The 144179-nt window shown below is 46.9% G+C and overlaps 4 protein-coding genes and 1 pseudogene across 4 annotated transcripts in view; 2 read left to right on the top strand and 3 right to left on the bottom strand.

Annotated features, from left to right (window-relative positions):
- The window catches only part of LOC134341975 (probable G-protein coupled receptor 139), a 2389-nt gene extending 1612 nt beyond the window's left edge, over window positions 1-777 (bottom strand). The window contains exon 1 of the mRNA XM_063039922.1: window positions 711-777. Coding sequence (XP_062895992.1) covers window positions 711-777 — 67 coding nt within the window. The remainder of the gene's footprint in view (window positions 1-710) is intronic.
- A 19222-nt stretch (window positions 778-19999) lies between these two features.
- On the bottom strand, window positions 20000-22311 carry LOC134341980 (probable G-protein coupled receptor 139). The gene is made up of 2 exons (XM_063039926.1): window positions 22245-22311; window positions 20000-20910 (listed from the first exon to the last, which is right to left on the bottom strand). Exons 1-2 carry the CDS (start codon window positions 22309-22311, stop codon window positions 20000-20002), a joined length of 978 nt encoding a protein of 325 aa, XP_062895996.1.
- A 17824-nt stretch (window positions 22312-40135) lies between these two features.
- On the top strand, window positions 40136-41095 carry LOC134341967 (probable G-protein coupled receptor 139). The gene has a single exon (XM_063039916.1). The coding sequence runs from the start codon at window positions 40136-40138 to the stop codon at window positions 41093-41095; it is 960 nt and encodes a 319-aa protein (XP_062895986.1).
- A 29117-nt stretch (window positions 41096-70212) lies between these two features.
- LOC134341978 (NACHT, LRR and PYD domains-containing protein 12-like) lies at window positions 70213-120360 on the bottom strand. The gene is given in 15 exon segments (XM_063039925.1): window positions 70213-70309; window positions 70311-70353; window positions 70516-70683; window positions 70839-71009; window positions 71165-71335; window positions 71491-71661; window positions 71817-71987; window positions 72143-72229; window positions 73254-74991; window positions 79464-79529; window positions 79628-79799; window positions 81426-81592; window positions 82237-82956; window positions 86314-86406; window positions 120238-120360. Coding segments are annotated over 14 exon segments (3885 nt in total). The 5' UTR covers window positions 86324-86406; window positions 120238-120360; the 3' UTR covers window positions 70213-70279.
- An 11525-nt stretch (window positions 120361-131885) lies between these two features.
- Window positions 131886-136297, top strand: LOC134341966 (probable G-protein coupled receptor 139; annotated as a pseudogene).
- Window positions 136298-144179: the final 7882 nt, after the last annotated feature.

Raw genomic sequence — 144179 nt, 5'->3', positions numbered from 1 at the left:
TTAGGTTTGCTCCAAATTGCTGCAGCGTTATTCTAAATATTTCAATGTTTGTTCTTCCAGATCGGAGAATTGCATGAAACTTATCCCGTCTGAACTCTAACTGACACCAGCAGGGTTCTCTCTTAATTCCCTCTTCATTTCTCTGATAATGGGACGTGGAAAAATTCCTGGTTCACTATATCGCGTGTCGACCCTAATTTGAATCGTGGAAACTCCCGATGGTGCGGAGTCTAAGTCACAAGTGATATCTACCGTGCTCTCCTGAATCTCACCGGGGATTCGCTTCTCAAGTTCCTTTCAAACTTGCAGCAACTTCTTAAAACACAAAGCAATACCTTTATATTTGTAATTAACGCATGTTGCGCTATTGATTCGGAATAACACAAAGCAGCCGGTGAAGGTGCCGAGCGCACCGGATTATCGGAGCTTATTTTAACAACAGCTTTGCAACGATAATCTAAAACTGCTTGTCATGATTCAGCAAAATGAAGCCTTTTCCCCGATATCCTACTCTATATCAGTTTCAGCTGCCGGTTTATTTTCAGCGGAGGCCACAGCTGAAACTTCAAGGGAACTTCTGAACGAACACAAAGTTTTTGTCACAACGTCTGCAGCGCACTCACTGATACACCCGCATTCGTGTCGGGAAAAGAACAAGTCCAAAGACCGCGCACACAGAACTGCGAATATTAGTTCGCCTATGTTCTTACCAGGAACACCAATAACGGCAATTACCATGTACCATATCTTTCTCACACGGTAAAATGTTTCAAGCATTCTGTGAAAGATTCAGCTTGACTCCCAGCTGCCCGCGATCTCGCTGAAGAAACTCTGAGCTGATGAATCTCAACGCTCATTCATTTATACTCGCTCCAGCACGCTGAATATTCAATATTACACAAGGCTGACGTGTCTTCCAACAGCCAGGGTAAAAATAAACATGATGTCAGTCAAGTAAAGTCCCGATTGTGATGAGGTATGACTAGCTTGATGCGAAATTGCAACATCGCAAAGACGGAGAAATGACGATCTGAAAAGTCAGTGAATGTTGTTGTGAAACACTCCAGGCCCACCTCTCGGTTTATTGATTGTTATTGCCGAACCGGCTGCCATCAAGGCCTCGTAGCAGTATGAAGCAAAGTAATTCCGTCACCGTGCACAGGACCCTCGAATGGGCGCAAATACTTAAACGGGCAGAGCATCTGCATTCATTACATTTATAGCAACAAAGACAATTGCTTTGCGGATGAACAAAATTGGGAGCGTTGTTGACGGTGGGGAAGACAGCGATATTTACATATTTCACCATCTGAACTGCACTTGCGCTGTAAATAAAACACAATATCGCATATTCTGTTTTTTTTTCTTGTCGTGTTACATCGATGTGCTTATGTATTAAATGGTCTGGACTGATTGGCTTTAAGATCCTTTGACTGTCTGTACACTCGGTGCAGTAATCAGCTTGTAGGCCGTCGGTTATGGGCTGAAATTGATCAGTTTGACAGATGGTCAGCAAAGGGCCGATTGGGGGTCAATATTGAGGTACAGTACGTGTTGGTTTCCTTCCACGGATGAACAGAGCACAGATATTCACGGAGAGTGACGGGGTTCTCGGGAGTACTGATGCAGAGACGGAGGAGGAAATGGAAGTCCAAACATCAGCGAAAGCAGCGGTACGGATTGATAATGTGGTGTTCAGTACATACCGAATACCCGCGTTCACTGACGGGAAAGGTCATGATACAATAATATCTAATATTGGCCTGATTAATGTATCGTGACCTTTCTGTTCTCCGTAAGTAAAGTGCGTGTTGCGGTGGAGACGATGCAAAAGTATTTCACCAGAAAGTTGCCGAACGTGGAATATCTTAGATATCAGCGGTGAATCTTTCATTCTCTCCTTGATGCGGAGGAGGAATAGATGCTTCGTTCATAGTTTAATAATTATTAGAAACCTGCATGTGTTCACTAGTTATAACCATTTCTCCACATCATGGAAATCTCATACGAAGAACATAGGATTATTGGATGTGTATTTTGTAGTATAAATTAGCGTGAGGTGTTATCTTTATCAGAATCAGAATCCTTTATTATCGCCAAGTATGTGGACACATACAGGGAATTTGATGCCGGTTTCCCTGAGCTCTCGCTGTACAGAATCAAAAAGCAAAGAAAACAATAGTGCAAATAATCGTGAACTATATACAATGAGGTATAACTGTGTATGTGCAGGTGGACTTGGTTTATAATAGACTAAAATTCAATTGTTCATAAGACTAATGGCATACGGAAATAAACTGTTCTTGTACCTATTTGTCCTGGCATACAGTGATCTAAAGCGCCTACCAGAAGGAAGGAGTTGGGACAAGTGATGTCCAGGGTGTGATGGGTCTACAATGATGCTGCTTTCTCGCTCCCTGACTCTAGATGCATATAAGTCCAGGATCCTTTCCGCAGCTCTGACGGTTCTTTGGAGTATATTCTTGTCTTGTTTGGTAGCTGATCCAAACCAGACAGTGATGGACAGACAGAGAACAGACTGGATTATTCCTGAATAGAATTGAATCAGCAGCTTTATTCGTTTCATGTCGATGTAAGTAATTGACGCTGCGATTTAGACGCGTACCTGCCGACCTAGGCTACTGCACTTTCAGTGGTGACAATGATGTCTCCACGAAATTAGAGAGAAAAAAAAAACAAAACAACCGAGTTGGGGTGCTTATTCTGCAGAATTCGGGCACACGGTCGGCCTGACTGATCCTGAGCTGTTGTCCATCACAATTTACTGCTTAATACACTGACATTCGGATATTTTACTCTGACTTTTCCACGGCCATAGTTCGGCAAAACAGAGAAGGGAGGACGGACATCTCATCTTCCAAGCGGACACCTTACAACGAGCTGAAATCAGCTGTGTTCCTTTGTCTTACATCGTCTAAACCGATCTCTCGTTGTTTCTATGATGATGCCCGTGTCAGTTTCTCGCTCCGATACGACGGAACCCTAAAGAACGGCTAGGATTTCACGCTTCAGAGAGAACGAATAAAGCTCCGTGTTTAACTTTCTTTTCTTTCACCAGCCCGCAATTTTCAAGTTGGAAATAGTCACGTTAGTAATCTTGACCCATTTCCGAGGGTAAGTGTCAGCTAGATTTTCTTTCCACGCAGACAGTTTCACTGGATAATTCCTGGTGGTCTATGTTTCTGTTTTAGACTTTGGGACATGTAGACATAGTCATACTGATAGTCGTAGTCATACTTTATTGATCCCGAGGGAAATTGGTTTTCGTTACAGTTGCACCATAAATAATTAAATAGTAATAAAACCATAAATAGTTAAATAGTGATCTGCAAACTATGCCAGGAAATAAGTCCAGGACCAGCCTATTGGCTCAGGGTGTCTGACCCTCCAAGGGAGGAGTTGTAAAGTTTGATGGCCACAGGCAAGAATGACTTCCTATGACGCTCTGTGTTGCATCTCAGTGGAATGAGTCTCTGGCTGAATGTACTCCTGTGCCCAACCAGTACATTAGGTAGTGGATGGGAGACATTGACCAAGATGGCATGCAACTTGGACAGCATCCTCTTTTCAGACACCACCGTCAGAGAGTCCAATTACATCCCCACAACATCACTGGCCTTACGAATGAGTTTGGTGATTTTGTTGGTGTCTGCTACCCTCAGCCTGCTGCCCCATCACACAACAGCAAACATGATCGCACTGACCACCACGGACTCGTAGAACATCCTCAGCACCGTCCGGCAGATGTTACAGGACCTCAGTCTCCTCAGGAAATAGAGACGGCTCTGACCCTTCTTGTAGACAACCTCAGTGTTCTTTGATCAGTCCAGTTATTGTCAATTCGTATCCCCAGGTATTTGTAATCCTCCACATGTCCACACTGACCCCCTGGATGGAAACAGGGGTCACCGGTACCTTAGCTCTCCTCAGGTCTACCACCAGCTCCTTAGCCTTTTTCACATTAAGCTTCAGTTAATTCTGCTCACACCATGTGACAAAGTTTCCTACCGTAGCCCTGTACTCAACCTCATCTCCCTTGCTGATGCATCCAACTATGGCAGAGTCATCCGAAAACTTCTGAAGATGACAAGACTCTGTGCAGTAGTTGAAGTCCGGGGTGTAAATGGTGAAGAGAAAGGGTGACAAGACAGTCCCCTGTGAAGCCCCAGTGCTGCTGATCACTCTGTCGGACACACAGTGTTGCAAGCACACGTACTGTGGTCTGCCAGTCAGGTAATGAAGAATCCATGATACCAGGAAAACATCCACCTGCATCGCTGTCAGCTTCTCCCCCAGCAGAGCAGGGGGATGGTGTTGAACGCACTGGAGAAGTCAAAAAACATGACCCTCACAGTGCTCGCTGTCACGCGACTCACGCTGGGGGAAAAATACTGGATCATAAATTATCAAATGACCACCTGAACAAAATAAACACCTACTTTAGGATGCTTTTCGTCGACTGCAGCTCAGCATTTAATACCATCATTCGCACTAACCTGATTGAGAACTTGCAGAACGTGAGCCTCTGTACCTCGCTCTGCAATTGGATCCTAACAGGAAGACCACAGTCTGTGAGGCTTGGTGATAACATATCCTCTTCGGTGATGATCAACACTGGACACTCAGAGGTGTGTGCTTAGCCCACTGCTCTACTCTTTATATACACATGACTGTGTGGCTCAAATATCATCTATAAATTTGCTGACGATACAACCATTGTTGGTAGAATCTCAGGGTGTGACGAGCGGGCGTACAGGAGTGAGATATGCCAACAAGAGGAATGGTGCCGCAGCACAGCCCGGCACTCAACGTCAGTAAGACCAAAGAGCTCATTGAAGACGGAACACATACCAATCCTCATAGAGGGATCAGAAGTGGTCAGAGTGAGCAGTTTCAAGTTCCTGGGTACCAAGATCTCTGAGGATCTAACCTGGTCCCAACATACCGATGTAGTTATAAAGAAGGCAAGACAGAGGCTGTAGTTTAGTAGGAGTTTGGACAGATTTGGCATGTCAACAAATGCACTCAAAAACTTCTATAGCTGTACAGTGGAGAGCATTCTGACAGGCTCAATGTCTGGTATGGAGGGGCTACGGTACAGGACTGAAAGAAGCTGCAGAGAGTTGTAAGTCGAGTCAGCTCCATCTTGGGTACTGGCCTACAAAGTACCCAGGGCATCTTTAGGGAGCGGTGTCTCAGAAAGTCACCATTATTAAGGGCCTCCAGCACCCAGGGCATGTCCTTTTCTCACAGTTACCATCAGGTCTGAGGTACAGAAGCCTGAAGGCACACACTCTGCGATTCAGGAACAGCTTCTCCCCTCTGCTATCCGATTCCTAAATGGGCATTGAATCTTTGGACAATACCTCATTTCTGTTTTTTCTGTTTTTGCACAGTTTTTATCTATTCAATACGTATATGTATACCATAATTGATTTACTTATTAAGTATTATTGCTTTTAATTTATTTATTATTGTGTTTTCTCTCTGCTAAATTATGTATTGCATTAAACTGCTGCTGCTAAGTTCACATCACATGCCGGTGATAATAAAGCTGATTCTGATTTTGATGTGTATGGGCAAAACAGGCCAATCCATGGAAGTGAATAAAGTAGAGGTATTTGTTGATGTGGTGTTCTGATATCTGAGTCACTTCTCAAACACATGCAGGATTAAATATCCCATGCTTGAGTTGGCCGCGAAATGCATGTAGACTAAATATCTGCTAGATTCCACTCACTCTCCAAAAACATTAAAAAAGGAAAGGTAACACACCGGGAAAAGTGGCCTACGCTGGCCAGATGTTTCACTTGATCCCGATGCACGTTTCTGACTTGAGGTCATCACTTCTCCGGTTGTTGGTCTCCACAGAGTTCCCTGTACTCCTGAAACCCTCTATTGCATTCCTATCCTTTTCCTTATCATATCAATCTGTTATGTTTTGAATCCTATGACACCGGTGCATCTGACTGACGTTTGTCAGCTTCTCACTGGATCTGACACAAAGCTGCAAACAGTATTGTTTCGTGGTTCTTTCGCACAGATGTGATCCGGGTAATTTACTTTGTCCTTTCCACCTAGACTGGTTCAGACCAGATCAACCAGGGTAGCCGAACAGCTGACCCAGGTGACCAGAACACAGACTGTTCCTTCCGGAAGCCTGCCATTTAACAGTACAAGCAGAGGCTTATATGGACATGGTCTCAGGTTCAGAAGGTCGTCAGCACAAATAATAAAACAAACGTTCAGTTGCTCTGATTAATTCTTCACTGAGCAAGAAATAGTTCACCAAATGGCGGCTGCAAGAGCAGCCTCACAAAATGGAAGATTCAATTCTGGCAACTACATGCCAAGAACAAAGACTGTTTCTTTCTCTATTTACATTGCTCTTGCAGGCTGTAGCTGCTACTGGACAACATCCCTATCTGTCTACCCGTCCATCTGTATATCAGTGTGTCTGTCTATCCGTCTGTCTGTTTCCCTCCAACTGATGTGTTATATATTGTGACTTTGATGGAATGGATTACACAATGAGATGAACAATGAGAAGCAGTTTTGGAGACAGAAAAGTTTCGCCCGCAATCCAACTGGGATAGATCTGCTTTGACATGGGTGCGACGTCAGTTTACCAATCAGAGGTCACGTCAAGGTCATTTCATAATCCATTAACCGGCGAGTCGACAGAGTGCAATCACTCAGCTGCTGTCGCAATTTGAGACGCATTGATGACGTATTCACAAGCGGACATAGAGAGCAAAACGTCAGTGAAGGTTCACGAGCAATGGCTGAGTACAGTGAGTGGACAATCAACTCAAATGAACATAAATGTCATTGACAGACAATGGGATAATATAACAAAAGAATATTTCCAGACAGGATGAAGATTAACATTGTATCCTGCACTCCACAACCTGGAAGGACTTCACAAAGATCATCAGGCTCCTACGTCCCCGTGACGTTCGTCTGAAAACTGATAAAATATTTAACAAGGAAGAAGACGATGTTTAGACCATAAGACCATAAGACAAAGGAGCAGAAGTCGGCCATTCGACAAATCGAGTCTGCTCCGCCATTTTATCATGAGCTGATCCATTTAATCCCACTCCCCCGCCTTCTCACCAGAACCTTTGATGCCCTGGCTACTCAGATACCTATCAATCTCTGACTTAAATACACCCAATGACTTGCCCTCCACTGCTGCCCGTGGCAACAAATTCCATAGATTCACTACCCCCTGGCAAAAAAAATCTTCGCATTTCTTTTCTGAATGGGCGACCTTCAATCCTTAAGTCATGCCCTTTCGTACTAGACTCCCCTATCATGGGAAACAACTTTGCCACATCCACTCTGTCCATGCCTTTCAACATTCGAAATGTTTCTATGAGGCCTCCCCTCATTTTTCTAAACTCCAAGGAATACAGTCCAAGAGCGGACAAACGTTCCTCATGTGTTAACCCTCTCATTCCCGGAATCATTCTAGTGAATCTTCTCTGTACCCTCTCCAACGTCAGCGCATCCTTTCTTAAATAAGGAGACCAAAGCTGGCCGCAGTACTCCAAGTGAGGTCTCACCAGCGCCTTATAGAGCCTCAACATCACATCCCTGATCCTATACTTTATTCCTCTAGAAATGAATGCTAACATTGCATTCGCCTTCTTCACCACCGACTCAACCTGGAGGTTAACCTTAAGGATATCCTGTACAAAGACTCACAAGTCCCGTTGCATCTCAGAACTTTGAATTCTTTCATCATTTAAATAATAGTCTGCCCGTTTAATTTTTCTGCCAAAGTGCATAACCATACAATTTCCAACATTGTATTTCATTTGCCACTTCTCTGCCCATTCTTCCAATCTATCCAAGTCTCTCTTGAGACTCGCTGTTTCCTCAGCACTACCGGCCCCTCCACCTATCTTTGTATCGTCAGCAAACTTAGCCAAAAAGCCCCATCTATTCCATAATCCAAATCGTTGATGTACAATGTAAAAAGAAGCGGCCCCAACACGGACCCCTGTGGAACACCACTGGTAACCGGCAGCCAACCAGAATAGGATCCCTTTATTCCCACTCTTTGTTTCCTGCCAATCTGCCAACGCTCTATCCACGTATGTAACTTTCCTGTAATTCCATGGACTCTTATCTTGTTAAGAAGCCTCATGTGTAGCACCTTGTCAAAGGCCTTCTGAAAATCCAAATATACAACATCCACTGCATCTCCCTTGTCTAGCCTACTTGTAATTTCCTCAAAAAATTGTAATAGGTTTGTCAGGCAGGATTTTCCTTTAAGGAATCCATGCTGAGTTCTGCCTATCTTGTCATATGGCTCCAGGTACTCTGTAACCTCATCCTTGACAATCGACTCCAACAACTTCCCAACCACCGATGTCAAGCTAACAGGTCTGCAATTTCCTTTTTGATTCCTTGCCCCCTTCTTAAATAGCGGAGTGACATTTGCAATCTTCCAGTCCTCCAGAACCATGCCAGAATCTATCGACTTTTGAAAGATCATTGTTAATGCCTCCGCAATCTCCACAGCTAAGTATGTGCGGAACAGCGGATGTGTTCAAGCTCACCTGTCAATAACACTTCCTTCTGCTCTTACAGTGAGCCGCTCTGTGCCTAGTGTGGTCTCGTACCGATGAGCGTCCCTCGCCTAATTGGAGAGAGTCTCATCACTCTGTTTCCATTATGGAACTCGTACTAATGTGCGGCTCTCGGTTGACTAACGCAAGTAATACCTCTGCCTTCAAATCCATTCTCCCAAAGTGAACCATTTCGTACCTTTCGGGTTGAACTCCATCTGTAACTTCTCAGCGCTGCTCTGCGTCCTGTCACTGTCCTGTTGTAATCTGTGACAAACTTCTATACTATCTGTAATTCCACTAAACTCCACATCATTGCAAATACAATAAACCACCCTTCCACCTCCTCATCCAAATCTTTCATAAAAACACAAAAAGTCCGGGGTCTCAGAACAGATCTCTGCAGGATACCACTGGTCACCGACATCCAGGGAGAAAACGCTCCATCCACAACTACAGTCTGCCTTCTGTGGGCGTCAGTCCTGAATCCACCAGCCAGCTCTCCCTGGATACCAAGACTCTGACGCAATGCACGGTCTTACCATGGTTAACTGTAGCAAATGCTTTATTAAAATCTATTTATACCAGATCAACTTTACTACTTTAACCAATGTGCTTTGTCACGTCCTCACAGAATTGAACTAGGCTGTGAGCCATGACCTGCCCCTTCCAAACCAGTCTGACTCTCCCAAATCTTGCTGTTCCAAACCTCGCAAATTCAGTTTCTAAGAATGTTCTCCAGTAATTTGCCCATGACTGAAATAGGACTCACTGGGCTATAATTTACAAGGGTAACCTCACTCCCTTTCCTGAGCAAAGGGATCATATTTCCATTTCCGATCCCCTGATACTGCATGTGCGGCAGTGATGACGCAAAGATACTCGTCAAGGGCGCAGCATTCTCTCCCTCCGCTTCCCCCAGTAACCTGGGGTTTCTCGCAACTTCACAAGAGGACTTATCTCTCCGAATAATTCTCAAAAGTTCCTGAACATCCTCTGTTTTAACCTCGTCCTGTTGTCGCACATAAGCCCTGTTAACGCTTCCTCACGAGCGCCAGGAACTCTCACTGGTGAAAATTGAAGTAAACTCCTCAATAAGGACTTGTCCCACCTCCACCAACTCCAGCCCTATGTTTCATCTCTATCCCTGACCTGTCCTACTCTCACTCTAGTCATCCTCTTCTTCACATACATCTAGAATGTCGTCGGGTTTTCCTTCATCCTCCTGTAGGCCTTCTGTAGAGGTTTCTTGTTCTCCTAATTCCATTCTTCAGTTCGTCCCTGGCTGCCTTGTAACTCTACAGCCGTGTCCGATCCTAGCTTTCTAAACCCGGGCACGAGGAAATCTGCAGATGCTGGAATTTCAAGCAACACACACAAAAATTGCTGGTGAACGCAGCAGGCCAGGCAACATCTATAGGAAGAGGTCCTGACGAAGGGTCTCGGCCCGAAACGTCGACTGTATCTCTTCCTATAGATGCTGCCTGGCCTGCTGCATTCCCCGGCAATTTTTGTGTGTGTTTCTAAACCTGGTCGGCTTTTTCTCCCCCTCTTGATTAGATGATCTACATCTCTTGCCAAACTATCCACCTATCCTGCACCCTATGTAGGTGCTGCCGAAAACAACTTCTCATTTCCGTTATGCATTTTCCAGAGCGCACCCTTTCCCTGTTTTAGCTCGGATATTCCAGCCTAATAGGATCATAATTACATTTAGCCAATTAATGTCTTTGGAGACTGACACGGGGGTGTGGGGAGAGAGCAGGACAGTGTGATTAGTTCAGGGACTGACATAGGTTCGTAGAGAGAGATCGCGGTGAAGTGATTCGTTTGGGGACTGACACGGGGGTGTGGGGTGAGAGCGGGGCAGAGGGATTAGTTTAAGGACTGACACAATGCTGTGGGGAATAAGCTGGGACTTAATGGGGCAGTGGGGTTAGTTTGGGGTGACACGAGGCTGGGGAGCCATAGCGAGATGTTGGCATTATTTTGGTACAGGCACGGGTCTCTAGGATTAGTGTGTGTCCCCGTTTACGAAAGGCGGGTGCCAGTGCAGAGTGACGTACACTAAAATACGATTTTTTTTCTCTATTTTTCACAAGTGTTAGGTTTGTGTTGTTCCATAAATAGTTGAAATGACAAATCGAGATCACCCACCCCATCCCTCCATCCAGTAGCTCCCCCTACCGGCCGGACTCCGCATTCCCATGCTCTCACCCCACCCTTCCTTTGCCCTCCAGGCTACGGAATCACCGAGCCCAGGAGCACCGCCAAACCCACGAGTGCCGGGACCTCCATCCAGTAGCTCCCCCTACCGGCCGAGCTCCGCATTCCCATGCTGTCACCCCACCCTTCCTTTGCCCTCCAGGCTACGGAATCACCGAGCCCAGGAGCACCGCCAAACCCACCCCATCCCTCCATCCAGTAGCTCCCCCTACCGGCCCAACCCCGCATTCGCCAAACACACGAGTGCCGGGACCTCCATCCAGTAGCTCCCCCTACCGGCCGGACTCCGCATTCCCATGCTCTCACTCCACCCTTCCTTTGCCCTCCAGGCTACGGAATCACCGAGCCCAGGAGCACCGCCAAACCCACGAGTGCCGGGACCTCCATCCAGTAGCTCCCCCTACCGGCCGAACCCCGCATTCCCATGCTCTCACCCCACCCTTCCTTTGCCCTCCAGGCTACGGAATCACCGAGCCCAGGAGCACCGCCAAACCCACGAGTGCCGGGACCTCCATCCAGTAGCTCCCCCTACCGGCCGAACCCCGCATTCCCATGCTCTCACTCCACCCTTCCTTTGCCCTCCAGGCTACGGAATCCCCGAGCCCAGGAGCACCGCCAAATCCACGAGTGCCGGGACCTCCATCCAGTAGCTCCCCCTACCGGCCGGACTCCGCATTCCCATGCTCTCACTCCACCCTTCCTTTGCCCTCCAGGCTACGGAATCACCGAGCCCAGGAGCACCGCCAAACCCACGAGTGCCGGGACCTCCATCCAGTAGCTCCCCCTACCGGCCGAACTCCGCATTCCCATGCTCTCACTCCACCCTTCCTTTGCCCTCCAGGCTACGGAATCACCGAGCCCAGGAGCACCGCCAAACCCACGAGTGCCGGGACCTCCATCCAGTAGCTCCCCCTACCGGCCGAGCTCCGCATTCCCATGCTGTCACCCCACCCTTCCTTTGCCCTCCAGGCTACGGAATCACCGAGCCCAGGAGCACCGCCAAACCCACGAGTGCCGGGACCTCCATCCAGTAGCTCCCCCTACCGGCCGAACTCCGCATTCCCATGCTCTCACCCCACCCTTCCTTTGCCCTCCAGGCTACGGAATCACCGAGCCCAGGAGCACCGCCAAACCCACGAGTGCCGGGACCTCCATCCAGTAGCTCCCCCTACCGGCCGAACCCCGCATTCCCATGCTCTCACTCCACCCTTCCTTTGCCCTCCAGGCTACGGAATCACCGAGCCCAGGAGCACCGCCAAACCCACGAGTGCCGGGACCTCCATCCAGTAGCTCCCCCTACCGGCCGAACTCCGCATTCCCATGCTCTCACTCCACCCTTCCTTTGCCCTCCAGGCTACGGAATCACCGAGCCCAGGAGCACCGCCAAACCCACGAGTGCCGGGACCTCCATCCAGTAGCTCCCCCTACCGGCCGAACCCCGCATTCCCATGCTCTCACTCCACCCTTCCTTTGCCCTCCAGGCTACGGAATCACCGAGCCCAGGAGCACCGCCAAACCCACGAGTGCCGGGACCTCCATCCAGTAGCTCCCCCTACCGGCCGAGCTCCGCATTCCCATGCTCTCACCCCACCCTTCCTTTGCCCTCCAGGCTACGGAATCCCCGAGCCCAGGAGCACCGCCAAACACACGAGTGCCGGGACCTCCATCCAGTAGCTCCCCCTACCGGCCGAGCTCCGCATTCCCATGCTGTCACCCCACCCTTCCTTTGCCCTCCAGGCTACGGAATCACCGAGCCCAGGAGCACCGCCAAACCCACGAGTGCCGGGACCTCCATCCAGTAGCTCCCCCTACCGGCCGAGCTCCGCATTCCCATGCTCTCACTCCACCCTTCCTTTGCCCTCCAGGCTACGGAATCACCGAGCCCAGGAGCACCGCCAAACACACGAGTGCCGGGACCTCCATCCAGTAGCTCCCCCTACCGGCCGAACTCCGCATTCCCATGCTCTCACTCCACCCTTCCTTTGCCCTCCAGGCTACGGAATCACCGAGCCCAGGAGCACCGCCAAACCCACGAGTGCCGGGACCTCCATCCAGTAGCTCCCCCTACCGGCCGAACTCCGCATTCCCATGCTCTCACTCCACCCTTCCTTTGCCCTCCAGGCTACGGAATCACCGAGCCCAGGAGCACCGCCAAACCCACGAGTGCCGGGACCTCCATCCAGTAGCTCCCCCTACCGGCCGAACTCCGCATTCCCATGCTCTCACCCCACCCTTCCTTTGCCCTCCAGGCTACGGAATCACCGAGCCCAGGAGCACCGCCAAACCCACGAGTGCCGGGACCTCCATCCAGTAGCTCCCCCTACCGGCCGAACCCCGCATTCCCATGCTCTCACCCCACCCTTCCTTTGCCCTCCAGGCTACGGAATCACCGAGCCCAGGAGCACCGCCAAACCCACGAGTGCCGGGACCTCCATCCAGTAGCTCCCCCTACCGGCCGAACTCCGCATTCCCATGCTCTCACTCCACCCTTCCTTTGCCCTCCAGGCTACGGAATCACCGAGCCCAGGAGCACCGCCAAACACACGAGTGCCGGGACCTCCATCCAGTAGCTCCCCCTACCGGCCGAGCTCCGCATTCCCATGCTCTCACCCCACCCTTCCTTTGCCCTCCAGGCTACGGAATCACCGAGCCCAGGAGCACCGCCAAACCCACGAGTGCCGGGACCTCCATCCAGTAGCTCCCCCTACCGGCCGAGCTCCGCATTCCCATGCTCTCACTCCACCCTTCCTTTGCCCTCCAGGCTACGGAATCACCGAGCCCAGGAGCACCGCCAAACCCACGAGTGCCGGGACCTCCATCCAGTAGCTCCCCCTACCGGCCGAACTCCGCATTCCCATGCTCTCACTCCACCCTTCCTTTGCCCTCCAGGCTACGGAATCACCGAGCCCAGGAGCACCGCCAAACCCACGAGTGCCGGGACCTCCATCCAGTAGCTCCCCCTACCGGCCGGACTCCGCATTCCCATGCTCTCACTCCACCCTTCCTTTGCCCTCCAGGCTACGGAATCACCGAGCCCAGGAGCACCGCCAAACCCACGAGTGCCGGGACCTCCATCCAGTAGCTCCCCCTACCGGCCGAACTCCGCATTCCCATGCTCTCACTCCACCCTTCCTTTGCCCTCCAGGCTACGGAATCACCGAGCCCAGGAGCACCGCCAAACCCACGAGTGCCGGGACCTCCATCCAGTAGCTCCCCCTACCGGCCGAACCCCGCATTCCCATGCTCTCACTCCACCCTTCCTTTGCCCTCCAGGCTACGGAATCCCCGAGCCCAGGAGCACCGCCAAATCCACGAGTGCCGGGACCTCCATCCAGTAGCTCCCCCTACCGGCCGGACTCCGCATTCCCATGCTCTCACTCCACCCTTCCTTTGCCCTCCAGGCTACGGAATCACCGACCCCAGGAGCACCGCCAAACCCACGAGTGCCGGGACCTCCATCCAGTAGCTCCCCCTACCGGCCGAACTCCGCATTCCCATGCTGTCACCCCACCCTTCCTTTGCCCTCCAGGCTACGGAATCACCGAGCCCAGGAGCACCGCCAAACCCACGAGTGCCGGGACCTCCATCCAGTAGCTCCCCCTACCGGCCCAACCCCGCATTCCCATGCTCTCACTCCACCCTTCCTTTGCCCTCCAGGCTACGGAATCACCGAGCCCAGGAGCACCGCCAAACCCACGAGTGCCGGGACTTCTGATCACACACCTACCGGGCCGGCTCTCCCCCATGGATCACGGGGGTGAGGTAAATCTCCAACCTTCTCTCAGCTTCCCACAGCCTCTTCGGCCTCAGGACCTATCGACCCGAAACGCCTCGCAAGCGAGGCCCGTCTGCGCACACACTCGGGACGCTCCTGCGCCCTCAGCACCCTTATAGCCTGGGACAGAGGCAGGAGGTCGGGGGCGTTTTGTGTTCGGATGAGGGTCGGCACAGGCGAATCACTGTATTGAATAGGGAGTAGAAGGGAGCAGGAAGGTGGAGGAGGAATCCGGGTACTTCACGGTACAAGGACAGCGACATGGGCCGGATTCTCCGTACCCACTTCCAGTCCGGCCCGGCTCTAGACTGCACTGCGCTCCGGCTACGACTCTAAATCCGACTGCAGACTGGAGAGAGGGCTGCCTGTATCCCGTCCGCGTCCTACCCGGGGCACTCCACCTCTCGCCAGCAGGCAGACACCGTCCCGTTCGGGAAGGACAAGGGGCGCCGAGGAGGGCAGGGAGGGCGATTTCTGCGGTTGGCCGGAGAGAAGGAGAGAGTGAAGGATAGGTCGGAGGAGGGGATGCAGGTGGGGGTATTCGGGAGAGAAAGAGTGGCTGGTCGCGAAGATGGAGATCGCGAAAATGGTGTGGAGAGTGTGATCAATGTGACAGGGAGGGAGTGGTCAGACCGAGACGGAAAGGGCTGGATGGATGTTGTAGAGTGATTTTGCAATGGAAGCTGTAAAATCCTAAAATGGCGTGCTGGTATGAAAACCCTCTAATGACTCACGGTACATAAGCCTTTTCTCTGACTCACAATGCCCTATCTTCCGTCATCCCAATCTCTCACTCAGCCCCCAGTCTCTCTATCGCCCTCCTCCAGTCGCTTGCTCTGCCGGCTCTTTCTAACATCTAGTCTCTCGCCTCACCTCCACCGGGTTTTCTCCTAGTCTCTATCATCTCCCAGTCAGTCACCTGCGTCTCTCTCCAGACCTGAGGTCTCTCTCCAACTGTCTCAACAACCCCCGACAAATTACTCCCTCCGGCCTCCCTCTCGTGTTCTATCGATATTCTCTCTCCCCGTCTCACCCTCTCTCCAGTCCGCCTTTCCTACGCGCGTCTCTCTCTCTCTCTTTCTTCTCTCCCCCTCCCACCACATTTTTCCTCTGGCTGCCTCTACCGTCCCACCATCCGTCGCTTTTGACATCTGATCTCTCTCCTTCCAGTGCCTTTCCCACCCCAATTTCCTTCCACACTCCGATCTTTCGAACCATCTGTCCTGCAGGTCTCTCTCCTCAGCCCGATCTCTGTCCCCGTTCAAGTCCACCGTCTCTCTCCCCTGCTCTTTCTCTCAATCCACAGTCTCTCTCTGCGTCTCACTCTCCCTCCCTACTTTCACTCTCCTCAGCATCCCGGACCCTCTGTCCCCCAAATTCCTTCTTTCTCCCAGTCTTCTCGTTGAGTCTCCACCTCTCTCTCTCTCTCTCGCTGTTCTCTGTACGTTCACCCCCTCCCGTTTCTTCCTGCAGTGCCCCCCGTCTCTTTCGCCTCCAGCTCTCTCTCTCCTTCCACATCTTATCTTCCCTGACCCTTTGTGTCCCTCGTTTTTCTCTCACGCCTTCTGCCCTGGCTCTGTCGCTCCCCAGTGTCGCTCCCCTCGTCTCTCCCGTTCCGGGTTCTCTTTCCCCAAGTCTCTTCCTGCCCAGTTTGTCTGAATCCGCAGTCATTCCCTCTACCCTCCGTCTCTCTCTCTCTCACCCCCCAGTCTCTGTCTCTCTCACTCCTCAGTCTCTCTCTCTCTCTCTCTCTCTCACTCCTCAGTCTCTCTCTCTCTCACCCCTCAGTCTCTCTCTCTCTCTCACTCCTCAGTCTCTCTCTCTCTCAGTCTCTCTCTCTCTCTCACCCCTCAGTCTCTCCCCCCCTCTCTCTCTCTCTCTCTCTCTGTCTGACCCCTCAGTCTCTCTCTCTCTCACCCCCCAGTCTCTCTCTCTCTCACTCCTCAGTCTCTCTCTCTCTCACCCCTCAGTCTGTCTCTCTCGCTGTCTCACCCCAGGATCTCTGTGTCCCTCACGCCACTAGCACTTCTATGTCGTCTTTCTCCTCCAATCTCTTTCTCCCCAGTCTATGTCTCCCCAAAATTTCTCTCTCCGCAGTTTCTCTCCCCGCTGTCTTATCTCCTAGTATTTCACGTCCCCCACTCTCTCTCTACATTCTACCTCACTCTGCCTACTCTCTCTCTCTCTCTCCCTCTCTCACTCTCTCTCTCTCTCTCTCTCTCACTCTCTCTCTCTCTCTTTCTCAGCATCTCCCGGAAACCACAATGTCTATCATCCGACTCTATCTATCCCCGCAGCCTTCCTCGGCTAGTGTCTCTCTCTGCCCAGTCTCTCTACCCGGTCTCCCGCTCTCCCCATCTCTCTATCCACCAGACCAACTCTCCCTACTCTCTATACGTCACTCTCCCTCTAGCCAGACTTTCTCACTTCTGTCTCTCTGCCCTGTGTCTCTCTACCCAGTTTTTCTTACTTCCCTGTCTTTCTCTCTCTCCCACAGTTTCTCTCGCATCCTATTCTCCCTCTGCCTATCTCGACCGTCTCTCTCCCCCGTATCTCTCTCCCCCGCTTTCTCTCCCCATTTACCTCATCGTTCTTCTGTCCCCCAGACTATAACCTCCAGTGTGTCTCCCCATCCGTCTTTCTCTAATCCCGAGTTTCTTCACCATCTCACCAGTCTCTTTTTCTCACAGTCACGTCTACCGGCTCTCTCTTTCCAGCACATTCTCTCTCTGTCCAGCCCATTCTCTCTCTTTCTCGCTCATTCTCAACCCCTACCTATCCCCCCATCTCTCTGTCCTCCAGACTCTCTATACTCCCGTCTCTTTTTCCCCTCAATTTCCATTCCAGGTTTCAACCTCTCTTGTTTCTCTCTCTGTCCCGGTCTCTCTCCTCATCCTGGTCTCTCCTCAACCCAAGTTCCATCCCCACTCCGAACTCTCTTCTCAAGCCAAATCTTTATCCACACCTAACATCTCTACCCACCCCAATCTCTTTGCTCACCATGGCCACTATCTGCATTTAAGGTCCCTCTCAATCTCCTCATGCTCTCCCCCACACACCCCCCACTCCCCAACATACTCTCTCTCGTCGCCACATCCAGCCCCGGTCTCACTCTCTTCAGCACTCCAGTCACCCAGTCAGTCTCTTCCTGATGTTCTCCGTCCTCAGTCTCTCCCGCTCTCTAGTCCCTCTCTCCCGCTGCTCCCAGGCACTCTCTACCTGGCCACTCCGTCTCTCCTACACTCTCCCTCCGTGACGTATCCTCTCCCAGTCTCTCTCTCGCGTCCGACTCTCTCTTCTCGTCTCTCTCCCTTCGGCTCTCTTTCGCAATCTGCTTTCCCACTAGCATCTCCACCCCCTTCGTCAAACTCTTTCCAAAGTCTCTCTGTCGCCCGTGTCTGTTCTGCCAGGCTCTCTCATATCCCCCACTGTGTCTGCGTCGGTCTATCTCTCACCGCAGACTCCTTTTCGTCTCCGAATCTGTCCATCCCTCCGTTGCTCTCTCCATAGTCTCAGTCTCTCTCTCTCCCTCTTCTCACCGACTCGTCGACCCCCCTCCTTAGTCTCTCTCTCTCTCCCTCGTCTCACCGACTGGTCGGCTCCTCTCCCCAGTCTCTGTCGCTCTCTGCGCACCATCTGCTGCTCTGCGGACATGCCTGCCAGCAGCTCCTTCCAGTTTACTTTGGCCAACTCCTCTCTCATACCACTGTAATTTCCCTTACTCCATTGAAATTCTGCTACATCAGACTTTTCTTTCCACTATGTAATTTCAAGTTGAACTCAATCATATTGGGTCCGGAATATATACATATATATTTGTCTCGTTGTGCTTTGTAAATGCGAGGACTGGGCCTCAAAGCCACGGATTCGCCTGGTCGGAGTCGGTCGTCTAGGTGACAGTCTACAGATGATATCGGTGGACTGGGGAGTCCGATGTTAAACTGCATCTATCCTGCGTTGCTGTGTGTTTTACTGATATTCTATGTGGGTTTGGGACTCTCATTACGTGATAATGATCTTCTGTGTGCTTACTGTGAGTGAGTGTTGGTAACGTGGGCTCGCACCTTGACCCCGTGGCAGAACTGTCTCGTTTGACTGTATTCATGAGTATTCATATATGGATAAATGACAATTAGACTTAAATTGAACTGAATTGAATTGAGAAGTCTGTGAGGGATCAAAGGATCTTGCAACAGTTCATTTCAATCTGACTACTTACACAGGCAGAACCAAGAGGCAAACATCATTCACCAAAGTCTTGCTTTAAAAGACAAACTCATGAAGGATGCTATACTATAAATGCAATCCTCATTCAGTTTGAGAGCCCGAGTGAATATTGATATGACGACAGATCCATTATTTCATATTCATAATAACCGTCCCGATAGAATGTCACAAGACAAACAAACAAAAAAAATAAACAACTTCCTTAATGGATCCATTCCAAACATACACAACGTTCTGAAATCCAGAAGTGAAATCAGCAGAACTATGCTGACTTAAAGGAGAAAGTTGATAGACTGTGGTATGAACAGCGTATACATTGTACCGACAGTAATATCTACAAAGTCACTACACAATAGCGACGGCAACATTTATGCAAATATCCAAAACGCACCAGTACTAACCCCCACTAGAATAGTCGGAAAGCTTTTGGGAATTGAGAAGTCTTTAAAAGTTATTATAATTTTTTTGTTACCCACCCCTACCCGCCAGGCACCCTGGGAAATGAGGAAGAAACGTGCTTTTCTCACAAAGTAATTCCGGTCATCTTTAGAAATAGACTTTTTGCAGATGATAATTGGACCTAGTGCAGGCATTCCCTGGGCAGGTGCACACATCGGGAAATTGATACAAACTCACTCATTTGATACAGATAAGCACGAATGTTGAAGTTAAAATATCTGTAAATGTGAGCGTTGTCTGCTCATAGCGTGTTGAGGGACGTGCCGATCCGATGTCGGATGCACACAGTTAAATCTCACCGCGGTGTTGTCTACTGACTGCAAGCACGGAGCAGTCCCGAGCTGATCCTCGGTGCGCTCAGTGTGAATTGCGCCCGGACTCCTTGTGACGGCAGTATTTCCGCTCGGTGCTCCGTTTCCTCACCGTCAACGACAAGCAACGGATATGCCGATCGCTTGATCAGTGAGGAGGGCGAGATTTTTTATCGATCGACATGTGGCGGTAACGGCAGCGGAAATATAGTTAAAAATACAAATTAAAGGTAGTTTGAGTTTAATAATTGGTAGGAGGTGGAAGTCGCAGGCTGCAGTTGCCGAAGTGTCTGTTCCGGATCTGGGTTTCGCTCGATCTCTCAACAACTCTCGCAGCTGCCGCGCTCTCCGCTGACCGCCAGTTCCGTAGTGTCAAGACGAAAAAAAGAACTGCGAGCTTAGATGTTTTGTTTATTAACTAGTTGAATAATTGACGTGAGCGGATATTTCACTGCGCTGATGAACTGCTCTCTGAACTTGGACTGAGTTACCCCATAAATAAAAGTGTTTGTGCAGCAACTTAATATCATCAGCATGTATCCAGAATGTTGAAATATATATTCCGAATCGTTGTAACTATTCTGATCCAATCCAGCAATGGTGTAATAAAGGAATTCGGCAACTTTTACTGACCACAGGGTGATGAAGCTTCCGGAGATGGTGAGAAGTAAGATCACAGACTTCCTCCTGCTCTCCATCTCCGGGTCACTGCGGTTGTCTCCCTTGCTCTGACCCCTCAGCCCCTTCCGGACGCGACTAGTCACCAAAATGTGTCTGACTGTCAGAGCGTTGAACAGGAGTATTAATACGAACGGGAGCAATGGCGCTAGAACGGTAGAAAGCCAGCTATATCCCACCCACCCGCGATCCGTATAGTAACTCGATTTACGAATGCAGCCCCAGGGTATATTATCAATTACTTTCATTGGTCGATACATAAAGAAGTAGGGCACATTTTTAAAACAGAAAAGAACGCCGGTTGTTGTCAAAACTACAGCTGCAGTTTTCCCGGTGCAATATTTTGCTTTCAGCTTCTGGCAACAGATGGCGACAAACCGATCAAACGTAAAGGTGACGGTGAACCAGACAGAACAGTCTGTGGCTGCCCTTAAGGGGACGTAGTTCACACTGCATACGGCGGTGATGTCCAGAAATGTCCCGGGCAAGTAATAGTTAAAGACGCGCCCCAATATAACCTGAAAGATGATGGTCAGTAGATCCGCCGTTGCCATGGCCACCAGGTAGCGAGTGGTGCAGGTGGAGAGGCCGCATTTTCCCCGGGACAGGATCACAATCGCCACTAAATTCACTGGAGAAACAGCAGAAAGAATGAGTGAATTGCTGTCACACCGCCACACGGGTCTCAGCGCAGAGATGTGCATGAAAATTGAGAACAATCAAAGTTTGCAGACAACGCATTTCCGGAGTTTAACAGGTGTAAAGTGGGACTCGTAGATGCCTCGTACAATTACATGCTGGGTGAATGGTAACAGTATTCGGTCCAGGAAGAGGAGCAGGGTTTGGGAAGGAGGCATTGTCAACGAATCGGGGAATATTCTTTGGTTAGCAGAAATCATTTCAAGTCTCCAACCATCAAGTTTTTGACATCTATGAAGCTTGGATACATCGGAAATTTCTGATCGACGATGTTTGCTACGTTCCTGTCACATACATTCTGGAATCGGCCCATGCAGCGAAGCCCCGCTCCCTCCACCTCTGTCTCCCATTCACATGTCTTCTCCTCCTCCCCAACTCCCGTTTGCCATCCGCGAACAGCGACCTCTGCTACTTCGCTTCTTTAAAATTCTGCAACTACGCTTGACTGCGGTCGATTGCAATCAGGAAGTTCTAATTCCCGATTTGAAATGGTTTTCGTGTATTTTGAACGCTAGTGCTTAAACCATCCAGTTTCCATAGGAAAGCCAATGTATGTTTTTCAAAATATTCGCTGTTTGAGGCGTTGCTCCAAAATTACTGCAGCATAATTCTAAATGCTGCGAGGCTTATTGTTCCAGATCGGTGTATCGTATGTACCTTACCCCGTCCGACTCCAACAGACACTGCTGGGTTCGCTCTTAACTCCCTCTTCACTACACGTATCGTGGGGCATGGAAACAAACCCTGGTGCACTAAAGCGCAAACAGACCCTTGTTTGAATTTTGAAATCTCACGATGGCTGGGAGTCTAACTCACAAGTGATGTCTACCGTTTTCCCCCGAATCTCACCGGCGACCCGATTCCCGCGTTCCCTTCAGACTTGAAGCAAGTTCTTAAAACACAGCGCAATACGATAAATCTGAATGTAAAGCATGTTACGCTGTTGATACGGAATAACACCAAATAGTCCGTAAAGGTGCCGAGCGCAGTGGATTATCGGAGTTTACTTTGACAGAGGCTTTGCATTGATAAATCACAACTGTCGGTCATGGATCTGCAAAATGGATCTATCCATTCTATCATCCGCTCTACAGCCGTTTCAACTGCCGGTTTATTTTCAGTCGAGGTCACGGATTGAACACAGAGTTCGTTACAATGTCCGCATCGCACTCACTGATACACCGGCATCACGACGCTATCGGTAACTGAACGAGTCCAAAGACCGCTCACACAGAACAGCAAATGTTAGTTCGCCTCTGTTCTTACCGGGAACACCAATAACTGCAATGATCAAGAAGTATATCTTTCTCACACGGAAAAATGTTTCAAGCATATTGTGTGACATTCAACCTGTCTTCCAGCTGCCCGCGATCTCGCTGAAGGAAACTCTGAGCTGATGAATCTCCGCGGTCATTCATTTATACTCGCTCCGGCACACTGAATATTCAATATTACGCAAGGCTGACGTGTCTTCCAACAGCTGGGATAAAAATAATCATGATGTCATTCAAGTAAATTCCCAAATGTGATGAGGTATGGATAGCTTGACACGGAATTGCAAAATCTCTAAAACGATTCATAGTCGGTGAGTGTTGTTGCGAAAAACGCTCAGACTCACCTCTCGGATTCATGATTGTTATTGTTGATCGTGTCATTCCTTGTCTCCATGGACACGGACATCAGAGACCAATGTTGTATTGTCATTGGCTGTCTGTTTCACCCTGAGAATTGTTTCGGTGATAGATCTTACAATAAAATTATATAAAGCAGATTAAATTGTTTGTATGTCCGTGTAATATAGTGAAGGGTCTCAAACTAATATCGCATCCAGGCTTACGAAGATAGTCAACCCACCAGACCGTTCATCGAATGAATTGCAACACATTACAAAATACTGGATTGAAGTCAACATGTCAGGCAGCATCTGTGGCAATATACGAACAGACCTCTCTCTGGCCGACTGTCGGCACATCAGCTCCAACGACAAAATATTCCAGTAGCCAACCGTTTCCATTTCTATCCCCATTGCCGGTCTGACATATCTATAACCTCCTCTTCTACCACGATATGGCCAATCTCTCATTGGAGGAGTAACACGTTTTATTCCGTCAAAATAGCCTCCTGTCTTATGGCATGGACATGGATATCTCCATCTTCCGAAATTTCCGTCTCTCCCTTCCCTCTTCTGCAATTCTCCACTCTGACTCTTACTCTTCTCCTCGTCTGTCTTTCCTCTCCCCCGGATGCCTCTCCTCCTTCCCTTTCTCCCTAGATAGGCTCTCCTCTCCTGTCAGGTTCCTTCTTCTCAAGCACTTTGCCTTTTCCGCTAATTACCTCCCAGCCTCTTACTTGGTCACGTTACTCCAATCACCTGACTTCACCTATCACCTTCCGGCTTGTCTTCCTCCCGCGACCCCAAACATTCTTTTTTCGGCATCTTCCTCCTTTTTTTTTATATAATCCAGCTTTGTTTTAGGTTCGCACCCGCAACCTCAACTGCTCATTCATTTCCTGACCGGCTGCGTTCCTCCAGCACTGGTGCAGCCCGTCACATGTCCGCACCGGTATGAAGCAAAGTCATTCAATCACTCTACACATGACCCTCGTAATGGTGAAAATGCTTAAACCGACAGAACATCTGCATTCATTACGTTTGCAGCAACAATGACAGTTGTTTTGCAGATGAAAAAAAATGGTAGCGTTGTTAATAGTGAGGTAGGTAGACGGATTTACATATTCGACGAACCGACCAGCATTTCCATTGGGAATACTACACAGTATTCTATACTCTGTGGTTTGTTTCTAACGAAGTGCTTATGTATTGAGTGGTCTGAACTGAGTGGCACACAAGAAAAGACTTCCACTGTGACTAGATACTCGTTGCAGTAATAAATCATGGGTCCTGGGTTGTGGGATTAATTTCATTAGATGGATACTGAACGGCAGATCGGGATCAATATTGAGGTATGTGGTGATTATCGTCATGGGTGAGTATCGCTAAGTTATTCACAGAGTGTGAACGGGTTCTCGTGAGTGCGGATTCAGAATCAGAATCAGGTTTATTATCACCGGCAGGTGACGTGAAATTTGTTAACTTGGCAGCAGCAGTTCCATGCAAACATGAAGTAGCAGGGAAAGAATAACAATAACAACAAATAATGTAATATTAACAGTAAATAAACAAGTAAATCGGTTCCGTATATTGAATATTTTTTTTAAAACGTGCAAAAACAGAAATACTGAATATTAAAACATACTGAGGTATTGACCAAACATTGTTCATTTGGGAATCGGAAGGCAGAGGGGAAGAAGATGTACCTAAATCACTGAGCGTGTGCCTATGTGCTCAAAGCCTGTGCCCCTCAGCTATGTGGAGTACTTCGCCATATATTCAACCTGAGCCTGAGTCTCCGGAGGGTTCCTGTGCTGTGGAAGCCATCCTGCCTCGTCCCTGTGCCGAAGACGCTGCGCCCCAGCAGCCTCGATGACTACAGACCGGTGGCATTGACCTCCCACATCATGAACATCCTGGAGAGACTTGTTCTGGAGCTGTTCCGGCCTATGGTCAGGCCAGACTTAGGTCCCCTCCAGTTCGCCTACCAGCCCCGACTAGGAGTTGAGGATGCCATCGTCTACCTGCTGAACCGTGTCTACGCCCACCTGGACAAGCCAGCGAGCACTGTGAGGGTCATGTTTTTTGACTTCTCCAGTGCGTTCAATACCATCCGGCCTGCTCTGCTGGGGGAGAAGCTGACAGCGATGCAGGTGGATGTTTTCCTGGTGTCATGGGTTCTTGATTACCTGACTGGCAGACCACAGTATGTGTGCTTGCAGCACTGTGTGTCCCACAGAGTGATCAGCAGCACTGGGGCTCCACAGGGGACTGTCTTGTTTCCCTTTCTCTTCACCATTTACATATCGGACTTCAACTACTACACAAAGTCTTGTCATCTTCAGAAGTTTTCGGATGACTCTGCCATAGCTGGATGCATTAGCAAGGGAGGTGAGGCTGAGTACAGGGCTACGGTAGGAAACTTTGTCACATGGTGTGAGCAGAATTATCTGCAGCTTAATGTGAAAAAGACTAAGGAGCTGGTGGTGGACCTGAGAAGAGCTAAGGTACCGGTGACCCCTGTTTCCATCCAGGAGGTCAGTGTGGACATGGTGGAGGATTACAAATACCTGGGGATACGTATTGAGAATAAACTGGACTGGTCAAAGAACACTGAGGCTGTCTACAAGGAGGGTCAGAGCCATCTCTATTTCCTGAGGAGACTGAGGTCCTTTAACATCTGCCGGACGATGCTGAGGATGTTCTACGAGTCTATGGTGGCCAGTGCTATCGTGTTTGCTGTTGTGTGCTGGGGCAGCAGGCTGAGGGTAGCAGACACCAACAGAATCAACAAACTCATTCGTAAGGCCAGTGATGTTGTGGGGATGGAGCTGGACTCTCTGACGGTGGTGTCTGAAAAGAGGATGTTGTCTAAGTTGCATGCCATCTTGAACAATGTCTCCCATCCACTACATAATGTACTGGTTGGGCACAGGAGTACATTCAGCCAGAGACTCATTCCACCGAGATGCAGCACAGAGCGTCATAGGAAGTCATTCCTGCCTGTGGCCATCAAACTTTACAACTCCTCCCTTGGAGGGTCAGACACCCTGAGCCAATAGGCTGGTCCTGGACTTATTTCATAATTTCCTGGCATAAATTTACATATTACTATTTAACTATTTATGGTTCTATTACTATTTATTATTTATGGTGCAACTGTAATGAAAACCAATTTCCCCCGGGATCAATAAAGTATGACTATGACTATGACTATGATTATGACTATATGAGTGTGTGCCTTCAGGCTTCTGTACCTCCTCCCTGATGGTAACAGTGAGAAAAAGGGCACGGCCTGGGTGCTGGAGGTCCGTAAGATCGGACGCTGCGTTTCTAAGACGCACAAGGTAATGGAATTTCAAACATCAATGACGGTAGTGAGCGGATTAATAATGTACCTTCACTGACGGGAAAGGTCATGGTGCAGTAATATATAAAAGATACTATTGCCTGATTAGCATATGGTAATTTTCTGCTCCCCATCGGTCAGGGATGTGATTGCAATGGAGCTGATGCAGAGGGGTGTCGCCGGGAAAATGGAGCTGTTCAGATATCAGTGTCCATTTAACCTCAATTCTCATCCACAGTCCCTGTTCACTCATCCAACTAGCTGGCCTGAACCAGTTGCTCCGAGCTTTCACCTCCCCTGCCTGAAGATGACCCTGTTGCATGTTGTACTTAGTTTCTGTTCTCCCTTCTTCCTGGCCCTTCGTGGCTCGTTATGATGCGGTTTCTGATTAATCTTAACGATCACTGCTGAATCGTCTCCGCTGTTCTGCTTTACGCCAAAACTCCTCTTCATTTCCTGACAGGATGAGAGAAACGTCGATTGACCTAAAAGTATGTTTGCCTGAAGGAAATCGTCCGCCGACATGAACACACAATCAGAAGCAGCAGGAAACCGGTAACTACAGTCCACCGCTCTCAGCGAAGTCTCCGCCTCGGTGTATGAGCTCCGGGTTCGTCAGCATTCTTCCTCTGAACCGAGGATTCTGCTGCCCGAAAGCTTTGACGGATCTCTAACCCGATGCTGCAATTTCCCGTCCCAGAGCGTCTTACACTTCGAGCTCCAACTTCTCTATGTTCAATACGCCGTGTCAAGGTCGTCTTCCTTGTCCATCTCTTGAATGCACGAGGTGGGCGACCGCTTATGAAGACAGCATTTGCAATAAATATGAGGATGTCACCGCTGACATGCGCTGCGCCTCCGACCATCCGAGATGTGCAAAGGAGGCAGCGGACCTGACACTTCACCTGCGACACGGATCGTGCCGTGCAGTCCAGGAGCCTCGCCCCGGGGTTCGGCTAGAATAGCGGAGGGGCCGCTTGTCCATTTCCATCACAGCCTCTCGGAGAAATTGAAGTATGATCTGTTTACCTGGGAGTTGCCCACTGACCTGCGAAACCTCATCAATCCGACTCTCCGTATTGACAGCGATCTTATGGAACGAGCCTCATCACCAATGGCTCCAGGACCCACGGTGTTAGGGAGAGATTCTTTAACACACCCCAGGAGTCCGAGCGTTGGTGGAGGAAACAAAAAACTGCGTAGCTAATACGGTGGAGCCGACCACCAACGCATCAAATATCAACCGAGTCGGCTCTACCCAGCTCCTCGTTCCATTACCAGAGCCCGTCTCACTCCTTCTGTCCTTGCCCACAGTCCGTCGGCTCTACAGGCGAAGAAGTCTCTGCTGGATACCGGCGCAGCAGATTACTTTCTGAATCGGACAGTGTGTGTGCAGCTTGGACGCCCAACCGAATCTGTCCCTCACGCCATCGACATCGCGGCCATTGGCGAACCGCCCTTGGGATTTGTGACAGCCCGGGCGCCCGCACAGCTTGTTCACCACGAGTCCATTCAATTCCTCACCCAACACTCCTTTCACCTTGTGTTACTCTTGGCTCCTCACTCAAGACCCTCACTTTGCCTGTGGAGTTGGAGACCCACCTGCCGGAATCCCGGCCTGCAACCTCAGTTGACTCCGCCCAATAAATCCGTGAAAACGGAGTGGACCCCGGCCGTCACCAAACCTGCACAGGACTATCACAACTTAGCCATCGCTTTCGGTAATAGAGAAGCAAACGCCCTGTCACCTCACAGGCATGGCCTCCTTCCGGACATCTCCCATTCCCGCGGCACTCTCTTCTCCCTCACACCTTCACTGACCGAAACTATCGATGACGGCATGGCCGAAGCGGTAAAGCGCGGCTTCATCTGCCCAGCCGCTTGTCCGAACGGTGCAGTATCTTCGTCTCTGCAGTGACAACGGTGGACTCACCAGGATCACTGTAACGATACACAAACCTATGCCCTCATGGACAACAAATTCACACACACCGTGTGGTCCAGATCTGCAGAAATCGGATCAACATCCGCCAGGTGGTGGTGTGGGCGGCGGTGTATAGGGGTGGAGTTGGGGGGGCGCTGCTGGGGGCTGCTGAATATGCAACACAGCGTTCATAACATCCACTGGGCACAAAGTGATGCACTTTCGACTTTCCAACATTCTAGCCGTTTTCCATGGCTTCATTAATGAGACACTCCGAGATATGCTACGCAGCTCTGCTTCCATCTACATCGACAACGTTGTCATCTACTCCAATAACAGAAAGGATAAAGTCATTCAGGTATGTTCAGTTCTACATCTTCTCCTCTAAAATCCCCTTGTTCGACTAGAAAACCATCTCCTGTGTGAGATGGTGCAGGTGGAACACAGAGACGTGTTGCAGCAGCTGACAGAACTTCTAACTATACATCTGAACCAATCTCACGACAGACGGCAGCCTGCAAATTCCCTTCAGTTAACACACTGTACTTTTGAACCATCTTAACCAACTAGCGGTTTCACGATTTTCTGAATGATTTGGTTCGTTTAACTGTGAGCCTTGCAGGTACCACACCTTTAAGCTATCCAAGGTACGTCGCCATAAACCTACGGGGGGTGGGGGGTGATGACTGTAACCCAGGAAGAAAAGCAAAGGAATGAAGCTCCTCTAACCTGCATCTTCTCAGCAAATGTACTGGCCGACGAACACGATTAACTACCTTATAGATAGATCGTTGTGTCGGAGAGAAATGAGAATTTGCTGCATTTCCCGCTTAAAGAAGACACGGCTTACTCAAGACCCGCCGTTTCCGTCGGTAAGACTGGAGGTTTCTCGATACACAGTATGGAATGGACTGCTGATTCGGAGAAGACAAAAGGTCAGGGTTTGTCGTTCAGTATAAACTCTTTGAGTTGCTAAGACGCAGCTGTCTTGTCGCACTCGTGTTTCCCAAAGCTGATACCTTTAATGACCAACTACCAAGAGAGTTCTTCTTGCTGTTCCAGTTTACATGCCGACAAATGCCTACCTCAGGCAAGCACTCGAGGTATTGAATGATATCATCAGCAAAAAAGAAGCAGCGTAGCACGAACCTTTCAAATCATTCGTTCGCTTCAATCAGTTTTTAAAATTATTGTCGCCGACTTCAATCAGGCTTGTTTGAATAAATTATCCTGCCAATTATCTCCAAAATGTAACCTGCAACTCCAAGGGTCACAACACATCCAGGTATTGCTATACCACGATTAGCGATGCCAACTGTTCCTCGACCACACTTCGGGAAATCTGATCACTTGGCTGTACATCTCCTCCCTGCATTCAGGAATAAGGAAATCAGAAAGGCTCCGGTGATTAGACAACAGAAGCGGGGTCCCGGGAGGTACACGAACAGCTGTAGGATTGGTTCGAGTCGGTGAACTTGGCCGTGTTTAAGGGCTCATCAAAGGATCGGAATGATCATCACCGTGGTTGTCACGGACTTTATAAAAACAGTCGTAAACGAGTGTGTCCCCACCAAGTCATTCATCTTCTTCCCCAGTCAGAACCATAAGATCCGCAAGCTACTGCGGGCCAAACCTGAGTCACTGACAAATGCTCGACAGCTATGGCTGGGCTTGAATGCAATCACTTCCTACAAAGTGAAGCCAAGCGACATAGATGAAAACAAGGCATTGCCTGCAGATGATCCTAATGCCTTCTCGACATGCCCTCTGGCCGTCAAGACATGCAGGAGCCTTCAAGAACACTCACAGCCCCCGATGAACCTGTCACTGCTGAGATGACAGAATTATTCAGGAAGGTGAACCAACGGTAATCATCCGGCCCAGATTGAGACCCTGGGCGAGTACGAATGGGGTGTGTTGAGCAACGGTCTGGACTTTTCATCGATATCTTTAATCTCTCGCATAGGCAGTCTGAGGAACATACCTGCTTCAAGCAGGCTTTAATTATACCGGTGCCTAGGAGAAGCCCTTCCCGACCATTGAGCACATCCGCACGGAGCGCTGTTGCAGGAAAGCAGTATATATCATCAGTGACCCACAGCATCAAGGCCTTTCTCTCTTCGTGCTGCCTCTGTACGGAAAAAGGTATAGGAGCTTCAGCGCCTCCTGCAGCAGGTTCTTACCCCTCAACCATTAGCCCTTGAACTAGTGGGGATTATATCAATCAACTTCCGTCACCCCATCTCCGAACTGTTCCCAGAGGCTATGGACTGACTTTCAAGAACTCTGTATCTGCTTTTCTTGATATGTATTGCTTATTTATTATTTATTATTATGTTTTCAAAGTTCAGAACCTGTGGTACATGGGCATAGCCAAGCACACTCGTTTCTTAAATGCTAGGAACCTCCGGACTATTCTAGTGTTGGTTAGTTTAGTAGCTTTCTGAATACTTACACAGATATTGTTGTGTAGCCCTAATTGTTTAGTGCTAGTGTGCAGGGCCTTTTGGTGTGAAACCACTTGTGGGTATTTCTATTGGGACAGAATTTGTCCTGTTCTTGCCCATAGTCTTTCAATTTCTCCTTTTAATTCGACATGTCTCCGGTGGTTTTCACTTATTGATTTCTGAATGTTATATGTTTTTAGAATGGCTATATCTGTTAAGTACGTTGTTCCTGCGTGTTTATGCAGTAATATTACATCTGGACGATTATTATGGATTCTGCTCTCCACAATCGGTCGTGGTATAATGAGTAGGACTCTGACACTAAAAGTGGGACAGATTGTGTTTATAGTAAGGTATGGTGTCTTTTAATGAGTTTATATTTTAAACCAGTATTTTGGTGAATGATGCTATTAATTTGATTTTGCCTGTGTATGTCATCAGATTGAGTTAAACTGCTCCAGGGTCATGGAGTGTGTTCAATTGTTTCTAGCTTCTTTTAGAATTTCCGGCATTTACCTTGAATATTTTGGTATTTTGTTATGTATTTTCAATAATATTCTACATCTACATCTACATCTCAGAGCCAGAATTTCGACGCTTCCGTGTCGACGTCTAGACATTGATTATGTTTACTGGGTTCATTGTTTATGAAATTCAGAAAATGAATCTCAGTCCTGTACGTACAGTGAAACCCCATTATAACGCGATCGTTTGGCGTTTGGCTTTTAGACCTGCTTCTTCTTCAACTTTGCAAAGCGACGCTCGTAACTTTTCTTCGTGAGATTTCCAGCCACGGAGTGTTGGTTCAGGCCTCGTGCATCTTGAGTATGACTTTAAGTCTTGATCGCGTCAAGTGCGTGAAGCTTATCTTTCACAGAAAAAGGTTTTCTTTTTCTAGCAGTTTGTTTCTGCTAGAAAAAGGTCCAGTGACTCACACAAACTGCTGGTGGAACGCAGCAGGCCAGGCAGCATCTGGTCGAGACCCTTCGTGAGGAGTAACGGAAAAAAGAGATAGTAAAGGATTTGAAAGTTGGGGGGGGGGGCGGACAGACCCAAAATGATAGAAGACAGGAGGATGAGGGAAGAAGCCAAGAGCCGGGAAGTTGATTGGCAAAAGGGATACAAGGATGGAGAAGGGGGAGTGTGGATGGACATGGACATGGATGGACATGGAGTCCAATGACACATCGTGTTATATCCGAATTCGCGTTAAATCGGGGCGTGCAAAATCCGGGTTTCACTGTATACGGTGACATATAGCTGCTTTGATAATAAATTTACACATCTACTTCAAAGTGACCATTCTGGATTAAATTTCTCCGAGAAGACCAATTGGTTGCTCACTCCAAAACGATATCCTCCCTATGAAGTGCGGTGATGTTCTCCATTCTCTATCGTACAAACCTTTCCCTCACAAAATGAACTCTTTATCAGCGCATTCGTAGCCTGGAAGCTGGAGATGACAATCAACCGATACATCGGTCATATGTCTATATGCAAGTTTCCATAATAATTACTATTCACAGCCACCTGCACATTTCAAATGTTTTGTTGTTCAAACTATCTCAGTGATGAAGAAAATTACGTTAGTAGTTTTAGTAAATCCGCTAAAGGCCAGTAAGTGGAAGAATGTTTACGAAGGACGATTGCTTGATATCGCTTTGCTTAACAGTACACTCTACAAAAGCACGTTCTCGTTAAAAATGAACTTTGTAATTGAAACGAGATGATAATAAATACAAACAACAGGAATTCTGCAGATGCTGGAAATTCAAGCAACACACATCAAAGTTGCTGGTGAACGCAGCAGGCCAGGCAGCATCTATAGGAAGAGGCGCAGTCGACGTTTCAGGCCGAGACCCTTCGTCAGGACTAGGGTCTCGGCCTGAAACGTCGACTGCGCCTCTTCCTATAGATGCTGCCTGGCCTGCTGCGTTCACCAGCAACTTTGATGTGTGTTGATAATAAATACATTTTCCGGTCACGTTAGACGAAGTGACTAACTACGAGGTCGCAGTAACTTGTAATTTTTTAGACGCGGGACTCTCCATGGACCTGTGTCTTAGTAGATAACGGAATCCATAGAGGTACCTGTCTGTGCTCATTACATTTAGATTCTTTAAACAAAAACATTGATTTGATGCGCGAAATTGTAGTTAAATAAGCAAAACATCTTCAAGTACAACAATTAAAGCAGAGATCGATTCCATTTCACCTACCATGTATTTCTGTGCCTGTGTGTGTGTATGTGTGTATGTGTGTGTGTGTGTGTGTGTGTGTGTGTGTGTGTGTGAGTGTGTGTGTGTGTGTGTGTGTGTGAGTGTGTGTGCGCGCGCGCGCGCGCGCGTGTGTGAGAGAGCGAGAGTGTGTTTGTGAGTATGCGCGAGTATTAACGAGAAAAAAATAATGTAATTGCAAATGGAGACGAGGTGTCGCAGCGTTAAAAAATGCGACCACATAGTTTCAATGGTCATATTAGATAATGATCTCTGTCTTTCCCCATGTATCATGTTCGACGTGCCATAATTGCGTTGCACTTTCCTCCAAAATTCAAAAGATATGCGGGGGGTCAGTCAAGGTTCGTTCGTTCTCGTCCACAAATCAGCTTGTCGGTCGAATTCCATTCAAAAGTCCTTCACTTCCTGATCAAGTGTTGTTTCATTTGCAGGATGAACGTCACAAGGATCTTGAGATTGGGTAACATATACAAGCCTGATAATCCTGTGGATGTAGCGAAAAAACCATGGATGGTGGTGGCGCGAAATGCAGAGTAAGGTGGAGAATGAACCAATCCAGATAAACAAGACGAGCAAACGCAACCGAAAGGCGAAATAACAAACTGAACTACTGACGCTGGAACTCTTACGATTAAGTACTGAGTGCTCAGCCTGTCTTCCTGTCCTCTGCCTGCCTGGTCCTGTGTCTATCTGTCTAAGTGTCTCCCGCTCGGCATTTGGGCCATACCCGAACTTGGAGACACAGTTCCTTGGTCTTATTGATATTGAGTGAGAGGTTGATGACACCGCTCAGCCAGGATTTCAATCTCCTTCTGTCTGGTGATTCATCTCTCAATTTGATACAGATCACGCCGGGGGTGTCATCGGCAAACTTGAATATGGTGTTGGAGCTGTGCTTAGCCACACAGTCATAATTGTAAAGCGAGAAAAGAAGGGGGCTAGTTACACATTGCCGCTGCTGTGCTGATGGAGATCGTGGAGGTGATGATTTTGCAAATCGGTGCTGACTATGTTATATAAGTGAGGACATTTATGATCGATTTGCACAAGCGGGTATTGAGGCCCAGATCCTGGTGTTACTGATCGTTGAGAAGAGGATAATAGTGTTAAATTCCGAGCTGCATTCGGTAAACGGCGTCATGATGTAAGCCTCTTTGGTGTCCAGATGTTCCAGGGTTGCATGAAGAGAGAAGGAGATGGCATCTGCTGTAGACCTGTTGCTGCGGCAGACGAACTGGAGCGGATACATAGTCATTCAAACAGGAGCTGACATGTTTCAACACCAGTCTCTCAAAAGTCTTTTATTGTGGAAGTAAGTGCTTCTGGACGATAATATTTTGACACGTTACTGTGTTCATCTTCGGCACTGGTGTAATGAAAGCCTGCTTAAAGCAGTTGAGTACCACACACTGCGCAGAGGGAGGCTGAAGATTTGCGTAAATGCAACAGCCAGACCTTTTTCCGGAAAAGGTCATCAGTACTCGGCCAAGTGCTTCGTCCGAAACGGATGCTTACCTTGTATTCACTTGCTTGAGGACAGCCTCCTCGTCATTTTCGGATACTGAGACCAAAGGAGCATCGGGAGACAAGGGTGTGCGCGACGGTTCCTTCCCGTTCTGGTGATCGAAGCGATTAGAGAACGGACAGCGGCATCTACCCACACTGCGGGGAACTGGAGTGCCGGAACCCGAATGCTAGTCGCTGATCAGTTGGGACAATCAGAGTGGAGCTCTTCCCTGTAAATGGACTGCAGATTAACTTGGTGTTAATCTTCATCTTCCCTTGAATCACTCTGTTTACGTTATTCCGTTGTATGCCCAGCCAACACATTGGGGCTGAGAACTTATATTTTCATCTGAGTTGATTGTCCAGCACTGTGCTTCATTTTCTCAGCCAGTTGGCATGAACCTTCACTTACTTTTGCCACTCTATATCCACCAAACCACATATCATCAATGCAGTCACACCTGGGACACCAAGTGAGAGATTGCAGACTGCCGTATCGCTGGCTAATGGATCATGAAATTCAGTCCGACTTTGTAAATGCCTTGAAGCGGCAATGGAATGGTGAACTGACGTCATTCCCACAGCACAGCATTTCCATCTTGTGGACATCGATCCAGTAGGATTGAGAAAAGAGGCATTTCCATCTCCATAACAGTCAATCAATGTCCATCTCCTTGCGATCAAAGCTGCAATTTCTGGTGCAGCAACAGATGAACAAAATACGGTTAGACAGGTCGAGAGAGGAGCAATCGGGCAGGGAAGAAGAAGAGGGAGATACAGGTAGATATAGACAGACGGATAGATAGATAGATAAATAGATAGGTAGATAGATATAGATACTGTAAATAGATGGATGAATAGACATACAGACAGATGCGTTCTCCAGAAAGAACTGTAATCTGCAGGTCAGTAAGCAGGAGCGAGGCAAAGGCAGTGGAACTAGGCAATGGGGGGAAAAAACAAATATTTATTGTCACTCAGTGAAGACTTAATCAGAGCTATTACAGGTGGACACATTGAGTTTTGTTTAGTCATATTATCCTTATAGTTTTCTCATTGCTTCTGATCTGCTAAACCAGAGACTATTTTCAGATGAGAAGAAAAAAATAAGAAACAAACTAGCCGAAGGAATAGCATGTGACCTGGTGGTCTGAGCCAAGTGTTTGGCTAACCTAGTTGGTCTCGTTTAAAACAGATTGACAGGAGAAAAATTAATTACTTGGATCACAAGCGTGGGGGGAAAGCCCTACAGATAGAGTCAACGAAAATTAATCTTAACAGATTGATCTGGTAAGGAAATGAATACAAATATTTGATTTCAGGAATACCAGTAGCAACAACTCTGAGGATAGCAACCGTCGTAGAAGATGATGACCCTATGTCGGAAACACGAAGATTTCATCAGGATCAAGAGGGACGCCTTGTCAATGTAAAATTATTTTCCTGGTTATTCCCTTTCCTAGTCTATGACTGTTCGTGGAGTGTAAGGAACACTCAGTCGGTGTACACATAGGTGAATTCTCTGCCGCTTGTGACAATGTGCATTTCATCCTGGAGGAAATCTCGCACACTTTTAGATATCATTCATCCGCCACTACACCACGCCAAGCAATGCCTCCACATTATTCGCTGCCATAGATCGGCTTGCTCTGACCATAGACACTTGGCACATTATGACCCATTATTTTTTTCCAGCGTGAATCGCGAAACAGATGTTGTTTCAAGGTCTGAAACAGAAACCTAGACTGGTAGAACTTATCCATTGGAAAAGTCTCCGTAGTAAGCAAAACTAGTTAACACTCACCTTTGGAAATGGGTCAAGAGTGTAAATGTGCCAAGTTCCAACATGAAGATTGCAGGGCGGTGAACAATAAATTAGAGAACGGAGCGTTTCTTTAGGATTTTATCTTGCCGGGGCGAGAGGGGGACCGGGACATCACCATAGAAACAATCAGAGGGAAGTTCTGCCAGCGGACGAAAACAAAGTACAGCGCATTCCCGATGGTCGCAATGTGTCCATTTGGAAGATGAGGTGCCGATCCTCGAATTTAAGTGCTGCCTCGTGATGGCAGTGGAGAGTGTTGGAGACAGAGACAAAAAGTTTGTGTATCAGTGGATTAAGTAATATAGTGGAAATAAACAGGGAATAGACTAAGTACACACAGCCGCTCTCTTTTTTTTTCTTGTGTAGGGGAGACATCACTGTGACCACTGTAAGTACAGTAGCCGAGGTCGGTACTGATCCATTGAAGTTGCTGTGTCATTTCCTCACGTCAGAATGAAATCAGGAAAGTCAACAACTTACGCTAACTTAGCATAAACTTCCACTTCCACTGAACCTATTCCCTTCATATTCGATGCATCTGATATAGAGAATGTTTACTACTACTGAACAGATGAATGTCGCTAATAATTCTCTGTGAAACACCTGTTCCTCCTCCGTTTTAAGAAGGGTCTGATCCCTGAATATCTGAAATGTTCCGCTTTCTGCAGCTTCATGGCGAAATCCCTCTGCATCGGCTCCCCTGCTATCATACCCTTCACTGAAGAAACATTAATGTTCTAATCAGACCAATATTATATATTATGATTGCTATCGTCACTGAAGGCAGGTTTTCGGAATGTACTGAACACCACATTATCAAACCGTATGCCTATTTTCACTGATGTTTGAACTTCCATTTCCTTGTCCGTCTCTACATCAGCACTCTTGAGAGCCCCGTCACTCTTTGAGAATATCGCAGCCCTACTCACCCATGGGAGTTAATCACCACGTATCACCACCCCTTATCAGCCCTTCGATGACCATCTGACAAATTGATACATTTTTTCTGTGACGGGATCCTGAGTTACCCCTATCAACTGTGCTTTTGAAAAGAGAGAGAATGAGGTGCCATACACCAGACACCTTGTTAAAAAGACAGAGAAAGAAAGAGAGAGAGAGAGAGAGAGAGAGAGAGAGAGAGAGAGAGAGAGAGAGAGAGAGAGAGAGAGAGACGAAGACCGCTCACAGTTTACTTATACTTTCTACAAGGACATTGACTGCTTGTACGTTCTTACAGAGAGAGAAGGGAGGAACTGTTTGAGAGACAGTTGGTATTCAGCACAGTGAGATAAATAGAAGGTCAGATGATAAACCTACGGGCACATGGTTTTGGACACTGAATGAACTTTGTTGTGCCCACAGAAAGAGAGAGTTTTGGAGGATGGATCAGGCGGCTCGATCAGTTGTTCTTGCAGTATGGAAAGGGTGTGACCGGTGGGCAGTTATTCGTGTGTCCAATCCTCGCCTGGGTTGACAATTCAACCACAGAAGAACGGGCCCCTTTGTTGTGGTCACAGTCGTTGACTTCCAAAGGATTTCGGAGGACAAAGGGAAGATCAACGGCATCAGCTCACCTGGAGATTCAAATCTCTCTCGTTTACCCCGAGAGTTGAAGAAGCTTGGTTTTCATATATTTCCACACACACACACACACACACACACACACAACAAACACACACACACACACACACAGAAACAAACACCACAACAAACACGCACAACACACGCACACACGCGCACACACACACACACACACACACACACACACATTCATTGCTATTCTGTTTGATATACCTGCATTTAAATTACTGTATTGCGTAGTTACTAATAAATAGTATTAGTTAATAGCAATACTGGACTCCAAAGTGTTTTCTATTTCTGCCGGTTCTTTAATCCGTCGCGGGATACGTGACAATACCCACGGGGTATGTAACACCTCCCTCCAAAAAAAAAGTTGGTCTGTCACGTGACACTACCCATAACCAACGACCCACTACCTTATTACCTCAACAATTATACAGACACAGCGAGCGCCCTTCTCATGTGCTACTCAATTCAGATCATTCAATACACAGGTACATGGAGGTAGCACGTCACGAAATACGAATATACAATGTCGTATTATCTTTATAGTGAAAGTGCAATTCAAAATGTCAAATAAGTTAATATGCCTAAGTACAGTGGCTTGTGAACCCTGTAGAACTTTCTCTCTTTCTACATAAATATGGCCGAAAATGTGATCAGATCTTCACACAGGTCCCTAACTAGATAAAGAGAACCCAATTAAATAAATAACACAAAAAGACATGAGACTTATACAATTATTTATTGAGGCAAATGATCCAATATTAATGCAACTGTTGGAAAAACATGTGAACCTTTGTTTTCAGTAACACGTGTGACCCCCTTGCACAGCAGTACTTTCCAACAAACGTTCCCGGCAGCAATTGCTCAGTCCAAAAAATTGACCTGGAGGAAAATTAGGTGATACCTCCTTACAAAGTGGCTTCAGCTGTGGGGCGTGGCTAGCTTTCCTTGCAAGGACTACTCGCTTCATGTCCATCCACAACATTTCTACCGATTAAGTTCCGAAATTTGACTCGGCCATTAAAAAACAAGAATTTTCTTCTTTTTAAAACTTTCCATTTTTGAATTACTCTTATCTTTCGGGTCAATGCTTGTTGCATTACTCAACTTCTATTAAGCCTCAGGTGATGCATTGCTGCCCGAACATTCCTCTGAAATATGTTTTGACACGTACAAATCGCACGAGGAGCTCCTCAGACCAGGTAGCATTTATGGAAATGAATAATTAAATAGTCGTTGCTTCCGGCCGAGACGCTCCTCAGAGCTGGAGAGGAAAGGGTTAGCTGCTTCCACAACAGCAATTATGAAACCGAGAGTTCAGCCTGAGAAGGTTTCACAACTATATTCACTGACTTCTCCGTTATGTCGTGTCGTCATTGAGATTTTGCAATTTCGTGTCAAGCTATCCATACCTCAACACAGTTGGGATTTCACTTGAATGACATCATGTTTATTTTTACCCAGCTGTTGGAAGACACGTCAGCCTTGTGTAGTATTGAATATTCAGCGTGCTGGAGCGAGTATAAATGAACGACCGTGGAGATTCATCAGCTCAGAGTTTCTTCAGCGAGATCGCGGGCAGCTGGAAGACAGACTGAGTCTCATACAGCATGCTTGAAACATTTTACCTTGTGAGGAAGATATGTCACATGATCATTGCCGTTATTGGTGTTCCTGGTGAGAACATAGGCGAATTAACTTTTGCAGTTCTGTGTGTACAGTCTTTGGACTCGTTCATTTACCGACAGCGTTGTGATGCCGCTGTCAATGTAAACCCCCATAATCCAGCGCGCTACCTGGTATTATTCCATATCAATAGTGCAACCTGCTTTAAATTCAAATGTAAAGGCATTGCTCTGTGCTTTATGAAATCGCTGTAAGTGTGAAGGTAACGCGGGAAGCGGCTCGCCAGTGAGATTCAGGGGAGAGAGGTAGACAGCACTTATGACTTAGACTCCAAACTATCGGGAGTTTCCAACATTTAAATCAGGGTCTATGCGCGATTTTAGTGCACCAGGGTTTGTTTCCATGAACTGTTCCGTGATGCGATTGGAGTTAGGAGCCAATACAGCGATTTCCGTCAGGGGCTCTGGAACAGTAAGCTTCGCATTTAGAAATACACGGCAGTGATTTGGAGCGACATCTAAGACAGGAAGATGATTCGAAGTAACTATATAGTCTCTGCTTTAGAAATTGGATATTTTGAGCACTAACAAGCAAAATATCTGAAATGTTCATCCGGTCAGACACAATATTTAAAAGCGAAAATTGGAACTTTCTGATCCTACATACTGACACCGATCAGAAAAGAATTGGTGTAGGAGCCCCAACAAATATTACTTGCAGATTTTAAAAGAAGCGAGCCAGCCGAGGCCCCGTGTGCAACGGGAACTGAGGGGGAAGCGAAAACAATCGAACTAGAAAACTAAATTTATTTGAAATTCTTAAATGGAATGAGAAGGAAGGACCGGGCAGATCATAGCTCACGGGAAGGCGGCGATCACTACCGCTGAGAATGCGGCCGAGGTATCCAAGCTTCAGTAGAAAAGGTGATGATGGGAGAATGATATTGATTTCTACAAAGCACCCTCGGTGATCAGTTAACGATTCCAAAACAATGTTCCTATTCCAGTACCGAGTATTCTTCTCAATTTCGAACTAATCTAGCACATGGAGCGGCGAGACAGTAATTCACTCATTATTTTTGCTGTTCCCCCAGTGAATTTAGTGGCGATTGTGATCCTGTCCCGGGGAAAGTGCGGCATCTCCACCTGCACCACTCGCTACCTGGTGGCCATGGCTACGGCGGATCTACTAACCATCGTCTTTCCGGTCATATTGTGGCAGGTCAGTTATTATTACTTCCCCGGGACTTTCCTGGACATCACCCCCGTATGCAGTGTGATCTCTGCCCTGGGAGAGGCAGCCACTGACTGTTCTGTCTGGTTCACCGTCACTTTTACATTTGATCGGTTTGTCGCCATCTGTAGGCAGAAGCTGAAAGCAAAGTATTGCACCGGGAAAACTGCGGCTGTGATTCTGACAACAACCGGTGTTTTGTTCGTTTTTAAAAATGTGCCCATCTTCTTTATATTTCGTCCTGTTAACGTGATTGACAATATACCCTGGGACTGTATTCGAAAGCCGGCCTACTTTGCGGATCCCGGGTGGGTGGGATATAGAATGTTTTCCACCGTCCTAACGCCGTTACTCCCCTTCGTGTTTATACTACTGTTTAACACTCTGACAGTCAGACACATCCTAGTGACAAGTCGCGTCCGTAAGGGGCTGAGGGGCCATACCAAGGGAGATAACCGCAGTGACCCGGAGATGGAGAGCAGGAGGAGGTCTGTGATCTTACTTCTCACCATCTCCGGCAGCTTCATCATCCTGTGGTCGGTGAGAGTTGCCGAATTCCTTTATAACACCATTGCCGTATTGGACCCATTTAATTACAACGTTACGGAATACATAGTTGAACACTCCAGTTACATACTGATGTTATTAAGTTGCTGCACAAACTCGTTTATTTATGGGGTGACGCAGACAAAGTTCAGAGAGCAATTCATCAGCGCAGCGAAATATCCTCTCACGTCAATTACTCAAATGATTAACAAACGCAATATCTAATGCCTCTCCGAGGCGGTCGCTGTTTTCTTTCTGTCTTGACGTTACCGAACCGGCGGGCACCGAAGATCGTGGCACATGCGAGAATAAAATTGGTTTAGATTCCGAGAAAGACGCAGCTCGGAAACATCCCCTCCCGCACCCACAGCCCACCACGTAACCCTTCTATCAACTATTAAACTCAACCTACCTTTTATTGTTTTATTCTCTTTCGCTATATTCCGGCTGTCGTCACCGCCACGACACTTTCGATAACGAATCCCACCCTCCGGTGTAAATACTCACCGGTCGAGTGGCCTAAAAGCCGTTGCACTCGGTGACGGAGAGGAAACGGAACAACTGGAAACTAGCGGAAATACTGCCGTCACTCGGAGAAAGGGCGGAATCCACACTGAGCGCTCCGGGAATCAGATCGAGCCTGGCCCGTACGCAGACTGAACAGACAGCGCCACAAAGAGACTTAGCTGATTGCCTCCAACATCGGCACGGTCTTTGAAACGCTATGAACAGACAACACTGGCGTGTACAGAGATCCTCGCTTCAGCTGTGAGTGTGCCTGTCCAGTCAGTTGGTATCAACATTGTGATGTGTCTCCCTGCACAGGCAGTGTCTCTCCAGGGTCCAAATATCAGCTGCAGAAAGTCTGTAGCTGATGGTGACTTGCATGACGTTGTGAGGAAGGAGTCTTCCTTCCTCATTTCCCTGGGTGTCTTTTAGCAGGTAACAAGACCGTTAATGAAGGCAAAGCGATCGAAGCTGTCGATAGACTGTTTATTGAGGCTTCGGTCGAAGGCCCGATGGTTAACACCGACGGTCAAATGACACGGCATTAAACCACAGGATACAGAAGCTGTCGATAGACAGTTTATTAAGACTTTGGGCGAAGGCCCGATGGTCAATACTGACGGTCGAACGACTCGGAATCAGACCATTAAACCACAGGATACAGAAGCACAATCCGCTCATTCGCTCCATCGAGCTCTTCTGCTGTTCTTTCTCAGGTAATCTCTTTCTCAACCCCAGTCTATTCACCAAGAAACTGTGAACCCCCTCACCAATTAACAATCAAACTGTTTTCTTTAACTTCACCCTCGTACCGGTCCTCCACACCATCGGTGGCATCAAATGCGACTCCTCTACCGGGATTGCACTCGCTTCTTTACTAAGCAATTGCCCTGCATGTTAGCCTTCAGTAAATCCAGGGCTGGGACTCGTCACTTCATATGAATCTTTTTTTTTCTGAATTACCTCCGCAATTAGAAACTTCTTTGCGCATTAATCTTTCTTTCTTAAGTCCTACCCCACACCTTCATACACTGTATTCCACCTGTCACTGCATTGCCCACTCTGTCAAACTGACCCCCCGCCGGCGACACCACTTGTCTCTTCAGGTAAATCCTGTCCATCTGAATCCCATCCATTGTCTGACCCTGCACTGTTGTGAAGCTCATCTACAGTAGTTCCCGGCTTATCTGTGTCTTACATTGCGACACAACATTGTCCATCCGCCATCCTTTCCATTCATTACTGTTTGATAAGGAGGGCACAAAGATCGCTTCCAAAGGCACAACAATCTGTGCTTTGTTTCCCCATAGGATAGAGTAGGCGAAGATAGTAGGATATACAATATACAATAGACCATAGGTGCAGGAGAAGGTCATTCGGCTCTTCGAGCCAGCACCACCATTCACTGTGATCATGGCTGATCATCCACAATCAGTACCCCGTTCCTGCCTTATCTCCATATCCCTTCACTCCGCTATCATTAAGAGCTCTATCTAACGCTTTCTTGAAAGCATCCAGAGAATTGGCCTCCACTGCCTTCTGAGACAGAGCATTCCACAGATCCACAACTCTCTGGGTGAAAAAAAAAATTCCTCAACTCCGTTCTGAATGGCCTATCCCTTCTTCTCAAATTGTGGCCTCTGGAACATGTTTCCTGCCTCTAGCGTGTCAAATCCCTTAAACAATCTTATATCTTTCAATCAGATCCCTTCTCATCCAACTATAGGCCAGTGTACACAAGCCCAATCGTTCCAATCTTTCAAAGTATGACAGTCCCGCCATCCCAAGAATTAACCTCCTGAACCTACGCTGCACTCCCTCAGTAGTAAGAATGTCCTTCCTCAAATTTGGAGACCATATTCATGAAGAACTCCAGAACTTCAACCTTTCTAATGTTGATTTGCTCTCACGTGCAATAGACCCCTCCAGTGAACTCACAATGTCCGTCTCACATGTAATTATAGATGAGATGCGTTCATTTAACAGTTCGACCATTTCCTGTGGTTCTACAGATAGATCAGCATTTATGTTATCGGCGTCTATTCCCTGCAGTCACACTTCTAAAATCAATCGTTTCGGTTTCTCTTTGATCTTTTCAGTAAGGAGCATTTCTTGGCCAACCCTTGTCCTACTCAGGTACTGTCATGTTCCTTCTACTGAACAAGGAACTGATTGATCCCGGCTGCGTATATCCAGAAGATACCTCATCTCCGTATTGTTCCTAATATTACCCTTAATGGTCATTGTAAAAAGAGCTTGCCTGCTTATTCCAGCGCTGCCCTTTACCCTAACCTGAGCATTCTGACACCCATGTTTTCTCAAAAGCTTCACACATGTGCAGCGTTTACTAATATAACATTTGCAACTTCCTGCCTTATGCCACCGGAATTAGTGTTCGACCATTCAGGTGTTTGACTTCAACGTCTGTTCCATCTTTTCTCTCTAACAACCTGTGATCGTTTAGAGTGATGGCCATTGGTCACAAATGAGTCCCCCACGGACTCATAAGCCACGGGGACAGTCTCATTCCCTCACAAGTGATCGAGGGTCACCGTCTGATTTTCATAACCATCTATACTGTAATTCAGAAAGCATTCCTGGGGGCTCATAAACATTGTTACCAATCCAAACAGCTGGCACTTGGACTGTCTCGGGCAGTATTTAAGAAGATAAACTCACGAAGTATTACACCCTATTATTATTCGTATACCTATCTCTGAATTCCTCCAAATTTTCCCCTCTACATCGAGCTAACGATTGAGTGCCCTGTTGTGTTGTCATTGTGATCATCCCTTCCGTATTTCTGACTTGTTCCCCAATTACGTCACTGGGTCCCATCCTTTGTGACGTACGTACTTCCTGTGAACTACCGTCAGTGACGCAACTACCGTCCATTTCACCTCCATCAGAGCAATGGTGCAGCGGAGAGCCGAGCTGCCCGTCTCACCATCCGTCAGCCACGCTTGTACAGTCATTTTTACATAATTGCTAGTTTCTCATTCCCCTGCTCCGAGTTCCTGTGCCTCTCCGCCATTACTCCTTGTTTTAATGTAATTGCGTTCCGACACTTTGCATAGTTATGCTCTGCGGTGCTCGCTTACCTGTTCCGTATTCCGTCATCCGGAAGTCTCAGCAAAATCACCAGCTGGAAAAGTCGCAAATTTAAGGGGTTTCGCTGATCAAAGTGACGCAGCGATGAAATAAATGACGCAGTAGTAAAATGAATTCGTTACAAATCGGGCAGTAAGATAATAGTTTGTAAAGCTGATTGCAAATCCTGCCTCTGTCTTGTAACACAGTCCACAAAAGGCAAGTGTTCATTAAATAACCGATGATTTCAATGAATGTGGGGCGGTAAGAAATGAGACTATTACAGTCAGATTAGATGAAATCATTACCACGGATATACTGGTAACGTTGATACACTGGTAACTTTATAAAGACACGGGCGCCTGTGTGTTTGCTTCTCCTGAACTGCTGGTGACTTGAAAGGGAGCAGAACTTCCAGTGGCGTCGGAGGAGCGCACGGTAGTTGTAGTTCTCTACTCCAGTCACAGGGAACCTTGGGGTGTTTGTGTTTTTTGGCCTTCTTGCTGTGATAAGTTTTCACACTTGCCGGAAAGATTGGAAAAATAGCTGGCTTTGATTATTTCATACATCGGGAATCGGTTAAAAGAAAAAAAAAATGCAAAGATTGGATGGAAATATGTGATTGCGATTGTGTTCCAATAAGCAAAAGCAGACAAAGATACTTTCGAACAATTAAGATAGAATAAACAGATCAAACAATAAATAAGTGATTTTATTTATTAACGCAAACACGAGGAATTCTGCAGATACTGGAAATTCAAGCAACACACATAAAAGTTGCTGGTGAACGGAGCAGACCAGGCAGCATCTCTGGGAAGAGGTACAGTCGACGTTTCAGGCCGAGACCCTTCATCAGAACTAACTGAAAGAAGAGCTAGTCAGAGATTTGAAAGTGGGAGGGGGAGGGGGAGATCCGAAAAGATGGAGAAGACAGGTGGGGGACGGATGGAGGGATTATATTTATTTCAAACTTTATACATCGTTGATTTACATATACTGTGTATACAGTACATTAATTTGTCGCCGCGCTGGGAATAACACCCTGGTGTCAGAACGTGCTGGGTGGCGATGTCTTCGTCGGTTCAATTTCAATTTAAAATCATAGAAGCATATAACACTACTGCGGAAAATAGACGATTCGGCCCGGCTAGTCTGTGCTGAACTGTTACTCTGGCTAATTCTATCGATCTGAAACCACACCAAAGCCAACCATAACCTACTAATTCATATATTGATACCTGGGGATACAGAACCCGCATCCTCTTGTAAGTTGTCACATATTCCCATCACCATCGGATGAAGACGTTCCCCATCATGTTCCACAGAACAGAGAAAATAAAAATCTACAGCACATTCCAGAACCTTCGGCTCACAATGTTGTGCCGACCATGTAACCTATTTTCCCAAATTTCCCAAGCGCATAGCTCTCTAGTTTTTAAAGCTCCGTGTACTTATCTAAGAGGCTGTTAAAAAACCCTATTGTATTCGCTTCCACCACCGCCGCAGGCCGTGCATTCCCCGCACCCACCACTCTGGTGTGAAAGAAAAATACCCCGGAAATCCCCTCGATACCTATTTCTAAACACACTGAAACTATGTCCCCTCCTGTTAGCCATTTCAGTCCTTGGGCGAAAGAAGCCCCTCGCTATCAATGCCTCTCAACATCTTATACACCTCTGTCAGGTCGCCTCTCATCCTCCGTCGCTCCAAGGAGAAAAGGCCGAGTTCACCCAACCAGTTTTCATAACGTAAGACCTTCAATCCTGGCAACATCATTGTGAATCCCCTATGCGCTATCTCTCTCTCTCTCCCTCTCTCTCTCTCTCTCTCTCTTTCTCTCTCTCTGTTTCTAATTTATCATGCTGATTGCGTTGGTCTTTTATAAGTATGTTTGATTTGTGTGTGTGTGTGTGTGTGTGTGTGTGTGTGTGTGTGTGTGTATGTATGTATGTGTGTGTGTATGTATGTGTGTGTGTGTTAACCACTTGGTCCTGCATTGCCACAAGAAACCCTTTGTTCCTGGGAAGTCTCCAACTTTTACCCGGGCGTTCGACGGTTCCCTGTGGAAATCCAGTCTGCTCAGATCGTGGGGGGAGGGTTCTTCCATCATGGGCCATGCTCTTCCATTGGATTTTTTTTTCAATGTTCATAATTACTTCTTTACTTCTGAATTGTGCTCTCATTTCAGTTCAGTGGTTTGTACTTCTTATCAGAATTGCCTGTGGTCGCGTCGAATGCTGAATGCGGTTTTCGTTGATGAAAATATATTGTCAGAAGTTGTATCTGACTGTAGTTGTATCGTCAGTAAATGTTTAATGTCTGTTATTCCTCGTCCCTCTTCTATAATAAATAGAGTTAATCTAAGCGAATTCGAATATACATTTTAACCTAAAAATCCCATTTTAATTTTTACTATTCTTTTTAAATTTCCAGATCTGTTGCGGATATTATGACAAAATAATGCGTTAATATGAGTGTAGTGAAAGTGTGTATCGCCTTTGTTGTATCTTTACTGCTGAGCTGCGTTTAACAGATTTTCTGAAGCCTTGAAGTAAATTCTGTCAAAAGGTTTTCCCTTATGAAACTATGATCTGTTTCCATTGACTGTTGATATACCAGATATTTACTCCCCATATTCGTCCATCGGTTGTATTGTATCCCGCTGCTGTGGATTATATTCTATTAGCTCGGTTGCACCTTTCTGTATGTTAAATTCTCGACACTCATCCAGTTCAAAGTTCATAATTATAACGTTCGAAAATAGTACTGCAATTTGAATTAGTTGTTTTCTCTTCATTGATGAAGGAGCAAATAATTTCAAATCAACCATGTATAGAAAGGGTATTAAAGTATAATCGACTCCATTGTTTCTGAATTGATGTCAATTTTTGTCCGATTCAGTAAATTAGATTGCGGGTGTAAAACGGGAGAGAGCCACAGTGCATTTACACAGTCGCCCGGGAAAAAAAAAAACACCTTGGTTTACTTTGATAACGGTGGTTGTTCTATTTTGTTTGTTCGATACAGTAATTATACTACGCTAATGCTTCATCACATGTTGAAAGAATTTCTCAAGGACTGGGTGCAGTTTATATATTTTAAGAGCGTCTATTCTCCATGAGTGTGGGACAAGTCAAATGCCTTTGTGAGTCAATATAGCAACAGGAAAGCTTTCTGATTTTCCGCCGGATATGATTTAGAATTACGGAATCTATTATCGTTTGTTCGTTACATGCTTCCGCACTATTACCGCATCCTTTATGCACTTCTGTAAGTATATTGCGGTTGACTAAATGAGGAGTGATCAGTTGCGAGATGCATAATGTTACAATTCTATATATAGAGTAGCTAGTAAACAAGTAATAACGAGCTATTGACGCATCATTTGTGATTTCCCCTTTAGGTTGGATATTATCAGCTGCATTGCCTGAGCAGTCGGTGCCCAGCGCTGGAGCCTGCGGATGTGGGAGGCGTCTGAACAGTCGGGGCGACGTTTCAACGAAACAATGGTCCCCGAGTGCGATTAATGCCATTACTTGTGTGTTTGAGCATTTGTTTTGAGGCTGTAAGTTGCTCTTTCGACCAAAGTAACTGAGAGTCAGACTGCAGGAAAAGTGACGTACGTTGGACTCAGTGTTAGTGACGGCCGATACTGCCGGCGTCGTCTCCATGGCGACAGACATTAGGAGTTGATATCAGATAAAATGAACAAAGACAAGCCTCTATCAGGAACAGTGTATGAAGCGTCACATCCATAGGGAAGAGTGGATGGAGCGTCACCTCCACCGGGAATAATTGATGAAAGGTCAAATCCTCCAAGAGCAATGGATGTAGGGACACAGAACCGGGAGACAAGGATGGGTCGTCACCTCACCGGGTTCAATGGATGGAAGGGTAACTTCCATCGGCAAAATTGGATGTCTGGTCACCCCACCCCCTCCACAGGGATCAATGACGTTGGGTCATCCCCACCGGGTACATTGGACTGATGGTCAGCCCGGCGGGATCAATAGATTGTTGGTCACTCACACAAGGAACATTGGATAGAGGTTCAACACCATACGGACCAATGGCTGAGGCTTCACTACCACCGGGAACAATGAATGGAGGTTCTGCGCCATGGATGGACGGGTTATGGTCACCACTACAATAGATGTAGTGTCAACCACCTGGTACAAGGGTCGGTTGGTCACACTTAACGGGAAGAATGGATGCAAGGCCACCATCATCAGACATTATAGATATTAGAGAATTGCTGTAATTTGTAACCCTGATTGGTAATATACTTTATCTTATCGGGAGTTGAAGGGATTTGGCATGTCAACAAATACACTCAAAAACATCTATAGTTGTACCGTGGAGAGCATTCTGACAGGCTGCATCACTGGTATGGAGGGGCTACTGCACAGGACCGATAGAGATGCAGAAGGTTGTAAATCCAGTCAGCTCCATCTTGGGGACGAAGATGTACCCAGGACTACGAAGTACCCAGGACATGTTTAGGGAGCGGTGTCTCAGAAAGGCAGCGTCCATCATTAAGGACCTCCAGCTCCCAAGGCATGCCCTTTTCTCACTGTTACCATCAGGGAGGAGGTACAGAAGCCTGAAGGCACACACTCAGCGATTCAGGAACAACATCTTCCCCTCTGCCATCCGATTCCTAAATGGACATTGAAGCATTGGACACCACCTAGCTTTTTTTTTTAATATACAGTGTTTGCATACTTTAAAAAAATCCCCTCTATACGTAATTGATATACTTGTTTATTTATTATATTTTTCATGTATTATTATTATTTTCTCTCTCTCTGCTAGATTATGTATTGCATTGAACTGCTGCTGGTAATTTAACAAATTTCACGTCACATGCCGGTGATCATAAACCTGCTTCTGATTCTGATTCTATTGTTTTCAATTGTGGACACAGAATCGCTGTATCTGGGGACTGAGGAGAAAGTGGAAACTCTTCATTGTCACTGAGAGTTCAGAGTATCCGAAAGAGGGCAGTGTGGGGGAGAGTCACTGAGAGGACGGGGTCTCCGACAGAGGGCAGAGTGGAGGGAGAGTCACTGAGAGGACGGGGTCTCCAGAGGGCAGTGTGGAGGGAGAGTCACTGAGAGGACGGAGTCTCCGACAGAGGGCAGTGTGGGGGGAGAGTCACTGAGAGGACGGGGTCTCCGACAGAGGGCAGTGTGGGGGGAGAGTCACTGAGAGGACGGGGTCTCCGACAGAGGGCAGTGTGGGGGGAGGGTCACTGAGAGGACGGGGTCTCCGACAGAGGGCAGTGTGGGGGGAGGGTCACTGAGAGGACGGGGTCTCCGACAGAGGGCAGTGTGGGGGGGAGGGTCACTGAGAGGACGGAGTCTCCGACAGAGGGCAGTGTGGGGGGAGAGTCACTGAGAGGACGGGGTCTCCGACAGAGGGCAGTGTGGGGGGGAGGGTCACTGAGAGGACGGGGTCTCCGACAGAGGGCAGTGTGGGGGGAGGGTCACTGAGAGGACGGGGTCTCCGACAGAGGGCAGTGTGGGGGGAGAGTCACTGAGAGGACGGGGTCTCCGACAGAGGGCAGTGTGGGGGGAGGGTCACTGAGAGGACGGGGTCTCCGACAGAGGGCAGTGTGGGGGGAGAGTCACTGAGAGGACGGGGTCTCCGACAGAGGGCAGTGTGGGGGGGAGGGTCACTGAGAGGACGGGGTCTCCGACAGAGGGCAGTGTGGGGGGAGAGTCACTGAGAGGACGGGGTCTCCGACAGAGGGCAGTGTGGGGGGAGGGTCACTGAGCGGATGGAGTCTCCGACAGAGGGCAGTGTGGGGGGAGAGTCACTGAGAGGACGGGGTCTCCGACAGAGGGCAGTGTGGGGGGGAGAGTCACTGAGAGGACGGGGTCTCCGACAGAGGGCAGTGTGGGGGGAGAGTCACTGAGAGGACGGGGTCTCCGACAGAGGGCAGTGTGGGGGGGAGGGTCACTGAGAGGACGGGGTCTCCGACAGAGGGCAGTGTGGGGGGAGAGTCACTGAGAGGACGGGGTCTCCGACAGAGGGCAGTGTGGGGGGAGGGTCACTGAGCGGATGGAGTCTCCGACAGAGGGCAGTGTGGGGGGAGAGTCACTGAGAGGACGGGGTCTCCGACAGAGGGCAGTGTGGGGGGAGGGTCACTGAGCGGATGGAGTCTCCGACAGAGGGCAGTGTGGGGGGAGAGTCACTGAGAGGATGGAGTCTCCGACAGAGGGCAGTGTGGGGGGAGAGTCACTGAGAGGACGGGGTCTCCGACAGAGGGCAGTGTGGGGGGAGAGTCACTGAGAGGACGGGGTCTCCGACAGAGGGCAGTGTGGGGGGAGGGTCACTGAGAGTTCAGAGTCTCCGACAGAGGGCAGTGTGGGGGGAGGGTCACTGAGAGGACGGGGTCTCCGACAGAGGGCAGTGTGGGGGGAGGGTCACTGTTCCCGGAGTCTGCAGGATGATGTCATTCACCTGACACATTGACCTGGGGACTGAGAATTCCGTCACCGATGGAAGTGGATATACAGTTTCACGTTCCCAGACGTGCGGTCGAAGGGGAGTGACAACGCTTACTGTATGGACATCGTAGCTATACGGTCCGTCGATATTCAGCCAGCTGCGTCACCTTAGGGAAAAGAGGATAGAAGTCGGGAGAAGCGGGTCTGACTGTGATCAGGTTTGTGCTTCCTTAGGAGGTTGCTCTGTTAATGAACCGGAGTACTGAAATGAACGGATATTTCACCGCGCTTTTCACCTGCTCCCGGAATCTGGACTGAGTGGCGGCGTAAATGAATGTGTTCGTGCAGCAGCTGAAGTTCCTTAGCAAACATCCGGCATAGGCGAAAATAATTTCCGAATCATACCCTGTGTTCCTATCCCGGTGTTGTGATAACAGATAAATTATGCAACATTCGTCAGTCACAGGAGGATGAGGATGCCGGAGAGGGTGAAGAGTAAAATCACAGGCCTCTTCCCGCTCTCCATCTCCGGGTCACTGCTGTTTTCCCCCTTGCTCTGACCCCTCAGACCCCTCCGGACCCGACTGACCACTGAAATGTGAGACTGTCAGAGCGTTGAGCAGCAGAATCCCCCCGAATGGGAGGAACAGAGTTTAAATGATGTCAAACCAGTCATACGCCACCCACGCCGGTTCAGTGAAGTAACTTGGCTTCGGATAATACAACCATGGTATGTTGTTAGTGTAGTAGAGTGAGCCGGTTTTCAGACAGAACAGACCGCTAGACGGCGCTGGAACCACGGCCGCCGCTCTCCCCGGGCAGTACTTTGTTTTCAGTTTCTGACAGCAAATGGCAACAAACCGATCGGAGGTGAAAGTGACGGTGAACCAGACGGAACAGTTCACGGCAACGCGGGACAGGACACGGAGAACAGTGCACACAGAGGCGACGTTCAGGAAACAAACGGGAAAATAGTGATTATTGAGTTGATACAAAACGACCTCAGTGATAATGTCCAGTAGATCCCCCGCTGCCATTCCCACCGGGTACCGTGTGGTGCAGAAGGAGAGACCGCACTTTCCCCGGGACAGGATGACAACCGCCACTAAATTCACTGGAGAAAGAGAAACGAATGACATAAAAATATGATTCGCAATCAGGCACCCCCAACTTAATCGCCCTCCACTATCCATCAAGGGTAAGGTTGAGTTACTGTTAACCTCAGATTCACAGCTATCGGAATCCAATGATTCACCAATCACGAGCATTAAGGAGTTTCGTCTGATATCCGTCGTGAGCAGTGTATTTATTCTTCTGAAATTTTGCCTCATCGGCCTCGACTGCACGGTGCAGGATACATATTCCCTGCACCCAGACTGTCAATCATAGAATCATAGAAATCTACAACGCATCACAGACCCTTCGGCCCACAATGTTGTGCCGACCATGTAAACTCAGATGGAGATTACCTGCAATATTTGTAAACTTTCATCTTGCTCAGTGTGAATGAATGCACAGCTCATTGTTTGAATGAAGCAGCTTCGTGACAGAGCGTCCAGTCCACAGAATCCAATTCCCGTCACAGTCCCGCCAATCAGAAGCCAACAGGGTGAACATTCCCCTATTGCGAGTAGGCATTTCTTAAGCAAGGAGCACAAGTTGCACACGATACACCAATTTTTGCCTCATAATGTCGAGACGAAGCTGGAGTAGGAAAACATTACTCTGACAGTGGGATAAAAGTTCCTTGCTGAGAATATCAACTGACCACCTCTGAATCTAACTGGTTGCCCTATTTACACGTGAACAGTGGACAGTGTTCCAGGTGACCTGAGAATTGGCACACGAGGAATTTCCAGTATATTATGCAAATCGCTATTTTGACAGCATTTCGCTTTTAGCTTGCCCCATACATTACATTTGTCCACGTTATTTTTTTTTAATTGCCATGAATTTTCGCAGACATCGAGATTCATCAAATTGCACTGGATAATTCTGGCGTCCTGATAATTCTCCACATCACCAAATTTCATCTGGCCAGGAAAAACAAAACCCGCCCTCATAATTCCCAAATCGCCCAATTTCACCGAGCCCGGAACGTCAGAAAAAAAAACATCCACGTAATTCTCCACATCGCCCAATTTCACATCGCCGGGAATGCCAGAAAAAAATAAAACCCGTCCTCATAATTCCCAAATCGTCCAATTTCACCTCGCGGGAACAATAAAACCCGACCTCATAATTCCCCACATCGTCCAATTTCACCTCACCGGGATAAACACCCAAGGGATTTACTCCCTGGGACCCATTATGTTCATTACGAAACTACAAAGAGTAAAACAGCTGATTCGCCTGCTGGATGAACATGGAGAAATGCGTTCTACTGGATATTGTGTAAGACCCAAAACTGCATCTGATATTGTTTTGTAATTTCTGATATTCTTCGACGTGACTTGTTCAATAATTAAACTCTGAACTACAGAGGACCAGTTAAGGCAATATATGGGGACAGGCAGTGCACTATGGTTCTCGCAAGAATGAGAAAGGTAAAATCATAAATCATATGGACAAGATTCTGAAGAACAGCCGGAACGCTGCCATCTACTGACCGAAGGAGGAACTGCAGGTAACCTTATGTGCCTATGGGCAGTCCCGATTCCTCTTCATTAGTACCAAATTACGCCAGAATTGCATAATGAAACATTAGAGGGTAAATTTGACGCAGGTTAACGATTAAATGAGGCTGTAACATCGGACAACATCAACCTGAAGTCCACAACACGACTGTAGAAGGAAGACCGTGAACACAGACCCTGGTGGATATAGTCAAAGGCAAAGGCGAAGTAAATGTATTTTCAAAGAACCAATGTCACCACACACTAACATGAGATTGTTTTTCTTTCAAGCATTTACAGGAAAATAAATAAATACATACATACATACATACATACATACATCTGAATTGATAAAAACTATATGTACGTACAGACAGGGAAACACCCAATATGCAAACGGAGACTAGCGGTGCAAATTAAACAATAAGAATAAGGATAAGAATATGAATATGCTGTGGAACCTAAATCTCCTGTACTTCCTGTCTGATTGAGGTGGCGAGAAGAGTGCGTGGATTGCACGCTGGGGGTCCTTGATGAATATTTATTTTTTGTGGCAGCACTCCGTGTAAATGTTCTCAGTGGAGGTGTGAGATTTCCCGCTGATCCTCGAGGCTGCATTCACCGCAGTCTATAGACTTCTCCCTTCCTTGGCATTGGTATTCCGTATCCGGTTTACTGTGGAAAACTTCCCGCTCTGAGACTCGGCCTGACCCGTCACAGACAGACAGACACACACACACACACACACACACACACACACACACACACACACACACACACACAAACACACACACACACGCACAGTCGAAACTCCCTCCCCTTCCAGCTTTCACCTCCCCGCACTCGCCTCCGAGCGCACGGAGACTGCTAGGGTTTTCCAGCCGCGGCTGGAATCACACCGGGGTCGAGATCGCGAGTCAGGAGCGGGAAAACCAACAGGTAAGTGACGGGATTTTTTTCCCGGACACTCAAGGGCACAGGGTGTGACAGCGAGTTTGCATGAGAACCGACGAGAACGTTCTCCACGGTACATCTGTCGAAAATTGCCGGAGTCTTCGGTGACATGTCAAGTCTTCTCCATCTCCTCAGGAGATATATAGCCGCTGTGGTGCGTTTGATGTTGTGGGCGCAGGGTCGATCTTCAAGATGTCGGCGGTCATGTCCCTTAATCTTCCCTCCTCTCCCTTTCCTCCACCCCTCACCCATTTTCTGACCACCAGCTCCCCTGTCACTGTCCTCCTCATCATCCCCATTCCCTCACCTCATCTCCCTCAAATCCCACCTCGTCCCTCTTCCCTCCACTTCTTACTCATTTCTCACTCTCCCCTCCCTCTCTCTCAACCCCCTCATCCTCCCTATCCCCCTCACCCCATCTCGCTCAAATCCCGCCTCCCCCCTCTTCCCTTCACTTCTTACTCATTTCTCACTCTCCCCTCCCTCTCTCTCAACCCCCTCATCCTCCCTATCCCCATCACCCCATTTCCCTCAAATCCCAGCTCCTCCCTCTTCCCTCCACTTCTTACTCACTTCTCACTCTCCCCTCTCTCTCTCCGAACCCCCTTTCTTCCCTATCTTCGTCACTCTGTTGAAGTAAAACTTGCGGAATTTCAGAATTAAATAAAATTAACAGTACAGAAAAAAAGCGAGGCTCAGTTCACTGGTTCAATGACCATTCAGAAATCGGATGGCAGAGGGGAAGTAGCTGCTCCTGAATCGTTGGGTGTGTGCCTTCAGGCTGCTGTACCTCCTTCCCGATGGTAGCAGTGAGAAGAGGGCATGTTCTGGGTGATGGGGTCCTTAATGATGGTCGCTGCCTTTTTAAGGCATTGCCTTTTGAAGATGTCCCGGACGCTGCGGATGCTGGTGCCCCCTGGTGGAGCGGGATGGGATTGCAATCTACTGCAGCTTTTTCTGATCCTGTACAGTGGCCCCACTCTCCGGACGAGAAGGCGGTGCGACCGATCAGAACGCTCTCCACGGGAGATCTGTAGAAATTTACTTCGCTTATGGAATGCTTGTTTTTATTAGACGAGGCTTTAAGTTCAAAAGTCAGGACGTTATGTTGTAACTTTATCAAACTCTGGTTGGGCCACATCTGGACATCTGCGTGCAGTTCTGGTCGCCCCGCTACAGGAAGGATGTTGAGGCTTTGGAGAGGGTGCAGAAGGGGTTCACCAGGATGTCACCTGGTTTAGAGGCCATGCGCTCCAGCGAGAGGCTGAATAAACTTTGGTTGTTTTCTGCGGAGCGCCGGAGGCTGAGGGAAGATCTGATAGAGGCTTACAAGATTATGAGAGGCAGAGATAAATGGTCAGAGAGTATCTGTTTCCCAGGGTTGAAATATCTAATTCCAGAGGGCAGGCATTGATGGTGAGAGGGGTAGGTTCAAGGGGGATGTGAGAGGTAAGTTTTTTACTCAGAGAGTATTGGATGCCTGGTCTGCTGGTGGAGGCAAATACATTAGAGGCTTTTATAGACGTTTGAATAGACACATGGATGTGATGAAGTTGGAGGGATTAATGTTTGGGTGTTCTTGTTTGGAGTTTCAGCCGGTACGGCACAACATTGGGGGCCGAATGGCCTGTTTCTGTGCTGTGCTGTCCTATGTTCTTTGGTGGTGTCCCTGGGCTCCTCAAAATGCTACCCTCGCCGCTGCCGGACCTTAGAAACATAGCAAACCTACAGCACAACACAGGCTCTTCGGCCCACAATACTGTGCCGAACAAGTACTTATTTTACCCACAGCCCTCTATTTTTCTCAGCTCCATGTACTATCCAGGAGTCTCTTAAAAGCTCTTCTTTGAAACTGCATCGGCATGTCGAGCCCAGGATAGATCTTCGCAGATGTTGACACTCCAGTAACTTGAAAATGCTCACCCTTTCCACTGCTGGTCGATTGATGAGGAATCCCACATCGATGGATCAGCATAGATCACCATTCAGCCCATCGAGTCCATGAACCTGCCTTCTCGCCATATCCTTTGATGCCCTGATCAATCGGGAGACGGTCAACTCCCATGGACTTGGCCTGCACCGCAGTCTGTGGCAGAACATTCACAGGTTTGCTACTCTCTGGCTGCTCGCCTCCTTACCACTGTTCCCCTTCCTGAAGCGAGATGGACAGATTAGGGAACAGGGCAAAGATGTCGCCGATGCGCGATAGTATGAGGAATTGTCTGGTCTGGTAGACGGATTAAAGGCACAGACTGTTTTCATGCTTCCGCCCAGTCCCGTAAAATATACGTCTCCGTGGCGACCCCACCTGGACAAGGCTGGGACTGCCGGCAGTGTTCACATGCTCCCTCTGTCAGAATCAGAATCGGGTTTAATATCACCAGCATGTGTCGTGAAATTTGTTAACTTAGCAGCAGAAGTTCAATTAGAAGAAAAGAAAATAATAACAATAATAATAATAATAATAAATAAGCAATTCAATTACAGTTTACGAATATCGAATAGATTAAAATCGTGCAAAAAGAACAGTAATACTATATATTTTTTTAAAAGTGAGGTAGTGGCCAAGGGTTCAATGTCCATTTAGGAATCGGATGTCAGAGGGGACGAATCTGTTCCTGAATCGCTGAGTGTGTGCCTTCAGGCTTCTGTACCTCCTACCTGATGGTAACAGTGAGAATAGGTCATGTCCTGGGTGCTGGGGGCACTTAACAATGGACGCTGCCTTTCTGAGCCACCGCTCCCTGAAGATTTCTTGGGTAATTTTTAGTGTAGTAGCCAAGATGGAGCCGACTAAATTCACAACACTTTGAGCTTATTTCGATCCTGTGCAGAAGCTCTTCCCCCCAGTACCAGACAGTGATGCAGGTGTCAGAATGCACCCCCGTCACTCGCCCCTCTCCCATTCCAGTTTCTTTCTCCATCTGTCCCACTCGCTGTCTCTCCACCTTCTCCCTCTCCGCCTCCCTCTCTCACCTCTTGCTCTGTTTCTCCTTCTCACTGCTTGTCCTTCTCTGACTCCCTCTCTCCCTTTCCATTTTCTCCCTCTCTCTCACTCACCCACTGTCTCTCTGCCTCTCACCCTCTCCGTTTCCTCTCTGTCTCTCTCTCCTCGCTCTATTCTCCTCTCCATTTCCTCTCTCATTTTCCCTCGTATCTTCTCTCTCGCTCCCTTCTCTCCATCCCTCCTCCCTCTCACTTCCCACTTTCACTCACCTCCCTCTCCATTTCCACCTTCCTTCTCCCCCTCCCATTCCACTTCCCCACACCCTCCCTAACCCCTCTCCCTTCTGACTTTCACACTCTCTCCATCACTTTCTCTGTCTCTCCCCCTGTCTCTCAACTCTCTCTCTCTCTCTCTCTCTCTCTCTCTCTCATATACACACCTTTCTCAATCACCTTCATCTCCCCCCATAGTTCTCCCTCTCTCTATCCCTCCTCACTCTCTCTTTCTACCTTCTGTCTCTCTCTGTCTCCCTCCCCTTGCCCCTTCCACTCTCTCTCTTGCTCTCTGCCCTTACACCCTCTCCCTTTCGACCACACTCTCTCTCTCTCTCGCTGCTCTTCCTTTCCATTTCCTCTCTCTCTCCACCCAGCCCCCTCTCTGCCCCTTTCTGTCTCTCCCCTCCCGCTCTCTCCCAATCTTTCCTTCTCTCTCTCCTGTTACTCACTCCTTTCCCTTTCCACAATTCTCTCTCTCTCTCCTCCACTCCCTCTCCACGTTCTTTCTCCCTCCTCTCTCCTCCCTCCCTCTTTCACTCTCTTCTCCCACCAATCTCTCTCTCCCTGCTACTCTCTCCCTCCCCTCTCCCCCCTCACTCTCCCTCCTCCCGCTCCTCCCACTTAACCCCCTCCCATCTCTAGCTCTCCCCCTTTCTTCCCCTCCTCCCTTTCCACATTCTCTGTCACCCCTCTGCACTTTCACCCCTCTCTCTGTCTCCGCCCTCTCACTGTCTCCCCTATCCCCCTCTCTTCCTCCATCCTCGCTGTCTCTTACCCCCTCTCTTCTCTCCCTCTTCCCTCTCACACACACTCTCTCTCTGTCTCTTGCCTTATCCCTTTTCAACTTCTCTCCCTCTCTTTCCACACACACTCTCTCTTTCTCGCCCCCGTCTCAGTGCTTTCCCTTTCCGCTTTCTCTGTCTACTCTCACTTCCCTTTCAAAATTATCTGTCTTTCTTGATGAGGAAGAACTCAGGCTGGAGGAGCAACACCTCATATACTGTCTCGGTAGTCTCCAGCCCCTTGGTATGAACATAGGATTCTCCAACTTCCGGTAATTCCCTTCCCCTCCCTTCCCCTATCCCTATGTCACTCTGCCCCCTCCCCCAGCTGCCTATCACCTCCTTCATGGTTCCACCTCCTTCTACTACCCATTGTGTTTTCCCCTATTCCTTCTTCACCTTTCCGCCTATCACCTCGCTGCTTCCTGTCCCCCACCCCTTTATCTTTCCCCTTACTGGTTTTTCACCTGAACCTACCAGCCTTCTCCTTCCCCCTTCCCCCACCTTCTTTATAGGGCCTCTGCCCCTTCCCTCTACAGTCCTGACGAAGGGTTCCGGCCCGAAACGTCGACTCATGGTTTCCACGGATGCTGCCCGACCCGCTGAGTTCCTCCAGCGTATTGTGAGTGTTGCTTTGACCCTAGCATCTGCAGATTATTATTTTGTGTTGTCTATCTATCTTTCTATCTCCCCCTCTCTCTGTCTCACCCTTTCTACTCTAACTCCCCTCCCCCTTCTCCCTGTCTCTTTGCCATTTCTCTCTCTCTCTCTCTCTCTCTCTCTCTCTCTCTCTCTCTCTCTCTCTCTCTCTCTCTCTCTCCCCCTTTCTCCACGGCAGACCATCGCCTGTCTGGTTGCGAATGTGATCTGCGCTCTCGCCCGCACTCCCGCCGTCATCCTGTACTCGCTGAACGTCCGCCCGCATCTTCCCCTGCCAGCCCTCATGCCCCCAACTACAGATATCTCCACCCGGCCTTCGCCCTGTGCCGCGCCGCTTTCTCCCCTGGTGGTAGCCCTCCCTCTCTCCTTGCCTCTATCTCTCCCGCTGAACTCCCTCCGAACCATCCCTCCCCTCTGTTATAGCGTCTCCTCTCCACTCTCCCTCCCTCGATCGCTTCCTCCGGCAGCTCGTTCCACAAACGGACCACCCTCTGGTTGAAAAGTTTCCCCTCAAGTCCCCTGTGAAATCTCCTTTCTCCTCTCACCTTAAACTTGTGCCCGCTGGATCTTGATTCCCCGACCTCGGGGAAACAGTCCGTGTTCATTCACCCTATCTGTGCCCCTCGTGGTTTTATACACCTCTCCAAGGTCACCCCGACGCTCCAGGGAATAAATTCCCAACCTGCCCCACCTCTCTCTGTAACTCAGACCCTCCAGTCCCGCGACATCCTCGTAAATCTCCCTCTGCCCTCTTTCCAGCTCAGTGGCATCTTTCCGAAAGGACGGCGGCCAAACCCGGGCGCAGGTTCTCCAAGTGCGGCGGCCTCGCCGACGACATGTACAATCGCAGCCTGAGATCCCGTCTCCTGTAGCCGGTGTCCTGTCCGACGATGGCGGGCATGTCAAACGCCGCCTTCACCGCCCCGTCTACCTGTGACTCCACTTCCAGCAAACCAAATACCAAAACCTGGGGCGGTCCGTTAATCGGAATCTAAAATTCTAAGAAAGAGTTAGCTCAGATTTATCTCCACAGTCTCTCCCCCTCCCCACTTCCAAGCACATCTCCTTCTCCCACACATCTCCCTGTCCCACACATCTCCCTCTTTCACACACAACCCTCTTCCACACCCACCCCTCTCCCACACTCACCCCTCTCCCACACCCACCCCTCTCCCACACTCACCCGTCTCCCACACTCACCCCTCTCCCACACTGACCCCTCTCCCACACTCACCCCTCTCCCACACATCTCCCTCTCCCATAATCACCCCTCTCCCACACATCTCCCTCTCCCACACTCATCCCTCCCGCACACTCATCCCTCCCCCACACTCATCCCTTCCCCACACTCACCCCATTCCACACCCACCCCTCTCCCAAACTCACCCTCTCCCAAAATCACCCTCCCACACTCTCCCCTCTCCCATACTCACCCCTCTCCCATACTCACCCCTCTCCCACACCCAGCCATCTCCCACACTAACCCCTCTCCTGAACCCACCACTCTCCCACACTCACCCCTCTCCCACACTCACCCCTTTCCCACACTCACCCATCTCCCATACTGACCCCTCTCCCACACTCACACCTATCCTACACTCACCCCTCTCCAACACTCACCCCTCTCCCACACTCACCCCTCTCCCACTCCCACCCCTCTCGCACACTAACTCTTCTCCCACAAACACGCTCTCCCCCACCCATCGCTCTCCCACACCCACCCATCTCCCACACTCACCCCTCTCCCACACTCAACCCCCTCCCACACTCACCCTTGCCCCCACATACACCCCTCTCCCACACCAACTCCTCTCCAACACTCTCCCCTCTCCCACACTCACCCCTCTCCCACACTCACCCCTCTCCCAGAATCACCCGCTCCCACACTCACCCCTCTCCCACACCCAGCCCTCTACCACACACAACCCTATCGCACACTAACCCTTTCCCCCACTCACCCCTCTCCCATACTCACCCGCTCCCACACTCACCCCTCTCCCACACCCAGCCCTCTACCACACACAACCCTATCCCAAACTCACCCTTTCCCCCACTCACCCCTCTCCCACACTCACCCCTCTCCCACACTCAGCCTACTCCCACACCAACCACTCTCCCACACTCACCCCTCTCCCACACTCACCCCCTCCCACACTCACACCTATCCTACACTCACCCCTCTCCAACACTCAAATCTCACCCACTCCCACCCCTCTCGCAAACTAACCCTTCTCCCACAAACACGCTCTCCCACACTCACCCCCTCCCACAATCACCCCTTTCCCACACTCACCCCTCTCCCTTACTCACCCCTCTCCCACACCCACCCGTCTCCCACACTCAACCCTCTCCCTTACTCACCCCTCTCCCAGACCCACCCCTCTCCCACACTCACTCCGCCCCCAGACTCACCCCTCCCCCACACTCACCCCTCTCCCACACATCTCCCTCTCCGACACCCACCCCTCTTCCACACCCACCCCTCTCCCACACTCAACCCTCTCCCACACCCACCCCTCTCCCACACCCACACCTCTCCCACACTCACCCCTCTCCAACACTCACCCCTCTACCACACTCACCCCTCTCCGACACCCACCCCTCTCCCACACCAACCCCTCCCACACTCACCCCCACACTCACCCTTGCCCCCCACACACACCCCTCTCCCACACCAACCCCTCTCCAACACTCTCCCCTCTCCCACACTCACCCCTCTCCCACACCCAGCCCTCTACCACACACACCCCTATCCCACACTCACCCTTTCCCCCACTCACCCCTCTCCCACACTCACCCCTCTCCCACACTCAGCCCACTCCCACACCAACCTCTCTCCCACACTCACCCCTCTCCCACACTCAGCCTACTCCCACAACAACCACTCTCCCACACTCATCCCTCTCCCACACTCACCCCCTCCCACACTCACCCATCTCCCACACTCACACCTCTCCCACACTCACACCTATCCTACACTCACCCCTCTCCAACACTCAAACCTCACCCACTCCCACCCCTCTCGCAAACTAACCCTTCTCCCACAAACACGCTCTCCCACACTCACCCCTCTCCCACACTCACCCCTTTCCCACACTCACCCCTCTCCCTTACTCACCCCTCTCACACACCCACCCGTCTCCCACACTCAACCCTCCTCCAGACTCACCCCTCCCCCACACTCACCCCTCTCTCACACATCTCCCTCTCCCACACTCAACCCTCTTCCATACTCACCGATCTCTCAAACTCACCTTTCTCCCAAACTCACCCTCTCCCACACCCACCCCTCTCCCACACTCAACCCTCTCCCACACTCAACCCTCTCCCACACCCACCCCTCTCCCACACTCACCCCTCTCCCACACTCACCCCTCTCCCACACTCACCCCTCTCCCACACCCACACCTCTCCCTCACTCACCCCTCTCCCACACTCACCCTCTCCCACACTCACCCTCTCCAACATTCACCCCTCTACCACACTCACCCCTCTCCCACTTCCTCCACTCTCCCACACCACCCCTCTCCCACACTCACCCCTCTCCCACACTCACCCCTCTTCCACACCCAGCCCTCTACCACACACAACCCTATCCCACACTCACCCTTTCCCCCACTCACCTCTCTCCCACACTCACCCCTCTCCCACACTCAGCCTACTCCCACACCAACCACTCTCCCACACTCACCCCTCTCCACACTCACCCCCTCCCACACTCACACCTATCCTACACTCGCCCCTCTCCAACACTCAAACCTCACCCACTCCCACCTCTCTCGCAAACTGACCCTTCTCCCACAAACACGCTCTCCCACACTCACCCCTTTCCCACACTCACCTCTCTCCCTTACTCACCCCTCTCACACACCCACCCGTCTCCCACACTCAACCCTCCTCCAGACTCACCCCTCCCCCACACTCACCCTTTCCCCCGCACACACCCCTCTTCCACACTCACACCACTCCCACACATCTTCCACTCCCACACTCACCCCTCTCCCTTACTCACCCCTCTCCCAGACCCACCCCTCTCCCACACTCACTCCGCCCCCAGACTCACCCCTCCCCCACACTCACCGCTCTCCCACACATCTCCCTCTCCGACACCCACCCCTCTTCCACACCCACCCCTCTCCCACACTCAGCCTACTCCCACACCAACCACTCTCCCACACTCACCCCTCTCCCCCACTCACCCCCTCCCACACTCACCCATCTCCCACACTCACACCTCTCCCACACTCACACCTATCCTACACTCACCCCTCTCCAACACTCAAACCTCTCCCACTCCCACCCCTCTCCCACACTCACCCCTCTCCCACACTCACACCTCTCCCGCACATCTTCCACTCCCACACTCACCCCTCCCCCAGACTCACCCCTCCCCCACACTCACCCCTCTCCCACACATCTCCCCTCTCCCACACTCACCCCTCTCCCACACATCTCCCTCTCCCACACTCAACCCTCTCCTACACATCTCCCTCTCCGACACCCACCCTCTTCCATACTCACCCCTCTCTCAAACTCACCTTTCTCCCAAACTCACCTTCTCCCACACCCACCCCTCTCCCACACTCAACCGTCTCCCACACTCAACCCTCTCCCACACCCACCCCTCTCCCACACTCACACCTCTCCCACACTCACCCCTCTCCCACACTCACCCCTCTCCCACACTCACCCCTCTCCCACACTCACCCCTCTCCCACACTCAACCCTCTCCCACACCCACCCCTCTCCCACACTCACCCCTCTCCCACACTCACCCCTCTCCCACACCCACCCCTCTCCCACACTCACCCCTCTCCCACACTCACCCTTCTCCCACACTCACCCCTCTCCCACACCAAACCCTCCCACACTCACCCCTCTCCCACACCAAACCCTTCCACACTCAGCCTTCTCCCACACCTACTCCTCTCCCACACCCACCCCACTCCCACACCCACCCACTCCCACACTCACCCAGCTCCCACACTCACCCCTCTCCCACATTTACCCCTCTCCCACACTCACCCTCTCCCACACTCACCCCTCTCCCACACCCAGCCATCTCCCACACTAACCCCTCTCCTACACCCACCACTCTCCCACACCCACCCCTCCCCCCCACCCACCCCTCTCCCACACCCACCCACTCCCACACTCACCCATCTCCCACACTCACCCCTCTCCCACATTTACCCCTCTCCCCCTTACGCTTCCTTTCCGTATCCACGGTGTGTACTCACACCTTTCAAACCTATACCCCAAACGCTCCCCTTCCCCTTACTTACCGGCCATCTCTCCCTCTTCCTCTTCCCCTCTCACTATCTCTTCTGATTTCCACCTTCCTCTCTTATCCTCTCTTTCTCTCCCTGGGAACTGCCCCCTCTTACACTCTCTCTCCCTCGCTCAGTCTCTCACCCCTCACAACCGCTCCGCCTCTCACTCCTCTCTCTCCCTCTGTCCCTCACCTCTCCCTCTCCTCCCTCTTTCTCTCTCTCCCACTCTCCGTCTCTCGCCCCTCTGTCTCCCACATCTCTCCTGCCTCTGTTTCTTACCTCTCTCTCCCCCATTTTCCACCTTTCTCTCCGACGTCTCTCATCTCCTGCCTCTCATGTTTCTCCCCACCCCACACCTCACTCTATCCTCTGTCTTCCACTACTGCCTCTCTTCCATCTTTGTCTCACCTCTCTCATCCTCTCTCTCTCTCTCTCTCTCTCTCTCTATCTCACGAATCTCCCCTCTATCTCCCCGCCTCTCTACGGCCATCTCTCTCCACCGTTCCAGCTCCCTTGTTACGAGTCGTTCTCTCTCACCCTCGCTATCCGGTCACTCCTGAAACACTCCGCTCTCTGTCCCCTCGCTCTCCCCTCTATCATCGCCCATCTCACCCTGGCTGGCGGCCATTTTGTGATGGTACCATGGGTCACCGCTCTCCCAGCATCGCTGAATGAGTCGCATCCTTTTGCACACAGTCCATCTACTGTTTATTCAATCTCAACCTCCCATCCCTCCTCTCCTTTCCCTCGCTACCCGCTCTCACAATTCTCCTGTTAACCGTCTGCCGACAGCCATTTTGTAACAGGGTGTGACACTCGCTCCCACTTCCTCCACCACTGAGCGTGTCGCTCCCTCACACTCACCATCTTGTCATCCTCCTTCCCATCCCATCACTCGCAAACCCCTTTCCTCCCTCCCTTCGCTTTCCTCTCCCCGCCACCTCGATGTTGTTCAGCTTAGCTGGTTGGCTGCCAGTTTCCAAGATCCCATTCCTATGGAAATGGACTGGAAGGGGACCCATTTGAGGCAGATGGTGGGAGTGAATGGGTGGGGCTGGGTCCATTGGGAATGAACGGGAAGGGGTGGGGTTTCGTTTTTGCAAAATTATCCTCATCTTCCATTTCATCCTGGGCTACTTCTGCACCATAGAAGTCAAATGTGATTGTCAACCGCGAGCGTTCAAATATCCACCTGTATTGCCCTGCCGGTTTGTGCCCCCTCCCACCCTCTCCAGCTCCGTGCACCCTGTATTACTCCCCGTCTCTCTGACCTCCTCGACATAGATTCAACCCCTGTGTGTGGGATGGAGGAATGTCCCTGTGCTACAGTTCCAACCTGGCATCAGCTGATAGATGCTCTCAGACTGCTAAATAGCTGCTCTACCTGACTCTGTTTTGGACACTTATAACTTGACTTTAATTGACATGTGGCTGTTGTGTTTTACTAGTTATTGTTATGTTTATTATTTAGTGTTGCGTTTCTTATGTTATGATTGCACTGCCCCTGGGAAACGCTGTCTCATTCTGTCCTGCAGAGCTGATGTAATGACAATAAAGTTTTTTGAATCTTGAATCTTGAATCTCATCTTACGCCACAGAGACAGTTTCTCCGTGGCTGGGCAGGAGAGAGCGAAACTGGACAGCGCGGAGGAAGCTTCACTCTGTGTCTGACCCCGGGAGTGTGTGATGGGACGGTGCGGAGGGAGATTCACTCTGTGTCTGACCCCGGGAGTGTACGATGGGAAGGTGTGGAGGGAGATTCACTCTGTGTCTGACCCTGGGTGTGTGTGCGATGGGACGGTGCGGAGGGAGATTCACTCTGTGTCTCACCCCGGGAGTGTGTGATGGGACGGTGTGGAGCAGTTTCACTCTGTGTCTGACCCCGGGAGTGTGTGATGGGACGGTGTGGAGGGAGGTTCACTCTGTGTCTGACCCCGGGAGTGTGTGATGGGACGGTGCGGCGGGAGATTCACAACAATTGTGCATCCCAGTTTGGCAAAAGAATAAATCAAGGAAGGTAGTGCAACCGTGGCTGACAAGGGAAATTAAGGATAGTATCAATTCCAAAGAAGAAGCATACAGATTAGCCAGAAAAAGTGGCTCACCTGAGGACTGGGAGAAATTCAGAGTTCAGCAGAGGAGGACAAGGGGCTTAATTAGGAAAGGGAAAAAAGATTATGAGAGAAAACTGGCAGGGAACATAAAAACTGATTGTAAAAGCTTTCATAGATATATGAAAAGAAAAAGATTGGTTAAGACAAATGTAGGTCCCCTACAGACAGAAACAGGTGAATTGATTATGGGGAGCAAGGACATGGCAGACCAATTGAATAATTATTTTGGTTCTGTCTTCACTAAGGAGGGCATAAACAATCTTCCGGAAATAGTAGGGGACGGAGGGTCCAGTGAGATGGTGGAACTGAGGGAAATACATGTAGGTAGGGAAGGGGTGTTAGGTAAATTGAAGGGATTAAAATCAGATAAATCCCCAGGGCCAGATGGTCTGCATCCCAGAGTGCTTAAGGAAGTAGCCCAAGAAATAGTGGATGTATTAGTGATAATTTTTCAAAACTCGTTAGATTCTGGACTAGTTCCTCAGGATTGGAGGGTGGCTAATGTAACCCCACTTTTTAAAAAAGAAGGGAGAGAGAAACCAGGGAATTATAGACCGGTTAGCCTGACATCGGTGGTGGGGAAAATGCTAGAGTCAGCTATCAAAGATGTGATAACTGCACATTTGGAAAGCAGTGAAATCATCGGACAAAGTCCGCATAGATTTGTGAAAGAAAAATCATGTCTGACGAATCTCATAGAATTTTTGAGGATGTAACTAGTAGAGTGGATAGGGGAGAACCAGTGGATGTGGTATATTTGGATTTTCAAAAGGCTTTTGACAAGGTCCCACACAGGAGATTAGTGTGCAAACTTAAAGCACACGGTATTGGGGGTAAGCTATTGATGTGGATAGAGAATTGGTTGGCAGACAGGAAGCAAAGAGTGGTAATAAACGGGACCTTTTCAGAATGGCAGGCAGTGACTAGTGGGGTACCGCAAGACTCAGTGCTGGGACCCCAGTTGTTTACAATATATATTAATGACTTGGATGAGGGAATTAAATGCAGCATCTCCAAGTCTGCGGATGACACGAAGCTGGGTGGCAGTGTTAGCTGTGAGGAAGATGCTAAGAGGATGCAGGGTGACTTGGATAGGTTAGGTGAGTGGGCAAATTCGTGGCAGATGAAATTTAATGTGGATAAATGTGAAGTTATCCACTTTGGTGGCAAAAACAGGAAAACAGATTATTATCTGAATGGTGGCCGATTAGGAAAAGGGGAGGTGCAACAAGACCTGGGTGTCATTATACACCAGTCATTGAAAGTGGGCATGCAGGTACAGCAGGCGGTGAAAAAGGCGAATGGTATGCTGGCATTTATAGCGAGAGGATTCGAGTACAGGAGCAGGGAGGTACTACTGCAGTTGTACAAGGCCTTGCTGAGACCACACCTGGAGTATTGTGTGCAGTTTTGGTCCCCTAATCTGAGGAAAGACATCCTTGCCATAGAGGGAGTACAAAGAAGGTTCACCAGATTGATTCCTGGGATGGCAGGACTTTCATATGATGAAAGACTGGATGAACTAGGCTTATACTCGTTGGAATTTAGAAGATTGAGGGGGGATCTGATTGAAACGTATAAAATTCTAAAGGGATTGGACAGGCTAGATGCAGGAAGATTGTTCCTGATGTTGGGGAAGTCCAGAACGAGGGGTCACAGTTTGAGGATAAAGGGGAAGCCTTTTAGGACCGAGATTAGGAAAAACTTCTTCACACAGAGAGTGGTGAATCTGTGGAATTCTCTGCCACAGGAAACAGTTGAGGCCAGTTCATTGGCTATATCTAAGAGGGAGTTAGATATGGCCCTGCAACACACATTAAAGTTGCTGGTGAACGCAGCAGGCCAGGCAGCATCTCCAGGAAGAGGTGCAGTCGACTTTTCAGGCCGAGACCCTTCAGGGGGTATGGAGGGAAGGCTGGCGCAGGGTTCTGAGTTGGATAATCAGCCATGATCATACTGAATGGCGGTGCAGGCTCGAAGGGCCGAATGGCCTACTCCTGCACCTCTTTTCTATGTTTCTATGACCCAGGGAGTGTCTGATGGGACGATGCGGAGGGAGATTCACTCTGTGTCTGACCCCGGGAGTGTGTGATAGGACGGTGTGGAGGAAGATTCACTTTGTGTCTGACCCCGGGAGTGTGTGATGGGACGGTGTGGAGGGAGATTCACTCTGTGTCTGACCCCGGGAGTGTGTGATGGGATGGTGTGGAGGGAGCTTCACTCTGTGTCTGACCCCGGGAGTGTGTGATGGAACGGTGTGGAGGGAGCTTCACTCTGTGTCTGACCCTGGGAGTGTGTGATGGGACGGTGTGGAGGGAGATTCACGCTGTGTCTGACCCCGGGAGTGTGTGATGGGACGGTGTGGAGGGAGCTTCACTCTGTGTCTGACCCTGGGAGTGTGTGATGGGACGGTGTGGAGGGAGATTCACTCTGTGTCTGACCCCGGGAGTGTGTGATGGGACGGTGTGGAGGGAGATTCACTCTGTGTCTGACCCCGGGAGTGTGTGATGGGACGGTGTGGAGGGAGATTCACTCTGTGTCTGACCCCGGGAGTGAGTGATGGGACGGTGTGGAGGGAGATTCACTCTGTGTCTGACCCCGGGAGTGAGTGATGGGACGGTGCGGAGGGAGATTCACTCTGTGTCTGACCCCGGGAGTGTGTGATGGGACGGTGTGGAGGGAGCTTCACTCTGTGTCTGACCCCGGGAGTGTGTGATGGGACGGTGTGGAGGGAGCTTCATTCCGTGTTTAACGCCGATGTTCCATCCCCCATCCCTCTAGTACTCGGGACCTCAGTGTACTCACGTCTGATTTTAACTGCCTGCGAGGGGCAGGAGAGGATCATTTAGCCAGGATGGCATTTGGGTGGAAATGCGATCCTGGGCACCCGGACTGTGCTAGTCCGGCCTCCCTCAGCCGGGAGCTGAGACGCTACTGTGTCAGTGTGAGGAGCTCCGACCCACTGTTGCGGTGCACAGGGTGCGGGAGGGCAGCAGAAACCTCAAATAAAACTCAAGTCCGACACCAAGACAGGAAGTTACAGCGGTTTATTGATTTCATCATGACAAATGTAAATTAAACAATGTGTGAGCTGCTGACGTGCGGGAATAAATAAGCTGCTCCCGACTCACTCACAGTCACACACAATTAACTGACCGGCGACAACGGGTGACCGGTTGAATAATCAGTCCCGTTTCTCACCGTCACTCTGCATCGGGGAGCCGATGATATAAAATCACACTTCAGGGCCGTGTCCGAGATCGCTTCAGATCCAGAGTCACTGCCGAGGTATTTGTCAATGTAACATCATTATATCAGCCAGACTGACGTCCTCAGCAAACGGAGCAAAAGGATTCACTCCCGGGATAATCCCACCCCGGGACACCGGTGTCCCAGACTGAGCCCCGGCCCCCAGGCTCTTCCTGTATGTGTAATTCCCCGGGGTCTCACGTGGGGAGCCTCGAACCCGCACATCCGGCGGAAGGTGTGCCCCCCGGACAGGAGGCGGAAATACGTCACTGTGGGACCTCTGCAGATGTCACAGAGCGTGAGACTGGAGGCAGTTCGGTTAAAACCGTTGGGAATTAAACCTGGCGCGCAGCCATTAAATGTATAGGTCAGAGTTAAAGGGAAGGGCGCGTGTTAAAGGGGAGGGCGGGGGTTGAAGGGGAAGTCGGAGAATTGGCCAAAATGTCCCCATCCCGCTGGCGGGGATGTTCACAGATCCACTCTCACGGTCAGTCCGGGTCTGAGTTCCTGCAGAGATCTCAATTCCTTCATCCCGGTCTCACTGAACTGATTCCCCACCAGCCTGAAACAGATGGAAGAATAAAAATGACATATACAGATTACACAACAGTGTCAATAACAGGGGACTGGGGTTAATGTTTCAATAACACTCAGACAAATATCACCAGAAAACCCACGGATCCGCTGATATTTTATCACATTGAACATTAACACAAACACTCACCAAATCAGCTCCAGTCCCGGGAGGGTCAGTATGAGGTGGCGGAGAGCGGGGACAGATCGGTCTGTCAGTGAGTTCTCGATCAGGATCAGCTCCGTCAGTGATGGTTTTGTACTGAGAGCGGAGACGAGATCCTCGGCACCAGAATCTGTGAGACCGACATGGTCCAGCCTGGAGATGAGAGAGAGTGAGGGTGAAGGACACAGAGAGACAGGAGACGGTACAAATCCCCAGTGTTTATCAGTAACACAATTACTGATCACATTAATGTTCAGTGTCAGTCACCCAGTGACTGTAAACACAATCTCCCACAGTCTGGTACTTACCACAGTTTCTGTATTTTACACTCGGAGGTCCTTAGAGCCGCAGATAACAGTTTCGCTCCTGAATTCCCCAGTTTATTACCACTCAAGTTCAGATCCGTCAGTGATGGTTTTGTACTGAGAGCGGAGACGAGATCCTCGGCACCAGATTCTGTGAGACCGACATTCCTCAGCCTGGAGATGAGAGAGAATGAGGGTGAAGGATACAGAGAGACAGGAGACGGTGCAAATCCCCAGTGTTTATCAGTAACACAATTATTGATCACATTAATATTCAGTGTCAAACACCCAGTGACTGTAAACACAATCTCCCATAGTCTGGCACTTACTGCAGTTTCTGTATTTTACACTCCGGGTTTCTCAGAGCCGCAGACACCAGTTTCACTCCTGAATCTCCCAGTTCATTATCACTTAGGCTCAGCTCCGTCAGTGATGGGTTTGTACTGAGAGCGGAGGCGAGATCCTCGGCGCCAGAATCTGTGAGACCGACACGGTCCAGCCTAGAGATGAGGGAGAGTGAGGGTGAAGGACACAGAGAGACAGGAGACAGTACAAATCCCCAGTGTTTATCAGTAACACAATTACTGATCACTTTAATGTTCAGTGTCAGACACCCAGTGATTGTAAACACAATCTCCCACAGTCTGGTCCTTACCGCAGTTTCCGTATTTTACACTCCGGGTTCCTAAGCGCCGCTGACATCAGTTTCACTCCTGAATCTCCCAGTTCATTATCACTCAGGTCCAGCATCGTCAGTGATGGGTTTGTACTGAGAGCGGAGGCGAGATCCTCGGCACCAGAATCTGTGAGACCGACATTGTTCAGCCTGGAGATGAGAGAGAGTGAGGGTGAAGGACACAGAGAGACAGGAGCCGGTACAAATCGCCAGTGTTTATCAGTAACACAATTACTGATCACATTAATGTTCAGTGTCAGACACCCAGTGACTGTAAACACAATCTCCCACATTCCTGTATTTACCACAGTTCCTGTAATTTACACTCCGGGTTCCTCAGAGCCGCAGACACCAGTTTCACTCCTGAATCTCCCAGTTTATTACCACTCAGGTTCAGCTCCGTCAGTGATGGGTTTGTACTGAGAGCGGAGGCGAGATCCTCGGCACCAGAATCTGTGAGACCGACATCGTATAGCCTGGAGATGAGAGAGAGTGAGTGTGAAGGACACAGAGAGACAGGAGACGGTACAAATCCCCAGTGTTTATCAGTAACACAATTACTGATCACATTAATGTTCAGTGTCAGACACCCAGTGACTGTAAACACAATCTCCCACAGTCTGGTACTTACCCCAGTGTCTGTATTTTACACTCCGGGTTCCTCAGAGCCGCAGACACCGTTTTCACTCCTGAATCTCCCAGTTCATTCCCCCCGAGTCTAAAGACAAACAGACAAATTGATAAACAAAGTGATTCAAACCGTGGGTCTGAGGGAATTTCTCTCTCTCGGATATTTCAGGAAACATTAAACTCTTCAGTAAATCACTGATCAGAGTTCCCATCACTGTCAATGTCCCTCACTGCCCAGCTCCAGGGTATTCACCGAATGTTAGTAATTTAGCCTGTCGGTGTGACCCTGTAAACTCCACATGTTCTGTCCCATTCCCCGATGGCTAGAAAAGTGTTCATGATGTGAGAGGGTCCGGAGGGGCAGGGATGAAGGGGAGGAAGTCCCACAGTGAGGAAAATTTTTTATGAGGAATTGTCGATGGGAGACGGTGGAAGAGACCACATCTGAGGAAAAGGGATAGGAAGATATAATCTGCAGGAGGAACGGGGATGAAGATGAGAGGTTCCACAGGAAGATACCGATGGGAAAAGATAATCCCACAAGATGAGAGATGCAGAAATAGTTTGTACGGGAGGGGTGGGTCTGAACTGAGGCCCACAATCGGGGGAGGAGATGTGCCCATGGGGTCTGGGTATCTGGTAGCGAGCACAGTCATACAGGTGGACTGATGGTGATAGTCACACACGGGGAAGGGCAGGGAAGACAATTTCACAATGGTATTTCTTTCCTTCTCACTGGGGCAGTCTGATGACGGTCTCTGTCCCTCACCGGGAAGGGGGTGTGAATCTCTGACCCACCTGCTGCAGTCAGTGTCGGTATGGGTGTCAGTAACAGTGAGAAGGAACATTGTCAATGGACGTATCACAGGCAGCGAGAAACACAGCCATCCTGTGATTTACTACCATTAAACCAATGGCCGTTGTTCACTGATCTGATGATGTCTCCAACATCCCTTCACAGGGAACCACAGAACCCTCCCGTCCTTGGGGAATTACTAACCGATCCCCTGGTCATTGTCACAATTCTTCAATGTCTGATTCACTACAGTTTTACAATGAAACAACACAATGGAACAGTTTCACAGTTCAGAGTGAGAGTTAAATCAAATTACCCCAACTCTTGGCACTTGTGCAGCCCGGGTCCCAGCCGCTGGATTCCTTCACACTGAATGTGGCAGTTCACCAGGTTGAGGTGTTTTATTGTATCACAGAGTCCGATGACATGAGACAGGACCACGCAGTCAATCGGAGTCAGTGTCATTCCACTGAATGAAAGTGTTTCCACAGATCCCAGTGCGGCCTGAGCCAGCCCACGATTCTGAGACTCAAACAGGTAGTGCAATGTGTTCAGGAGGCTCCTTTTACCAGCTTCACTCCATGTGTTTCCACTCTGGCGTTTAACCTCCTCCTTCACCCAGTCAATCACCCGGCAGGTTGTTTCATGAGGAAATGGGCCCAGAAACTCCGCCAGACCCCGAGCTGTCATTGGGTTGGAGAGACCAGCCACGAAACGGAGAAATACCTCAAATCGTCCATCTGTCGTGCTGTGGGCTTCAGTGAGGAATTTCAGGATATCCCTGGGATGTATAGTCAGAAATTGCGCGACTGCAGCTACAAACTCTTGAATGGTGAGGTGTGGGAATGTGTACACCACGCTCCGGGAAGAATCCTCTCTCTCCAAAAGCTCCACCAGGAACCCGGACAGGAACTGGGAAGGCTGCAGACTGTAGCTGATCAAATCTCCATCTGTAAACACAATCTTCTTCTTAGACACTCCTCTGAAGGCCATCTGACCAACGCTGAGAAACACATCACGGGGTCTCTCAATCTCACGGCCGTGGTTTTTCAGGATATTGTAAATATAGTAGGAGTACAGTTGGGTGATGGTCTTGGGAACTCGCTGCGGGTCCCTGACTCTTTGTGTGAAGAAGGGGCCCAGTGCCAGAGCGAGGATCCAGCAGTAGGAGGGGTTGTAGCTCATGGTGTACAGAATCTCGTTCTCCTTCACGTGTTTGAAAACAGCTGCTGCCACCGTCTGATCTTCAAAATACCTGATGAAATACTCCTTCCGTTCCTCACCAACAAATCCCAGGATTTCAGCCCAGACACTGATCTTCGCCTTTTCCAGTAAATGTAACGCAGTGGGTCGGGTGGTCACCAGCACTGAACATCCTGGGAGCAGCTTGCCCTGGATTAAACTGTACACAATGTCAGACACTTCACACCACCACTCGGGATCTGGGCACTGGTGCTTGGGTTCTGTATCTCTCTGACTGTCAGCAAAATCAATGTTCTGTTTGAATTCATCCAGACCATCGAATATAAACAACAATCCCTCTGGGTTCTTCCAGACTTCTGTCAGTAAATTCCCAAAGTAAGGATATTGATCCAGAATGAGTTCCCTCAGGTTTATTCTGCAGTTAATGGAGTTTAAATCCCGGAATTTGAAACTGAAGACAAAGTGGAATTGTTGGTATATTTTCCTTGTAGCCCAGTCATAAATAATCTTTTGTACCATTGTTGTTTTCCCAATCCCCGCGACTCCGGCCACTGCTGCCGAACTCCCAGTTTTGGATTTACTCCGGGAAAAGCTGCTCTGGAATAACTGATCTGTCTGGATTTTTTCCAGCTCTCCTCGGAGGTGTTTTTCTCTCCACTCCTCGTGGTCTCTGCCTCTTGCCAGCAGTTCATGTTCCACCAGTCTCCGATCTCGAACAGTAGAAATGACCGTGAGCTCAGCGTATTGATCAACCAGCTGGAAAACCTTCACCTTCTCCCTCATAAGGATCGTGTTGACTCTCAGTGATTCAGTTTGTACCCGCAGAGTCTCCTTGTGTTTCTGTTGAACATCTTCCATGGAAACAGAGAACATAGTCACAATGTTAAATGGCTCAACTGGCAAATAATTTTATGAACTTAAAATTCAGTAGTTGAGATTAAAATAATTAATTAAATGCTTCCATTCATATTAGGACAGAAAGTGCAACTTTGTTCACAGACACCGGAATTGACAGCGATGTGTGTCCCAGAAAATGCCCAAGCTTTATATTCTGGTACTGATGACCTGTGAAGGTGAGCATTCCCCTGATATCCTATTGCAGTCCGTTACAACATTTCACTACATTTAAAGCGTAGTTTGCACCATTAACAGACGACGTTAATGTTGATCTGGTGTGGAAATATGGAGAGCAGGACACTGTGCATCTGGGCAAAGCTGCACACTGGGGAGTCACAAGTCTCCACTGCTCTTGCATCAGAACAGGAGCAGAATATGCGTAAAATGCTCAAGTCGGGCAGCATCTGTCAGCATTTAATTTGGACGCTACTGGGAGAATTTAATAGGTCATGGGAGCTTATCCCCACTACCAGCCCACGGTCTAACAGTCGAAAGCAATGCAGGGGTGCGGTATTATTGACAACAATAAATCGGTTAATCGGTTTATTATAGTCACATGTACCGAGGTACGATGAAAACTTTTCCTCACGCGATCCAAGATAGATCATTTCATCACATCAGTGCAACGAGGTTGTACAAGGCACAACAGTACAGGGAAACTGTGTTGCGGCTGCCGGGAAAATGCACTACAGACATGCAATAAGGTACAAGGATCTTCATTATCAAGGATGCATCTCACCCTAACCATGGACTTTTTACTCTCCTCCTATCCAGTACGCACTACAGGAGCCTCTGCTCCCACACCAGCAGGCACAGTAAGAGCTTCTTCCCTGAGGCTGTGACCCTGCTGAACCTCACATCACAGCGCTAAGCAGTATTGCATCCGTATTGTACTGTCTTAGTACTTTTATATTTGTGTGCTGTAGTACTTACTTTTTATTCAGTTATTTTGTAAATAACACTATTCTTTGCATTTCTGCTCAGATGCTAACTGCATTTCATTGGCTTTGTATCTGTACTCAGCACAATGTCAATAAAGTTGAATCTAATCTAATCTAAAAAAAAAACAAAGGAGCTGATTGTGGACGACAGGAGGAATGGAGACAGGCTAACCCCTATTGACATCAATGGATCTGGGGTTGAGAGGGTGAACAGCTTTAAATTCCTCGGCATAAACATCACCGAGGATCTCACATGGTCTGTACATACCGGCTGTGTGGTGAAAAAGGCACAACAGCGCCTCTTACATCTCAGATGATTGAAGAAGTTTGGCGGGGGTCTCCAAATCCGAAGGACTTTCTACAGGAACACAGTTGAGAGCATTTGGACTGCCTGAAGCACTGCCTGGTATGGGAACTGTACTTCCCTCAATCGCAGGAGTCTGCAGAGAGTGGTGTGGACAGCCCAGTGGATTTGTAGGTGTGAACTTCCCACTATTCAGGACATTTACACAGACAGGAGAGTAAAACGGGCCCAAAGGATCATCAGGGACACAAGTCACTCCAACCACAAACTGTTCCAACTTCTGCCGTCCGGGAAACGGTACCGCAGCATAAAAAAACAGGACCAACAGGCTCCGCGACAGCTTCTTCCACCAGGCCATCAGACTGATTAATTCTCTTTCAGCAATTGTATACATATATACACGCTCACCACACACGCTTTACTGTAATTGTGTTGCTGGTGCAGAAAGACAATTTTCACAACATTTGTCAGTGATATTAAACCTGATTCTCAGAACTTTTATCTGACTGTTGTTGTCATTTTTTTTTAGATCTCTTATTCATTTTCCTCATACTGTCCCAGTTCGGCTTAATCTAAGTGAACTTGTGTGCACATGGTACTTTCTAAAGATTATTATTTAAGTTCTTATTTTTCTTTCCATGGTTTTCAGGTCTATTTCAGACCGGGATATGACACCAATAGACTATATCAATACGGGCATAGGGAGTGTCTAGTGCCTTTGTCATATTTTTACTGTTCAGCTCTGTTTGGCTGGTTTTCTTTATGCACCTTTCATTATGTTTAATTTTCTGTACTTTACTAGTCTAAAGCTCATTTTTTTTGAGAAATTAGTTCCATTATTTGAATTGATTGTTTTAGCTTTACCGATGCAAGAGTAACTAATTTCAAATTATCCATGTATAGCTGTGTCAAGGTATAATTCTTTTTTTCTGATTTGATACCCGTTTGTTGTCCATTTTCACTAAATTAGAGAGTGGGTTTAAAGCTAGACAAAACCATAGTGGGCTTAGAGAGTCACTCTGGAAAATGGCTCCATTTATTTTGATAACGGTTGTTGTTGCTTTGTGGTTGTTAATAGGGAGATTATTGTACACCAATGCTCCATCAGATGTTGCAGATATTTCACAAGTATTGCATGCATCTTATATATATTAGAACTTCCCTTAACCATGCTAGAGTCAGAATGAAATGGTTTTGATAGACAATATAAGATTAAAAGATTTCTGCTTTCCGCAGGGTTTGATATAGAACCTCATAAGATATTATCAGTTGTTCCTTGAATCCGTTCATACCCCAACGGTATCTTTCTGCTCTTCTGTAAGTATGTTGTGGTTATCTGAGTGGTTATTACTTACGAAATGCACGATGTTACAATTTTATATATAAAATTGTCTAATTATTAATATGAAGAAAGACTGGATGAACTGGGCTTGTACTCGTTGGAATTTAGAAGATTGAGAGGGGATCTGATTGAAACGTATAAGATCCTAAAGGGATTGGACAGGCTAGATGCGGGAAGATTGTTCCCGATGTTGGGGAGGTCCAGAACGAGGGGTCACAGTTTGAGGATAGAGGGGAAGCCTTTTAGGACCGAGATTAGGAAAAACTTCTTCACACAGAGAGTGGTGAATCTGTGGAATTCTCTGCCACAGCAAACTGTTGAGGCCAGTTCATTAGCTATGTTTAAAAGGAAGTTAGATATGGCCCTTGTGGCTACGGGGTCAGGGGGTATGGAGGGAAGGCTGGGTTCTGAGTTGGATGATCAGCCATGATCATAATAAATGGCGGTGCAGGCTCGAAGGGCCGAATGGCCTACTCCTGCACCTATTTTCTATGTTTCTATGTTTCTATAACATAGTAGGTGAGCATTCAATAGTCTTATAAATGCAGAATTATAGTTGTTCTTGAGGCTGGTGGTACATACATTCGGACTTTCATATCTTCTGTCCCACGGGAGTATGAAAGAGAGAATGTTTGAGGTGGCTTGGGGTTCAGCAGCAAGGCTTTGGGCAGGGTTTGCGTCTTGCCAACTTGATTGAGTTCTTTCAGGAGGTGACAAAGGTGATGGATGAAGTTACACATGGATGTTGTCTACTTGTATATTGGTAGAGTCTTTGACAAGGTCCCACATGAGAGGCTCATACAGAACATTAACATGCTTGGGAACCGTGGTGAATTGTCCTAGCTGGCAGGGACCCACACTGGGAGAAATTTCTTTCACTGGCAGGTGGTGAATCTGTGAAATTATTGTCATAGACAGCTGAGGAAGACAAGACATTGGGTATATTTAAAATGTTCCTGAATAGGAAACGTGTCGACGTTTACTGGGAGAAGGCAGGATAATGGGGTAGAGAGGAATTGCGGAGGAAATTCACTGAGCCGAATAGCTTAATTCTGCTCTTAAGTCTTATAGTTTTAGGGTGCATCTGGAGTATTGTATTCACTTCTGACTGTCTTGCACTTGGTATTATTGGAGAGGGTGGAGGGCAGGTTCATCAGGATGTTGCCTGGATTCGGTGGCATGTGTTACGAGCAGAGTAACTTGATAAACTGGGCTTGTTTACTCTGGAGTTAGAATAGGGGTCTGACAGAGGTGTACAAGTTTGAGAGATGAGAGTTTAGTTAGACAGCCTGTGTTTTGTTTTTTCGTTCCCCCACATATGACTGGTGTCTAATACTAGAGGGCATTTGTTCAAGGTGAGATCTGGTAAATTTACAGCACTTGTGGGTAGTTTTTTCACAGAGTGTTGGATGCCTGGAACTTACAGCCTGGGTCGTGTCGGAGGCAACTCTATGGAAGTCACGAGGAGAATTTCGAAAAGTAAAGAGCATCCACGGACAGAATTCAGTGCAGCTGCTATTACGAAAGAGAAGGTGCTTCGGAATCTGAAAGGTCTGGAGATAGAAGTTGCATTGTATGAGGAGCCTGCCTGGCATGTGTGAGGATTCCCAGAGCGGAGTGAAGGGATCAGCAGACCCAATAGCTGGATTAACACATTCACAGCTGGAACAGCTGGGAAAATACATTTTAGAACATTCAGACTGCGATGAGAGTTTATCTGAATTGTAGCCTGGATGAAGAGATCAGCGAGCGATTAGTGGTGAATTTTCACTCCCAGGTTTTGCCAAGTCACAGTATAACACCTGAGGTGTGGTTTGAACTGAGCATTTCATCACTCACCTATCAGTTGAGTGGGTAATTCAGATAACCCTTGGGCAATGTTCATGTATTCCTGTGGATCAGGATCTGTTTAAATCAAAAAAGAGTTCACGAAAACTGAGCTAAAATGATTAAACCTGTTTATTTCAATGTGCCTTTGTGTTCAGTGCATGTTTTTAACGTACCGAGTTCCTGTATTTCCCTCAGTATTCTGTCCAACTTCGGTAACTCAGTCCTCCAAGTCACAAAGGATTCCCACATCGCCCTCCGGGCCCGGGAGCCTTTGCCCATCACCAAACTGAGGAAGAGTCTGGAACTCTCTGTCCGGTTTCCCTTCTCTGTCAGTTCGGTGACTTTCTAGAAAAGGAAAGTAATAAATTTACCGCGGAGCAGACAGACAGACATGGAGAATGTGCAGGAAAATATCTGTTCATGGCCCCAGTAGCTTCAGAATTGATGCAGTCCCTGGGCTGCTGCTGATCCTCTCTGGGTTCAGTCGTTAACAGAGAAACAGTAACTGAGGGAAATTCTAAATCAATATTGTGAAAGAATAAGGATTTACTGACACCCTGCAGTATATTCAATGTGATTAATTTACTTATCCACCAATGTGTAACATTACATCAAAAAGATGTGAGAACAAGAACGGAAGAGGGGGAGAGCGAGGGAGAAAAAATGGATGGTGGGCATCACTGAATCGTGGCTGAAAGAAGATCATATTTGTGTGTTCACATCCAAGGATAAATATTTAATCAAAAGGAGAGGCAGGTGGGTGAAAGGGTTGGGTTGACTCTGTTGTCATAAAAAAACTGAAAAGTCCTTCTAAAGAAGTGATTGCAGATTGGACGGTGTAGCTGTTAAGATACTGCGTAGGAAAAAATGACCCTGATGGAACAGTAACCGGGATGTGGGATACAAATTCCAGTGGGAGAGGGAAGAGGCATGTAAAGAGGTCAATGTGAAAATAGTCATGGGGAATTTCAATATGCAGGTAGCTTTGGAAAATCAGGTCAGTGCTGAATCCCAAGTGAGGGAATTTATAGAATGCCTATGAGATGGCTTTTGAGAGAAGCCTGTGGTTGAGCCCACTATAGGAAAGGCAAATCTGGATTCGATGTTGTGTATTGCACCAGATTTGATTGGGGAGCTTAAAGTAAATAAACCCTTAAGAGGCAGTGATCATAAAATAGCAGAACTGACACTGCAGTTTGAGAGGGAGAAGGTAAAGTTAGATGTATCAGTATTACACTGGAATAAATGAATTACGGAGAAATGAGAGAGGAGCTGGGCAAAAATACATTGGAAGAGGACACTAGCAGAGGCAACAGCAAAGCAGGAGTAGATGAATATTCATTATTCATTCTACTGCCTCTGTTAGTGTCCTCTTCCAATGTATTTTTGTCCAGCTCCTCCATCATGCCTCTGTGATTCCTTTATTCCACTTTACCTTTTCCCTCTCAAACTGTAGTGTGAGTTCTGTGACAATTCGGTGAAGGATGTGAAAGCATTGGAAAGGGTACAGAGGAGATTTACCAGGATGCTGCCTGGTTTAGAGAGTATGGATTATGATCAGAGATTAAGGGAGCTAGGGCTTTACTCTCTGGAGAGAAGGAGGATGAGAGGAGACGTGATAGAGGTGTACAAGATAATAAGAGGAATAGATCGAGTGGATAGCCAGCGCCTCTTCCCCAGGGCACCACTGCTCAATACAAGAGGACATGGCTTTTCGGTAAGGGGTGGAAAGTTCAAGGGGGATATTAGAGGAGGGTTTTTTACTCAGAGAGTGGTTGGTGCGTGGAATCCACTGCCTGAGTCAGTGGTGGAGACAGATACACTAGTGAAGTTTAAGAGACTACTAGACAGGTATATGGAGGAATTTAGGTGGGGGCTTATATGGGAGGCAGGGTTTGAGGGTTGGCACAACGTTGTGGGCCGAAGGGCCTGTACTGTGCTGTACTATTTTAATACACTAAATACACTCACCTCATTTTCTTCTCTACTGAAATGTCCCTCCTTTGTCAACATCCAACCGAGTCTTTCAACCTTTTCTTCAATTGCTTGTATGAGTCTGTCTCTGTAGAACTTTGTCAGTTGGTACAGTCGATATTCCTCCCCCTGTGCCAGGAGGTCAGAGATTGTAAACCCTGGCTCTGCAAATATAAAAAGAGAATGTCAACTCAAACTCAAATATTACTTATTTCCACCGCTCTCACCCAACTCAACCTCACAGTGAATGGTGGTGCTGGCTTGAAGGGCTGAATGGCCTACTCCTGCACCTATTGTCTATTGTCAACAAACCAGTCATGTCTTGAACCTCAGTGTTCACCTGCCTTCAACTGGAAACATGGATTTTGTCCTAATCTCCGACACTGAACTAAAACCGACCCATCAATGCGCTGGGCATGACGTTACCAGAAGGATCACATACACCAGAACCCTGTCTCTCCCACCGTCCCACCCACTCACCTATAGCAGTTTAAGATGGGCAATAAATGTTGGGACAGTCAAGGATAATCGCTTCCCAGAGACACTCTCCATCCTGGCGAATACATTTCTCATAACTCAACTCCTGGAAATACTCTCTTATCCGGACAACTGCATTTCCTCTAATACACATCCTGGAAATCATCAGAGCAGGTAGTACATTTCCTGTAGTGGGGTTAACGGGTGCCCCACTACACCACATGTACCACACCCACACATTTCCCCTCTCTGACCAAACCTCCAACAAGGAATCACATTTACCCGCTTCCTGCCTCATTCTGCGAACACATCACCCTCATATTTCACTCACCTGCTCCTTGTTGGGGACTTGACAATTCCGTGTTCAATGAGCTTCCGAGCTGACAGACAGTCGCCTCACTTGTACCGGTTCCAGGGTCCTGCTCAGTGTCTCTGACGTCACTGTCTCTGGGCTGACAGACAGTCACCTCACTTGTACCGGTTCCAGGGTCCTGCTCAGTGTCTCTGACGTCACTGTCTCTGGGCTGACAGACAGTCGCCTCACTTGTACCGGTTCCAGGGTCCTGATCAGTGTCTGTGACGTCACTGTCTCTGGGCTGACAGACCGTCGCCTCACTTGTACCGGTTCCAGGGTCCTGATCAGTGTCTCTGACGTCACTGTCTCTGGGCTGACAGACAGTCGCCTCACTTGTACCGGTTCCAGGGTCCTGATCAGTGTCTCTGACGTCACTGTCTCTGGGCTGACAGACAGTCGCCTCACTTGTACCGGTTCCAGGGTCCTGATCAGTGTCTCTGACGTCACTGTCTCTGGGCTGACAGACAATCGCCTCACTTGTGCTGGTCACAGGGTCCTGATCAGTGTCTCTGACGTCACTGTCTCTGGGCTGAATTTGCTCCACTTCCGCTGCGGCCGGACCGCATTCCATTGGGACATCGCTCTCAATCTGACCCTGCTTTGGTACCTTGCTTCCTGTGTCCCGATCATCTTCCCTCGATGAGTTGCCTGGTAATAACCTCCTGAGTACTTTCTGTACCCGATTTAATTTCCCACCTGAAATAAATGATGAATAGCAGGTTTAGTGTGATTTATACTCAAACAAGGATTCGCAATGCGTGTCTGCAATGGAGCCAAGACTCTGGCTGACCAGTTTTGGAGTGGGACTGTGCTGGTGTATGTGAACCACACTTCCTGCTAGGTGACCATCCCGATAAGCTGGTGTCTGGACACATCCACTCCCAGAAAAAGAACTGGATAGACACAGTAATACTGATCACCGACTACGCATTAGTTGAACACACTTATAACCAGCGGTTATTAATGGAATGGCATCAGGTGATACTGGGAATTATCACTGGGATTATCTTTCATAAACATAAATCTCCCTGGGTTACAAACTGTCCAGTCACCTGTGTCACTCACAGACAAGCCACTGGATTACTCATGGTCCAATCCTCTAGATCACACGTTCTCCGTTTGCTTTGTCACACATTGTCTTGTCCTCCGGGTCACAGACTGACCATTGCCTTGAGACAAACGATGTCCAGTCCCCTGGGTTACAGACTGACCATAACCTTGAAGCCCATGATGCCTGGTTCCCTGGGTCCCATCCCGTCTCCTGGATGATGATTGTCAGGTAACAACTATACAAGTCATTGGCAAAGGGAGAGTCTTGCGTGCTGAACTTAAAGTCTAGTAGCTAATCTTAAAGACTCGCTTTTGCAGTTGCTAATCTATAGGATGGATGTGATTCAGCTGGAAAGAGTGTCGAGGAGATTGACAAGTACGTCACTGGATGGGGCTGTTTGTTTTTTGTGTTATATGTTTCGGCTGTGACAGTTTGCCCTGGATCATGGGAATTTGAAGGGTGACCTTACACACGTACATAAAGTAATCAGGGGTGCTAATAGGGTAGATAGTCATAGTCTTTTTTCCCAGGTTAGGGGAGTCTGAGACTCGAGGGCAGAAACTTAAAATTATGTGTAAAGTAAAAAATTGTCAGTTACCACAAGGTATCCAAAGGTTGTTTAAGATGAGAAAAAGTCAACGAGATTTGAGAGGAGCATGTATATTTCAGAAACAAAGGATAAGAACAAATGTAAAAAAAAATCATTGTATTTCAGTCAGAGGGGTGAATCTATAGAACAGTTGTAGTGAGAATTTAAAAACATGCACCACATTTAACAAGTTTAAAAATATTTAAAAATAATTTAATGAACAAATATTAATATACATGATTTAAAATCAATGGGCGTAATGTAAATAAATGATATTTGGAATTGGATTTTGTGTTAAAAGATTATGATTTTTTGATATGATTGTTGACACCAAATATACTTTTTATATAAGTAAGAGGGGTAGGTGTAATAAGCTGTAGCTTCAGCCTACACCATTTCATTTAGCGTTAAAGAATATCCATGTTTTCTTGTTTTTTTATTATTTAATTTTGTCTTCTGAAATCATCGTTGAAAATGAATTTTTTTGTTATGTTTGTACTGACCGAAATAAAACTTCATTCATTCAAAAGGAACCGAAAGGGCAATTTTTCATGTGGTGGGTGATGGGTATAAATTACATGCAGCCAGAGGAGGTTGTAACACAAATAAAATTACAAAGTTGAGAAGTCGCCAAGGGAAATTTGGGAAAAGCTGCTGGGAAATCGGGCAAGCTCAGGGACATTTAGAACGGCATGAATTAGATGGGCCGAAGGACCCGTTTCCCGGCTGTAATGTCTGCTTTATTCCACCTGGAATTACAGAGTTGAGCACAATCACAATGCCCACCGGAGATAGAGACAGTTGGTCATTGGTTATACCGAGTCTCCCATCAAAGATACTGGGAATTTAAATTCAGGTATCACATCATCTCAAGAGGGAAATGTTGAGAACATTTGGCCACAGACCAGACATGGACTGGGGTATTAAAACAAAATCAGAATCAGGTTTATTATGACCGGCATGTGATGTGAAATTTGTTAACTTAGCAGCAGCAGCTCAATGCAATACATAATCTAGCAGGGAAAAAAATAATAATGAATAAACAAATAATAAACAAGTAAACAATTACGAATATTGAATAGATTTTTTTTAAAAAACTTGCAAAAAAAGAAAGACCGTATATTAAAAAAAGTAAGGTAGTGTCCAAAGATTCAATGTCCATTAAGGAATCAGATGGCAGAGGGGACGAATCTGTTCCTGAATCACTGACTGTGTGCCTTCAGGCTTCTATACCTGCTTTCTGATGGTAACAGTGAGAAAAGGGCATGCCCTGGGTGCCGGAGGTCCTTCATAATGGACTCTGCCTTTCTGAGACACCGTTTCCTAAAGATGTCCTGGGTACTTTGTAGGCTAGTACCCAAGATGGAGCTGACTAGGTTTACAAACTACTGCAGCTTCTTTCGGTCCTGTGCAGTAGCCCCTCCATACCAGACAGTGATGCACCAAACCAGACCACAAGTTTATCTAAAATGAAGTGTCTCCTGATCCTCAGCCATTTCCAAGCCTGGCAATATTCTCAGCTCGGTTACAGAAAACAGAGTTCAGAAAATTCCCCTCATCTACTTCGTGCATCGAGGAGGAGTTGATAGCTGCCCTGCCAAAACCTGAAATGTTGAATTATCACATAATATCTGAAATCCCGGAAATGCTCTTATCATTGGCCTTTGAATTTTATAAATGAAAGTTGGAGATCTCTTTCACCTCTAAACAGGCCTTGATGTGCAGCAAACCCTGAACCTGGATTTTTACGTAACAAACAACACCGCTGTCACATTCCCGTTTGTGTTTCACTCTCAACCTGCTGATTCAGGGTCTCCGGCTCCTTTCACTCAGGTGAAGCTTTGCCTGGTGAACGGAGTCATTCGACCATTACTGGTGTCAGGTCCCTGTGCTGGAACTGTTGGATTGATCGATTACACAGAGCTACTTTAATATTGAAAGGCAGAGTGGACGTGGCAAAGTTGTTTCTCATGATGGAGGAGTCTAGTACGAAAGGGCATGACTTAAGGATTGAAGGGCGCCCATTCAGAACAGAAATGCGATTTTTTTTTTGTAGCCAGAGGGTGGTCAATCTATGGAATTTGTTGCCATGGGCGTCAGTGGAGGCCAAGTCACTAGGTGTATTTAAGGCAGGGATTGATAGGTATCTGAGTAGCCAAGTCATCAAAGGTTATGGTGAGAAGGCAGGGGAGTGGGACTAAATGGGAGAATGGATCAGATAAAATGGCGGAGCAGACTCAATGGGCCGAATGGCCGACTTCTGCTCCTTTGTCTTATGGTTTACCAGTGGGATCAATGACACTGCTTGATGAAACTTTTCTCTGCCCTGTTAGCTCCCCTGTAAGTTTCTTTATCTGAACTGTTGTGCACCAACAGGGCAGAAGTTTAATTATAAAGATCCCAGTGAACGTACCTGTAGCCATTATGACTCTGACTGACGATTGTTGATTGTTGTCTTGTTTACATTTGGTCGCGGTGCGGGACAACTCCACCTGCTGGTTAGGCCCTGAATTACACACAACATGCAGACAGTGAATCAGAGAGAGTAGGATTACTTTGCAAATGTGAGAGTATCACCATCCTGTGTATCAGAGCAGCAGTTCGCTCAGGGACAAAACATTCCCTGTTAACATTAACTCTCACACCATGTCTGTATGTCTGTCCAGTGATATCTGGCGAATCCTACTGACAGAATCACAGAGCAACAGAGCACAGACACAGACCCTTCAGCCCAATGAGACAATGCCGACCACAGTGCCCACAGAGATGGTCCTAATTTCCTGTGTCGGGCCCATTTCCCTCCTGGACTCTTCACTCCATCTTCACATCCCAACTGCTTCTAGAATGATGCAATTGTGCCTGCCTCATCCACTTCTGGCAGGTCCCTCCACATCGTCACCAGCCTCAGCGTGAAACCGTTGCTGCTCGTGTTGGTTTTACAATCTATTTACCACTCCTCTGCCCATTTATATCCCCTATAAGCTACGATAATCTTCACCGTGGGTACAATCTACTAATTTTGTGTCATCCACGAAATGACTGGTCAAGCCTTGTGCATTTGCATTCAACTCATTGCTATCAAATAACGAATATCAAATGTTCCAACGTGCAGCCTTGCGGTACACCACTCGTTACCCACCTCCATTCTGAGGAGAAACCTTCAACCACCACTCTTTGCTTGCTACCTTCAAGGCAATTTTTAAATCCATCTAACTTTCTCTCTCTGTACCACATGGGACCTTAACTTCCAGACCAAGCTGTCATGAGGCATCTTGCCAAAGGCTTTACTGTAGTTCAATGTACAACATCCACTCCCCCACCATCATTGACAATCATCTTCAAAACCTTAAAATGTATTGTTGAACACAACTTTCCATGCACAATGCCATGGTGACTCCTGATCAGTTTCTGTCGATCCAAGTGTTGGTAGATATTCTGTCTGTGACTGGTCCATATTGTGGAAAATTATCCCCAGCACCTCCCCTTCCATTTTCTCCACTTACCATCAAAAAGCCAAAAAGGCAACCCGTAATAAGTTTATGCTTCTCCAAATGCTGTCCCCAAGTATCCGTTCCAAGGGTTGGCCCACCCCCAATGTAACACTCACTGGTCTATAATCCCCATGATTAAACCCATTTGGTTTATTGAATTAGAGAACATTTGACAGCCCCCAATCATGTGTTACTATCCCTGTGGCCGGAGAGGATACAATGATCATTGTCGATGTCCCACAACCTCCCCCCTCAATTTCTCTAGTAACGTGGTGTTTATTGGTAGATTCAACAAAATCTCTTTCTTACCATTGCCATGCTGCTATGTTATCGTCACAATCACTGTCCATCTCATTGGTAACTCTGAAGCAAAACATTCATTAGGCACCTCCCCTATCACCGCATCCTCCAGGCACGTTTCCACCTTTACTCCTGAGTAGTCCTTACCTCAATTATTCACCCTCCTCTTCTTCACCCACAAGTAGAACGCTTTGGGTTTTCCTTCATCCTACCTCCCAAGGACTCCTCAAGTTCCCTTCGACCTCTAAGTCACTTCTTAAACTACTTCCAGACTACTTTACAATTCTCTGGAGCCTTGCTTGGATGTTGCTTCCTAAACCTAAATAATGCTTCTTTTTCCCTCTTGCTTAAATGTTCTCATCTCTTGTGAACCACGGTTTGTTTATTTAAACATTCTTTCCTGAAACAACCTTCACAGTTCCATCGTGCATTTCCCTTTGAAAATGTTTTCCCAATTTACACTCCCAAGTTGCTCCGAATACCATTGTAACTATCCATCCACTAAATAAATACTGCCTTGTATGGTCTGCTACTATCCTTGTCCATGACCACGATAAAAGTTGTGGTGATGTGGTCACTATCTCAAAAAGGTCACCCATTGTGATATCTGTCACCTGACCAGCATCATTACCTCATACTAGATGCAGTATGGCAACTCCTCCAGTTAGCCCATTGACATACTATGTCAAGAATCCTTCCTGGACACACAACACATTCTGCCCCATTGACACATTTTGGAACAAGGAAGTGGAATGAACATCAGGAAAGTTGAGGTCAACAATGATAACAACCTTGTTGCTTTTGCACCTTTCCCAAGGCTGCTAAGTTACCTGCTCTCATTATCCCTGTGGCTTTGGGGGAGGCCTATAAAATACTCCCAGAATGATAGTCCCCTTCCCGTTTCTGACATTCACCCACATTGACGTCCTCTGTTTATGCAGCTGTGATACCATCCGTAATTAGTAAAGATAATTCTCACCATTTCGCACCCCTCCATATGTAGTATGAAATAACTAAGACCTGGAGCATCAAAAACCAATCCTGCCCTTGTAACAGTCAGGTCTGTGTAATGGTGATAACATGTACCATCCATGTTCTAAGTTACTCTTATTCTTAATACTTATTGTATTGAATTAAACACATTTCCAGCTAGCTACCTGATGCCCTGTCCACAACCGATCCTTCCGCAGTCTCTTTGAACATTGCATCTACCATTATATCAACTCTTCTGTCATCTGACCAAACACCCTGGTTCCCATCCCGCAACGACTGGGTTTAAACCGACCCCGGCAGCTCCAGCAGTCCTGGCTGCAAGAACATTTGTTCATCTCCAGTACAGATATGACCCATGCCGCCGTTGGTACAGGGCCAAATGGGAACATAACTTCATTGTAAAACCTAATTCTGCTTCATCACAGATTCGTAGGTTCTGACATTTATTAGTAGAAAAGTACTTGATGACGACAGGGTATGTAAATGTACATTATTGGTTGGCATTTGCTAGTTAGGACTGAATGAAATGTGGTGCTGGGACATTTGGCTTCAAGAGGGTTTGCTCTTAGCAGAGGCTTGCACGACCATATATTTGAAGGCAAGTATGTTATTACAGCTTGCAATAGACCACAAGACCATAATACAAAGGAGCAGAAGTCGGCCATTCGGCCCATTGAGTCTGCTCCGCCATTTTATCATGAGCTGATCAATTCTCCCATTTAGTCCCACTCCCCCACCTTCTCACCATAACCTTTGATACTCTGGCTGCTCAGATACCTATCAATCTCTGCCTTAAATACACACAATGACTTGGCCTCCACTGCTGCCCGTGGCAACAAATTCCATAGATTCACCACCCTCTTCGCATTTCTGTTCTGAATGGGCGCCCTTCAATCCTTAAGTCATGCCCCCTTGGACTACACTCCCCCATCATGGGAAACAGCTTTGCCACATCCATTCTGTCCATGCGGAGGAATCAATGACATGTTGCCGTAGTACAGAAATGTAATGTCTAAAGGACCAGTGTTTGAGTAAATGAGACTCACCAAACTTTCTCCGGACTGAATCAATGGAAACCCTGAGTCAGAAGGGTTCTCTCTGGTTGGTGCTCTCAGTCCTCGGGCTGGTTCACTTGTTGCTGTTCCGTCACCTTCAGTTGTGGTATATCAGTTGTACTATTTACTAATAGTAATATTACTATTACTATTTATTATTTATGGTGCAACTGTAATGAGAACCAATTTCCCCCGGGATCAATAAAGTATGACTATGACTATCTCAGTTTTAAAGTGAAGCTTCTTTATTCTGAGGCTGCACTCTCAGATCCCAGACTCTCCGTCTAATCAAGACACCCTCTCCATTCCCACTGCATCCAGACTTGCTGTTATTCAGTTGTATTCACTTGGTGTAAATAATCACCCCCGCCCTAACTTCCTGACCCCCCCCCCAAACCCCAACCATCATCCCTCTCAACTCCACTGAACACAAAACCTGATATGGGATACAAAGGAACACGCACAAAATGCTGGAGGAACTCATTAGGCCAGGCAAAATCTGTATGTCGAATCCACTCTCTTCCATAGACGCTGCCTGGCCTGCTGAGTTCCTCCAGCACTTTGTGTCTGTTGCTTGGATTTCCAGAAACTTCAGATTTTCTCTTCTTTGTGATAGGGTACAAAGAAGTCAGCGTTCAGTCATAGTATTATATACAAGTCATAATACATAGGAGTAGAATTAGGAGTTACGGTCATTCTAGTCTGCTCCATAATCAATCATGGAGGATGTTTTTCCAACACCGTATTCTTGCTTCCCTGCTATAATATTCAACCTATTTAGCAATCCAGAACATGAATATACCCAACGATAGCCTCCACCACTCTCCGTGGCATCAAATTCCACAGATGAACCAACATTTGGCTATTGTCTATTGTCTATCTCAGTTTTAAAGTGAAGCTGCTTTATTCTGAGGCAGCACTCTCAGATCCCAGACTCTCCGTCTAATCAAGACACCCTCTCCATTCCCGCTGCATCCAGACTTGCTGTTATTCAGTTGGTGTAAATAATCACTCCCGCTCTGACAGCCCCCCCCCCCCGCCCCACCAAACTCCAACCACCATCCCTCTGAACTCCACTGAACACAGGCCCAGGGCGATCAAATGCTCCACATGCATAATGCTTATTACTCAGATTATTCTTGTGAACCTTGTTAGCAACAACCATACTGAATACATTTCCGGGAAAAACAGGACAATTTGGACCAGGATATTGCACTGGTAAAATCTCTGGTTTCTTTACTCTTCTATCAACTCTCACAAAACGAGCACTGGTGCACTGGTCCATTCGCAGGAGATTTAATATGTTCCAGGGTGAATGTAGTAAAGAGAAACTGGAATCACTAGAAACACTCAGCAGGAAAGGAACATCTGTGGGGAAAGGAAAAATGTGAGCGTTTCGGTTTCCTAACCTTTCATCAGAATGGATTCAAACATCATCCAGTTTTTAGTGGAAAATCTTGGGTTGTTCTCCATGGAGTGGTAGGGACTGAGGGAAGATCTGATAGAGGTTTCTAAGATTATGAAAGACATAGACAGAGTAGACAGGGAGTATCATTTCGCTGTTTAGAAATGTCTAATACCAGAGGACATGCAAAGATGGCGTGAGGGAGTAGATGCAAAGGAAATGCGAGAGTAAGTTGTTCTACTCAGAGAGGTGTGGATGTCTGTTATGGTGGTGGAAGCAAATACATTGGAGGTATTTAAGAGACATTTAGATAGGCACATGAGTGTGAGGAAGATTGAGAGGATGTGGACATTGTGTAGGTAGGAGTCATTAGTTTTTTTTTTGAGGGGGTGGTTTGATTCACTTTATATCTGGTGTGGCACATCATTGTGAGCACAGGGCCTGTTCCTGTGATGTACTGGTCCATGTTCTGTTCTATCTTCAGCAGCTTGAGTTTCTATTTGACTCCCACCAGCAGGTAGACAGGTGACAGTGAGGGGGAATTTCCAAATGTGAATTGAATTCTGAAATCCCGGTCTATTTCTACTGGGGCAAACACAAAACAGCGTATTTAATCACAGCCTCTCCCTGTGAGGGATGGAATGGGAACTCATTCTCTGCTTTGCTTCAGAACTTCAGAACCAAACATCTGAGCACAGAACAGAAATACTCGCTCAACATCTCATAAACTCAGACAACTTGATCCCCTGATTCATTTTATCTGGGTGAAAATGTGTGTGGTATCCCAGGATCCAACCTCAGAGGGTCACAGCCCACACCGAGAGCCTCGCACATCTTTCCCACATCTCACACTGAGAGATTCACGCTACCAATATCCAGCCCCCGGAGACGTCTGCTTCACTGCAGAAGGAGGAACATCCAGCCGCATCTGTAAAAGCACCAACGTAGACTGAAGCCCAAACGCTGTCAATTCCATATTCCTGGAGCCGCCATCCCAAGATTGTATCTCAAGCACCAACTCTCCCAGGGCTCTTTGCTGCCGGTAATATACGGCAGTGTCTCAACTAATCCCAGTTCAAAAACTTACACTCACACACCAACCCATGACAGAACTGGAACCTGATGATCCTTTGTCTGGACAGGGATCAGACGGGAAACATAGGCCTTGGGTCACAAAGAGAGTGTTGATACATTTCAACTTGTCCCCACATTTACATTGAACACGTTTGTTCATTATTTTAGTGTTGAGTGCGGTGTAGCTCAGGTCAATTAGCCGGCACTTTCCCTGTCGTGTAACAGAAAGAAAGTTTTTAAAATATAAAATTGAAACATAGCACTGGAAACTCAGTACAGGAGATTTTTATGTTCTTTTAATGCACAAAACACTGACTGACTGCAAGATGTTTGACACACTGAACAGAATTGCAGAAATGCAATCCCTACAATTATTAGCTGTTTCTTCATTCCAACACAGACATCATCCATCCCGCACAGTAAATGCTCAAAGCATCCTCGTATCAACACCGGCTGCTGAGGCCACCGTCTCTCCGCTGAGAGTCAGTAACCAGAGAGCAATAAAAATGTTCAACTCTCCTTGCAGCTCTGGTGAGCTGTTGCCCTGGCGACGGAGGAAGTGGCTTGCAAAGATAACCAAAAAGGGAAATAACACGGTCAATGTGACATGCTCTGAGTTTCATTATCACAAAGATGAACTGAACATTCAGCCATTTTGAAATGGTGATACTAAAATTCCAGTGTTTGTTTTTACCCTTTCGAGGTGCATTCAGTAAATGTGACGGTAGTCCCAGCTCGACAGAACTGTCAGCAGTGCAGACGCTGATCCAAAATAAAAACACATTGTTGGATACGACCTGTCTGAAACAAATGTTGATTATGTGCAGAAGTTTCAACTGAGATTCACAGAGACCTTAGAGCACAGACACAGGACTGTTAACCCATCCAGTTCGTGCCATGTTCGGTGTGGTCCCATCCCCCTGCACCCAGACCATAGCCCTCTATATCTCCCTCATCCATGTACCTACCAAAACATCTCTCAGATTCTACAACTGAACCTTCATCTCTTACTTCTGCTGGGAGCTGGTTCTGCATTCGCACCACCCTCAGAGTGAAGTCGTTCCCCCTCAGATTCCCCTTAAATGTGTCACTTTTTGCCCTAAGTCCATGATCTTAACCAACCTGAGGGGAAAATGCCTACCTGCATTCACCCTGTTTATACCATCATGGATTTCTGCATCTCTAGCAGGGGTTCCCAACCTGGGGTCCATAGACCCTTCCTTCAATTGTAGGGGCAAATGGTATAGAAAAGTTAGAACCCTGCTAGGATACCCCCTCATTCCCCTGTATTTCAGGTAATCATGTTCAACCTATCACTATAACTATTTCTGGAAATACCAGCAATGTCCGTGTAATTTTCCCTGCACTCGTTCACGCTTATTGATATCTTCCCTCCAAGTAGCTGACTAGAACTGCACACAATTCTGCATATTTTGGAATCACGGTGTCTTTTACAACTTTAGCATTAATATCCCGACACCTCTCCTTAATACCCTGCATTATTAAGGTCAATGTGCCCAAAACTCTCCTTACAACCCTAGTGTAAAGGAATGGTGGATCTGTAATATCCACGCCTGGACAATCAGACTGAAAGCAGTTACTTTCCACAAGCAGGATGTCTGATCAACACCTCTACTCACTAACACACCTTCCACATCCCACCCACTACTAGTTTAACATTTCCTGACAGTTCTAGACACTCCTGTGCCTAACGTCACTTTATGGACATACAGTCAATGTCAGTCTCATATGACCAGACATTCCTGTGCCTAACGTCACTTTATGGACATACAATCAATGTCAGTCTCATATGTCCAGACATTCCTGTGCCTAACGTCACTTTATGGACATAAAATCAATGTCAGTCTCATATTTCCAGACATTCCTGTGCCTAACGTCACTTTATGGACATACAATAAATGTCAGTCTCATATGTCCAGACATTCCTGTGCCTAACGTCACTTTATGGACATACAATAAATGTCAGTCTCAGATGTCCAGACATTCCTGTGCCTAACGTCACTTTATGGACATACAATAAATGTCAGTCTCAGATGTCCAGACATTCCTGTGCCTAAAGTCACTTTATGGACATACAATCAATATCTGTGTCCATATGTCAACACACTCCTGTGCCTAACGTCACTTTAGGGACATAAGATCAATGTTTTTTTAAGCTATCGTACTTTATGTGTTGTGTTTTGTTTATTATTGTGGTCTCTATCATTTTGTTTTTCTCTGTCTTGCTTTGGATCCACAGTATCAATTATTTTGTTCTCCTTTACACTTGTGTACCAGAATGACAGTAAACAATTTTGAAATCTTCAATCACGACCAAACACATTATCTATACTCCCTCTTAATTTCATTAACTCCTACAATGTCACCCTCATTCTCCTCTGGAATAAAGATCCAGCTCAGCCAACCTCTTCCTATGATTTCGTCCTCTTGTCCAGACAACATCTTCAGCAATCTGCCTGCACCCTCTCCAGATTGATAATATCTTTCCTGCAGTAGGGTGAACACAACTGTACATAATACTCTGTGTAGCCAAACCAACAATATAATGCCCATAATCCAGAACTCAATGTCCACACTGATGAAGGCCAGCATGATTAAAGCCTTCTTTTTCACCCTCTATACTTGCACGTCCACTTTCAGTGAACTGTACACTTGTACTCCCCGGTCGCTCTGTTCCACAGCACTCGGTGCCCTCCCACCTACTATTCTAGCCCCACCTAGTTTGACTGTCCAAAATGCACCATATCTCACTTGTCCAAGTTGAAAACCATTTGCCATTCCTCAGCGCATCTCTATGACTGACCAAGATGTCTTTGAAATTCATTGTTACCTGTTGCCTTATCAACCAGTCTCCCGAATTTAATCTCCCTGTATAACCATGACTGTGTCAGCACCCACAGCTCTAATCTGCTAATTAAATTTGTCGACGCCACTACATTGAAGTAACTAAAGGCCTAATCTCAATCAATAATGAGGTGGCCTACAGGGAAGAGGTCATCTCACTGTCACAGTGGTGGCAATACAACAATCTTTCCCACAATGTCGCAAAAACAAAAGAGCTGATTGTGAATGACAGGAGGAATGGAGACGGGCTAACCCCCATTGACGTCAATGGATCTGGGGCTGAGAGGGCGAACAGCTTTAAGTTCCTCAGCATCCACATCACCGAGGACCTCACGTGGTCTGTACACACCAGCTGTGTGGTGAAAGAGACACAAAAGCGCCTCTTTCAGCTCAGACAGTTGAGGAGGTTTGGGATGGGCCCCCAAATGCTATGAACTTTCTACAGGGACAGAACTGAGAGCATCCTGACTGGCTGCCTCACTGCCTGGTATGGGAACTGTACTTCCCTTAATCGCAGGAACATGCAGAGACTGGTGTGGACAGCCCAGCACATCTGTAGTTGTGAACTTCCCATGATTCAGGACATTTACAAGGACCAGTGTGTAAAAAGGGCCCGAAGGATCATTGGGGACCAGAGTCACCCCAACCACAATCTATTTCAGCTGCTACCATCCGAGAAACGGTACCGCAGCATAAAAGCCAGGACCAACAGGCTCCGGGACAGCTTCTTCCACCAGGACATAAGACTCATTAACTCACGCTGATCTGAGTGTACTCTATATTATATGAACTGTTCAATCTATTAGAAATTATTATAAGTTACTCTGATTGCACACTGCACATTTAGACCGAGACGTAACTTAAAGATTTTTACTCCTCGTGTATGTGAAGGATGTAAGAAATCAATTCAATTCAAACCTGCTAATCGTGCCATGTACATTCATGTGCAAATCAATGGCACGAATAGTGAATTACAGAGGTTTCGACACTGACACACACATCCCACGCGTCACATGCCTCCATTCACTAAAACCGTCTTCAATCATCTCTGTCTGCTTCCTGTTCTCGCGCCCGGTGTGAATCCACCTCGCCAGCTCCCCGTGAATCCAACGTGACCGAACCTTCCAGATCAGCTGCCATGTGGGATCTTGTTACAGACTTTACCAAAGTTCAGGAGAACAACATCACTGCCCTAAATCACCAAACTCCCTAGTTAACTCTTAAATAATCTCCAAAATACTTGACAGATATGATGTCCTGTTGGGCAGTGTAGACGGTGATTTCCCCATAACCCATGCCCAACCACCCGAGACTTCAGGTTCACTGCAGACTGAGAAAATTCCGATCCCGGCTGTCAAATTACCAACCTGGACTGAAGCCCGTATACTGCCAGTTCCATGTCATCAGAGTCACCAGCCCAATATTATCACCCATACAAAGATACTTTGGTGCGGCGATTTCCCGTGGTGTTCCTGCCACTTCCGATTCACAAACTAAGGTGGAATTGGAACCTAATGACCCTCTGCCGGGGCCGGGGCTCAGGCTGGTTCCCCGGTCTGTACAGAGAATGCAGAAACACTTCGGCCTGTCCCCAGCAGCTAAACCAAACACATTTGATTACAGTCTTCTTGCTGTGTGGGATCTTGCCCAGCACAGCTGGCTGACATGTTTCCTGCAGAGTAGCAGGAACAAAATCTAAAATTATAAAGTAGAAAATGCTGGGAACTCAGTACATCAGACTACATCTCTGAAAGGACAAATGGTGGAAGACCCAGTTTCAGAAATGAGACTGTCAAGATGCTGCCGATCTGCTGAGCGTTTCCAGTATTTTCTCCTCCTTACTTTAAATTTCCTGCAACTGTAGTATTTTCTCCCTCTTCATTTTAATTCACAGATAGTAACTGATTGTAAAATATCAGCAACACCCTAAACTGTAAATGCCACTCCACCCCAACCAATTTGTTAGTTCTCAGTTCATCCTGACCCTGGTGTAACAGATTCCACCCTGTCAATGCTCACAGCATCCTTTCCTCCCACTGTCACTCTGTTACATTTGCTCCTGAGGCCACTGTCTCTACGCTGAGAGGCGGTGACCACAGAGCGATAAAATGTGCAACACTTGCTGCAGCTCTGACGGGCTGTTACCCTGGAAACAGAGGAAATGGCTCACCGAAAAAAAACCAGAAAAAAATATAATTAACTCAACATCAGGTTCTACGAGTTCCATTCTGGCAAAGATTAACACTGCATCCAGTTTGTAACGGTGAAACTAAAATTGAAGTGGCTACTTTTACCCTGCCACGTGCTGTGTTGAATTAAACCTCTGGTCACTCCAGCGATTGAAAAAAAATTCCTGGAAAAGATGCAAAAAAAAAAATTTCACAATGAAGGCAAAGTTTGAAGGAGAGATTCCTGAAATGTATCATTGCGGCAATGGGATACAGGCTGGGCAGATGTTGAACAAGATGGTAGATATTTATCATTGATGTGGTAGGATACAGGCTGGACAGAGATTGAACAAGAAGGTTGATATTTATCACTGAGGTGGTGGGATACAGGCTGGAGAGAGGTTGAACAAGATGGTTGATATATATATCATTGAGTTTGTAGGATACAGGCTGGACAGAGATTGAACAAGACGGTTGATATATATCATTGAGTTTGTAGGATACAGGCTGGACAGAGATTGAACAAGACGGTTGATATATATCATTGAGGTTGTAGGATACAGGCTGGACAGCGGTTAAACAAGATGGTTGATATATGTCACTGAGGTGATGGGATGCATGCTGGACAGAGGTTGAACCAGTTGGGCAGGGGATGAGCAGATAGAGCCGGATGGGAGAAGGGTATCAAGGCCGATCTCTGATGGTCCTCCAGCAATACGCAGATCCTGAAATAATAATAATACTTCACATCTTCACATGGCTACTGCTCTTCCTTTAACGGAATAAAATAGCGGAGAACTGTGGACACAGCTGAGTAGATCATAGAAACCAACCTCCCCTCCATGGACTCAGTTTATACTTCCCACTGCCTCAGTAAAGCAGCCAACATAACAGAAGATCCCCACAACCCTGGACATTCTCATTTCTCACCCTCCCATAGGGGCGAAGATGAAATAAAACAGAAACATGCCACCAGGCTCAGGGACGGTGTCCATTCGGCCGTTATGAGCGAACTGAATGTTCCCCAGCGTGATGAGTGAACTCCTGACCTCACTGTCTAAATCGATGTGACCTTGCACCACATATCTACCGGCACTGCACTTTCTCTGTAACCAGAATGAGTTGTTACACTCTGGCATTGTTTTACCTCAATGCACTGTTGTAATGTATTGGTCTGTGCGGATGATACCGAAGACACGGTTTCCACTCAACCTCTGTACATGTAACACAAAATAAAGATTCCCCATTTTATTCATGTGGAAATATTAGACAGCCTGGGCTGCTCCTTTGGAAATTCTGGAGGGAATGTACACAATTCCAAGAAACCCAGATAAATGAACAAGACATAATTCTCTCATTACTAGGGACACTTAGTGACATAGTTAATTCAGAAACAAAGGTTCTGAACTTAAAGAAGGGGAACTTTGAAGGTATGAGACGTGAATTAGCTAAGATAGACTGGCAAATGACACTTAAAGAATTGACGGTGGATATGCAATGGCAAGCATTTATAGGTTGCATGGATGAACTACAACAATTGTTCATCCCAGTTTGGCAAAAGAATAAATCAAGGAAGGTAGTGCACCCGTGGCTGACAAGAGAAATTAGGGATAGTATCAATTCCAAAGAAGTAGCATACAAATTAGCCAGAGAAAGTGGCTCACCTGAGGACTGGGAGGAATTCAGAGTTCAGCAGAGGAGGACAAAGGGCTTAATTAGGAAGGGGAAAAAAGATTATGAGAGAAAACTGGCAGGGAACATAAAAACGGACTGTAAAAGCTTTTATAGATATGTAAAAAGGAAAAGACTGGTAAAGACAAATGTAGGTCCCCTGCAGACAGAAACAGGTGAATTGATTATGGGGAGCAAGGACATGGCAGACCAATTGAATAATTACTTTGGTTCTGTCTTCACTAAGGAGGACACAAATAATCTTCCAGAAATAGTAAGGCACAGAGGGTCCAGTGAGATGGAGGAACTGAGTGAAATACATGTTAGTAGGGAAGTGGTGTTAGGTAAATTGAAGGGATTGAAGGCAGATAAATCCCCAGGGCCAGATGGTCTGCATCCTAGAGTGCTTAAGGAAGTAGCCCAAGAAATAGTGGATGCATTAGTGATAATTTTTCAAAACTCGTTAGATCCTGGACTAGTTCCTGAGGATTGGAGGGTGGCTAATGTAACCCCAATTTTTAAAAAAGGAGGGAGAGAGAAACCGGGGAATTATAGACCGGTTAGCCTAACGTCGGTGGTGGGGAAACTGCTGGAGTCAGTTATCAAGGATGTGATAACAGCACATTTGGAAAGCGGAGAAATGATCGGACAAAGTCAGCATGGATTTGTGAAAGGAAAATCATGTCTGACGAATCTCATAGAATTTTTTGAGGATGTAATTAGTAGAGTGGATAGGGGAGAACCAGTGGATGTGGTATATTTGGATTTTCAAAAGGCTTTTGACAAGGTCCCACATAGGAGATTAGTGTGCAAACTTAAAGCACACGGTATTGGGGGTAAGGTATTGGTGTGGGTGGAGAATTGGTTAGCAGACAGGAAGCAAAGAGTGGGAATAAACGGGACCTTTTCAGAATGGCAGGCGGTGACTAGTGGGGTACCGCAATGCTCAGTGCTGGGACCCCAGTTGTTTACAATATATATTAATGACTTGGATGAGGGAATTAAATGCAGCATCTCCAAGTTTGCGGATGACACGGAGCTTGGCGGCAGTGTTAGCAGTGAGGAGGATGCTAAGAGGATGCAGGGTGACTTGGATAGGTTGGGTGAGTGGGCAAACTCATGGCAGATGCAATTTAATGTGGATAAATGTGAAGTTATCCACTTTGGTGGCAAAAATAGGAAAACAGATTATTATCTGAATGGTGGCCGATTAGGAAAAGGGGAGGTGCAACGAGACCTGGTTGTCATTATACACCAGTCATTGAAAGTGGGCATGCAGGTACAGCAGGCGGTGAAAAAGGCGGATGGTATGCTGGCATTTATAGCGAGAGGATTCGAGTACAGGAGCAGGGAGGTACTACTGCAGTTGTACAAGGCCTTGGTGAGACCACACCTGGAGTATTGTGTGCAGTTTTGGTCCCCTAATCTGAGGAAAGACATCTTTGCCATAGAGGGAGTACAAAGAAGGTTCACTAGATTGATTCCTGGGATGGCAGGACTTTCATATGAAGAAAGACTGGATGAACTGGGCTTGTACTCGTTGGAATTTAGAAGATTGAGGGGGGATCTGATTGAAACGTATAAGATCCTAAAGGGATTGGACAGGCTAGATGCAGGAAGATTGTTCCCGATGTTGGGGAAGTCCAGAACGAGGGTTCACAGTTTGAGGATAGAGGGGAAGCCTTTTAGGACCGAGATTAGGAAAAACTTCTTCACACAGAGAGTGGTGAATCTGTGGAATTCTCTGCCACAGCAAACTGTTGAGGCCAGTTCATTGGCTATGTTTAAGAGGGAGTTAGATATGGCCCTTGTGGCTACAGGGGTCAGGGGGTATGGAGGGAAGGCTGGGGCGGGGTTCTGAGTTGGATGATCAGCCATGATCATAATAAATGGCGTGCAGGCTCGAAGGGCCGAATGGCCTACTCCTGCACCTATTTTCTATGTTATCGGAAAACACTGTCAGCATTTTGGCAAGATGTAGTCATGGAAAGAGATGGAAATAAACTTCCCAGACCCCCGAGAGGACGTGAGAGATCTGGATCTCACTGTCCTGTCTGAACGGGGGAAAGTTGAAACTACTCATACACGTGGATCATTCTCCCGAGGGTGCGATTTCTCTGTTTAACCCTCGTGTCAGCGAGAACACAACAGACCGAACCGCCGCTTCCGGTGGGCTGGAGTTATGTAAAACTACTATCGACACCAGGCATCGATCCAGGTGAAGTTTTGATCCGATTCCGGGCCGGGTGATGGAGGTAAAATCTCAACAAAGCCTAAATAATTGTGACGGTAATTACCATACTTCAAACACTGGAAATCCAAACAATACACACAAAATGCTGGAGGAACTCAGCATAACAGGCAGTATCTATGGAAAAGAGTAAACAGTCAACATTTTGGGCCACGGGCCTTTTTTCATTCCTGAGGAGGAGGGGACGTGATCTGAATAAAAAGGTCGAGGAGGGTAAAGAGGCGAGCTGGAAGGTGATAGGTGAGGTCAAGTGATGGACAGGTCAAGGGCTGGAGAATAAAGAATAGGAGAGTTGGCAATAGGAGAAAGGGAAGGAGGCGACCCAGGGGGAAGCAATAGGCTGGTGAGCAGAAATGAAAATTCAGAGTGGGGAATAGAGAAGTGGGTGCGTCGGGGGGATTTTGTTTACTGGAAGAATAATTCAATATTCATGCAATCAGGTTGGAGGGTACCCAGATGGAACATAAGCTGTTGCTCTTCCACCCTGAGGACGGTCTCATCTTGGGACAAGAGGAGGCCATTGATCGAGACGTCGGAATGGGAATCAGAATTAAAATGTTTGACACTGCGAAGTCCCCCTTGTGGCAGATGACACAGAGATGCTCGACAAAACGGTCTCCCAATTTATGGCGGATCTCACCAATGTAAATGAGGCCGCAGCGGGAGCACGGGGGTACAATACATGACCCCAGCAGATTCACAGGTGAAGTGTTGCCTCACCTGGAAGGACTGTTTTGTGTCTGAATGCAGATGAGGGAGGAGGAGTACGGGTAGGTGTAGTACTTAGGCCGCTTGCAGGGATAAGTGGCCGGAGGGAGATTAGTGAGGAGGGATGAATGAACAAGGGAATTGTTGAGAGAGTGATCCCTGTTGAAAGGAGAAGGCGGTGTGCGAGCGAGGAAGGTAAAGATATGTTTAGTTGTAATATCTCTTTGGAGAACACTGTGCCAGTTCCGTAATGCTGGAGTCCCATCCCAGGATTATAGCCCAAGCACCAACACTCCCAGGACTCTTTCATATTGGTAATATTCAGCAGTGCCTCGTCTAATCCCAGTTCTAAAATTAACTCTCCGCTCCATCCCATAATAGAGCTAGAACCTTATAATAGAAACATAGAAACATAGAAAATAGGTGCAGGAGTAGGCCATTCGGCCCTTCGAGCCTGCACCGCCATTTATTATGATCATGGCTGATCATCCAACTCAGAACCCAGCCTTCCCTCCATACCCCGTGACCCCTGTAGCCACAAGGGCCATATCTAACTTCCTTTTAAACATAGCTAATGAACTGGCCTCAACAGTTTGCTGTGGCAGAGAATTCCACAGATTCACCACTCTCTGTGTGAAGAAGTTTTTCCTAACCTCTGTCCTAAAAGGCTTCCCCTCTATCCTCAAACTGTGACCCCTCGTTCTAGACCTCCCCAACATCGGGAACAATCTTCCCGCATCTAGCCTGTCCAATCCCTTTAGGATCTTATACGTTTCAATCAGATCCCCCCTCAATCTTCTAAATTCCAACGAGTACAAGCCCAGTTCATCCAGTCTTTCTTCATATGAAAGACCTGCCATCCCAGGAATCAATCTGGTGAACCTTCTTTGTACTCCCTCTATGGCAAGGATGTCTTTCCTCAGATTAGGGGACCAAAACTGCACACAATACTCCAGGTGTGGTCTCACCAAGGCCTTGTACAACTGCAGTAGTACCTCCCTGCTCCTGTACTCGAATCCTCTCGCTATAAATGCCAGCATACCGTTCGCCTTTTTCACCGCCTGCTGTACCTGCATGCCCACTTTCAATGACTGGTGTATAATGACACCCAGGTCTCGTTGCACCTCCCCTTTTCCTAATCGGCCACCATTCAGATAATAATCTGTTTTCCTATTTTTGCCACCAAAGTGGATAACTTCACATTTATCCACATTAAATTGCATCTGCCATGAGTTTGCCCACTCACCCAACCTATCCAAGTCACCCTGCATCCTCTTAGCATCCTCCTCACTGCTAACACTGCCACCCAGCTTCGTGTCATCCGCAAACTTGGAGATGCTGCATTTAATTCCCAATAATGCTTTAACTGGGCGGGGAATCCGGACCATGGGTCACCAGTGGGCGGGAATATATTTTAACTTGTCTTCAGCAGGTCAGTTGAGCACATCTGTTTATTATCTTATTGCGGAGCGCGACCTGAATCAGTGCAATTCGCCGCCACGTCTCCCATAGTGAAACAATAAGAAAATGCCTTTAATATAAAATTGTAAATAAATCACTGGAAACTCAGTACAGGTTTTGTCATTGTGATGAACAAATATTGCTGACTGCAAGATGCTTGTGACATCCTGAAGAGATTTGCATAAATGTAATCCCTACATTAATTCCTTATCTCTTTATTGTAATAGGAACATCATATATTCCGTACAGTGAATGCTCAAGGCATCCTGGCATCCACCCCGGCTCCTGAGGTCACTGAGAGGCGGTGACCAGAGAGTGATAAAAATGTTCAGCACTCCTTACAGCTCTGGGGGGTTGTTACCCTGGTGATGGGGGAAGTGGTTCAGCAGAACTAACTGAAAATAGGAATTAAGGAACAACCCACATGCTCTGAGTTTCATTATGACAAAGATGAACACTGAGCTCTCAGCCATTTTGTAATGGGGAAGCTGAAATTCCAGATGCTGTTTTAACCCCGTCTCGAGGTGCATCCTGTAAATCTGTTGGTATTTACATCCCTACAGAACTTCCAGCAGTGCAGAAGCTGTTCCAAAATCAAATCCACGTTGTTGGATGCGGCCTATCTGGTCCAAATGTCAACTATGGGATATTTACCAAAGATATCACACAATGCTTCATGGTGATAACCATAAAGTTTAATTGTTTGTTCAATTAAGTGGTTAAAATTCCATTATATTCTTGAGTCTGCAAATAGCTTATATCAATGATCGACCCCAGGCATTGATACAGGTTCAATTCAGATCCGGCTACTGGACAGAATGATGGAAGGGAAGGTCCCCAGATACAATTGAATGGATTGAAATTGTGGCCTCAGTTACTAGACTCCCCTGCTGTTGAAAACATCTTGTCCCTATCCACTCTATCTAGACCTCAGGAGTTCATTGGGGTTCCTGTTCCGAGAGTCACCACCCCTCCATTGAGAACAGGCCCAGAAACACCAAATGCTCCTCATACATAAAACTTTTTATTCCAGAATCACTCTTGTGAGCTTTGTAAACAACAACTGTAATGGGCACTTTTCCACGGATACAGACAATTTGGTGGCGGAATAATTTATTGAGCCAAATATTTCTCACTGCCCAATTAACTGTCAGAAAAGATCAGCGTGCTATCTAGACAAGGAACCGAAGGGGATGGAGTAGATCTTCAATGTCTTTTGTTTGCCTGTATTTACTTGGGAGAGAGATACAGAGAATATAGAAATCGGGAAAAGTTAGTCTTGTTATGGATTGTATACAGATTACAGAACAGGTGTTTGCTGAATTAGAAAGGTTAAATCCCCAGGGCCTGACAAAGTGTACCTCGGACCCTGTGGGAGGCCAGTGCAGAAACTGCTCGACATTTAACATGCACAGAGCTATGGGTGATATGCCACAGGATGGGAGGATAGCTAGTTTTGCTCATTTGGGCTAGAGAGGCTGGAAAGGTAAGAAGGGATATTATAGGCACGTGATCCTGACATCAGTCTTGGGTCTGTCATTGGAAGGTATTTTAATAAACGGAATTTATAGGATTTCGAAAGACCAGGCCTGATGAGTGATAGTCAGCCTGACAGGTCATGTCTAATCAAATTATTGAAATATTTGAGGAAGTTATCAAGAAGTTTGATGAAGGTAATGTGGGTGTCATTGCCTACATTGATATTAACAGGGCGTTTGACAAAGTTCTGCATGGGAGGCTGGTCCAAAAGGGAAAGGTCCTTAGAATTCAGGATGAAGCGAGTGCAGAAGCCAGAGAGTGCTTGCAAATGGTTGTCTCTCCGAACGTAGGCATGAGACTCGCGGGGTGCTGCAGGTATTGATATTAATGAGTTAGAGAACAGATGAAAATGTGGCAAACTGGAGCAGGAAATATGTGGATTATACAGATATGGGGATGTAGTTGACAATGAGAAAGGCTACCAAAGTGCTCTGGACCAACTGAAAAGTCCGGTTACAAACTAGTACAGGAATTTTAATGCTGACAACAGCGGGCTGTTGCAATTTGGCAAGATAAACCAAGGTATGACTGACACAGGGAGTGACAATGTTCTGTGGTGTGAGACAAAACAAGCTGACATGGGAGTACAGATCCACAATTCGCTGAAAATGATACCATGGTTCGCTGTATCAAGAAGCTACAAATGCAAGACACGCTCAAAATATAAGGAACAGAAAATAAACGAAAGGGGAAATAATAGACTTCACATCATGTGCTGTTAAGTTACATTTTGGCAAAGATTAACACAGCAGTAAATTTGTAAATGTGGAAAAAAATATTGTAATGGCTGATTTGCCTTGCGCTATGTTTCATTCCATTAACCCGGTGATAACTCTAGCTAACAACAACCGAGTCCTGGATGACTCATTGCGATAAGAGGTGCAAAACGCTACCTCACAATGAAAGGAATGATTACAGGAAACATTGCTTAAAGTATATATATCATTAGGCTGGCGGTATATGGAATAGGCAGAGTTTGAACTAGATATTTATCATTGAGATGGCGGTATACAGACTGGAGAAAGGTTGTAAAAGATAGTTGATATGTATCATTGAGGTGGTGAGATACAGCATGGACAGAGGCTGAACAAGATGGTTGATCTATATCATTGAGGTGGTGGGATTAGAAGCTGGACAGAGTTTGATCAAGTTAGGTGATATATAATTACTGACGCGGCATGATACAGGTTGGACAGAGAATGAACATGCTGGTTGATATATATATGTGGTTAAGGTAGAGGGATACAGGCTGGACAGAGGTTGCACAAGGTGATTGATATATAAACATTGAGGTGTTGTGATACAGGCTGGACAGAGAATGGATATGCTGGTTGATATATATAGTTTAGGTGGAGATACAGGCTGGACAGAGGTTGATAAGATGGTTGGTCATTCTCATTTTCCACCTTAGGCGAAGATTGAAAAAATGGAAGACACACCATCAGGCTCAAGGTCGGATTCCGTTCTGCTGTTATCAGCAAATTGAATGGTCCCCGACGTTATAAGTTGGACTTTAACCTCACAATTTAACTTGCGGTGACCTTGCACCATATGTCTCCCTGCTCTTTAGTTTCTCTGTAACTAGAATGCTTTGTTACACTCTGTTATTGTTTTACTTCATATCACCTCAATGTCCTGTTGGGCTCTATTGACCTGCATGGATGGGATGCTAAACAGGATTTTCATTGCACCTCGGTACATGAGAATAATAAGCATATTTCCCATTTGAACTGTGTGGAGATAATGGACAGGCTGGGACCAAAAATTTAAAAGAAAAAAAAAGAACAACAACAACAACAACAACAGCAATTACTGAGGCGCAGAGAGACTTGGCAGTGCTTGTGCAATTTCCTTACAGGTTAATGCACAGCTTTAGTTGACAGTGGAGAAGGCAAATGCGATCTTTGCATTCATTTGAAGAGGACTGTAATACAAAAGAAAGGATGTACTGTTGAGAATTTAAGGTTTAAGCCTCTAACATGAGAAAAGATGTGTTAAAAATTGGGAGGGTTAAAACGCGGTTCTGGAAAATGATTCCAGGTTTCATTCCAATGAGCGTGTTCCCGTGATGTACTATTCTATGTTCTATGGTATGTTCTATCTCCATTCGACCATATGATATAGGAGCAGAATTAGGTCATTTGGCCCATCGAGTCTACTCCACAATTTCATCATGTCTGATCTAAGTTTCCTCTCATTCCCAGTCCTGCCTTTCACCACATCCTTTCATGGCTGATCAATCAGGGATCTATCAACCTCTGTCTTAAATATACACGAAAGATTTGGCCACACCCCACAGCTGCCTGTGGCAAAAATAAACTTCCACAGATTCGACATTCCATGACAAAATAAATTCCTGCTCACACCGTTCTGATAGGACGCCCCTCTATTTTGGGGTAGTGTCATCTGCTCGTAGACTATACTACCATCATCTCCACATAAACTCTCTCAAGGCTTTTCACCATTCGATAGGTTTCAATAAGGTCACCCTTTCCTTCCTTTGAATTCCAGTGAATACTGGCCCAGAGCTATCAAACGCTGTCATATGACAAGCAATTCAATCGTGGAATCATTTTCGTGAACAACCTTTGAACCCTCTACATTTTCAGCACATTCCTTCGAAGTTAAGAGGCCCAAACCTGCTCACAATACTTCAAGTGTGGACTTGGCATTACAAAGTTTCAACATTACTTCCTTTCTTTTATATTCTAATCCTCTTGAGATGAATGCTAACATCGCATTTGCCTTCCTTACCGCAGCTCAACCTACAAATTAATCATTAGGGAATCCTGCACAAGGACCCCCAAGTACCTTTGCATCTTTGTTTTCTTTTGTATTTAGAAAATAACTAACGCTTTCATTTTGTCTACCAAAGTCCATGACCATACACTTCTCAACACTGTATTCTACTTCTTTGCCCAGTTTCCTAATCTGTCTATGTCCTTCTGTAGCTTTTCTAATTCCTCAAAATCACATGCCCCTCCACCTATTTTCATACAGTCGGCAAACTGTACAACAAAGCCATCAATTCCATCACCCAATTATTTAACATATAACGTAAAAGAATCGGTCCCAACACGGATCCTTGTGGAATATCACTAGTCACTGGGAGAAATTCAGAAAAGGTTTATTTTATTCCCACGCTTTGCCCCATTCCAATCAACCACTGCTTTAATAATGGCAGAATCTGTCTGGTAATACCATGATCTCGTCGCTTGTTAAGTAACCTTATGTGTGGCAGCGTTTCAAAGATCTTCTGAAAATCCAAATACACAGCATCAACCGATTCTCTTTTGTTTATCTTGCTTGTTATTTCTTCAAAGAACTTCATCAGATTTGTCAGGCAAGATTTTCCCTTGAGGAAATCCAGCCGACTACGGCCCACTTTATGACTTGTCTCCAAGTACCCTGAGACCACATCCTTAATAATCGACACCAATATCTTCCCAACTACTGAGGTCAGACAAACTGGCATATAGGCTCCCATCTGCCCCGTTCCTTTTTTAAAGAGTGAAGTGATATTTGCATTTTCCCAGTCTTCCGGAACCATCACAGAAGCTAGTAATCCTTGAAAGAACGTTATTGATGTCTCACCATCTCTTCTGGCACCACTTTTAGTATTCTGGGGTACACGCCATTTAGTCACGGTGACATATCTAACTTCAGACCTTTCAGTTTCCCAAGAAACCTCTCTCTAGTTATGGTAGCTTCACACACTTGATGCCCCCTGTCACCTGGAACTTCTAATATACTGCCCGTGTCTTCCTTCATGAGGACTGATGCAAAATACTTATTCAGTTAGTCCATCATTCCTTGTCCCCATTTACTACATCAGCAGTAACGTTTTGTAGCGTTCTGATATCCAGTCGTGCCTCTCTTTTACACTTTATGTATCTGAAGGAACGTTTAGAATCCCCTTTAATATTATTGGCTCGTTTACTTTGGTATTCTAACTTTACTTTTTTTTAAACAAATTTTGTTGCCTTCTGTTTGTTTTTACAACCTTACCAACCCTCCAACTTCCCACAAGTTGCTCTGTCTGCTGTCATCAGATCATTTCCAATCAATTCTGGCCAATTCCCTTCTCATGCCTTGGTAACTCCCTGTACACCACCGCAATGCTGGTCCTTCTGTAATATCGATGCGTCAGTCTTTAGCTTCCCCTTTTTGAATTTCTATTTGACTCACACTAACTCACCGCAGCGGACAGTAAGAGGGACTTTCCAAAAACGGATTGAACACAAAACCCCGGATTTGCTTCTGCAAACGCGGAACTGCCCATGAACTCACAGCCTCTCACTGTGAGGGAGGGAATGGCAACTCATTCTCTTCTTTGCTTCCAAAGGAACCCCAGAACCAAACATCTGAGCACAGAACATTAATACTAACGCATCATCTCATACGCCCGGGCAACTTGACCGACGGGTCCATTATATATGTACTAATCTTCTGCAGTGTCTCAGCTATTCCCAGTTCAAAATACTAACACTCCAATAACAACGCATGACAGACTTGTAACCTGAGGAACCATTGTCTGGACGGGGATCCGCGTTGACCTCCAGGCCGTGGTTCACAAAATAGCCCGGGATACATTTCAGCTTGTCTCCACAGCTAAATTGGGCATATTGTTGATTATTTTATTGTTGAGTGGGATCTGCACCAGGTCATTTAGCTGCCGCTTTTCCTGTAGTGGAAAAGGAACAATGTATTTTAATATCAAATAGTAAATACAGCCTTGGAAAGAGAGTGTAGATTTTTTTTTCTTTAGATTCACGAATATTAACTGATGCAAGATGTTTTTGACATTGTAAAAATATTTGCATAAATACAACCCCTACATTCATTAGTCATCTCTTCATTCCAACCCAGACATCATATATTCCAGACAGTAAATGCTCAAATCATCCCCGAGCCCACACTGGATCTTGAGGCCTCTGTCTTTACACTAGGCAGCTGTGACTACAGAGTGATAAAAATCTTCAACACTCCTTCAAGTTCTGGTGGGCTATTTCCCTGGTGACTGAGGAAGAGGCCCACCAGATGTAAACAAAAAGGGAAGCAACATTCCCAATCTCACAGGCTCTGAGTTTCATTATGACCACAGTGAGTACTGAACACTCAGCCATTTTATAATGGTGAAACTAAAATACCAGTTGCTGTTTTAACCCTGTCGAGGTGTATCCAGTAAATCTGCTGGTAGTTCCAGCTCTACAGAACTTCAGCAGTGCAGAAGCTGTTCCAAAATTAAGCACTATTTGAATACGATCAGTCTGTTTCAAACGTCAGTAATCTGTTGTTTACGAAATGCATTGTATTGTGGTGATATTCATGAAGTTTCCGCCTTTGCTTAGTTAAGCGATTAAAACTTCTATCAAATATCTGCACCTTCGAATAACGTAAAACTACATTTGACAATACATTCAAGTTCGGCCCCTGCTACTGGATAGAATGATGGAGGAGAAGGTTTCTAAATACAGCACAATGGTTTGTGAGGTTTTGCTCTCTGTTCCTAGACTCCACTACTGATGAAAACATCTTCACCCGTCCGCACTATCGGGACATCAGCATCTGTTCGGTTTCAGTGAGGTTCCTACTCCCAGCGCCCTCATCCCTCCTTTGAGAACAGGCCCAGAGTCAGCAAATGTATCACATACATAAAGCTTTTCATTTCAGATATCTTTCTTGTAAACTTTGTAAACTACTATTGGGATGAGAACATTTCCACGGATAACAAACTCCAGACTCCCCTCCCTGGACTGTTTCTGCACTTCCCATTGCATCAGTAAAGCCAGCAGCATCAAAGATCCTCATAACGCTCGATATTCTCTCTTCTCAGCCGGGTCGAAGATTTAAAACAACATTGAAAACACATAGCACCAAGCTCCAGGAAACCTTCCAGGCTGCTGTTGTTAGCACATTGAATGTTCCCCAGTGTGATAAGTTTGACACTTGATCTCACAGTCTAACTCGATGTGCACTGCACTCTCTCTGGAACCATAACGCTTTGTTACACTCTGTTATTGTTTTACCTTATATCACCTCGATGTGCTGTTGTATTGATCTGTGTGGATGATATGCAACACCCGTTGAATGAAGGCTGAACTGAAGTTTACAAACTTTTGGGAAGCCCAGATACATCGAAAAGGCTTATTTCTCGCAATAATGGGGTTATAAAACTGGAAACAATGGCTGCGCTTCGGCAAGTCGGACAGTGGCATGGATTCAACAAAAGAAAACACACAACGATGGCCACCCACAACGAGAGGCCGTGAGAGATCTGGATCTCACTGCCTTGTCTGAACGGGTGAAAGATGGATCTACTCAGGCAGATGGAGCAGTGTCCCGAAGGTGCGATTACCCGCTTTAACCTTCTCTGTCTGCAAGAACACAACAGGTGGACGGGCCGCTTCCCGCGCCCTGGAATGATGTAACCCAATTGTAGTCCGCAGGCATCGATCCAGGTGAAGTTTGGACCCGATGCGGGGCTGAGTGATGAAGGTAAAGTTCCCGGGAAACACCTCAGTGGATGAGTGCAGTCTCGGTATCACCACCCCATCACGCTCCTAGGACCAGGGCAAGAGGGTCTGAGCGGCGGCTCATCTCAGTCGGTCTGTTGTGAAGGTCCCACAACACAGACCGACCCGGCAGGTTCTGTCCAGCGAGCGCAGAGAGGCCGCCAGATCGGGGAAGTTAACTCGATGCACGACCTTACATCAGACGTCCACCCTCGGGACCAGGCTCAATACTCACCGATGAGAATCAGTTTCAACACAGAGCCCCTTTCCAATCAGCCACGGCTTTATACATATCAGAATCTGTCTTGTAACACCATAACATCCTAGCTTGTTAAGCCACCTTATGTGTGGCAGCATAACAAGGACCTTCTGAAAATCCAAATACACAACATCAACCGGTTCTCCTTTGTCTGTCACGCTTGTTATTTCTTCACGGAACTCCATCAGACTTGTCAGGCAAGATTACGACTTATTTTACGACGGGTCTCCAAGTACCCTGAGACCACCGACTCCAATATCTTCCCAAATACTGACGTCAGACAAATTGGCACATTGCCACTCTTCTGTCCCATTCTTTTCTTGAAGAGTGGAGCGACGTCTGCGATTTCCCACTCTTCTGGAACCATTACAGAAATAACTTTATTAATGTCTCACGATGTCTTCAGCCACCGCTCTTAGAATTCTGGGATACACGCCACCTAGAACTAGGGGACATTGCCTCAAGATTCAGGGGAGAAGATTTAGGAGGGAGATGAGGAGAAATTTTTCCCCAGAGAGTGGTGAATCTGTGGAATTCTCTGCCTAGGGAAGCAGCTGAGGCCTCTTCACTAAACATATTTAAGAGACAGTTGGATAGGTTTCACATAGTAGGGGAATTAAGGGTTATGGGGAAAAGGCAGGTAGATGGAGCTGAGTTTACAGATAGATCAGCCACGATCGTATTGAATGGCGGGGTAGGTCCTTTGAGCTGGATGGTCTACTCCTGCTGCTATTTCTTATGTTCCTATGCACTAAACCCAAACACTGCAAATTCCATATTCTTGGCATCCCCATCCCAGGACTACAACCATGGCCCAGCACTCCCAGAATTCTTTGTTACAGGTTATGTGCTGCAGTGTCTCAGCTGTTCCCAGTTCAAAAACTAACACTCCTGAAAAAACTCATGACAGAACTGGACTCTGAACAACCTTTGCCTGGATGGAGATCGTGGTTGAACTCCTGGCCTTGGGTCACAACGTGGAGGCGGATACATTTCAGCTTGTCTCCACAGGTGAATTGAACATACGTGTTGATTATTCTATTGGTGAGTGAGATCTAGACCAGGTTAGTTCGCCGCTACATTTCCCACAGTGGAACAGGAAGAGCATGTTTTAACATTCAATAGTAAATATAGCCCTGGAAACTCAGTACAGCAGATTTGTCTTTTCTTTTGAATCACAGATATTGACTGATTGCAAGATGTTGGTGACATCCTGAAAATATTTGATCAAACGCAATCCCAATATTCATTAGTCATCTCTGCATTTCAACACAGGCATCATATATTCCATACAGTAAATTCTCAATGCATCCTCGAATCCATACTGAATCCTAAGGCCAATGTCTCTCCGCTAAAAGGCTGTGACTACAGAGCGATAAAAATCTTCAACACTCCTTGCAGTTCTGGTGGGATGTTACCCTGGTGACTGAGGAAGAGGCCCACCAGAAGTAAACTAAAAAGGAAGTAACATTCAACCTCATATGCTCTGAGTTTCCTTATGACCACAACGAACACTGAACCCTCAGCTATTTTGTAATGGTGAAGCTAAAATACCAGTTGCTTTTTTAACCCTGTCGAGGAGCATCCGGTAAATCTGCTGGTAACTGCAGCTCCGCAGAACTTTCAGCAGTGCAGAAGCTGGTCCAAAATAAAGCACTTTGTTGAATACGATCAGTCTGCTTCAAAGTCAGTAATCTATTATTTACAAAAGGTATTACATTGTGGTGATATTTATGAGATCTCTGTCTTTGCTTCGTTAAGCGATTCAAAATTCTACCAAATTTCAGTACCTTCAAATAACGTAAAACTGCAGTTGGCAATACAGCCAGGATCGGACCCTGCTACTGGATAAAATTTTAGAATAGTTTTATAGATAAAACTGAATGGCTTGTGGGGTTTTCCTCTCAGTTCCTACACTCCACTGCTGATGAAAACTTTTTCATCCATCCGCCCCATGAGACTGCAGTATTTGCTACGTTTCAATGAGGTTTCTACTCCCAGCGCCCCGTCCCTGCTTTGAGAACAGCCCCAGAGACAGCAAAAGCACTACATACATGAAGCTTTTCTTTCCAGAAATCATTCTTGTAAACTTTGTAAACAACGAGAATAATTAGCACATTTCCACGAATAACACACTATTTAGTGTCCGTATAATTAAATGAGAAAACCTGTTGTTTCCTTACTGCCCAATTAACTGGACCAAAGATATTCTGAGGATCAGCGTGCTCATCCATGCAAGAAGCCAGAAGAAGATGGGGGAGATATTCGGAGATTTCTCGGATTCTGCACGTACTTGGGAGAAAGATGTAGAGACGATAGAAGTGAGGAAACGTTACACAAGTCATGGATTGTATCCAGTTTACAGAACAGGTGCTTGCTCTCCTGAGGTGAATTTGTATAGATAGATGTCCAGGGAATGACAACTTGTTCCCTCGGTACATCTGGGACGCGAGTGACGAAACTGCGCGAATGCTGGCAGCGACATATTAAATGCCCATAGGGACGGGTGATGGTCTTAATAATTCACAGCATGATAAGAGGAATTGGGATGTTAACATTAAAGTTGTAAGAGACATTGTGAAGCCGAATTTGCAGAATTGTCTGTAGTCTGATCAGTTACTTGAATAAAATATCTCAATAATCGTGAAAGAGACCAGGGGAAATTGCACGGTTGTTGCTGCTGTTTAAGGAAATGATGACAGGGGTAGGTTGAAGAGGTTAGAACTTGATTCCCTGGAGCATAGGAAAATGAGCGGAGATTCCACCTGGTGTTCCCATCTTTTTAATATCATGCTCCCCTACCATTAACAAAGGGGCCATGGAAACATCGCCGAGCAGAAGTGGTAGGTGCAGGTCAGTATTTAAGAGCAATTACTTATATCTATATGGATGAAAGAGTTATGGAAGAGTAGGGTATGGTGGCAGGTGGATGGGACCATGCAGGGAATGGCACGGACGAATGGGCTGAAAGACGTCTCTTTGCGCTGTAAGAGAATGAATCTAAATTGAACGTTCTACACAAGTCCATTTCCAAGAAGATTTTAATCATTCCAGAGTAATATCTTAAGAAGCTACAAATGCAAGAAACACTCAAAAGTTAAAGAACTGAAAATAACCGAAAAGGGAAATAACAAACTCAACATCACATGCTGTGAGTTTCATTATGACAAGGGTTAGCACTGCAGCCAATTTGTAACAGTTAAACTAAAATTTGCAATGACTGTTTTTACCCTGCCTCGAGCTGCAGTCAATTAACCCTCTGGTAGCTCTAGTTAAAAGAAAAAGAAAAGAATCTTGGAGGATTCCGTGAGGTAAAAGTGGCAAGAAAATACTTCACAATGAAAACAAATGTTAGAAGAAATATTACAGATATATATAATTGAGGTGATGGGATACAGACTGACAGATTGAACAAGGTGGTTGATATATATCACTGAGGTGGTGGGATACAGACTGGACAGAGATTGAACAAGATGGTTGATATATATCATTGAGTTGGTGCGATACAGGCTGGACAGAGATTGAACAGGATCATTGATATATATCATTGAGGTGATGGGATACAGTATGGACAGAGATTGAAAAAGACGGTTGATATATATCATTGAGTTGGTGCGATACAGACTGGACAGAGGTTGAGCAATATGGTTGATGTTGAGGTGGAGGGATAGTGGCTTGACAGAGGTCCAACAAGTTGGGAGTGAATGAGGAGATGAAACCAAGGGGTGAAGGGATCAAGGGCAATTACTGATATTCCTCCCGCAGTACACAGATGCTGAATTCATTGTTCATAGTAATACATGGAAGATCCTAAAAAGACAGAGTTAGAACAAGTAATAGTAACTTTGGCTTATGACCTTTGCCCCTCACCAGCTTTCATCAAGGTACCATAAGAGGATACATCACGTCTTCATACGGCTACTGCTCTGCCCATGGCTGCAAAGAACTGCAGACAACTATGGACAGAGCTGAGCATATCACAGGAACAACATCCCTGCATGGACTGTGTCTGTAGTTCCGCATAACCTAATAACCCTGGACAATCTCGCTTCTCAGGGATTGGTGCAGCAAGTTAGATAGGGGTTCCTAATCTTTTCTTTTACGCCATGGTCCCCCTCCATTAATCGAGGAGTCCTTGGTCGTCAGTTTGGGAACCCCTGATAGAGGTATACCATATTATAATGGTCTATATAGAGTGAATGCATGAAGGTATTTTCCCCTTAATTTTGGTAAGGTCATGAATTTAGGGTGACAATTGAAATATTTAAGGGGAATCAGATCGGAGCTACTTCACTCAGAGGGTGTTGCGAATGTGGGATCAGCTCCCAGCGGAACTGGTAGATGCAGGTTCATTTGCAGCATTTCAGCGCAGTTTGCGTGGGTACATCGATGAGAGAAGTATTGAGGGCTGTGATTTGGGTGCAAGTGGATGGGCCCAGGCAGAAAACTTAATATTCTAGATGGGCTGAGGGACCTGTTTCTGCGCTGTAGGGGAATAAATCAAAACTGGGCATTCGACGTAAACCCATTTCAAAACAATGTTTTCAAAAGCTACAAATGCAAGAAACATATTCAAGATAATGAACCGAAAATAACCCTAAATGGAAATAACAAATAATATCACATGCTGCGAGGTTCGTTGTGACGAATAATAACGCTGCAGCAATTTTGTAAAAGTAAATCTCCAGAACAGTAATAGTTGCTTTTACACTGTAAGACCATCGATATAGGAGCAGATTTAGGCCGTTTGGACCATCGAGTCTGCTCCTGCCATTTCATCCGAGCTAATCAATTTTTCTTTGGCCCCAGTCTTCTGCCTTCCTCCATTTAATCCCTGACCAATGAAGAATCCTTCGATCACTACTTTAAATATTCATATAAACAACCCCCGCAGCTGCCTACAGCAAAGGGTCCCACAGATTCACCACTCTGTGGCTAAAGAGATTCCGGCTCATCTCCGTTCTAACAGGGCGCCGCTCCATTCTGAAGCTGTGACGTCAGGCCTTAGTCGACTCCGGCAGAGGAAGCATCCAGTCCACAGCCAATCTATCATTCGATAGGTTTTTCCTTAGGTCAACCCTCAGTCTTCTGGGTACCAGTGAATATTGGCCCAGAGTCATCAAACGCTCCGCATTTGACAAGCCGCTGAATCCCGGATCATTTTTGTGAACCTCCTTTGAACCATCTCCTGTTTCAGCACATCCAATACAAGATAAACAGCCCAAAACTGCTCGTAATACTCCAAGTGAGGCCCCGCCAGTGCTTTATGAAGTCTCAACATTACATTCTTGCTTTTATATTCAAGTCCTCTTGAAATGAATGTTAACATTGCATTTGTCTTCCTCACCACAGACCCAATCTGCAAATTAACCTTTAGGGAATGCTGTACAAGGTATTCCAAGTTCCCTGTTGTGCCTCAGTTGTTTGTATTTTCTCCCCATTTAAAAAAAATAGGAAACCGTTTAATTTCTTCTACCAAAGTGCATGACCATGCCCTTTTCGACACCATATTTCACTTGTCACGTCATTGCGAATTCTGCTAATCTTTTTAAATCCTTCTGTAGCCTCTCTACTTCCTCAAAACTTCCTGCTCTTCCACTTCTCTTCACATCGTCTACAAACATTGCAACAATCTTCAATCCAATCATCCAGATCATTGACATATAAGCTAAAAAGAATCGGTCCTGTCTCAGACCCTTGCGAAACACAACTTGTCACCCGCAGCCGAACAGTAAAGGCTTGCTTTATTTCCACTCCTTGTCTCCTGCTTAGCAACTCCTGCTTTACCCATGCTGGAATGTTTCCTGTCATACCCTGGGCTTGTAGCTTGTAGCTCTTACCCTACCAGGTGCTGCATTCAATTAAACCTCTGGTAGTTCTAGCTAACAAAAACCGATTCCTGGAAAACTCAGTAAGATAAATGTTCAAGGTAATACTTCACAATGAAGAGAAAGGATAGAGGAGACATTGCTGATATGACACTGAGGAAGGTAGTCACGGGCTGGATAGAATTTGCACAAGATGTGTATGAATGAGGAGATGGAGCAATGTGTGTGAGGGATCAAGGACAATTACTGGTGGTCATTCAGCAATACACATACTAAATTGTAGTTCATAATACGATATAAAAACACAAAAATGACAAAACTACGTTTGTAGATCAAATAACAATAACTTTGGCTTATCCCCTTTGCCCCTCCTCAAACCTTATTAACGCCCCATAAAAAGTATCCCATCGGGATACGTAACGACTTCATATGGCTACTGGTCTACACTTGACTGCAAGGAACTGCAGAAAGCTGTGGGCACAGCTGAGGACATGGCAGAAGCCGGCCTCCCCTCACTGGACTGTGGGTGCACTTCCCTTGGCATCGGTAAAGCAGACAGCATTATCTAAGATCCTTATAACCCTGGGCATTCTCGCCTTTCACCCACATTGAAGATTTGAAAACATGGAAAAGACATCGACCACACCTCAGGGACCGCTTCCACGCTGCTGTTAGAAGCAAATTGAATTGATCCCACTATGACAAGGTGGTCTCCTGACTTCAGAATATAACTCCATTTGACCTTGCACCGTATGGCGACCTACACTGCACCTTCTCTGCAACAAAAGTGCTTTGTAATACCCTATTATTGCCTCGAAGAACTGTTGTAATGTGTTGATCTGTATGAATGGTATTTAAGACAAGATTTTGACTATATCTCTGTACATGATAAGAATAAACGGATTCTGAAGTGACGTTTAACTGAAGTTTACAAATTTTTCAGAAACCCCGAAAAATGGAAAAGGCTTATTTCCCTCATTATTTGGGTTATAGATATTGGCTGCGATTCGGCATGTCATAACAGTGGAAAGGATTTAACCAAAACAAAAAAAAAACATGTCAACCCACAACGAAAGGTCGCGACAGATCTTGATCTCACTGTCTTGTCTGAACGGGATAAGACCATAAGACAAAGGAGCAGAAGTCGGCCATTCAGCCCATCGAGTCTGCTCTGCCATTTTGTCATGAGCTGATCCATTCTCCCATTTAGTCCCACTCCCCCGCCTTCTCACCATAACCTTTGATGCCCTGGCTACTCAGATACCTATCAATCTCTGCCTTAAATACACCCAATGACTTGGCCTCCACTGCTGCCCGTGGCAACACATTCCATAGATTCACCACCCTCTGACTAAAAGAAAATTTCTTCGCATTTCTGTTCTGAAAGGGCGCCCTTCAATCCTTAATTCATGCCATCTCATACTAGACTCCCTCATCATGGGAAACAACTTTGTCACATCCACTCTGTCCATGCCTTTTAACATTCGAAATGTTTCTGAGGTCTCCCCTCATTCTTCTAAACTCCAAGGAATACAGTCCAAGAGCGGACAAACGTTCCTCATATGTTAACCCTCTCATTTCCGGAATCATTCCAGTGAATCTTCTCTGTACCCTCTCCAATGTCAGCACATTCTTTCTTAAATAAGGAGACCAAAACTGCCTACAGTACTCCAAGTGAGGTCTCACCCACGCCTTTTAGAACCTTAACATCACATCCCTGCTCCTATACTCTATTCCTCTAGAAATGAATGCCAACATTGCATTCGCCTTCGTCACTACTGACTCAGGCTGGAGGTTAACTTTAAGGGTATCCCGTACGAGGACTCCCAACTCCAGTTGCATCTCAGAACTTTGAATTCTTTCCCCTTTTAAATAATAGTCTGCCCGTTTATTTCTTCTGCCAAAGTACATAACCATACACTTTCCAACATTGTACTTCATTTGCCACTTCTCTGCCCATTCTTCCAATCTATCCAAGTCTCTCTGCAGACTCTCTCTTTCCTCAGCACTACAGGCCCCTCCACCTATATTCGTATCGTCAGCAAACTTAGCCACAAAGCCATCTATTCCATAATACAAATTGTTGATGGACAATGTAAAAAAGAAGCGGCCCCAACACTGATCCCTGTGGAACACCACTGGTAACCGGCAGCCAACCAGAATAGGATCCCTTTATTCCCACTCTCTGTTTCCTGCCAATCAGCCAACGCTCAATCCACGTATGTAACTTTCCTGTAATTCCATGGGCTCTTATTCTGTTAAGTAGCCTCATGTGTGGCACCTTACCAAAGGCCTTCTGAAAATCCAAATATACAACATCCACATCCATAAAGGTGAAACATATACGTGGAACAGCGTCCCGAAGGTGCAATTACTCTGCTTAATCAACACTGACAGCAAAAACACAACAGGCCGAAGGGACGCTTCCTAAGCCCTGTAATTAAGTAAAAGAGTTATCGATCCAGATGAACTTTGGATCCGATACCGAGGCGAGTGATGGAAGTAAAGTTCCCGGAATACATCACAACGGATGGGTTTAGTCCCGGCATCACCACCTCATCCCGCTGCTAGGACCAGAGCAATAGGGGTTGAGCGGCGGCTCACCTCATGCGGCTCGGTGTGAAAGTCCGACTTCGCGGACCGACCCGGTATGTTCTCGCCAGTAAGCGTGGAGAGGCCGCCAGAACGGAGAAGTGAATGGGAATCACTACCCGACATTAGGCGACCACGCTTAGGACCAGCCTCAGTACTCACCGATAAGAACTTGATGTCTTCACGGTCGGAGAATGGACGCTTTCCCGGATTCCCGACCCTCGGGGTGATGGTGCTCTCCCAATCCGCACCCTGCAGGCGATCCGCCGGCGCCGACCAGCTCCAACACAAAACTAAAGAAAGGCCGGGACTGTAATTTATACGTCACCAGAGTTGGGGGCGGGGCCTCAGAAACAAACCCACAGATTCTGCAGATCTGCGGTAAAATGGGAGCAGGAAAGGGGATCACGTGATCGATGAAATTTTGCAAGATTTTGCAATTTTCGCCGTCAGCTGTGATTCTACCAATAAGAAGTCCATCAGCACATGCGAATATATCAACAGATGTTGTAGCTATGTTTAGATACACAGACATGACAGATTGTACAGCAGTCGACTGAGCACACATCGTTCTGGTGTACTTCAGTTAAGTCTCAGCGAGGAAGAAGTAGTTTGTACTGATCTGCATTGACTGTGTTTTCCCGCTAAGGAAACTAAGGATCTAGTTGCAGAGAGAGATGCAGAGCCCAAGTCTGAAGCTTGTTGATTAGTACTGAGCGGATGATGGTGTTAAACACAATTTCTCTCAACAACAGCAACTTCGGATGTGCTTCTTTTTCTTTTTTTTTGTTTTATGCGTGAGGTTATTTCGTTACTCCCAAGTAGAATAAAGAGCCAGTGAAAGTGTACCGCTGAGATTCTAATATCTGTCCAGAAATACTTAAATACGAATCATCGGGACTGCCGTGATTTTCACATTCCTGCAACCATTCGATATTTCCAGCAACTACTCTATTTAATCCTGTCTCCACTGCTCAAGGAAATTGCCAGCATGTCCTGCTTCTCTGTTCCAGCTAATTCTGTCCTTCTCAAATCTGTCTGCCCTTAAACATTCATGTTCCCATGTAACAAACCTGCAGAAAGCATGAGAGCGGATAGCGGGCAACAGGGAGGCGATGCGGAAGTGCGCACAGAAAATGCGCAGACACCTTTGTGACACCAGGGCCACGCGGAGCATGTGACAAGGTACACACACCAGACCAGATTACACGTGGACCCTACAGGTCAATAACTGCGTCGCCTCCATTTCTGGTAGGCTGAATGCACGTTTCAATGCACGATTTGACCAACTGAATGATGTGCCATTGAAGAAAAGCCTCCTTTTGTCCAGAGGAACAGGGACCCTGTCTGGCCGCAGCCGAGGTGATGAGGACACTACCGAGGGAAATACAAAGCAAATCCGCAGAGACGGACAATTTACCCAGTCAGTGGCCAATGGACCATGTGGCCCAGGTAAGGACAACTTTTATATCTCTCTAAAAGAGTCCACTGTCTCTTCAAGCTTCAAGGCAGCCGCCATGATTCTGGTACCCAGGAGAACAACGATAACTGGGCTAAATGATAACGCCCAGCGGCTCTGACTTCAACAGTAATTCTGTGCTTTGAGCGGATGGTAATGGGTCGTATAAAATATCGCACGGTTACATTGGATCGTTTCCAGTTCGCCTTCCGTTCAAACGTGTCCATTCATGCTGTCATGATCTTGCCCTCCTACCCGACTTGTCCCACCGAGAAGACGATGCCTCGTACGCCAGGATGTTGTTCACATATCTCAGCTCGGCGGTAACACGATCATCCCTGAAAGGCTGGTGGATGAACGACCCTCGCTGAGATTCAACACTCCTCTCTGTAACTGGATCTTAAACTCCTTGACGGGAAGCCCCACCCAGTCCGTGTTGGCAGAAACATCACAAGCTCCATTATGCTGAGCACTGATCACCCTTCACCATCCCCCGCCCAGGGTTTTGTACTCAGTCCACCGCTCCCCAGATTGCTGCCTGACGTCTGCGCTGCCAGATTCTGCTCAAACAATATCATCAAGTTCGCTGATGATATGACAGTGGTTGGTATCATCAGCAACAATGACGAAATATTACCAAGAAGCAAGAAGCGTGTTAACGTGCACCGGGCTTAGTGAGTTTATGCAGCTGAGAAACCATTTCCAACGTGCGGGATAAGTTGGGTCAATTACTCAGCGTCCTGAATCTTCCACAGATTCCACGACATACAGATCAGAACACTGAAGCTCATCCTTATCTGAACCTGGTGAGGACCAAAGGTGAAGACTTACCCCGTAACGTCCGACAGGTCTTCGCACCGGAGGTGCTGCTCCTCCCTGAAACGCCGTACGCCCTGGTTATGTAGCGCATTACCTGTAGCTGTGGGCAGATAAATGGCAGATGTATTTAAAGTAGGTCAGGGGTGAGATATTGTACCTTGGTATTTCTAATATTAACCAAAGGCCTGCAGCAGACAGTTGTATCCTAAGGAATATTATCGGCTTTGCCTGCTGCTGGCGGCCGGGGTTGGGGTCGAAGCGCTTGGCAGAGATGGTGCTCGGTGCTCGGTGTCGGAGGGCTGATCGGAGGCTCGAAGTTTTTGGACGACTCAGAGTCGGACTGTTATCGCGCATGGCAGGGGGAGTTCTCGTCCTTCTCCCGTCTGCGTGAGATGTGGAACATTCGAGAGACTTTGAACTATTTTTTTACTGTGCCTATGGCCTGTTCTTCATCAAGTTGTGGTATTGCTTGCACTGTTGTAATTGTATGTTATCATTATGTGTTTTTGTCAGTTTTTCAGTCTTGGTCTGTCCTGTGTTTCTGTGATATCACACTGGAGGAACATTGTATCATTTCTTAATGCGTGCATGACTAAATGACAATAAAAGAGGACTGCGTGTTCTCATAATCTAATCTAATACCAGAGGTCATGCATTTACTGTGAGCGAGAATATTGATAAACAGAGGAATATTGCGGTGCAAATGTATAGCTCTCTAAAATGACTATCCAAGTAAATGAGGAGCCAAACAAGGCATAGGACGTTTTTCTGGTTCGGATGTCGAGTCGTTGACAATAAAGAGCGGACTGCAGTTGCAGATGGACATGGAGGCCCTGACGAGGGAGCACAAGAGTTTCATCAATATGTTGTCCGAGAGGTTTGCTGTATTTTGTTAGCTCTGTCAGCCCGTCGAGGGCTTACTTTACAGATTGTGTCAAGGTGGCATTTCGCTGGTCTAGTGCTATCACTTTCGCAGTGAGGGTGGCCACTCCGTGCTCTGTTGCTCTTCTCCTGATCGGAAAACCCTATATCATTTAACACGGTAGCTACCAGATCCGGATATTGCTATTACTGAACTCTAACTCATGGGAAGGCAACCTTCGTGCAATATGTTAGCCAGTTCTCCAAATCCATACTGCTGTCCGTCCACTCCACTAGACTAAACACAGTCTTCCCTTCTGGTACGTCATGTTATTTCCGGAACGCTGCGTTCGACCTTGCCAACTACGACTGGTAAAGGTTGCTTCAGCAGATTTATATAATGAATAAAATAGAGCAAGTAAAGAAATAAAGATGTATTTGTAGAAAACAAAGAGACACAACAATGTTTCCCAACCAATCACCGTGCATCTCTGCACAATACACTGCTGCAGAGAAACGCAGATGCCAGCAGTATTTTCCTCTCTCTCTATGTCCTTGTCTCCATTTTCAAATAGTATGACGTATGGACTTGCCCACTTGAAGAAAGAAATTGCCCTATTTATACCTTTCGAGATCTCTGAAAAAATCTAATATAACATTTACCGCAGTATTTTTCCAGACAAATATCATATTCTATTCTCTATGCTGTAGACTACTAATCACACAAAGTTCGTAAACATTCCGATAGACCAGTTCCGTTGTACATTCTCAAAACACCCTCATATCGTCGTCAAAATCATTTTGTCTTACAACTTTCCATTTTCTGTTACCTATTGTCTGTGACCTGATACAGGTGTGTACAGTGATGAGAAACATTGGTCGTATTGATAGCCAGAAGCTTTTTCCCCAGGGCTGAAATGGCTAACACGAGGGGAGGGACATTGATTTTAGGTGCTTGGATGCAGGTATAGAGGTGATGTCGGGGTTAAATTTTTCACACAGAGAGTGTTCGACGCGTGGAAGGCACTGCCTGTGACAGTGGTAGAATAGGATAAAACAGGGTATTTTAGGAGTTTCTGAGATAGTATATGGATCTCAGAGAAATAGAGGGCGATGCGGTAGGATAATACTGGGCAGTTTCCAGAATAGGTTACATGGTCAGCACTGTATTGTGGGCCGAAAGACCTGTAATGTTTTGTAGATTTCTATTCTCGATGTTCTATGCTTATATACCAAAGAGGGGTTAAATCCCGCTCGTTCCTGACAAATGTTCAGGCTGAAAAGGTGACGGTTGTTTCTTCAGCAGTTTGAACGGGGCATGACTGCGCAAGTGTTTGGAGGCCGGCCAGTGAGAACAGCAGGAAGCGTTTAAAAGGAGACAACTTTACAGAGCGGGCGTCTAAGTAGAGGGAGACAGAAGAGGAAGGCTTTGACGATAACGGGTCGAGGCGAGGTAGGTTATCTGTTTAGAATGCGGACAGGAAGTATGTGTGTAAGGCCGGTTTTCTGAGCTCGGTGTCAGTTATGGGAGGTCCTGGAGACACCCAGCCTCCCGGACGGCGACATCTGCACCAGGTGTGTCGAGCTGCAGTTCCTTATGGACCGCATTAAGGAACTGGAGATGCAGCTCGATGACCTTCGTCTGGCCAGGGAGAGTGAGGAGGTGATAGAGAAGAGCTATAGGCATGTAGTCACACCGGGGCTTGGGGAGACAGATAAGTGGGTAACAGTCAGGATAGGGAAGGGAAATGAGCATCTGCTAGGGAGTTCCCCACTGGCTGTCCCTTTAATAATAAGTACTTCTGCTTGAGTACCTTTGGGTGACACGGGCTACATGGGGGAAGCAACAGTGATCGCGCCTCTGGCACAGAGACTGGCCCTGTGAATCAGAACTGTAGGGGAAGGAAGAGGATGGCAGGAGTGATTGAACACTCTATAGTTCGTGGGTCATACAGTCGATTCTATGGACGCAGGAAAGAAATGCGGATAGTAGTTTTCATCCCAGGTGCCAGGTTCAGGGGTGTTTCTTGAAGTGGGAACGAGAACAGCCAGAGGTCGTGGTACATATTGATACCAATGACATAGGTAGGAAAAGGGAATAGATCCTGAACACAGAATACAGGGAGTTAGGAGGGAAGTTGAGAAGCAGGACCGCAAAGGTAGTGACCTCGGGATTACAGCCTGTGCCACGTAACAGTGAGTATAGGAATAGAATGAGATGGAGGATAAATGCGTGGCTGAGGGATTTGACCAGGGGGCAGGGATTCAGATTTCTGGATCATTCGGACCTCTTCTGGGGCAGGTGTGACCCGTAGAGGAAAGACGGGTTGCATTTGAATATGAGGGGAGGTTTGCAAAGGCTATTGGGGAGAGTTTAAATTAGAATTACTGGGGGATGGGAACCAAACTGAAGTGACGGAGGATAGGGAGGTTGGCTCACAAATAGAGGAAGCTTGGAGACAGTGCGAAAGGGAGGATAGACATGTGATAGAGAAGGGAAGAAGGGACGCACTTCGGCTGATGGTTTGAGATGTGTCTATTTTAATGCGGGGAGTATTATGAATAAAGCGGATCAGCTTACAGCGTGGATCAGCACTTGGAACTATGATGCTGTGGCCATTACAGAGACTTGGATGGTGCAGGGGCAGAAATGGCTACTTCAAGTGTCAGGCTTTAGATGGTTCAGAAAGGGCAGGGAGGGAGGCAAAAGAGGTGGGGGCGCGGCATTGTTGATCAGAGATAGTGTCGCGGCTGCAGAAAAGGGGGAACTCATGGAAGGGTTGTCTACGGAGTCTCTGTGGGTGGAAGTTAGGAATAGGAAGGCGTCCATAACTTTACTGGGTGCTTTTTACAGACCACTCAATAGTAACAGATCCATTGAGGAACAGATCGGGAGACAAATTCTGGAAAGGAGTAATAATAACAGGGTTGCTGTGGTGGGAGATTTTAATTTCCCAAATACCAATTGGCATCTCCCTAGAGTGAGGGGTTTAGATGGGGTGAAGTTCGTTAGCTGTGTTCAAGAAGGTTTCTTAACACAATATATAGATACGCGTACAAGAGGAGAGACTGTACTTGATCCGGTTCTGGGAAATGAACATGGTCAGGTGTCAGGTCTCTCAGTGGGAGAGCATTTTGGAGATAGTGATCACAATTCTATCTCCTTTACCATAGCATTGGAGAGGGATAGGAACAGACAAGTTAGGTAAACATTTAAGTGGACTAGGTAGAAGTATGAGGCTATCAGGCAGGACCTTCCCTCTGTTACAAATCCAGCTGTATTTTATCTAGTTTTTTGAGTGTTCACTGAAACCACATGATTACCCACAATTGACAGTATATCGAAGATTTATCCTTCCAACGTGTACATTCCCGTTTCCACTTGGTACACATAGACATTGATGTCCCACATTGCAGTGGAACTGGCAACGCAGATACATTACTAATGTCACTTTCCTGCCGAACGGCGATGCCCCCAATGGCAAATGCACACTCGTTGTCCTCGTCGTACATGCTGTCCGGCCAAAACTGACCGCAATATCACCGTTTAAACGAGACCAACTCAGAACACACTCGCAAGATATGAAATTGCCAATACTCTGTCACATCACTGGAAAGATAAAGCATGTCTTTGTCAGCTTGAAACAATATACAACGCCGATACTTCACCCATCACACCCATTGATCGTATTTATCGTACCGTAAACACCATCTGATTACCGAACATATGAGCCAAAATCTCGTTCAATTTATCGGCTCGTTCTAGATTATTAAAAGTTCGGAGGATACAGATTTTGAAATAAAGAACCAATGCTTAACCAATGAGTGTACAAGTTCCAGAGGAAGCAACAGGAAATAGGAATCGAATTATGTTATAATTTTGGAACGACATCAGTCAAGTTGCAGGCAGTTGTGGAAGACAGCAGTGCTCCCTATGATTGTTGTCATTGCGTCGGGCCGTGTTACGATCTGATTAAACAGGAGAAGTCACGTGTTTATTTTTCTGGACACATTTCTGTTTCCGCGAGGTTAGGTATGAACAATGCGGTGAATAAGGGGATAAAGAATTTAATATGTGAAGGAGGTGCAGCAGCCACGATGTGGGATATAAGTTACTACGTAAAATAGAAATGCAATCCCAAGACATTCATAGCTTCATATCTTAACTCTGTCAATAATTCAACTGGATTTTTATCCAGTTCTTGGTGTGATCACTGAAACAAAATGATCACACACGAGTTGGTTGCCGGTGACTAGTGACGGTACACAAAGCGTCTGTATTGAGAGCACTCATCTTCAAGTTATATACCAATGATCTGCATGATGGAACTGTGGGTTTTCTACACAGGTTTTCAGACGATATGAAGACAGGTGCAGGGGCAGGAAGCCGTGTTGCCGAAGTAGAGAGGTCGCAGAATATCAGATTTGGAGAATTTGCGGATGGAAGAAAGTGTAAGAAAATGTGTAGCCACGCACTTTGTTATAAAGAATAAAGGCGTTGACCATTTCCTAAACGGAAGAACGTTGAAAATTCAAAAATGCAAGGGATCGTTGGTGTTATGGTGCAGGATTCCTTCGAAAATAACTTGCCGGTTGAGTCGGTGGTAAAGATAGGAAATGCAATTGAACACTCAGTTCAAGAGGACGAGAATAAAAGGGCAAGGATCCAATGCTGAGGCTTTAAAGGATATTGACTGCATTTGGGGGACAATGAACTGTTTTGGACTCCTTATCTAAATAAAAAGTATATATGGGGTGGTCTGGAGTTACGTTCCTGCCAAAGCAGTTGTAAAGCGCTTCTTCCTCCGCTTGTCGCCCGAGGACAAGGTGTAGCACCTGCTTTCCCGCACGGGGACCCATCGGAGCAGGTGGTGGATGGTCGTACGAGCAGCTTGTGCATATCCCAAGTCCTTGTTATATGACAACTGACGCCAGGCAGACAATCAGAGTATTGATATTGTCTGGGGCCACGCGTCTTCTAAAGACACTGCCAAGAAGGAGCCAATGTCAAACCAATTTGCAGAGAACGATCATGGTCACGGAACGATAATGATCACACATGTCATACGACACGGCACATAACGGACGAACGAATCTAACAAAAAGATATGTTGAATTTGGATAGGTCCAGAGAAAACTTACGAGAATGATTCCTGGAATGAAATGTTTGACGAATGAGGACGGGTTGATGGCTGTGGGCCTGTAGTTGCTGGGATATAGAGGAATGAGGGGGGACCTCACTGAAATCTATTGAAGATGGAAATTACTAGATAGGGTTGATGTGGAGAGGATTTTTCCAAGAGTGCGTGGGTCTGGGTTCAGAGGATACAGAGGGACGTCCATTTGAATTTCGGTATCGCTACGGTGGTGAATCGGTGGAATTCACTGGCACCGACGGCAGAGGAAGCCGAGTCAATAATTATACTTAAAGCAGAGATTGATAGTTTCTTGTTTACTGAAAGACAGCGAGAGAAAATTATTGCACAACATAATTACAGTCCAGAGAGGATGCCGTTCACCTGTTGGAATTCAACATTTGAATACATACAGCGTAAACACGGCCATTTATTTGTGTAAATGAGCACATCGTTTTAAAGATTCTAAAATAAAATATGAATCCAGATAGTATTAAAGTGGGCGGGCGGGGGGTGGGGGTTGGGTTTGGGCATTTCCAAGAGACCACACAAAGCGAGTTCTTCCGTTGGCAACGTATGTACCAAAGCGTGTTTCGTCTGCACAGTCTCCCCCCTAAACACACTGACCTGCACCTGAGTGAAGGGAGCTGTACTTAGGAGAAGTACACAAAGCAGACAATGCAGTTGTAAAGATGAAAGATGAAAGCCTTCACAGGCGTCGCCTTTTCGTCCAGAGAGATGTATGATTTCCATAAACAATACAGTCTGCGTCTTTATAAACGCCGAAGTGACAACTCTAATGCTATCGCACCTTTTTCAAACAGAGATGGCAGTATTACTCTTGAGCTCTCTGACGAATTGTTTCACTGTGGGCGTTTCTCTGATCGTAGTCGGCCGTGAAATGCCCTGAAAGGGGAACCATCGACAAGATGCAAGGAGGGTCGATTTAAACAAACGATAAACAGCGGAGCCGCGAGCTTATTCAAAATGACCTGTCATCAATATAAATCCAGATATTACTCCAATAACAGAGAGGTGCCCCAAGGTCCGAATGAAGTGAGCTCGGCAGGTGGATAGACATGTGAGCCACAGTCAGCTGGATGTGCCCAAACACCCATTTGGTACACGGACCAGGCCAGCGATATTATTGCTAATCCTGGTCTATCAGTGACCACACTGATATGGTTGTTGTCTCTGCAGAATCATTCCTGATCAGATCCTCGCGATTCATGCACAAATGCAGTTAATTTTAGGGAGAGGGCCAACACTTACTCGGGAAATGTGGGTAACGGTTTCAGTTAGGTGCATTGGACGATCATTCGGATGACGTGATTGCAGCAGGTCTATGAACAACATTTAAAATGTGTTTAGCCAGTGTAAGACAGTAAACGACTAACGGAGGTTGGAGCGAAGGGGGAAAATGGGCCGACCTCAGTCGGCAAGGACCATGAGGGAGAAAGGACCAGCGTCGGTGCGGAGTGTCTGAATGACCACGTGATCTCACTGTTACAGCGATTTAATTATGCTTTATTTTCAATCCCCAGCCTCTCGCAGTTACGATTCGTATTACCTTCCATGGGTGACGAAATTAACAAGGTCACAGCTTTTTTTTTCTCTCTTAAGTCCAAATCTGCTTTAAGTCAGCGACAGATGAACTTGTATTGAAGCGTATTCGCTCGCTTTCCCACTCTACACCCAGCGGAGCGGCATTAGACGCCACGCTGCGGTCATGTTTGTATGAATGAGGTGCGCGTTCACGTACGGGTTGTCAGCAAATATTTTTAAATCCCTCCCTGGTTATTTTCTGATTCAGAATCAAGATATTCACAAACAAAGATATTCGCAAAGAAAGGACACCGACGGAAGGTCATAAGGCTGCTGATTTGTGAGGATGCATTGGGAGGTATCCGGTGTCCAGGGCAGGTCCTTAACATTGCTTTAGCCGGCGGTGGTAATGGAGACAAGCTCCCACTACATATTGAGTGCTTGCAATGACATGCGCCTAAGATAACCTCTGACAACTGCCCAGCTCCCGGCCTTCACGTGTGGATCAGCTACCAACGCCGTTGGATCTGTTTCTACTGACAGGAGAAGGAGCGTATGGGGGTCGTCAGCCATGGCTGGAAGCTCATCCAGAGGAAGGAAAACTCCGATCTCACTCCGCCGCTGTCTTGCGGCTACACTCACTCATGGTCAAGGCTACGGGAGTAAACCCCGATGGACAAATACGGAGCTGAAGACACTAAGACAGTCCTACTGTCAGCTCAATGCTGACTGTCAATTCCTTGACGCTGCTGGGGCAAATCTGCATCGCTCTCTGCCGTTCTTCGCGTTCATCAGATGCGTGGAGAGAGGGGGGTTGTTGAATGGTGAACAGCTTCCTCTCCATATTGTACTGCCCTAGCCAGGCTTCTCTATCTAGACAGACAGGACACAACATCCGTGACCCACTCTGACGACAGAGGGCTCACCCGGGTGTCCAGGGAGAGGTGGTACTTCTGGTGAAGGAGCTTGTCGTATCCATTGCCGGGCAGGTCACTCAGCGTCGGTTCCCATCGGACACTCAGCTCTCAAATGTGGCTCCAAGTAGCTGTTTACACGCGACACTGTGCACATCCCGGTGGGCCGGTTCGCCAGACGGTCTAATCCGGGTGAGGGTCGGCACCAGGCCCGGTGAGACAGGAACATGCCTGGCCCCAGCATGAGAAGTGAGCTCCGGCGGACTGAGCGAGTGAGATCCACAGTAAAAACCACCGGGGAGGAATGCGGTACCGCAACGCTCCGAGGAGAGCGAAGGGCAAGTCAAGGCACAGATCACCTCATGTTTCCCCACTGGAACCCAGAAAGAGCTCAGTTTGTGACGCGTGTTCGTCCCACTGGACACGGACTTGTGAGTTCAAGAGAGTGGGACTGGCCCAATGAAACAACTTTTGCACTTTAAAAAACTCCCCCGCACAGGTTTCATGGACAAAGACAATTTATTCTGATGATATGACAACTGTTTATTAAACACTTGAAAAACAACCAAAACACCGAGTGCAAAGAAAACAAATGTTCTTTATCTCTCTCTAAACATAATCCTCGTGCCACTCTGCTCTACAATCACAATGTAGTGTTACACATTTCTTTCAAAACTTAGCTTTTGATAAAAAAAATCTTTAGACGAGTTCTATATAATATTTTGCTTAGAATTTTACTCCGCTTCAGTCTTTCGCGAAAACTACTGAATTGTTTCGACACAAGTTATGAATAGATCAAACTTCAATGGTGGAAATTATTTGACAACACTTCCCGACACCTGCTACTCAGCTGCTGTGCAAAAGGGGCTAACTGCATCTGACATTTCATTAGATGCCAATATCGTCATTTCCACGGAGGGTTTTGGGGTCACAAGAGAGTTTCCCTCTCCTACTAATAAGCATCGGAATCACTGAGTTCTCACTGAGCAGCCGCTCCGGCACTCACAGCGGTTCGCCGATCCGCACAGCGGGACAGAGAGAGCACACTCTGCGGAAGGAAGGTTTGCTTGTTCCGTAATGGATCAGAGTCCGGGAACAACAGCGTGGAATGTGACAGAAATTCCGAAGAATATCGTCTGGGCTGCTCAATTTATCTTTGCGACTTTGACCTTGGATCTTCGAATCACGCATGCATTAAAAGTTATTCAAGTGATTCACTACCCCATCCTCGCTATCATTGCTCTTCCCGGTGAGTCTCTCTCCAACGTTCAACTATAAAACAACATTTAACTGCTTTCTAACATTTATCACCCATTTGAAATTAATGCTACTGTCGCGCTCTCCGGGTAAAAAGTCTCCAAAACTTCAAATTCTGCAACAATGCTGTTCACTGTGGATCTTGTAATTGTGCGGGTGTAATGGCCAATGATCCAATCGGTAAACTCCGTTCAATCGTTGCTCACATCAGCTCATGAACGAGGTTTAATATTTTGCCGCTAGAAGCGTTGCTTCCTCTCACTCGCTCCATCTTCAGCTCGAAAATACCGGCTTTTGAATCAAGTTGCTTCCTCTCCTTGTGTTTGCAACGGAACTCAATCTGACTTCCAGGTGCGGATTATTCTCGCAGACAACCGGTCTGATGATGAACCAGCCGCCAACGTCACCGCGCACCCAGCCCCGCCCAGCTCCGTACGTGCTGCCACGTCATCGAACAGAACATCCCGCCTTCCCACTTCTCCCAGAACCGACTGTCTACTCTAAACTCCCGGGCTGTCCAGGGAATCCGTGATCCTTTCCTCACGGTTCACCACTGGCATTCGTCCCGCTGCAGCTCCATCTCCGCATTACCGGAATTTGTGAGCAAATGTCTGAATTGTTTCACCTCTGTCCTTTCCTGTGGTAATTCACGTAATTGAAAACAATCCTTCATTCGCTTTTCAAATGTCACTCTGAGGCTTTCGCAGAACTGGGTTATAATAATGATAAAGAGAGACGGCTCATTATCTGTCTTCCCCTGTGAGGCGTTACTTTATGATGAATATTCCCGACTCTATTATTCTCTGGTCATTTCAAACAGTATTCATCTGAATAACATTGTGCAGCAGGAAATGTAGTTGTCTATATGGACTGAATTCTGCAACACCGTTTGAAGTTTAGATTTCTTCCTTGAATTCCATGGCATTTCATTCAAAAAAAGGGAAAGGGATCTCAATTTCTACTATATTATCGTTAAAATATTATTACAATCATTCGGTCTCCTCTGACTGTCCACCTCCAATCGATATCCGTATCAGAATTGATTCTACGATAGGAACTCAACAATTATAAAATGCCATTGTCCTTTCTGTGTGTGTTTAATTTTTGAATTTTTGACTCGCGAAGATTGCCTATGATCTCAGTGATTTAAAGTAGTCCTGGTACAAAACTGATTCCATTCTCAGACTGCAATTCAAAAGCGACCTCAGCTAATTATTTTATTAGAGTCGGCGGTTACATTTGACTGTCAACTCGGTCGCTGCTCTGAAGCGACAGAACAAAAAAAATCTGCACACTAAAGGTTTACGAACAGGCCATGAAATTCTGACAGTGATGCATTGCTTTGAGGGTAATAGAGGGTCATTATTCCGGGGAAGTTTTTTTTTACCACGAATCAAATAAAATGCAAAGGAATGGAGGAAAATTTCTTAAATAGGGGCCGGAGTATCTGAAGGAGATAGAGAACCGTGGAGGAAAAATTCCAGAGGAATATCATTTGCCCAGTTAACTTCCGGCTTGTGAACATAACATCCGCTGAGGCAAAATTAGATCTTCTGCTGAACGTGTCAGAGAGTCGACCAGCTTCTCCGAGCTATCGGTCAGCAGATTCAAATCGGTTAATGGGTCGTGTGAAACTTGGTTGGATTCCGCTGCTCGGAATCACTCTCTCACATTGAGCGAATTCACCGGAGCTGCTGCTGACAGGATGACCAGTGACAGTATTTTATGAATAGCGAGGATGCCCGAGACCTCGCCACAGAACTGTAGTACTTGTATTTATTACACTGTACTGCTGCCGCAATAATAACTAATTTCTGGATATAAGATGGTGATGATGAACCTCATTCTGACATGGGGCTCTGTTGTGGACTGAGAGTGGGAAAGGGTCAGGGAGAGGGGATCGTTGTTGGGAAAAGAGGGAGGGAGAGGGGAGGGAGCGGGCAGCACCAGGGAGACATTCTGTATTTGTCAGTAATTCGCAACATAGTTTTCTCGCGCCAGATTTGAAAGCTGGTTTTCCGCTCCATGTTGACAATACGGGACTGTGTAAAATACAACCATTGTTGGTAGAATCTCAGGTGGTGACGAGAGGGCGTACAGGAGTGAGATATGCCAGCTAGTGCAGTGGTGCCGCGGCAACAACCTGGCACTCAACGTCAGTAAGACAAAAGAGCTGATTGTGGACTTCAGGAAAGGTAAGACGAAGGAACACGCACCAGTCCTCATAGAGGGGTCAGAAGTAGAGAGAGTGAGCAGCTTCAAGTTCCTGGGTATCACGATCTCTCAGGATCTAACCCTGTCCCAGCATATTGTTGCAGTAATAAAGAAGGCAAGGCAACAGCTATACTTTATTAGGAGCTCGAAGCGATTTGGCATGTCTACAAATACACTCAAAAACTTCTATAGTTGCATCGTGGAGAGCACTCTGACGGGCTGCATCACTGTCTGGTATGGAGGGGCTACTGCACAGGACCGAAAGAAGCTGCAGAAGGTTGTAAATCTGGTCATCTCCATCTTGGACGCCAGCCTACAAAGTATCCAGAACATCTTTAGGAAAAAGTGTCTCGAAAAAGCAGCGTCCATTTTTAAAGACCTCCAGCACCCAGGGCATGCCCTTTTCTCATTGTTACCATTAGGTAGGAGATACAGAAGCCTGAAGGCACACACTCAGTGATTCAAGAACAGCTTCTCCCCCTCTGCCATCCGATACCTAAATGGACTTTCAAGATTTCGACACTACCTAATTTTTTAAAATATGCAATATTTTTGTTTTTGCACATTTATTTAAATAATCTATTCAATATACGTAAATAATTTACTTGTTTATTTATTTATTATGTTTTATTTTTATTTATTATCTTCTTTTTCTCTGTCTGCTTGATTTATACACACACACACACACACACACACACACACACACACACACACACATATATATATACAAACACCAAAGACATTTGAACAGTAGGGTATAATGATCAGGGGAGGGAGCCTGTCGTTGATCTAAACAGTCACTGTTGCGGGAAGTTATTTAATTTTATTTAAGTTTCTGTAGAGTTTGTATTTGATGTCCCATTTCAATCCTCTCCCCCAAGCACGCCAGAAGTTGCGAAATATCGGTGATCGTTATCTGTGTTGTTCGCTGCTGTTTTTGGGTGATAATTGTACACACATTTTGCATGGTTTCTTTTCACTAATTTCACTTGCCATTTGACTCTAATAATTGGTTTTCTCAATAGATTTCCTGAGAAGCAATGATTAACGATCGTGACAGAGAACAAATCCATAAATTGTGTGATAATAGAGAACGCTTCCGGAAGTGTATTCACTGATTATTTTCTATGCTCCTCGCGGTGAACCTGGTGACGACTTTAATCTTGTCCAGAGGAAAGTGCGGTCTCTCCAGAGTTGTCACTCGCTACCTGGTTGCCATGGCAGCGGCGGATCTTATGGTCGTTGTCCTGGACCTGATACTGAGCGAGATTCTGCATCAATGGAACTTTTCCTCTGGGCTAGAGATACACCAGTGTGTAAAATCCACGCCGTCCTGCTTTACGCCGCCACCGATTGTTCGGTCTGGTTCACCGTCACTTTCACATTTGATCGATTTGTGGCCATTTGTTGTCAGAAGCTGAAAACAAAATATTGTACCGGGAAAACTGCGGCTGTGATTCTGGGGATGGTGACTGTGATCAGCTGCTTAAGAAACATTTAATGGTATTTTCGGCTCTCGGGGCGTTATACAGTGATAATTGTTCCATTTATGTGTAGGAGAAGCGCGCATTATGTGTCTTTATCTGTCGCAATACCAATAGAATTATTTAATTACCTTCTTACCCCTGTAATCCCATTCCTGCTGGTTCTCCTGACGAATGGATTCACCGTCCGGCATGTTCTAGTCACCAGCAGGGGGCGCAGGAGACTCCGGCGTGCTGACAAGGGACAGGGTGACAGGGACCCGCAGATGGAGAGCCGCAGGAAATCCCTCGTTTTACTGCTGATCATCTCTGGCAATTTCGTCCTGCTGTGGGCACCGTTCACTGTGTATTCTGCGTGGAAACTGCTGTCTGATTCCTCTGCCGTGACGCTGCCTCCCGATTCACTGCGAGAACTGGGCTCCATGCTGCTGCACAAACACGGCTCTTTACGCCGGCACCCAGACCAAGTTCAGGCAGCAACTGAAGGACGTGATAAAACATCCCCTGGCTCTCATTGCTGCGAAGATGTCATGAATTAGTGATGTTTCCCAGCCTGGCCCAACTAATTCATCACTCATTGCAGGCAAACTCTGCACCAATGGGAACCCGCGTAATTACGTGTACTTCTCATTCCTCACTCGCCTTACTATCGCGCATGTTTCCTCTCTCCAGCTCAACTGACGATCCTTTCAATTGTTTTTTTTCTTTTCTGCATTCACTAGTTAATATATACCCCCTCTTACCGAGTGGAACGAGCTGCGTTTGTTATTGTAGATCAGTGACGCCCTTGTGACCCACAGTTCTGTCTTGCAAGTCCCGCTGTCCACCTGGTTTGGATGCACTGCACCGCTCCAGCGTGCGATTCTGTGTTCCCGAAACCTCTCCTGTTTAACGATGCATTCCCCCCAGTTCGCTGTTCGAGACTGGCGATAAGCTCTTGTCTCGTTTCCCGGATATCGCTGATCAAGACCAAGGATTCCAGAAACATCTTGCAATCTCAATGTTAACTGAAGATCGAAAAGATCGATGTTAGTTTTGTGGAAATGCGAATGTCAGACCTCAACGCGGGGTGCATTTGCTGTGGTTATTTTTTAAAGCCTCAACTTGGCCGCGGGGAATGGCGAGGACAGACATGTCGCGGGATTTCAAAGTGAAAGAAACGCCGGGACATACAGCGCACATACTGTGCTGTTATAGCTATAGGGATCTATAGACTTAAACCTCTGGAACGGCTTGTTCCTTCAGATTTAGTACAAACCTAATGACATTGGTCAGGGGGTATGGAGGGAAGGCTGGGTTCTGAGTTGGATGATCAGCCATGATCATAATAAATGGCGGTGCAGGCTCGAAGGGCCGAATGGCCTACTCCTGCACCTATTTTCTATGTTTCTATGTTTCTATGTATTCTAAACTTAGCAGAGTTCCCCAAATCTATTACAGTCATTTAGAGTCATTGGACCAGCCGGTAAAATAGTGTGAAAAGTAGTAGATAGAATTTCGTTCAGGTAACCGGCAGCTGCTGCACTTCGGGATGATTTACACGTTGAATGTTGGGGCACCGATGAGCGGGGTTGAACAGGCGGATCGGGGAATAGAGATCCAAAATCTCTTGAGATCTGCATCACAGGTCGACAGAGTCGTAAAGAGAGCTTTTGGTACATTGACCTTCAAAAGTAAAGATATTGAGAACCGGAGATGAGATGTCATGTTGGAGTTTCAGAAGACGTTAGTGAGGCTGAATTAGGAGCATTGTATGCAGCTGTCTGAAGGAAAGATACCAATAATTTTCAATGAGTTCATCGAGATTTTACAAGAATGTTTCCGGGTCTTGAGGACAGGGTTATGACAGCTTGAATAGGTTAGGACTTTATTCCCTGAATCGTAGGAGAATAACGGGAGATTTGGTATAGGTGTTCAACATTTTTACGGGTATGGTTAGGGTAGGTGCAAGCAGGCACTTTCCCACTGAGGTTGGGTGGGACTAATGGTCAGAGGTTAAGGGTGAAAGGTGAAATGTTTAAGGGGAACATGAGACGATTTTCCACTCAGAGTGTGGTGAGAGTGGAACAGGCTGTCAGTGGAAGTGATGAGCGCAATATCGATTACAACAGTTAACAGGTTTGGATAAGTACATGGACGGGAGTGGAGTACAGGGCTACGGACATGGTACAAGTCGATGGAACTCGGCAGAATAGTTCAGCATGACTACACGGGCCGAGTGGCCTGTTTCTGTGCTGTGTTTCTCCATGGGTGCACATAAATTTGCACCCAGCCTACCACACAAAACCATGGGATAAGATCTCTCTCCGCCCTGGGGATTTGTTCTTATTTACGGACATGAGAATGTCCATATCTTTTATGGAGAACAGCAGCAGAATTTCCCCTTCCCTTTAGTGAACACTGCAACTGTAAAGACCGCTTTTCTGACGAATATCGACCGGAATTATTACTTTTGTCCTCTCTCTACGTTTAGAACTCCTACTCTACGATTAGATTGCACGTCGAGTCCCCCAGCAGTACCAGCACTTTCCACCAGTGTTTCTAATGTCCATGTTTCGCTGAATAAAAACTTTCGCGTTAATCACGACGTCAGCCAGGGAATTCCCTTCATCCCCAATTGGTCATATTGACAGTTTCCTAGACTGGAAAGGTTACCGCAACTTTGCACAAACGTGTTATTTATCCATGTATTTCATGAATGCTAGCAAACTTTCACCATCGAGCGTGAAGATTAACAATTTATTTTATTGCACTTCTCGGACGTGAGTGAGATCACTGGCAGGACTTCCTCCGTCAAAGTAACTATCACTTCAACATATAGTAAACAGAAAGATCACGTCAGCTGGTGGCGCATCACTGAACTCTAGTTTATTTTTTTTTTCTGTAAGTAATTTCTCACACTTTAACTGAAACTGGTTCATATGCATCAAGCCCGTAGCATTCTGACCCTGTGACTCAGTAACCCTTTCTCTGAAGTTTTCTACGTCCTTTTGGAGCCTTTTGTGTTCTCCTCCAAACCTCTCTCGCTCGGCGTCAGCTCTTTGCCGATATCCCAGGACTTCCTGTTGTAACCTGTCTCGCTCGGCTTCTGCTTTATGTTGACATTCTTTTCTCCTTTCTCATCCGTGCCATTCTGCCTTAGCATGTTCTTGTAATTTCATCAAATCCTCCATTAAACAAGCAACTACTATTGATTTCTGTAATTATTTAAACTTTTCGTCTGTCAGCCTCCATTCAAAACAACGCAAGTCCTTTGGACTTGCAGAATTTCCTGAATTCTTCATCCTGGGATAGTAACAGCTACCTACCCAGTTTCAGATCTCTCTGTACCTAATCCACGCAGTCCGACTCGACTCTCCCGCTGAACAAAGAGATTTATCCTCGAGCCCCAACAGGGAGACTAGTTCTGTTACACAAATCACCCTTTCTAATAATGATCAGTGAGGCACAGATAATCTGTGTTTGCCGATAAGTATCTGCTATTGTCTGAACTATCTCCCTATTTCCTGATTCTGCCCACACTTGTGTCTTTCTGCCTTTACACTCCGACTGGTCCAATACAGTTAAATGAGGCAACAGAGTCTCGCGAGATTACACATTGCTTCTTTGGTAGGTCTGGCATTTTACATAACAAGTAGCTACTCCTCTGAGAATAGCCTCAGATTTAACAGGTCATTACCTTGTTGCTTGTATCCTCATTCAAATGCTCTAATTAGATTATCCAACAGCAAGAAACAATTCAGAGTCCACAAAATAGTAAGAAACAAATACAACTGGTTTGCCTGCGTCTCCTGTACTTGATTAGACTATAGTTTCTTCTGGCCAACACCAGAGAAGAAGTTATGTGCTGATTAAAAGTAGGAGCCAGGGATGGAGTTAAAAAGCCAGAATTTAAAATTGTCATCAGGGAGATAGGGACGCATCGACTTAGTATCGTCACCAGGAAGGAGGGTGACAATGGTCACCAGGGAGGGAAAATGCACAGACAGAAAATGGATGTCAGGAAAGCGGTGACACGCTGAAATCTAAAGGGAGTGGCAGGCCTACATGAAGTGATCACTGACGCCTTTGTTATTATGGCCGAAAGGAGGGAATGACGGTCAAAAAGGGAAGGAGAGGCCCTTCGAATAAAATGGCCAAAGGAGACGGAGTGACACATTGAGAAGAATGAGGGTAATGGGTCGATGTAAAATCGCCCACTGGGAAGGAGTGACGCACTGACCTGAAGTGTCTGATGGGCTGGTTGGGTTAGTGATCACTTGGTTAAAGAGAGCGCCTGGAAAGAACGGAGTAAGACGCCGATTGAAAACGACCGTCACTACGGTTAATTTTGTCGAGACAAAGGGAGAGGTGTGGTGACCCGGCTGTGTTGAGATGGGCACCAAGGAGAGAGCGACGCCTAGGTTGAAGCGAGCGGCAGAGAAGGAGTGAATGAGTGAATGACACATCAGAAGGTCAGCGGAGACGTAGAGCGGTGTAGAAGAGGGAGAGTCACTGAGACAGGCAGGGGCGCAGGAGAGGGAGGGACGCGGAAGAGGCAGACCGTCACCCGGTGCGGATATGGCCCAAGTCCGCAGTGAGAGACACTGGAGAGGGTCGATATTTCACAGAGTTTAATGCGAACATTGTTCAAGGGGAAAAGAACAATAACCGTTCGGCCAAACGGGGCCGTTGACTAAAACACTCAAACAGAAAACGAAGGCTACACTGCGGCTGAAAAGATCAACCAGGAGGAAACCGAATACCGCGAGTCCGCAGAGTCAGTTGAATCCACAGTACAACATCTCAGCCAAGGTGGAATGCAGATAACACAGCGCAGCTATGTCCAGGTCCCGAAGACAAGTATAGAATCAGATATTATCACAATGAAGTAGTAATTAGCTGACACGTGCATGTTCACAAGCCCAATGGCCGTATCTACTGCTCTGCCGAATCCGTGGTTGTGACACAGAGACGCTACAGGTGGATCTCAGACCCACAGCGGTTCACAATCGCATTTGACCTTTAGGGACGAGAAGTTGCCCAGGACGACTCCAAATGGCCGACACGTCACTGGAAATGGCTGCTGGAAAGGGAGTGATGGTAGAACTGAGCACAAAGATGGGAGTGAGGTACTGAGTTAAAATGGGCGAATCCCTGGTTAATGAGAGGGTCGGGGGTGCAGTGAGACACTCCCTCACAGTGGCTACCGCCGAACACAGAATGGCTGGCGAAAGAACATCCAATGTCCACGGATACAATCCAGGGATCGACTGCGTTCTGGATGGCAATAACGGCATTTAACCTTGAAACTGCGGTGGAGTGTTTTATATTGTCTTGCGCATATATGATTTAATTCTAATAATTGACTTATTGAATAAACTGTATGTACATATGTTCTTTAGAAGGGGCACCGATGGGTTTGGGAGGAAGAGGAGTGATTGGACACTGGTGAGACTATGTGCGATGTGAAATACCTTCTGCAACAATAGCCGAAAGGAAGGGCGAAAGTTCCAGCACAAAATGACGGCCGCCTTGATTAAAACAAGGGCGGGGCGAGGAGCAGGAAACCAATGCGAAGGGAAAAGGAGTGAGGGGAAAGGAAGTAGAGGGACAGGATGATGACTGTACTGGGGTGACTTACACAACAGTGGCGGCAGGGTGGCTGGTGACAGTTCCTTCCCAGGTTGGCCGCTGGCCAGCATAAAATGGACGGCAGCAGGTGGGAGAAGAGGGTTTGGTCGAGGGAAACACGGGGAGTGAGGTGTCGCAGATGGGTTCCTGGTTGATGGGACGGAGACTTCAGTGTCGTAACGGAGGGAGAAGGGAGCGACTCACTCAATGACGAAGGAAAGTTAGGATGCAAAAGTGCCATCAGAATGTGTTCGCCACCCAAGATGATACGGATGTTGGAAGAGGGGGAAAGGCTATAGGGAAGCGAGGGTATCGGGGCGATGGGACGGGTAGGGTAGCAGCTCATTGTATGACACAGTTGGGGGGTGGGACAAACACTGGTATTGGAAAATGGCAGCCATCCAGCATAAGATGCACAACATCGAGTTTCCTGCCGACGAGGGGAAGGGGAGAGAAGGGGTTTGCGAGTGATTGGACGGGAAGGAGTGTGACAAGAAATTGAGTGCGAGGGACTGATTTACTTAGCGTGGAGGACTTAGGTGCGCGGGTCAGACTTCCTCCAACAAAATGGCTGCCGACAGTAGGTGAGATGCACGGCGGAGAGAGAGGGGTGTCAAGGAAAGCGGACAATGAGGGTCAATCTGATTCATTTCACAATCGGGTGTCAATGGTACCCAGCACAAATAGTCTACCAGCCAGAAAGGGATGGGCGGTGATAGAGGGAGATAGAGAGAGAGAGAGAGAGACAGAGAGAGAGAGAGAGAGAGAGAGAGAGAGAGAGAGAGAGAGAGAGAGAGAGAGAGAGAGAGAGAGAGAGAGAGAGAGAGAGAGAGAGAGAGAGAGAGAGCGCCGCAGTCCAGGGTGATGGTGGGCAGGAAAAGAGGGAGGAATATACTGGAGAGATGAGTTCGGCTAAACCGAAGCTAAAACACTGGGAGAGAGTTAACAGGTTCTTTTTATTCTCCTCACGCCCATCTCCCCTTCCATCTGTTCCTCCCTTTCTCTTGACTTCCCGCTCTATTTCCGTCCATTCTCCTTTCAGCTCTATCTTTCCCAAACCCCCTCACTCACTATCTCTACCTCCTTCCCCTCACTCCTCTCTCCCAGCTCACTGGCTCTTCCCCTCTCTGTTTCAAATCTCTTTCTCTTCCTTCCTCCCCCTCTGTCGCCATTTCTCTTCCAGACCACTCTCTCGCCCTCTGCCTCCGTCTTTGCAATCTTCCCTTCCCTTTTCTCTCGCAATCCCCCCTCCTCCATTTCTCTTCCCCACTCTCCAGCGCCATCTTTCTCGTTATATCTGTCTGTTTCCCCCTCTTTCCTTCTCCCTCAATGCCACTCAGCCCCTCCAGTAATTTCTACCTCGTTTCTTCGGCCCCTTCTCCCTCTCAAACACTCCTCCGCTTATCTCACTCTCTCCTTGGTGACGTCTGTCTTCAACGCGGGGGGGGGGGGGGGTGTACTGAAACTGGGCACCGAGAGTTGAACACAGATGAAATTCTTTTTTCTCCCTCGCTCAGAGTCTAGTATGTCAATTGAATGACCGTCGTCCACATTCAGTAAACACAGAGACTTTGTAATCCTGCAGTGTAATTGGGCTCGATGCACATGTGAGTGAGATGCTACCGGTGAGAGGCAGGATTGAGATGCTGAGATCACAGACAGAACTGTGTTGGTCACAGTGAATGCGTGACGTGAATGTTATTAAATCTCCCATCGGCAAACTCTGGCTGACAAAAAGCACACCCAGTTAATTTCATCATTCAGTGAAGAGAAACAGCTCAGGTATTTGTAAAGTAAAGGTGATTGCGTGGAAACACACTGATGGGCGTAAAGTAAATAGATCCATTAGTCAGGAAATTCATCTGATTGATAAGGTTATTTATTTCCAGTAAGTGAACATTAATCTGAAGGTGAATTATATTCTTATCTTGCTCTACTCTTAGGGACGCGGTTATCTTGTTTGTAATATCCACACAGTTGCTGCCTTGCCCATTATTGTAATGGTCCCATTGTGGACAAATATTTAAGTTTGCTTTATAAAGGGATTGACTCTGAGATCAGTGAAGCTCCAGGCTGACGGGGCACAGTTAAATCTGGCGAAAGGCAATGTCCAGTCTTCAAAATAAAAGATTATTCCAAAATCATAACTTTTCACCAGAGTTCACATCGCCCGTTCTGCTGCTGTGTCTTTCCTATCAACCCACAGCGATTTCTGCCTCAGCTGTCACTGGAGTTTATAGTCTGACAGTAACTTGGTCCCAAGGTAAACATAAAATTGATGCGATGACACCAACCGATCTGAACCAGGATGTGGGTCGCGGTTGCTCCCCGGAGCAGATCGATTTGTCGTGAGATACTGTATGTAAACTTTGTCACCATGTACTGAGGTACAATAGTAAGCCTGGATCGAACAGCACATCAGAACCATTGGCTCGAATGAGCTTTTGTGTCGTTTAGCGCTTGGCTGTGGAGCAGGGTGTGGAGTTACGTGCTGATGAGTGTGACGTCCAGGTTTATGTGTGTGTTGTCAACTGAACATTGGTCATGGTGTGTTCACTTACTGTTTGGACCCACAGAATTCAGGTGCTCGTATTCGCTGGAAAGAGAACCAGGAGCGCAGCACAAAGTAAACACAGAGACTGTACTGGGTGGGCAACGTTATCGTGTGTTAATACACCCCCTTGTGACGGCAAAATTTCCAGTGTTACTACCATTTCTTTATCGTCTTTAAAATTGTGTGGCTTTGCGGATCTGCCTGAGTGAGTGTGCTATTTTAGTAAAGACACCAAGTATCTGTCAGTGA

Source organism: Mobula hypostoma, unplaced genomic scaffold, assembly GCF_963921235.1.
Source record: "Mobula hypostoma unplaced genomic scaffold, sMobHyp1.1 scaffold_42, whole genome shotgun sequence".
Lineage (NCBI taxonomy): Eukaryota > Metazoa > Chordata > Chondrichthyes > Myliobatiformes > Myliobatidae > Mobula > Mobula hypostoma.
The sequence above is the reverse complement of the archived record's forward strand: the minus strand, read 5'-3'. Positions and strand labels throughout refer to the sequence as shown.

Coding starts and splice junctions, on each gene's coding strand:
- LOC134341980 (XM_063039926.1), bottom strand. CDS start 22,311: ATGCTTGAAACATTTTTCCGTGTGAGAAAGATATACTTCTTGATCATT. Junction 20,911..22,244: donor TGCAGTTATTGGTGTTCCCG/GTAAGAACAGAG, acceptor CTGTTTCTCCAG/TGAATTTAGTGGCGATTGTG.
- LOC134341967 (XM_063039916.1), top strand. CDS start 40,136: ATGGAGCGGCGAGACAGTAATTCACTCATTATTTTTGCTGTTCCCCCA.